The sequence below is a fragment of the Drosophila rhopaloa genome, unplaced genomic scaffold, assembly GCF_018152115.1.
Source record: "Drosophila rhopaloa isolate 14029-0021.01 unplaced genomic scaffold, ASM1815211v1 contig_3, whole genome shotgun sequence".
NCBI classification, from domain to species: domain Eukaryota; kingdom Metazoa; phylum Arthropoda; class Insecta; order Diptera; family Drosophilidae; genus Drosophila; species Drosophila rhopaloa.
This window is the reverse complement of record NW_025335123.1, coordinates 22,674,078-22,788,793: the sequence shown is the minus strand read 5'-3', so window position 1 is coordinate 22,788,793 and position 114,716 is coordinate 22,674,078. Positions and strand designations below refer to the sequence as shown.

At 42.7% G+C, this 114,716-nt stretch overlaps 16 protein-coding genes across 17 annotated transcripts; 6 read left to right on the top strand and 10 right to left on the bottom strand.

The window, feature by feature from the left end:
• Positions 1 to 32,091: 32,091 nt before the first annotated feature.
• LOC108045353 (homeotic protein spalt-major) lies at positions 32,092 to 41,223 on the top strand. Its single transcript, XM_017124654.2, is given in 4 exon segments — positions 32,092 to 32,521; positions 34,456 to 35,333; positions 36,235 to 38,035; positions 38,038 to 41,223. Coding segments are annotated over 3 exon segments (5,733 nt in total). The 5' UTR covers positions 32,092 to 32,521; positions 34,456 to 34,484; the 3' UTR covers positions 41,121 to 41,223.
• Positions 41,224 to 42,611: 1,388 nt separating this feature from the next.
• Positions 42,612 to 48,616, bottom strand: LOC108045300 (Alstrom syndrome protein 1 homolog a). 2 transcript variants are annotated; one of them, XM_044461220.1, is made up of 5 exons: positions 46,455 to 48,616; positions 45,379 to 46,400; positions 44,617 to 45,316; positions 43,032 to 43,180; positions 42,612 to 42,960 (listed from the first exon to the last, which is right to left on the bottom strand). In XM_044461220.1, the coding sequence occupies exons 1-5, from the start codon at positions 48,457 to 48,459 to the stop codon at positions 42,898 to 42,900; spliced, it is 3,939 nt and encodes a 1,312-aa protein (XP_044317155.1). In that variant the 5' UTR covers positions 48,460 to 48,616; the 3' UTR covers positions 42,612 to 42,897. The 2 variants fall into 2 exon arrangements, with proteins under 2 accessions (XP_044317155.1, XP_044317156.1); XM_044461221.1 differs by having other exon boundaries at positions 44,617 to 45,313.
• Positions 48,617 to 49,116: 500 nt separating this feature from the next.
• LOC108045381 (trichohyalin) lies at positions 49,117 to 52,127 on the top strand. The gene is made up of 2 exons (XM_017124696.1): positions 49,117 to 49,642; positions 50,140 to 52,127. Exons 1-2 carry the CDS (start codon positions 49,220 to 49,222, stop codon positions 51,646 to 51,648), a joined length of 1,932 nt encoding a protein of 643 aa, XP_016980185.1. The 5' UTR covers positions 49,117 to 49,219; the 3' UTR covers positions 51,649 to 52,127.
• Positions 52,128 to 52,518: 391 nt separating this feature from the next.
• On the bottom strand, positions 52,519 to 55,629 carry LOC108045314. Its single transcript, XM_017124601.2, is given in 3 exon segments — positions 52,519 to 52,852; positions 52,855 to 54,341; positions 55,574 to 55,629. Coding segments are annotated over 2 exon segments (1,686 nt in total). The 5' UTR covers positions 54,311 to 54,341; positions 55,574 to 55,629; the 3' UTR covers positions 52,519 to 52,622.
• Positions 54,792 to 59,012, bottom strand: LOC108045316 (protein Flattop homolog). The gene is made up of 4 exons (XM_017124602.2): positions 58,903 to 59,012; positions 56,241 to 56,377; positions 55,574 to 55,883; positions 54,792 to 55,152 (listed from the first exon to the last, which is right to left on the bottom strand). The coding sequence occupies exons 1-4, from the start codon at positions 58,927 to 58,929 to the stop codon at positions 54,853 to 54,855; spliced, it is 774 nt and encodes a 257-aa protein (XP_016980091.1). The 5' UTR covers positions 58,930 to 59,012; the 3' UTR covers positions 54,792 to 54,852.
• Positions 59,013 to 59,305: 293 nt separating this feature from the next.
• Positions 59,306 to 63,075, bottom strand: LOC108045317 (helix-loop-helix protein 1). Its single transcript, XM_017124603.2, has 2 exons — positions 63,001 to 63,075; positions 59,306 to 60,973 (listed from the first exon to the last, which is right to left on the bottom strand). The coding sequence occupies exon 2, from the start codon at positions 60,912 to 60,914 to the stop codon at positions 60,411 to 60,413; it is 504 nt and encodes a 167-aa protein (XP_016980092.1). The 5' UTR covers positions 60,915 to 60,973; positions 63,001 to 63,075; the 3' UTR covers positions 59,306 to 60,410.
• A 691-nt stretch (positions 63,076 to 63,766) lies between these two features.
• Positions 63,767 to 64,525, top strand: LOC108045378 (39S ribosomal protein L30, mitochondrial). The gene is made up of 2 exons (XM_017124692.2): positions 63,767 to 63,971; positions 64,029 to 64,525. The coding sequence occupies exons 1-2, from the start codon at positions 63,844 to 63,846 to the stop codon at positions 64,441 to 64,443; spliced, it is 543 nt and encodes a 180-aa protein (XP_016980181.1). The 5' UTR covers positions 63,767 to 63,843; the 3' UTR covers positions 64,444 to 64,525.
• Positions 64,421 to 65,649, bottom strand: LOC108045377 (torsin-like protein). Its single transcript, XM_017124691.2, has 2 exons — positions 65,396 to 65,649; positions 64,421 to 65,335 (listed from the first exon to the last, which is right to left on the bottom strand). The coding sequence occupies exons 1-2, from the start codon at positions 65,589 to 65,591 to the stop codon at positions 64,518 to 64,520; spliced, it is 1,014 nt and encodes a 337-aa protein (XP_016980180.1). The 5' UTR covers positions 65,592 to 65,649; the 3' UTR covers positions 64,421 to 64,517.
• A 507-nt stretch (positions 65,650 to 66,156) lies between these two features.
• On the top strand, positions 66,157 to 68,502 carry LOC108045365. Its single transcript, XM_017124675.1, has one exon. It carries the CDS (start codon positions 66,242 to 66,244, stop codon positions 67,634 to 67,636), a length of 1,395 nt encoding a protein of 464 aa, XP_016980164.1. The 5' UTR covers positions 66,157 to 66,241; the 3' UTR covers positions 67,637 to 68,502.
• Positions 68,382 to 69,310, bottom strand: LOC108045366 (rhythmically expressed gene 2 protein). The gene has a single exon (XM_017124676.2). It carries the CDS (start codon positions 69,267 to 69,269, stop codon positions 68,529 to 68,531), a length of 741 nt encoding a protein of 246 aa, XP_016980165.1. The 5' UTR covers positions 69,270 to 69,310; the 3' UTR covers positions 68,382 to 68,528.
• A 440-nt stretch (positions 69,311 to 69,750) lies between these two features.
• LOC108045345 (nuclear pore complex protein DDB_G0274915) lies at positions 69,751 to 73,612 on the top strand. The gene is made up of 2 exons (XM_017124643.2): positions 69,751 to 70,944; positions 71,727 to 73,612. The coding sequence occupies exons 1-2, from the start codon at positions 70,022 to 70,024 to the stop codon at positions 71,995 to 71,997; spliced, it is 1,194 nt and encodes a 397-aa protein (XP_016980132.1). The 5' UTR covers positions 69,751 to 70,021; the 3' UTR covers positions 71,998 to 73,612.
• A 336-nt stretch (positions 73,613 to 73,948) lies between these two features.
• Positions 73,949 to 76,188, bottom strand: LOC108045343. Its single transcript, XM_044460979.1, has 4 exons — positions 75,926 to 76,188; positions 75,721 to 75,865; positions 74,657 to 75,639; positions 73,949 to 74,330 (listed from the first exon to the last, which is right to left on the bottom strand). Exons 1-4 carry the CDS (start codon positions 76,163 to 76,165, stop codon positions 74,160 to 74,162), a joined length of 1,539 nt encoding a protein of 512 aa, XP_044316914.1. The 5' UTR covers positions 76,166 to 76,188; the 3' UTR covers positions 73,949 to 74,159.
• A 494-nt stretch (positions 76,189 to 76,682) lies between these two features.
• Positions 76,683 to 79,483, bottom strand: LOC108045344. Its single transcript, XM_017124642.1, has 4 exons — positions 78,914 to 79,483; positions 78,712 to 78,856; positions 77,611 to 78,593; positions 76,683 to 77,266 (listed from the first exon to the last, which is right to left on the bottom strand). The coding sequence occupies exons 1-4, from the start codon at positions 79,064 to 79,066 to the stop codon at positions 77,096 to 77,098; spliced, it is 1,452 nt and encodes a 483-aa protein (XP_016980131.1). The 5' UTR covers positions 79,067 to 79,483; the 3' UTR covers positions 76,683 to 77,095.
• Positions 79,484 to 79,602: 119 nt separating this feature from the next.
• On the bottom strand, positions 79,603 to 81,143 carry LOC108045346 (transmembrane emp24 domain-containing protein 2). The gene is made up of 3 exons (XM_017124644.2): positions 80,895 to 81,143; positions 80,501 to 80,835; positions 79,603 to 79,907 (listed from the first exon to the last, which is right to left on the bottom strand). The coding sequence occupies exons 1-3, from the start codon at positions 81,034 to 81,036 to the stop codon at positions 79,758 to 79,760; spliced, it is 627 nt and encodes a 208-aa protein (XP_016980133.1). The 5' UTR covers positions 81,037 to 81,143; the 3' UTR covers positions 79,603 to 79,757.
• Positions 81,144 to 81,569: 426 nt separating this feature from the next.
• Positions 81,570 to 86,080, top strand: LOC108045340 (AP-3 complex subunit beta-2). Its single transcript, XM_017124634.2, has 4 exons — positions 81,570 to 82,492; positions 82,552 to 83,380; positions 83,436 to 84,668; positions 84,738 to 86,080. Exons 1-4 carry the CDS (start codon positions 81,851 to 81,853, stop codon positions 85,523 to 85,525), a joined length of 3,492 nt encoding a protein of 1,163 aa, XP_016980123.1. The 5' UTR covers positions 81,570 to 81,850; the 3' UTR covers positions 85,526 to 86,080.
• A 538-nt stretch (positions 86,081 to 86,618) lies between these two features.
• LOC108045341 (uncharacterized protein CG3556) lies at positions 86,619 to 92,692 on the bottom strand. The gene is made up of 6 exons (XM_017124636.2): positions 92,344 to 92,692; positions 89,938 to 91,370; positions 89,291 to 89,486; positions 89,134 to 89,211; positions 88,983 to 89,065; positions 86,619 to 88,531 (listed from the first exon to the last, which is right to left on the bottom strand). The coding sequence occupies exons 2-6, from the start codon at positions 91,355 to 91,357 to the stop codon at positions 88,470 to 88,472; spliced, it is 1,839 nt and encodes a 612-aa protein (XP_016980125.1). The 5' UTR covers positions 91,358 to 91,370; positions 92,344 to 92,692; the 3' UTR covers positions 86,619 to 88,469.
• Between the last annotated feature and the right edge of the window lie 22,024 nt (positions 92,693 to 114,716).

The following is a 114,716-nucleotide window of genomic DNA, read 5'->3' as shown; positions in this document are numbered from 1 at the left end:
TGTTTTTTCGTGTTGGGCTTTTGTCTTTGTGGCTTTTCTGTTTGGTTCTGGCCATAATAAAGCTGTTAAGGGAAAGCTACTACTTTTGGTAGTAACTGGAAATCGGAATTGGGTTGCAAATCTGACAAAACGAAAATAGTGTCGTTGAGTAATGCTGCAATATGGTTGGGTTTTTTGGGGATAATAATACATTTTCTTAGTTTTCATGACTCTGAACGTGTGCTTTATATGGATCCTAGACTTTACGATCGTAGGTGGTACTGAGTTCTATTTTTGTTTACCCCAAATATGAGCCAATAATGGTCGTAAATAATTCCAGATATTTCCGTCTATTCCGCCTAACGAAATCAACTTCTGAAGAATGCGCTGGTGATGGTGATGGCCGGGCTGTCCAGTCCCTGCCACTCACTCTCCAATTTCCTTATCGCGGTACAAGATTGAACGCCACGACGATGGCGGCTGCTGCTGACCGCCTATCTAATCGCATTCGTTCGCCGGAGATTCCCACCTTTTCCAGCGGCCCCCAGTAATAAAACAACACCCACCGATTTGTCCTTCTCGATAGACGAGATTAGCGAAGCTGGGGCGCAATTTCTCAAAATGTGTCACCTGTATTCTCGTTATTGATGATCGCACAGAAATTGTTTGTTTATCGAATTCTGTTAGCTTAGTTCCAGGTATATGCTATATATGCTATATGTACGTACACCCAGAGATTAACCGGAAAACAGACTCAATCGTACTTGGACAGCTGCCGCAGGCGTGATACAGTGTTATACACTCCAAGCGATCCTCGGTTGTATGGTATCACTAGTTGATTTACAAAGAAATTGAAGGCCTGAGCACATTTATTTCAAAGAATGATGTAAAAAGATTGTTGTACCTTAAAAAGTTATCTTCTTTTGGCCTCTCTGGTAACTCACCTTTTGTTTGCGGTTAGGATGTATTTATTATAAGTCTTTCTATCTTTCGCTTCCTATTATTTAGCAACACTCTTTATAAGCAATCAAATTTATTTAGTTTTTTAACTATATAAATATAGGCATTGATTAACCGAGAGGCAACTAGCTTAAACTGCTATAAATATTACTTTATAAAGCAATACTTTTTGGCCAACATGCATTTATATAATAAGTTGTAGCATCGCAGGGGCCACTGTAGCTAATCAATGAGTTCTTGGCTGATAGCTGCTATCAGTCTGTTGGCGTATTAGCATAAGTAGTCCTAATCTTGGCCAGCTCTATCTCCCTGTTGAGATTTTGGCCAGTCAAGGCCAGTGGACGGAATGCGAGCGATTTCCAGATGACTTCCAGACCCACAGCTACGCCGGAGGCACCAAATCCGGACTCGGACACGTCCGATCCGCTGGTGGTTCGCCTTTATGTAAGTGGTTCAGGGTACAGGAAGACGTGTTCAAATTCAATTTGCCCGATGACGAAAGTTCAGCCCCTTCCCCCAATGGCATGCTGCATGTCTTCATTATCGTTTATTGAATACAAGTATGCTTATACTTGTATATAGAAGGAAAAATATAGGGGGTTGTACTGGGAGACAAAGGTAATCCCTGAGTATTGCACGCGTTGCCGATAAGCGATCGAATTGTAAACTCACTCAATGCAATCAGGCCATTATATTGTATCCGTATCTGTATCTGTAGCTGTATCTGTATCTCTGGCTGTACCTATAGCCGAGTTTCTGTTTCCACTCTGTGTATATCTGTATCTCACGGCATGTGCAAAATATTTCACGGCTTGACACCTTCTTTCAGTCTCTGGTTACGCTTGCAGCCTCATGGCGCCACTCGTAATTAGAACGCCCCAATAATAATAATCCCCACTTCTGCTCTCTGTCTGGCGTTGACCCATTCAGTAATTACCCAATTTCTGCAGTTCAGTTCAGTTTCACTCTATCAACGTCTACGTGCTCGGCTGGATTTTCTGTATTTCATTTTTCAAATTTGCTCGCATAATAACGTTTCGTTCCCAAGCTCCCCGAAGTTTCTTCGAGTTCCCAGGTTCTCCTTGTTTTGCTCACATAAGACCAAGAATTTTCTTTATGACAATTCATTTGTGTTCATTGGGAATCTTTTGGCTTGCATAATGGCGAAATAATGTCTCCCCGACTTCTGACTCAGCGCTCACCGGGGCAACAACAAAAGAGCCACAGGGAGATAGCGGCAAAGAAATGGGAAGCAGAAGCCCCGAGGTGTTATGCAAAAATATATAAGTGGGGAGAATATGTTTCTATATATAGGTAATACTCCTTACCGCACATCTTTATAAAAGCAGAAGAAATGCACTGATATTGAAAGTACCATTCTTAAAACATTTACTTTCCGCTTTTTAAAAACTGCATCCTGTTAATCACATAAAAGTTTTCAGCTGATAATACTTCCTATAACAAGAAAGATATGAAAGGAAAATATAACTTTTTCCCTAAGAATTAAGTAACTATATCTTATTAAATTCGTTTCTAGTATTAGGGTAGAATATAAGATAATTTTGTTATTTGTACAATAGTTATCAAGTCTACCCTCTTTTTGGGCTCCCTTTCGAAGCTCACTTTCAATTCTTTCCACTTTTCCAGGTTCTTTTTGGCTTTGTCACTGTATGAGTATCTCCCTTTTCTTCGCCGGCTTTTCCTTGGGTCGTGTTTTCGTTTTCATTTTCCTTTGCTGGCCGCCTAATTTCCATCAAGAAGTAATTACGTTGCTGCTCATTAATTTCGAGATCGCATGCCATGTGAAATTGGACGTGCGGAAGAGTCGAGAAGAGTCGCATCTGGGGGTGAGTCTTTGGCTAGCCGGGCACACCTGTCCAGAATTCGTGGCTAGAAGACTGGATGTCTTTTGGCCACCAGAAGACCAGAAAAAGACAGCTGCCGTAGCTCGTGACCCGCTCTCTGGGGATGTAATTTCAATAAATTTTTGTTTTCTTGCTAAACGTTTAATTCCAGTTGCAGTTGAGCGGCAATTTAGACCATGCCATCCATTGGTTAGTCTGCCACCCACAATCAAAGTCAATCAACGTCAATCAAGGCCCATAACCGATGGGTGGACGGAGGGCGTGGCCGGGTCCAAAGCGTTGAACGTTTAGCACGGACCGCAAAACTTTCGCAAGTCTCGCAAAAGAAAGTTTAGTGCATCTCTTTCACACAGAGAGAACAAAAAAAATAACAATCAAAGATCCATTTTCAAAACTACCTATGAAGATATTTAATATTTAACTAGATCAAATGTATTTCAACCACTACGAATTGTCAATCATCCAAAGGTCTGTTCATTATGGATTATACATTGAAGCAGACTTTAAGGTTTTCTGTAGTTTTCTGGTAAAAGGAAATAAAATCCTTAAGATCCTGAATATAAATTTCAATCCTACACGATTTTGTAATGATTCTAAATATTATATATAACTTTTATAATCTTTATGTCATGTTGTAGATAAAACCAAACGATCCAACTTTTTTACTGTGGAGCTAACATTTATGAGAAGCGCGGAGAGAGACCCCCTTTGCAACGGTCAGTTCACAGATTTATGGTGACCAGCGTCGCCCAGTCGAGGGTTATCATTACACGCAACCGCTGCAGATCAGAACTGCACTCGGAGATCTGGTCGGGCCAGATACAGATATATGCAGATACATTTGGGGGACGAGTCGGAAGGGGTTGGGGGGGGTCGAGTGTGGTGAGGGCGAAACCAGAACAGAACCGAAGACAATGGCAGACTGCAGACCTTGAAACAGTTCAAAAACGTAAACGGTTCAGTGATCATTGATGTAAAAGCTGAAAACGGAGCAAACGGCTGCTAAGTCGAAACGAAAACGAAAAAACAGAGTCACCAGTAGTGGAAGCCAGAAGTTGGAGTTGGACTTATGGTCGGTGTGGAAGATAATGACTGCCAGAGAAGAACGCGGCCGCACAACATCCGTCATCTGGGCACGTCAAAAGTGGCTGCTCATGGGGCTCTTAACTTTTAGCTCTTAGCTTTCAGTTCTACAGCTCTACAGTTCCACAGTTCTCAACTCTCGACCAAGAAAATAAGATATAGCGACTGTATTCGAATCTGGAGCTGGCGTGCGCTCTGATCTGCCTGACTGCTCCCCGCCTGGCATCGCTTGGCATCAGTTGGCATCGCCGGCATCGTCAACAGCCGCCGGTCGAGCGGTCTTGGCCCGGTCAAACAATCGGTGAGCCGTTGAGTTGGTTCAGATCTGTGAAAAGCATATTTTGACATGGCCAATGGATCTTATTATATATCTTCAATACAAGCATCATCATTAGCTTCGCTTAAAGTTCTTGAAAAAATTAAAACTGGAGAAAGCTGCTCTAAAACTAAGAGTTAGTTTGAAGTCTCAAGAAATACGAACAATTTTTGGATTGCTTTGAAAAATTTTTGCAGGTCTTAGAGACTGTATTAAGAGCTAGGAAATATTTAATTAAAGCTTACTCTACTAATTATTTTAAAATGAAAACACTTCTGTTTAAACATTTTTCAAGGTTTCTAGTTTTGTTGTTAAAATTAAGCATACGCTTAAGAGAAATTAAACTTATTATAACAATATGTCATGCCTATTATACAGATACTCTTTATTTTCTCCATGAAGAAAACAGTATTCCATTTTTAAGTTAAATAGGCCACTGCCTATTTCAAAAACTGATTTGTGTAAATTTGCGTGTTCTTTAATGATTTTAATGCTTTTGAATGCTTAATGTAAGAAAAAGTTTTCGGTGTACGAACTTTGCCTTGGGGATGCAGCCGCATTACCGCAGTCCCTTCAAGATCAAAGCCACCATTGTCGTCTGGCTGTGGGTTTCGGGTTTGGACTTGGCCTGGGGTTTGGGTATGGGTTTTGAGTATGGGTTTTGGGTTCGGCTGATGGCTGATGGCGGATGGCTGTTCGCTGTGGGCTGGGTCTGTCTCGGGGTCTTGGTCTGGGCACTTTCTGGGCTCTCTCCCTGCGACTGCTGACGTCGTCGGCCCCTTCAGGTTGTCGTCGTTTGCTCCGAGTTGTGTTTTGTGTTGCTGTGTTGCCGGTAATGATCTTTAACCAAGCGTAACGTTCGCTTTCAGTGCGTCTACATCTGCGCCGTCACCATCATGACGATGATCAGCGGCAGCAGCAGCAGCATTATGATCATCATCTTGCAGCCATTTCTTCGGACTCCGGGACAGACAAGTCGAGTTGCTCCACCCGCTCCGCTTCCGTTGTGGCTCGAATTTAAATGGCAGCGAGGAAACACCGCCTCATGCATATAGACTGCATGGAGATGAAAATACAGATACGTATCTGTATCTGTATCTGTGTATCTGTGGCTGGTGCATTCTGAATGCACTATTAATGATCAGCCGGGCGGCGAGTGCGCAGACCTTGATTCCCAATGGTCGAGAGCGAAGAGTAATTGCGTTCTTGTGTCGGGTGAACAGAGAATCTGGACTTTGTCAGATGACTCAAGTTGGGAACATCAAATGTATGTATTTTTAAACCATGCAGAGGGTGTTTTTAATTTAAAATATACGGAATATTCTTATAAATCGAAGATAAATTGTATTATCTTTTCCTTCCTAAAGCTCCCTCAACTTCAGACAACTATGGGATTTTAGAACCTAAATTACGCAATTATTGTTAGTACTTTTGCTTTTCACGAAATTAATTACAAGTGATATTTTATTTCCCTAAGTCTCTTTCCAGCAATAAAACATATATTTTTCTTTCCCTACGGTCATTTAATTCTTTGATCACTTGACTGAATATATTTTAATGCCTCAATTCGCCATAAATCTCCTCGACGAAACAGAAACTCCCGATTGTGATCCACGGAAACTGCTCTACCCAAGCAGATTTAGCCAGAACCCAACCTTGCGATGATCCCATGTTCTGACCATGGCCAAAACCATGAGATGAGTGTGAAAAGGGGGCGATAGAGGAGAAGTGGCTCAAAAATCGTAGGAAGCGAAGCAGACAGCAAACAATTTCGCAGAAAGATTCAACAAGCCAACAAACACACACACACACATGTGTGTATGCCATATATGGTAGATATAAATACAGGTACAAGGCTATGGTCACGGATACAGATGCGGATACCAAAATGCTAATGCGTCTCTTCGTTTCCCTCTCGCCCGCTCTTTCGGCCAATTCCACTGCCCTCCACCTTCAAATGGGAGATGACCATAAAACTTTGGGCCCTGCCCATGCATCGTTGACTGGACCAAGACAGGGGCGTGGGCGTGGGCGAAAAGGGGGCGAACAGGGGGCGAAATGACTTAGCCGTCCGAGTGGCGTGTGAAAAATGCCAAGTGGCCTCAAATGTGTGCTGCCAGTGGCTTCTGCAAAATTGATTTTCTTTGTCTTGCCGGATTTTATTGTATCTCCTACCAAAAACCCTGCAAATCCAGTTCCACTGAAAGAAATATTATGAGAAAATACTATAAAAAAATACTATTTTGTTGATAATCAAATATTTTTATGTATATCAAATAAAGTTGAATTTTGTGCAATGAGTAGAGTCCGTGTTTTGTTATAATTTTAAAATGTATAAAATAGTTTATTACCAAACAATTAATATTTACGAAATAACCTAGAAATATCCCACACCAGCATCAGGTTAACATATAAAGAAACACCATTTTCTTTGTGCACCAGAAAAAGATGGGTGATGTAGAGGCAAAGACAGAGAGTGTGGTCTATAAATAGTCCCCTGAGTCGTCAGATACAGATATGGCCTCATAAGTATCTATAGATGTAGGCGTTGAAATCTCGGCGGCAGCAAATAAACATGCAGCTCGGCGAGATCATCACCATTGTCGTGATCTGCGCACAGCCACCGTTTCAGAAACACACACAAATACAGATGCATATACAGACACAGCTACAGATGCAGATACAGCGAAAAGTATCTGACAGACACGAGTTCGTCTGCCTCTGGCTTCGGGCTGCCCATGTATTATTGTATCTGTATATCTCGGCTGTGTGTGCCTCGTTCACCCATAAGTGCTTCATTAATCTCTGTCAGCGAGGTTGCCCCTCCTCCTCCTCCGCCACTCCACCTCCACTCCCCCACCGATTCCCCATCTCGAGCGAATGATTTTCGTTTCTTGGGCTGTTTCTTTTCCTTTCCTTTCCTCTCTTTTTTTCGTGTATCTGTATCTTCGAGTTGAGATCGCGTTGTGGTTAGCTTTGATGGCTGCCCAGCTTAGCATTGATTTTTTCCCCACGAGAGGGGAGACTTCATCTTGTTGTCTTTGATTTGTCGACTTGGGATTGGTGGAATCCCAATCGATGGGATCAATGAACCAAGCCGGTGTGTGGAATATCAAATGGCTTTGGCTTTTCGAAGGGACTTATTGATCACAGCTTTAATTGAAAATGTTGTATTGTCACGGAGGAATAATAGTGGTATAATAAATAAGATCTTGTGTGCTATTAGTTGTACTAAGTTACAAACAAAACCTTTAGTTAACAAAGATTATTTTGGCCAACTATTGGTTAACCAATAACCTGTTAAAGTGATCGTTATAAATAGAAAACTACCTTTATAAAAGAAATTATAAAAAACAAGAAAGGAAAGCTAACTTCGGGCGGAGCCGAAGTTGAAATACCCTTGCAGAATATTCTGCAAATTATATTCTCCAAAATTATTCATATGATGCATTTTTAATACTCATAAAAAATCCCACCTTCCTAACTTTAAAAACACCAAAGTTATTTCATTTCCGATCAATCAGTTATATGGCAGCTATAGGATATAGTCGGCCGATCCTTATGAAATTTAATATGTCGAATTGATTGGGCAAAAATAAAACCCATAGAAAATCCCAACTTCCTAACTTTACAAACACCAAAGTTATGGCATTTCCGATCAATCAGTTATATGGCAGCTATAAGATATAGTCGGCCGATCCTTATGAAATTTGGTAGGTCGGATTGATTGGCCAAATATAAAACCCATAGAAAATCCAAACTTCCTAACTTTACAAACACCAAAGTTATTGCATTTCCGATCAATCAGTTATATGGCAGCTATAGGATATAGTCGGCCGATCCTTATGAAATTTGGTAGGTCGGATTGATTAGCCAAATATAAAACACATAGAAAATCCCAGCTTCCTAACTTTACAAACAGCAGAGTTATGGCATTTCCGATCGTTCAGTTATATGGCAGCTATAGGATATAGTCGGCCGATCCCGGCCGTTCCGATTTATATACTGCGTGCAAAGGAAAGAAGGGTGTGTGCAAAGTTTCAACTCGATAGCTTTAAAACTGAGAGACTAGTTTGCGTAGAAACAGACAGACGGACAGACGGACAGACGGACAGACGGACATGGCTATATCAACTCAGGAGGTGATCCTGATCAAGAATATATATACTTTATAGGGTCGGAGATGCCTCCTTCACTGCGTTGCACACTTTTGACCAAAATTATAATACCCTCTGCAAGGGTATAATAACAAATACATTAAACAAAACCTTATAATGTCATTAATCAGTTTTTCATTTATCTACTTCTGAAATTTATAGAGAAATAAACTTTTCGGATGGCTATTTAATAGTAAAAATTTAAATTTTTTCTACAATTTAAGCTGGACATATCCAACATCCTCACAATGTTTTATATCCCCTGATGAAGGGGGTGCTTCGTCACATTCGAATGGGCAGACAACCAAGACGACGTCACATGCGTGTGTACATACGGTCGTACCTCCATCAGATCGCGTGCCTCTTGGCTAAAACATCCAGAAAAACGAAAAAATCAATAGCCAAAAAAACGAGTGTTCCCGGTGGTAGGTGGCAAGTGGTAGATGGTAACTGGTGAGTGGTAAGTGGCAAACTGGGAACTGCAAACTGGCGGCAGATGCTGTCCCGCTTCATCCGCTCACCACCAGCGAGGACACACCCAAGATCCTGCACTCAGAAAAAATATTCCAACTGCCTTTTCTCAGCCCACATAATTATTCATAGTCATATAGATCCTTAGGATAATACATTGATAATACATACTAATTCCAGAAAATTTAATTATGATTTTATGAATAAAATTAGTAGTGTCCAATCAATAATCGCTTGTAATTAAATGCCAACTTATTAAATGCCCACAATAATAAATAAATAGATAACCTAAGCAATATGCTATTTTTTAGGTGATAACCAATATGTTAAAGCCAATAGGCCAATATGAAACAATTCATTTAATCCAGATAAAAGAAGAAGAAATTGAAGAACAAATTGTAATTAATTTTCACAAGTGTAGAGGAATGGGAGTGCAGCAAGTCCCGTGTCAATGACACACCTTCGGCAAACAAGGAAACGTCTTTGGGGAAGTCGACGCGGAACCAGCGACCATGAATAATCCCCGAAAAAATGTTCTCGCTGTTGTACGAATAGTTAAGCTCCCCTGATGCTCCTCCTCTTTCACCTTGCCCTCATCCACACTCCATTAACTGGTTTTTTTTCACCAAAAGACCCACCCGAAAATGTATTACCCTTTAGGAAAACTTTAATTGACATTTTATATTTTTGAGTAATTTTATAGACTATTTAACGATTAGTTTTCTTTTATAGTCTTTTCTTTTTATATATTTAATATGGTTAAACAATTTTGTATCGTCACAAAAAAATTATAGAATCTGTAATCATAAATTATACACTTATTAACGGTTTAAATTGCTTTTATAAGTAATCCTAATTCAAAAAAATTATGAACTGCGTTTAAAGCCGTTTTGTTTACAAAATTATAAGAAATTTACCTATAAAAACTGTGAAATCAAGAGACCCTTGAATAGTTTCTACGTGCGGGGTATGAGTCAAGTTGTCAGTTCTCACGCGAGATGGAAATGTTCCTGCAGCGCACAAGGTATATAGATCCCAGTACCAGCAAACGAACCCCCAATCCCGAGGCCAGCTTTGATGTCTGCATCGGGTTTCGTGTCCAGGCAGCAGCAACTAATGACGAAGCCAGTGACGAGTCGCCATCATCAGTGGGTAATTACCATCGCAGGTGGGTGGCCCCAAAGTGGGTGGAAATAAAACGTGGACAGAGAAACGGACAATCAGTGGCTTAACCAGGAATTTTTAAGGGGGTTTGTTTCTTCTTTTTAACTTTGTTTTTATTTTTGACTAGTAAGTAGAGTTTATAACATGATAAAGAAAATTAGTATATTGTCAGGGTTTCCCCAAAATAAATTGATTGATCTTTTATTGATCTATAAATGCAGTCATAGAAGGGCGGTTTACGCTTTTCGTGCGCCTCTGCTAACAGGTAGAACCTGCCTGGACATGGCATGCTCATTAGGCAAATCCTTGGAGAGCCTTATCGAGTGCGGGGGCGAGGGGAAGTAAGAGAAGGCGAATAAAACACCGATGGGGTTGTATTGTCACTGCCATTGCCATCGGATGAGTAATGTAACCCCTCATTTGGACCCCCTCCCCCAATATCTAGGAGTAAAAAAATGAAAAGCACAGAAAAACAGAGGAAACCAATCAGCAAAGCCCAAGCTCGACTTGATTTACATCCTTGGAGTTGGCATTCGAACGGTGTGTCAACCCTGAAAGCCCTTGTAAGTGGGTGGTGCACTGGGTGGTGCTGCTGAATAACATGACCCAAAAATGCAAGCGTCGCTGGGAAATTTATTACGTGGCCCGAGAATATTTTCTGTGCTGAAAATGCAAATTAGGCGGTTGCCCACAGAGGATGCAGTGTATTAAATCAGATCTCAGATTACTTAAAGACATCATTAAGATCTAGTTCAGTTAAATAACAATAAACTGCAAGATGGAAAAGGCAATGTTATATATTTTTTTAAATTTAAAACAATTAAAACTATTTATTTCGTTGGTTCTTAAAATAGCAAATCAATTTTGAAAGCTGCTTTTGAGTTAAGTATACGTTTACAAAGTGACACCCATTTTAACAATGTATTGATAAGTATTGCAGCGAACTGCATATGAATCATCATAAGTTATAGACATCAAATGTGTTATTCGAGCATGATAAGCAATTTGCTCTAAGAATTTATATTTAGCTAGAAGCTAGTTTATGGAAATCAAGACTACCCTAAAGGAAACAATTTCGGCTTGGTCTAAAAGTAAAGTTCTGAAGCAAAGGCCCCTAGTCGTTTTCTTCCCCTTTGGCCTGCCCTTTTGGCCATCTACAGTTGCCATCTTGACAAGACCTCGGGAACGGAGTTGGCCCAAAGCCATTGGACACATCAATGTGGCACGGTACAAAACGGGGGTAGCAACGTATGTGGGGTGTCTCTATGCGACAATTTCCTGTTTTCCAAAGTTTCCCTTCGACGGACGGAAAGGAAAGGCAGAAAAAGCAGCCCGGGGGAAAAAAGGATAAAGCCAGCAGCAGTGGCAGAAAGTTACAGCAGCGATAAATTCGAGGGAAATGTATCTGACGATTGTCCCTCTCACCCGGATAACCCCCCGCTCCCCCTCCTCTTGCAACTTCAATGGATAACCCCCCCTCCCTCACCACATTTGGATGACCCCCGACCCTGCGGTTGGCGTGCGGCAAAAAGTTTCACTGTTGTTGCTGCTGCTTTTTGTTGGCTGGGTTTTTGCATACGAAATGCGAGCTGTAAATTGTATCTGTGCGCTACTTAGATACACCAATCCGAGGCGCACGGGGGTGGCACACTCAAACACCGCACCACCACCACCCATTTTCGGTGGTTTCGTTTGCCCGCAATTGGTTGCCGCAGCAACGTTGATTTAATAGATTTTTCCGTTTCAGCTGGAAATGTATTTCGCAGATACGACAGAAAGACAACGAGGACAGCTAAGGGTTGCTCAACCACCCCACCACCACCCACCATCTAACCATCTAAACACCCACCACCCACAACCACCCTGCATCCCTGGAACATTCATCCGATTTTTGGTTGTTATTTGGTTTGGGGCTGCAGTCTCTCGACTGTGATTTGCCGAATACTTTTGCTTTTCTCATGTGGTATATATATATATATGATAGTATATATTTCTTAGGGTTGTTTGCTTAAAGCCCATCTTGTACATCTCCATACAGAATATGGCGATAGTGGGTGGAGTTATGGGTAGGCTAATTCAAAGTTTAGCTGACAGGCGCCATTTTCTTGTTCCATTCAAGGAACATAACATATTAATTATTTTTACAGGAAAAATGGAAAGGTCATTAAGAAAATACAAATAAAGTGGATTGAAAAAGCTCACATCCTAATTGTTTTTAAATAAGTGAGTACTACTTGGAAGCTAATCTAAAATGTATTAACTTTTTGGGATTTCGCAATCAGATCCAGAGACGGTGACTAAGCGGTCGAAGCAACTGGCAACTTAGAAAACGAGAAACCTCTGGACAGAGTCGGGAAAAGAGCAACCACTTTTGGGGAGGGGAAGGTGGAGAGGTCACACAAGGGGAGAGGGGGGAACAAGGGGGACAAAGGACCTCTGGCTGAGGGCCAACCCCCAAAGCCAGGCCAAGAACTCAGGGCCGTTGGGCATCCGAGGCGAGCAGCAGGACAAAAGGCCCACGTCAGCCGCATGTCACTCGAGGCAAACGGAACCAAACCAAACCGAACTGAAACTGAACAGAAAACAAAGGCAGAGGAGTATGTAGAAATGGTATCGTATCATGGGTAGAGGCATCCAATACCCTGGGTTCCTCCAAAGCTTCCTAAAAAATCAAATAATGCTAATACTGTTTGATACTATTCATTTATATTTCTCTTATTCTAGTATTATAAAATGTTCTTCTCATTTATTGATCTCTAGATTCATTCTTCCGTATTGTACGCAATAGTTGCATTGTGATTTCTAAATTGATTCCCATTGGTTTTAAATAGTATTCCCCTAAATAGTTTATAACTAAAAACCACCTCGTTGATAACCAAACTATCCTCCTTTACAGGGAATGCAAAGAGCCAAAAGAATTTCAGATTCATGGCTTTGCTTGTGTTTTCTGTTGGTTCATTTCCGTTTTACCCACACACACTCGACATCTTTATATATATGTGTGTGTGTATATAGGGGGGATTACATATATGAACAGGAGAAGGAGGAAAAGAGGGAAGGTGGAGAAGGAGGAGGAGGAGCAGCAGCAGCGGGAAGACCATCCACATCCAAGAAAGTTGAGCCAAACTGAAAAACAAAAAAATAAGGAGAGAAAAAACACCGAAATGCGACGTCTGCCTGCGTTCCACCCTCCAACAATCTGCAGTCTGTCATTAATTTTACCTGCCACCCTCGCTGCGACTCACCTGTGCACCACCACCGCCACCCGCATTTCCACCCCCTGTGCTCCCCGCCCCTTTTCCACCTGGCACGCAGCGGGGCCTTCAGTTAGTCAGCCTTGTCAGCTCGTCAGTTTCAGGTTCCATCCACATTCACATCACAAAAACAACGCAGCCACCTCCCACTCTTTGGAAAACACCACCCAACCAACCACCCACCCCTCCTCTTTTTTTCATCCCTCTTCTCTATTTGTGTGTGTTGGTGGCACCCTGACAGGTGAATTATTTCCCTCTGCGGGCATTTCTAATTGGATTTTCCCTAGGTTCTAAGAAAAAATCTATGGAAAAGAATTTTTGTTTCTATTTCAGTTGTGCTGATGTTGTTTCTTTATTTTTTTTCTGGCTGTGACGACCTTCTGTGGAAAGCCACCTCCCCTCAATAGGCGGCCAAGGGAAGGGGGCGGGTACACAGAAAATATTAATGAATAATTTGCAATGACTTATTTTATTTAATCTTCAAATTATGTAAATATCATTACATTTAGACAAGATCGAAACTTAGGTGGCGTTTCCAAACTAAATAGAAAAAAAGATAGTTGTTTCTGTGTATTAAAAAAAATATTTTAGAAAGAATTGAAAAAGTGGACCAATACTATATTCAAATTATTTGGTTTTCCTGGGAATTTCTTTTGGGCTTTTGGAGAAAGTCAAAAGAAATGTTGTTATATTTTTAAGAATATGGTTTTATACTAAAGAAAACAAAAAGTTTATAAACATGCCCGAAATATATGAAAATTTGTTTACGGATAGTTTTGAAAGTGACCATTTTGTTTCGGTGTAGAAAGAGAGGAGCCACACGCAGCAGCTCAACCACAGCCACTACCCTCTGTGTGACCTCTGCCCACCTGTGCAACCACCCTTCATCCACCCACCACCACCCACTGATTTAGCCACCCATCCAGGGATGATGACGTCGTCGGTCTTCGCGTTTCTCGTTCGTTGTTCCTCGGGCCTTGTTGTTATTGCTATTGTTGCTGTTGCCTTGGCCGATTCTTCGCTGGTACATAAAACCCCTGTATATATATATATACGTTACATACTTACATACATATACATTTACGATATAGATGTGGTATATATGACCATGTCGTCGTGCGAGCTGCCTCATGGCAAAAGTTCCTCTGAATTTCTGATGTTGCTCTGATAAATACTTCACTGCGCCATTCTCGGTAGCTCTCACTCTCCTTCTCACTCCTTCTCACTCTTTCGCCCACTATCCCCTCTCGCTTGCTCTCGCATTCGGATTTAATGTATGTGTATGTGTATGTGGGTATATCCTCTGGGTAAATCGGTGGGGATGGGGAGGAGATTTGGGCCACCCATCAATGCCAAGCACTTTGCAGCATTATGTGGCAACAACAACCAAAACAACAAGAACGACAGAAGCAGCAGCAGAGAAAATCAATATGGATGGACAAAGAATATATATATATACATATATATGTTTGGGAAAAGGCATATACACAAATGTAGAAGGCTATGTACACATGTATCCGAGAGTAGATGTTTGACCAGCAGACTCAACGGGGCGGATGAGCAATGTGGATATGCTGCAACATGAAAATATCACATGTGAAAATGGGTAAATGCAACTCTTAGATTTGTTTATAAAACATAATATTATCTATTGAAATCGTCCCTTAAAAGAGCTATTTAAATTGAGAACTACTGAAGACAAAAAACCCCTTGTAAAAACCTTGTTCGAATCACCTTTTAGTATAGCCCTAAACTGCATGAGTGATGAAATTCAACAGATATATCGCCAATTTATACGATGCTTTGGAATTAGATCGACACCATGGTGAGTCACTGTGAGTTCGCCGCGATCCTCCATTCGATCGCATTGGGAAATGTGTAACCATTGTATATGTTTGTGGCTTTGTGCGGGCAGAAAAGCCGTATCAGCTTGACGATAAGCGGCAACATCTGTTAAGCAAGTCCCCGTGACTGAACCAGAAACAGGCAGTCGGCGGTCGGCGGTGGGCAATTGATCTATCTATATAGCCCTCAGAATTCTTTACTATATCTAGAGCAGAGCCAAAGACGCAGAAGCTAAAGTGAGCTCAGGTGAGGTATAGTTTTTTTTTGTGTTTTATGGGCCAACCGATTTCGATTATCGAATAGAGTCGAGTTCGGTCGTTGGCTTTCCGACTATATGACACGGGACAAAGTAGAGAACTTGATGCTACCACTTGAAACTTGGAAAGAGCTCTGAAGATAAGAGGCAATAATAATAAGGGGTTTCCTTTGTGAGGGATCTCAACTTTTCAGCAGCCTTAGAATTACCCTAACTGAATAGGCTATAAAGTTCTAAAGTTCTGCCTATCTGAGATTTTATCCAAGATCAATAGTTCAAGAAATTTAATATATTTTTTTTATTTTGTAATAAACTAGCAAGAAGTACTTGCTTAAGTGAAGCTTACTCTAACTTTTGCAAATATAATTAATTATATCTCTTGAAAAAATACAAGAGATATAATAAAAGCAGTTAGATTGGAACCACACATTTACAACACAGTAAGAATATTTCACAAAAATTGGGATACTGTAGCTTTACTTTTTCTAGAGTAAACATATATACATATATTAAATAAACCAAAAATTTCCGCAGAATTGTTCTATTTTTTCAGTAGTGTCTTAGGGACATTAGGGGGGCCTTGAGTTATGGCCTTCGACTGATGAGGTGCACTCTGTGAGACACGCGGCTGCTAAGCTCATCCGACTGATTGGCGTCGCCAGTCGATGCCATTCTCATGCCCATTCCATTATTATTTTCATTCCGAGGCGCCGATAGCGCTGGCTGCAATTTCCAGTTAATTGCATTTCGTTGCCGGCGACGCTAGTTGTAAAATATTTGTGTATAGATTTGGGTTTCTTCGTGAAGAGGCGCCAGATTATGGGCCCCATAAGGAAGAACCTTGTGCGTTTATGTAAACATTGCAAATCAATCGAACTATCTGCCACTTGTGTGCGTCTCCCCTTCTGCCTCCACTAATACCCTTCGAGATATTCCCGAGTTCCCACTTCCAGCTGCGGTTGGTAGTGAATAACAGATGCCGGATTGTCATCTTTTTTATTTTTGTTTTTTTTTTTCATTCCCAGAAGCTGTGTAATCAGGCTAAGAAGTACCCACAAATTTGCGGTTGCTCCATCTGGCCACCGACTTGATAAAAGTAAGTAAGCGCCCCGAAAAAAGGTAGGTCACATCAGCAACAGTAAGTGGATGCCTCAGAAATTCTTGCGATAAGCAAACCGGGAACACCCTACATTCACAAAAAAAGGCATTTTATATTTAAGGGAATATATCATAAGTGTATCAGGATTGATGTACCAATACATTAATTATTTAATATCCAAAATTTAATTAAACTTCGATTTGTCACCATAAAACATATATAAAAATATTTTAAGATTATATAAAAGTATGTGAATTTTCCCAATACTTATGCTTATTGCTTTGATATAAATATTCATATCGAATGTTTGTTTGATATTGATAATGATTTTTCTATATAGCTAAGAAGTGGTTGCTGTTGATCGCAAAAACTTCTGTGTAATCTATCCTGACCTTCTTCTATTAAAATTACTAAATATACACTTTGCCCAGAAAAAACCGCAAAAAGATAAGCCTAAAATTGAGTCTCGTGGGTTATCCGCAAAAACTGTCACTGGAGTGCCTTTTTCAAACAGATTCCCTGGGATTGCGGTTTACCATTTAGCATGGAGACATGCTAACGAGCTGGCCAATGCTTTATAATTACGAGCATGATAATATTAAATTGTCGGGGTAACTATGGGGCCCAAATCGCACCGATAAGATTTAAAATTTGCGGTCATCTGTTTGTCCCATGGGAACTGGAAAGAATTTTATAAATCGGAAAGTGCTCGGAAACCGAGACGCTTCCAGGAATTTATTATTGCCCTTCTACACTTTTAATTATCCATGAGTGGGCAGAAATCGGCTCACAGACAGTTAATTACGTGGATGCATGGCGATCATTGATCTATATAAGAAATGCGAGGCATCAGCGAAATCCAAACGCGAAGCGGTAAATTAAGACGCAGTACGATATGTAAAGGTAAATGTACGTGGGATCACAGTCTCAGCAGCTTTTGGGGATAGTGATTTTTGAAAGCAGTAATAATATTATACCAAATATTTAATATATTTAATTATTTGAATACTAAGCCAAGATCTTCCTAGCTTAACTGGATGACAAAAGGGTTTAAGAAGGTTTAAAAAAATGTTCCAAGAAAAACACTTAATGCGACAAGCAGAGTAAGCTATTTCCACCCGCCCCCTGAAACTTAAATTTTTGATTATAATCGTGGATACATTACTTATGATATTTTCAAAACCCATTATTCTCAGTGCCTCGATGCACTACGAAAGTTATTGACCCGCGTAGACTCCACGCAAGGTAAACAAATCATCGCCGGGAGAATCGACCATTCTGGATTTCGGGTTCTACGACAGCACGTGTCTGGCAAGTGGCATCTGGTATCTTGCTGCCATTAATCATGCATCCACGTCTGACCCACCAGTCGCCCTATTGATCAATCCCCCTTTATATACACATACTCATATATATACCCGCCCGATCTCCGGTTTCGTTATGTGCATGTTGCAATTTAGTGATTCTGATGTCATTGAACAAAGACAAAGACCAGAAGAACAACATCTCCCCAGCCACGACTATGATTTCGATACATGTTTTTTTTTCTTCTGTATTTCATATTTTATTAAACTCGCAGTGGCCTGATTTTTATCTTGGCATTGCAATTTTCTGGTACTCGAATTCTATGCGGACTTCGATGATGGGTTTTTTTTGGGGGGCTTCTCGTATTACCGCCCGAATACGAAAGGGGCTGATATTTTGGATGGTTGGGTTTTGACTTCCACTTGAGTGAGCGCTTTTCTGTTTTTGACTGTGGCGAAATTCGCTGATTCTGTGCAAAAGACGATTGAGTTTGTATAATATATACGCTTTGATATATATAGAATGAAATCATTGCCACACAGTTTAAGTTAGGTGAGGTTCTTCAAAACTTGTGCTCGAAAACTGATAAGCAAATTTCGGTATTTCTACTAAAAAATCGCCAGGGTATCTACAACATTTATGGCACTCGATGTTTATCAATCCAAGAAATAGGTAATCAATGTCTGACCTATAAAAATTGTTGGTCATTTAACGAAACTGACAAAGCCCTTGACTATCGGTACTGTTCTATTTTTAAAAAATGATTTTTATTTAGATTGCATGAGAATTCGTGAATGAATTAATTGTATGCTTCTATAGGTCTGAATAAATATTAATAGTTTTTATTATTTCCTTAATCTTTAGAATTAAAGCAAAAATAATAAAATACTAAGTTATTCCACGAGGTATGACATTCCTCTATTTTGTTATAGATAAGGAGTTAGCATTTTTCGCAAAAAAAAAAATTTTTTAAGCGTTTTTTTGGTGTAACTTGGCCAAAATAAGCTGTACCGCTATGAGACTAATTGTTTTGTGTAGCTTATGATCTGTTCTAAGAACCCCTATCACTGATCAACAAACTTTTTTTTTGTTCAATTTTCTCATTTTTCAGAAGGGGTAAGATCATGATTTTTTCAAAAATTTTACATAAAAAGCTGTGAATGCAACTTGATTGGAAATCTTGCTACGAGTTCAACAAGGTATGCCATTCCATTATTGGACCATTACTTACATTGTTATGGCCAAAAACTATAATTTTTGGGCGGAAAATCGCAAGTTTTTAGGGGAAATCAGGGTTAAGACTCTTTACAAAACACGAGTTCTTTGTTTGTTGTAACTTGTCAATAAAAAAAGCCGCAAAGCTTGAAGGGTAACCGCTTTGTGTACCTTGACAGGTGTAGCCTTTAATGATAATTTACCCACATAATTACTACATATGTAACTAATTGTGTAGTGAAAGTACATATGTAACTAATTGTGTAGTGAAAGTACATATGTAACAAATTTGATACCTTGATAAGTTGCCAAAAATTCTGCTGATTAAAAATGTTAACAAACGGGTATTGATAAAAATCACTATGAGGTGCAAAGATCTTGCCAATTTAGTGATTCAGGGCCAGGCTCGGTTAGTCTATGGTTTCGATGGGGATCGGTTCATTTCGGTTTCGGTTCTGTTCTGGTTTCCCTCTATCGTTGGGTTAGTCACTTCTTATTGGGTGAACTTCGAACGCTTTTGCCATATATATTTATCACATGAGACGGCCATAAACCGAGGGGCAAAATGATAAAACGCGACGTTGATATAACTTCTCCTTCTGGCATTTTGCTGTTGGGCTTTTCTTTGTAAAATTTTTCTAGTGTCCCACGAGTTTGGGATCTTGGGCCTTCTTTATTTTTTTTTGGTTTGAGGGTGGTGGGTGTGTCGGTTGCTGGGCGATTGGGCCCCAATATTCATGGCGCCAAAACAGCTTTGGGCAAACACCTCCCAGTAATACCCCCTCCCCCCGACCCCATGATTTCCTCAATTATAATGAGCCACTTGAGCTTCCAGAGAACCCAGAACGAAGAAACGACGAAGGTTCCTCAATGACAGCGATTGTTCACCGGGGCCAGACGCACAGATACAGTTAAAAAGTACGCCCCATAGATACAGATACAGAATATATATATATATATACATATATGTGTGTGCGCTGTGGCGACCCACATCGTTTGGCCATTTTCTTATTTACCCTTATCGAAGGCGACGCCAGATTTTCAACGTTTGATAAATGGGGGCGCGCACATTACGAACTTGGGATTTCATTGGGAGACCAACCTATGGACATATATTTGTATGTATGTATGTAGAGGGAGAGGCATATTAGAATAAATTCGAGTGAGATAAAAAAGAGGGAAGAGTGGATGATAATCCACCATTAGAAAATCCCCTCTATTTTTTTGGGTCACATATACCTTTTCCCGGACATATAACTTGCCGTCCACTGTTTACACTGCACTCCACAGATTCTGTCTTGATTGTTGGTGTTATTCTGCCCACAAATACTTCACCAATAGAGGATACTTAGAGATACCTCTTCGAGAGGAAAACACAAAGCTGATACATTAAATTAAGAAATCTAAATCAATAGCTAGAAAATAATTTATAAAATATATTATAATATATTTATTATAAAATATTTATTTAAAATCATATATTTGCCTGTTTAAGACGTCAGATGATATTACCTATTACTCAATATTTTTCCGTAGAAACCCAAAAAGGGAGTTCCAAGTGCTCTTGACTATCCCCTAACTGACGTTTATCTGGATATTCTGCAGTCATCAGGGCCGAGACCGCCCTATGGATAGAAACCGACCTTCGGCCGATATCTCACAAAAACGAAGGCGTCGTCGCGTCATCCGAAATTTTCCCCCAATGCGCCAGTAATTCTCCATAACTCTCGATCGGTTTACATTCGTGACTTGGCATCGTTGTCATCGCAAACAGAAAATATGAGACTTCTAAGCCCGAAAGCCGACAGCAGTTAGTTTGGCTTTATGGCCAGACAACAGAGAGTTGGGGAAATATATAGAGCAAATGCCATTCACAAGTTATCGGTGCAAGTTACAAACCCTCGAAAGTTATTGGCAAACAGCGAGGGAGACCCCGAAACACTTCCCCTTGAAACCGAACAGAGATAGAGTGGGTCTGCCAGATAGATAGATACTACTTCCCGTGCGCCTAAGCACCTCTCTCGTCTATCCAAAGTTGGGAAGACTACGCGCTTGGCGACACGGTTCTTTCCGCAGACCTTCGATTCTGATCCGAAGAAATCGATGACGATGACACTCCAATGCCCGCACTCCCTTGCACTGATAAGATATTTTGTTTTGAATGATGATGTGCCGTTGTCATTTGTCCCGCGCCCTCAAAAAGCTTTTTGAGGGATTTGTCGGGGCATTAGATAATATCTACATTGGGTTGCCAACTGCGTAACGCGCTTTTTCTAAAACCAAGAGGTAAATATTTATTCGCGCACGAAAATTGCTCACAGCCAATGATGATCAACAGGTATTTGTATATTTTGTGGCTCAATATGTTGAAACTTTAGTTTGAGAGAGCCACTTTGTGTTGATCTGTTACCTTATATTCATTTCTATTAGTGGCATTTATCTGCAGGAATCCAATTATATTTGTAATCTTCTGAGTTTTCAGTGACACCTCGATAGAGCAGTTCTTCGAAATCAGTGCTTTCCCGACCATTACCCCAACAAAGTTAATTTTCAAGGAGACCTCATTGATTGATCTTTGCACTTTTCCGTCTAGGAACTTCAGTCTCGGACATCTCAAAGTTCGTTAAGCAACCGATAAGCGACTATTTTTTGGGCTGCTCTCTTATCGCCAATGATTTTTCTCATTAATGCCCAGAACAGAAATTCAATTAAGGCACCTGCGATGGACGTGGCTTATCAAGCAGCCGCCCACAGGCCCCAACCAACCAACTTTGGAGTCGGAGGGAGATAGGACCATACGACTATACCAGCGATTGTAGAGCTTGTTCTATTTTTGGGCTTTTTTTTTTGGACACTCTGCGTTGACGAAATCTTTGGCACCTTTGGCTCGACTCTATCTGAAAACCCCGCCTCTCCCGTTACCCCTTCGTTGGGTCAGATGATTGATATAAAAATTTCTGGTGATTACCTTCATTTGGCGTTTCTCAACCGGAATCAGGCGAGTGCCAAAAAAACAGAAAACGTTGAAGATAAAAAACCTCAAGCTCGGAAAAAACCACGAGAGAAAACGATCAGAAAATAAAATATTATAAAAAACCATGGCCATCAGAGACTATATAGTACCGTTTAGGTTGGGCATAATTTACATTAATATATCGTTTTTAGAAAAAAAACTTCAAGATTGAATCCAAAGAATACGGACAGAACAAAATAATGAATGATGATGCTGACTAATTTAAGCATACTACAAATTTAGTATAAAGTATGTATACCTTTGTAGACTATTTTGATTTTTGGATGTAGATCTTATTGATTCAATTTTTTACTGTGCAGCAAAACTGTCAGCGTAGCTTTATCTCCCCGATTGCTAATGAGTTGTGAGCTAATGGAACACAGGGTGAAAGACGAGGGATGAGGGGCTTAGGGAGCACAAATCATCTGTGGCCAACACACCTACCAAAAGTTGTGAAAATAAACCCCACGATAAGGGAGTGTGAGGTGTGCAAATACACCTCCCCCAGTCCCCACACCTCTGACACCACCTACGCATCCACATCCGCATCTACATCCGCGCTATCAGCGGGACAGGCGGCTCCTTTGAAGCCACCAGTGGGTGGTGATGAGCCACAACAACTGGCTCAGATATCACACTGCAAAAAAGGGGGTTTACAAAAGGGTTTATGGTCTACAAATCGTTCAGATTAGATTTAGGATGGATTTAAATTTGTTAGGCTTATAAGGTAACTTAATTTATAAACTGAGAGAAATATTAATGAGCTTATTTATAAAATTTAAACATCCAATTTAAACTCTATTTCATTCTTTAAACAATGAATTTAGAAGCTGCACACTTTTTACCAATCTAAATATAAACTTTTGGCTATCTAATAAGGATCTAATGTGCACAATTCTTTATTTTTAAGGACATATGACATATGACATACGCTCCGTTGCCAGTAAAATTGGATGTTGCTCAGAAAAATCTACAGAGATGAGAAAGTCAACAAACAAGGGTAGAAATCGTGGTGGAGGGAGGGCGAAAGGGTGGGAGTAAGGATGGGTGGGGAAATATTTTGTTTACCCAGCTTATTAGCAAACATTCTTATCAGTCAACTTGGCTCAGTTCAGTTCAGTCAGGTTGGGTCGACATCGATGACGATGATCATCGGTTGCAATGATGATAATGATGATGGTGCGATGAAGATGTCTGTGTTGGCGTTGGGAAAACAAAACTGTTTGGAAAATAGAGAACGAGATGCAATAATCGATAATAGGAAACAACGGGAACAAAAGCAAAAGCAAAAGCCAAACGAAATCCAATGCGTCCAAAGAAAACACACAGTATCCGTGAGATAGAGATACAGATGCAGATACTCAAGCGACACATGCGAGGAAAAAACGCGATTATTTGCTTAAGTGTATCTCAATGCGGCTGAAATCGAAAACTCCACTCAGATACAGATACATACCGATCAGTTGACAATCAACGTTCAAACAATAAAGTCGAAAATGAGGAACACAACAAGACTACAAAACTTTCAACGTTTATTTTCACAGATAAAAGATACAAATAGCGCAAGGCAGCGCCACAGATACAGATACGGATACAGAAAAAGATACAGATATAGTCAGTCAGTCATTCAGTCAATATCTTCTCAGTCACCGCACACCTTTTTTCTCCTCTGCAAACTTGGACCAAACCTCACAGAAAAAATTATCATTATCATAGCCATCATCGTATTAGCCATACCCATCCCATCGCAATCCCAATTACGAGAGCATCTGTGTTGTCGCATTTACAATTCGCAATTACACTTGAGTAAATACAAATATCAACATCAGCACCCAGCCAAGACGATGTCTCCAACCTCATCGCAATGTCTGGTGACAATAACCCAAAACCTAATGAGCAATGTATTTTGGCAGAGGAATACGAGAAGACGAGACGCTTACACACAGAGAAAAAGTACGCATTGGGATGAGATGTACTTAGACCTTTTATGCAACCATTTCACTTTATGAAAAATTGACTTTCACACAGAGAAAAAGTACGCATTGGGATGAGATGTACTTAGACCTTTTATGCAAACATTTCACTTTGTGAGAAATTGTTTCTTAAAATAAATTTTTGTATTTATGGTTATATTTTATTTGGTTTAGTACAGTTTATGAATATTTTTAAACCCTTGTACTATGTTTTTAATTACTTGCAGTCAGAATAGATAGCTGAAAGATAGACATTTCTTATAAAATTATGCACGAATAATTTTGTGAGCATGATAAAAAATATAATTGAAAAATATAAATTTTCGAGACAACTCATTTACAAATTTAATTTTTCCAGCAGATTTACAGTAAAAGTGACAATAAAAAAAATCAAAAACAAAGGCACACTTCCATGCATGCATTCCAATAAATTGTACATGCGTATGTGGAAAACGCACACACAAATACATTTGCACTTGTCCCCAGGAGCACCCTTGCATTGAGCCACCAAAATAACCCATTTAAAAGCCAAATATAAAACCAAATCGATTGAATAACACGAATAACAACTGTAATTGCAAAAAATATTGCTCTTTGATCATTTTTACAGTGCAGAGCATATAGAAATTATAGCAATCTTAAATTTTCATGGAATAGCGTTAGAAGAAAACTGGAAGCTGAAACCCTTCCAGCAAGAAGAGCAGTAAAATGGCGTCGCTTGCACAACAAAACACAGAAATTGACCATTTAAACGCGAAATATTCAACGTACCTTATTTAACATTGCTGCACCTACTTGTAAACTGCTTAAATATTGCACTTTTAACTCAGTTTGACGGCGGAATACCAGGAAATTTAATTAATTTATTTTTTTCACGGAGGCTGCATCTTTCCCGCGTGAGCGAACACCAAAAACTGATGGGGAGAGGAAGAGCAAGAGAGAGCGAGCTTTGATCAAAGAAAAACGGCTATCCTTCCTCCTCTTCTTCGTTAGAGAGGTTTTGATTAGTAAGGAGATACCATTTAATATATAAAAGGAAATTTAAATTTATTTAAAGAATTTAATTTAATTTAATTTAATAAAACAAAAAAATAAATACCTAACGCCCAAAACCTTAATATTTTTTATTTTTAATATTTAATTAAAGAATAAAATATTTGAATAGGTTAATCATTCAAATTAAAAGAGAGATTAAAAATATCAAGATCATTTAATGAACATAATTATCAGATTGAAAAAACTTTAAATATTATCGATAATAACCTAGATAACCTGGTTACATTTCTTACATTTATGTTCAGTGTAGAGAGCGGGGACAATACGAGTACCAGACTCCGATGACGATGATCTGTATCTGTATCTGTTTTCGTAGTGGTAAATATAAATCTTGCAATCGACGTCGCTCGCTCGCTGGGTCTTACTTTTTATTGCCTGATAAGGCTTGTGTTTCGCTCTCAGTGAAAACTGTGGGAAACACATCCACATTCACATCAGAACATCAGCATATCGAAACATCAGAACATCAAAGCACAAAACGCTGGCCAAACAATCCAATCCGGAGTCGGAGTAGTCCACACGATCGGCGGAGTCAAGGTTACAGTCGCGACGAAAGTGCTTATGAGATGGGGATGGGTATGGGTATGGGGATGGGATCGGCCTTATATGTGGTGAAAAAAACGGAAACAGAAACATAAGCCGAGACGATTTTGGGAACGGGAAGTGTGACTGGTATTTCCCATTAGATAACAAGTGGTATTATTTTATCCAAACTTAAAGATCTCCGATCGCAGTCAGTTGAGAAAGTCGAAATACAACCCTATTCCACAGTTCTTAAACTACAACTGAAATTATTACAATATAAATCATAATGGCCCTGCTTTACTATCATCAATTTTAAATATTTTACATAAAACTCTGCTCTGTACAGACTGCTGTGATCATCAGAAAAAATCAAGCCATAGGACACCTGTAAGAGATACCCAATTCAGATGCACGATCATCAAAATAAGGCTGCGATCACCAGGGATTCATTTTAAACCTACCAGGGAGTTTTAGATGATCCGCAATAGAGATTCGTACACCCGAAACCATGGATCACCTTTGAGGAATCACGCGAAACTCCCCCGCTTATCTCAATCGCACACCTTTGCTTGTCCGCTGACTAAGTGCTGATAGATCTTAAAAAGCGTTTTTTGTTTTCCTTTTTTTCGGTCACCCCCTTAACGCCCGAAATTCCCGTAATGCCCGGCACTCCCGATACTTTTCACAAAATTCCAAAGATCCCAGATAATGCGAAACCACAATCGAGTTAGCAGAACTTGGTAGTGAGTGTGTTCGACAACGGTTTCGAGCGAAGTACTCCATGGTTTCCTATCGATCTATATAGCACTTATAAGTAAGTTCGAGCTCCAGCTGCTTATCGTTTATACAGAGGTTCTCCTCCGGGGAAGTTGGGTTGGCTTTCGCTGCACTGGAGACTTCTGATTCATGGCCAAACTCGAATAAAACTGTTATAATATACTCAAATTTATTAGATTCTTAATGATATTAGAATATGTTTATTTGGATTATTAAGAAGAATATTCAAAAGATACCAAAGTTTCATGAAATTTCGTTGTTCTACAATAGTTTGGTTTTACACCTTTACATTTTAATGAAGGGATGAAATTACCATATCTACAGGAAGTATTGAATAGATCCAGTTCCTCGTTGTGCAGATAAGAAGAAGCCACTGAAAGCCACTGAGCATGATGATGATGCACAATAACCAATCCAAAATGAAGGGGTACAAGTGTGGAGTGATTAGACGGATGGATCGAGGGATGAGGAATCGTAATCGGGATCGATGCTTTCGGCGCCTGGCGAAATTAGCACACCACGGCACGAGGTCTTTCACGCTGGAAAACCCCAAAAAAAACCGAGATACGAGACTGGCCAACTAATGAAGAAATGGACGTATAGTCAGCAACACCTTATCTCAAGACCCCGCAAGACGTACGCTCGGTGCTTCGGAATTATTCATCACGGGGCAATCAATTCCCGTTGGGCATGATTTAGTGATATGGCAGCGGTGTTGCACCAGCAAGCCATTCATATCCATCCATCCATCTATCGATTTGCCGCCGTCATAATTCCCGTCGCCAGCCGCAGTATCATAAAAGCCGGTCTCTGGGAGGTGAACCGAAGTAGTACGATATAATGCCATCACATGGATGTTCTACCTGCCTGAAGAAACGCGGCGCGTGCGCTAATCGGCGACATTTGTCAGTCCAACAATCTGGAATTCAATATCTCTGGGTGCACAATGGCTAAATTATGGCCAGACTCAAGTATTTGCAGACCCTGGTCTTGGGTTTTTGGAGTGTCGTTGATCCGGCAAAGTCAATTGGTTTCTAACGAGCTTAGCTTCTGTGCAGACTCTGTCTGAGTTTTGGGTGCCGTAGAACCATGAATGGTTGGGCAATAAATGCCGCATTAAACAAGTCAACAGAGATACTGATATGAAACCTAAAGGTTCGAATATGAGTAATTTCTTAACTAAAAGAACAACTATCCAACTTTTAGGATAAGGTTAATACAGTAAAAATAGTAATTAGGGCAATAAATTAAATATAAACAAAGCAATCACAGGTTCTGATATGAAATTTAGGGGCAAGTATTTAAAAATAACATCATCATTACTTTTTCTAGGCAAACGACTCTTATCGTCGGCATATCAGCATGATATTTCAGGTACACTGAAATGATTTTTTCATGATCTTTATGATGAAATTATTTCAAGTTACCTATAACTTGTACAAACTGTCAAAAGTGCAAGAACTATTATCTAAAGAGTTCTGTTTACCCGGGGTGTCACATTTTAGATAGAATTTTAATATCGCATAGGGGTTCCCCAAAGCTGATGATGACTTCAGTCTAATCCAAACCATTCGCAATACCCTTTTGGGTGGAAAAAGTGGGCCCGACCCATTTGCCCACTTGTTGTGTCACAAATTTGTCTAGATTTATATATATTTCTGTGGCAATAAACAGTTTGCACTCAGTCCCCGTAACCCCACCCCAATAACAAGTTGGCGGGGAATTTCACCAAAAGCAAACTGTGAACTGACGCATTCTACCAGTAACGGCTTTTGTTTGGCCACAAGTCTCGTAACACCCTACATTACTGGGGTATATTAATAAGCGGTTTGTTGCTATTATAGTTTAAATACTATTAGTGACAATGATGATTAATCATTTTTGGCCAGAAGAGTCCAACGTTCTATTGTTCAAATAACAAATTGTATCCAAAACAGGACAATAAGTTGAATTATTTGAAAGCATATTTTGAAAATATTGTCGAGATTTAAAAAATTCCACGGTACATCCCTATCTCGACAGTCAAAAAACCCTTTTTTCTTTATGGTTTTCTGTTGATTTTTGCCATTATTATTATTATTAAACAAGCCGTTTGGTTGGTATTAGTTATTGTTCTTTTTCCGTGGTATTAAGCCTTTTTTGCCGCCAAAGTTTCAGTGAAAATAAAAGAGAAAAATAGTACACAAAATTGCGGCGCGCGCCTTTTCAATAATGTTTATCAGCTGAACGAGTTTTTTTTTTGTGGGTGAGTGGGTGTAAGTGGGTGGCTTGGGTGCCCAGTCACCTTGACATGTCACTGGTGACAACAGCAATAACAATAAGACCCATTAAACACATTAAACAATACCACAAACGAGTCGAATTAAAACAATTATGACTCTCTAGATTTGCTTTAATGAAAAAAAAAACGAAAGTGAATTTCTGGCATTGCTGCGACAGAAAAAAATATATAAATGGCCAACACTGAAAAAAGTATTACAAAATATAATAAAATATATATTTTTTTAAGAGATTCCATTATATACTTAATATAATTATATTTTTTGTATATTTTTATTTGGTATAATAAAGGGATCAAAAGCGATATGTTTTCATTTGTTTGTATTGAATTGAAATGCAAAACTGCACTGTAAAACCAAATATTTGTTTCTGTACAAAATAAGTTAGTACTTGGATAATACATAAATAAATACAGATAAACTAAAATAAGATTATAAAAAGTATAAAATTAATTTTTCTGTGTACAAAACACTACAAAAAAGTGATAAAGCGGGGAATATATGGAGCAAGAGTACGAGGGAGTTTTTCAATGTTGAAGAGCAGAGCGTGGGATTTTTAGTTGTTAGCATTGTTTGCTATTTGTTTTATGCTAAACTAAATGCTAACTAAATGTTGGCAATTAAATGTTAATGCTGACGCTTCTGCTTCTTCTGCTTTTTATTGCGGCGACTGCACTTTACCGTTATTCGTACCGCCGACACTTTCCGTTTCCATCGAACGTCTAAATTGAAAAGGGAAATTGTAACAGAAACTCAGATGTTTGCATATGGCAAAAATGCAATATCTGGCTGGCTTTTTTAATGTTTATTAAACACGCATTGCCATTACCATTATATTGCCGTAATTGTGCCACCCACGCGCATGCGCAACCAACTCAAAAAAAGGAAACAGTGACGCATGCTACAAGATTTCGAATTGCTAACGAAACTTGAATTTAAGATGGAGTTTATTATAACTTCATTGGAAATAGTTGTTTATCATATTCAAAAAATACAAAATTGGAAATATTATTTAGTTGGGAAAATTTTCAAGTGGTTTAATAAGAACCCATTTAAAGAGTAATAATTCCAATGCTTAATAAAAATACTTCAATTGTTTTCGGTTGTTTTATAATCGCTAAACCACTGTGCAAATTTTTCAAGTTCATTATAAATAAAACGTAAATATTATTAAATTGTGTACAAACAGCGCGTTGCACGTGTCGCTGTGTGTGTGTGTGCGTAGGGGCGCGTGTTTGTGTCGGTGTGAGTGTAAGTGTATTGGTGAGTGGGCGAGTGTATTGAACTCTGGCTGCATTTTTTGCACATTTTCGCCGTCTTATTTTTTATTTTTCTCTGCTTGCATTGTACTTTTTGTTCATTTACTTTTATTTATACTTCTGCACAGTTGTTACAATTGTTATGCGTGACGATTGTATTGTATATTCTTTTTTCTGAGTGGAGAATCGATTGAATGCATCGATTTTTTGGGGAAGATGCTGAAGGGTTGGTCACCTAATTTACATTCTTTCGGCAGCTGACACTCTTTTAAGTTGACCTCTCGTCTTCCTTTTTATAATTTTTATAAGGCGGTCAACTGTAACGACGACGTTGTTGCTTTTGCATTAAAGACACTGGGAAATACGAAAGTATCTTATACAAAAGTTTCTAAGAAACTATTGCTTTAAATATGTATAGACTACAAACTACAAATAATATATAATTTATATGAGAAGGAAACCGAAATGGCTATGATGATAATGATTATGGTTTTAAAATGATAATGTTTTTTATTTAATATTTAAGTGTAAATAAGAGTTATAAATTTGTAAGATATTTTTTATTCAAGAACACCAAAAGTTTAAATATTGAACATAAATAAAAGTATGAAAATATGAGTTTAAATAATTTCAGTTAGGAAAACTCTATTTCTTTCAGTGCATTAATGTTAATTTTAATGCTGCCGATGGTTGATGACGCACCCTGAAAAGGTGAAAAGGTGAAGAGGGACCCAAACGAGAACCGATCGTCTCCGACTTCCGTTCTGAGCAAAGTTAGAGGTTAAGGTTGAGGAACTGCCCAGGAAGTGTCCGCTCGGGGGTTAATGGATATGGATGTGCGGCTGTATCTGTAGCTGTGGATGTTTAAAGATATAGATGAGCATATATCGTGGCCAATGGCAACGAAATGTACCCAAAAACTTAAAATGGTTTTTGTTTCTTTCCTGACATTTTTTTTATTAATTTAAGTTACTAAAATTATAAATATTACAAAACTAAAAATGATTTATGTATTTTGAAATCAAAATTATATTTGGAAGTTAGATCTTTAAAAATGTTGTAAAGAATGTAAGCAAAAGAAAATATTATATATAATTTAAACATTCATACATTGACAGAACTGTATTCCTCAGCCTTTTTTTTTTCCTATATCGTTAGATCTATAATTTATATTATTATTTTTCCATTTAGTCAAATCGACTTTGTACCTTTTCTTGTTTAATTTATGATTTGAGCTTAATGCTTATAAACAAAAGCTGCAGGTTATTGAATTTATTTTTTTTTTAAATGCGGTTAATAGTTCTTCCTGTGTTAGTGGTATTTATCTAGGTTAAATATTTATTTCGTTAAGATTGGTAGCTTGAAGCCGGAAACTTTGACAAATACATTACAGAAAGTGGTTAAAAATTCCATCGTTCTATCAAAGTTAAAATTATTAAGCATGTTAAGTTGTGACGAAAAATAAAAAAAAATCATTACATAATTGCCATTTAAATAGTTTAGCAAATCTTTTATACTAGATACATAGTTTCAAGTTTAGGTTGCTTAGATATTGTTAAATAAATTGAACATCTAAGAACATATACAAAATTTTTAATTTTGAGAGCTGAGTGAAACTAAATTATTTATAAAAAATAACTTATAACTACTTAGAAGTTAACTCTTTTTTTATGGTTTCTTTAAATGTTTAATAATAATTTGGGAAAAAAATTTTAAGAATAGCTTAAAAGAAAAAAATCCAATTTCAGTTCCGAATTATCCAGTCTTCCTTTTCTCCTCTCTTCACTTTTCGCCCCACCTTTCTTTTTTTCTCCCCTCCTATTTTCTCCCGTAAGATGAAACATATTACCCTCTCGTTTTCACATGCGTGTGTAATCCTATTTGCGCCCGAAAAAAATTGAACTGAAGAAGTCGAAAAGAGAAGGAAAAGGAAAAATCCAACAAAGAAGCAAAACCAAAATCCAAGCTGCGCTGCCACCGATGAGGAGCAGTGCAGTCGGCGTCGCAGTCGACGCCTTTATCTAACGCACACACAGACGCAAAACGCAAGACGCTCTCGTATGATGTCGTATATACATCATTCTTTTTGGAGAGAGCGCGCTCTTCGTTGTTTTTCCCTCCCGCTCTCACGCGTTTTCGCTCTCGCGGGCAGCGCAGCCTGCGTTGCAGTCGTCGTCGACAGAACGAGGAGCGCTTTTATAAATATAGGCTTCGTAGATACATCTACCAGTCGATTTTCATCTGCCGAATCGGTGCGCTGCGGCTGCGCTCAAAGAAAAAAAACAAAACTCGTGCGCGGCGCCTCAGAAAAGCAGAGAAAAACACAAAATTAACTAACTTAAAAAATAACCAAATAAACAAACAGAATTTCTCAATTCTACTCCCCTGAAGAAACTAATTTTTTTTAAGTTACCACTCAAAAACCGTTGGGAATCTTGGAATACCTAAGCTTGAAAGCCAAAGAAAAGTGCATAAAATAAAGTGAACCCAAAAAGTGCTATCAGAATCATTATTTAAAAAATATACAAGCAAACTAAAAAACATATATATATTTTAAAATCATATCATACCTAAAAACACCACCAAAAAATTGTTTTAAAAGTGCGAAATCCGAAGTTGGAATGCCGTCGCAATTGTTGAACAAAATTTCACAACTAAATATCCACTAAGGTAATTTTTTTACTGTGTTTACTTTGGATGAAAGCATATTTATTTTTGTTTTTGTGCTGTGTGTGAGTGTTTGTTGTTTTGAATATCAGCCAAGCAGAAAATGTGGATTAACAAAAGGATAATTTTGGAATAGATCTTAGGGTTAGCTTTAAAACAAATCCAAAAAGAGAACTGTAACAGATTATTTACAGAAAACAGTAGCTGTCTTAAAATAAAGAAAACAAAAAAACAAAGATTGGAAAGGATTTTATATATTTTTTTTATTATATCATTTGAAATAGATGTTTCATTTGTAAAAACTGCCAAAGAAATATATTTGAAATCAAAAATATATTATATGTTTTAATTACCTAATATATGCAAAATATTTGAATACATTTTAATTCGTATAACTTCCCCTATGCAAACCCCTTCCATCAGTTTATTTGGGTCAAGTTCTGCCTGCAATTAGCTGGGTCAAAAAATTACCCATGACCAATGCTAAAACCCTTGAACTTTGACACAAGGTCCGAGAAAGCGAAAAACATAAACATTCGGGGATGATGAGTCCCGTTTATAGGGTTAATGCAGATTGATGATCTGTTTAATATCGCCGGGGTGCTCTGCATGTCAAATGGTTCACTTCACTTCACATCACTTGATTAGAAATTTGTTTTTCACTGACCACCAAACTCGTTCATTGATAATTCCCAGGGTCATAAAGGTGTGAACTTTTCGAAAATCGCCTACCAATTCCCCGCCCCAAAAAAATATTTGGGAGGGAGTCTTTATCTCAATGACTTTTCATGACTCACGGCGAAATTGAAATCAGCCAACCAAAATGAAAGGCCAAACCGAAAGCCAATGGACAACAAACAACTAACACACATCCAAAAAAAATTATATACATATAGCAAACGGTGGGCTTGTTATCGGTAGAAATTTTTGATCAGCCTCTGGGGTTTTTTTCTGTGTTTCGATGGGAAGTAAGGATTTTCAAATTGATCCATACACTTAAAACAACGACTAATAGTCATAGCCTTGATAACGGTAAATTCTAATTAGCGTGGCCACATTTTTCCATCACATGGACACACTGAAACTTGGATAAGCGCAAGCGGCACTGCCAGATGCGTCTTGGATTCAATTCTGCGGCATTGCCAGATGCGTATTGGATTAAATTCCTTGCAACTTTCTGCGATCGCAAATTCTTATAATTACTGCTTCGCAAGAAAACGATTTTCTCGCTTCTGTTTTTCGCATTGTTTATTTTCCTGGATCTCGTTTGTCATACGTACGATCAGCTGTTTATGAGTCTGAAGATTTGGTGTAGAATTACGCGACCATTGGAGACTGGAGAATGCAAGGGATCTCTCGATTTTCAAGCGTTTATTATCATTTCAACTCTAAACGGAATTGAGAAAAAGGTACTCTTATAACAGCAGACGTAGACAAAACTATTGAGAGCTTTTGATTACTAATGTCAGCTTCTTACTTTAAATTACTCTGCCTTTTAAAATACTTATTGGAATGCAATTCACCATTATTAGAACAAGGCTAAAGCTGAAAACACTTGATAATGTTTTAAAATATCATCAAGAATGGTTTTAAGCTGTGATAATTTTTTATATTATATTACAATAGAAATCATTGGAATTATGTAGCTTTATACTGTTCTGTGGATTTAAATAAGAAAACTATTTCTCTATTTCATGATAGGGGTGGAATTAAAGTTATAAGAAACTATGGCTTGCATTAATTTGATTGTGTTTATATTTTAATAGGAGCTAGATAGTTTCAAAACACCAGTTGTGCGATACTTAAGTGTTGATTGATTTGAGTGTTGTTAAGTGCCCTTTTTCATGCCATTGTTTTGACAGATTGTGCTTTCGTTTTACCCCTCACTAAAAGTCCTTCTTTCCTTCTTTCTTCCGCCCTTCCCTCTCTTTCAGCAGCTACTCTCGGGTGACCAAACTTTGGGAAAATGCTCGCCGCACAGCAGCAGCACAACAACAGCACGGCGGAGTCGGAGATGGAGCGCCAGCGACGGGACTCCACCACCTCGGAGTCCTCCCTGGAGCACCTGGACCTGGGTCGCACGCCCAAGAAACTGGGGGGCACCGGCGGCTCCACTCAGACCACATCCACTCCCCACGAACTGGTGGTCACATCGCGCAAGCGCAAACTGCGTCAGTTGCAACAGCACCAGCCCTTGAGTCACATGCAGCAGGATCTGCTCACTGACGAGGAGGAGGATGAGGAGGAGGAGGAGGATAGGGATGGGGACGCGGAGGAGCAGGTGGCCGCCACTGGGGCCAGGAGCCTGGGGCGCCACAAGCAGCGACGCAGTGGCGCCACCACCCAGGCCTCCATTGTGGTGGACTACAGCAGTGGCGATGCCAGTTCGCTGCGCAAGAAGTTCCGCCTCAATCGCTCCGCCGGCAGTCTCTCGGAATCGGGATTCGTGGACGCCAGCAGCACGGCGCACAGTAGTGGCTATCTGGGGAACAGCAGCAGTGCCACCAACAGCACCACCGCGACGGGCAACCCCGCTGCAGTGGCTCCATCCGCCGGAGCAGCTGCCTCCGCATCCACATCCACCAGCAGCAGCAGCAGCAGCAGCAGTAGTGGCGGATCCGGCGGCTCCTCGCCCCAGGGACTGTGCCTCTCCAGCGGCGAGTCGGGAATCGGGGCCGGGGACGAGCACATGAAGTACGTGTGCCCCATCTGCGAGGTGGTCTCGGCCACGCCCCACGAGTTCACCAACCACATCCGGTGCCACAATTACGCCAACGGCGACACGGAGAACTTCACCTGCCGCATCTGCTCCAAGGTGAGTCACCATTACTGGTTATTGAATATGGTTAAAATCATAGTATTTTTTAAAATAAATAAGGGTGTGCTTATTAAATATATAGCAATTGCCAATACTGGTTAGATATACTATAAATTAAACAAATTAAAATATTACTTACAGAAACAACAGCTCAAAAATAGATATTTAAATAGGGGGTCTATTCGAATCTTCCAGAATTAGAATCCACACGCAATTATTTAATTTTAATACAGGTTAAAACGTTCCCAAATAAATTAATATAGGAATTTATAAGAGCAGATACGCATACGATTAATATTTCAATAGTAAGAGGCTATTTAAATATTCCAGAAACAATTAAGAGTATAAAGGTTTATCATTAAAAATATTCCAAAATATAATAAACTTAAACTTTCAATACTTTAAAAATCATTTCATTGATAATGAATGGGTACAGCAAGGGTTTGAAGTAATATGGACAATGTTAGTAATTATAATTGAATTTACTTTCAATAAAAATATAATTTTAATGTATACCAGCTTAAAGTCATAACTAATGACTTTTATTTTGTTTTATCCAATGATTTATAAATCTTGTAAGTCTGTTGCATATTTGTATTGTCACTAATGGGAATTTGATCAGAATTTGTTTGGGAAATCAAGTTGTTAAATCAAGTTAGTTTTTAAAAAAATATTATTTTGTTTTATGTACCTATCTCTTAGTCGCTAGAGTAACATGTTGATTATCATTTAAGTGTTTCTCTGATAGCCGCTGCACACATTCAATTGAATAATGTGGACAGCTGTCCTGGGATATTTAATAGCCATGCCATAACCATCAACCCCCGATCCTCGCCCGATTACTCACCTGTTCTCCGTTTCTCCCGCCCTTCTCGTTTCTCGTTTCCCCATCGAACAGGTGCTGTCATCCGCCTCGTCTCTGGACAGACACGTGCTGGTCCACACGGGCGAACGACCCTTCAACTGTCGCTACTGCCACCTGACCTTCACCACCAATGGCAACATGCACCGCCACATGCGCACCCACAAGCAGCACCAGGTTGCGCAGCCGCAACAGCAACAGCAGCAGTCGCAGTCACAGCAGCAGCAGCAACAGCGACGCCAGCAGCAACAGCAGCAGCAGCAACATAATCCCGCCAAGCAGCAGCAGAAGCAACTGGGGGCCACCACGTTATCCGGTCGGGCGGAGAGCTATGAGAGTGATGCCAGCTGCTCCACGGATGTGTCCAGTGGTCATAGTCATAGTAGCAGTTCCCTCAACAACCACAACAACAACAATAACCATAGCAACAACAATAACAACAACAACTCGCACAAGGCTAACAACAATCTCAAGGATTTGGTGGAGCTGGAGGACGACCAGGATGAGGAGGCGTCGGAGAAGAGGCGTCTGCGAACGACCATCAACAACAACATCATAGATAGGGAAACGCAGGAGGAGATCGAGGAGGAGGACGATGCGGATGTGGCCATGCTGACCAGCACACCGGATGTGGCCACCCTGCTGGCCGGAGCCAGTGCATCCGGGGCAGCCTCTCGCTCGCCCTCACCCTCGCCATCCGACGATCACGGCCTGCTCCTCAGCTGTCCCGCCTGCGGAGCCTCCGACTTTGAGACCCTGCCCGCCTTGTGCGCCCACCTGGATGCGCGCCACTCGGACATCCCGGCCAAGTGCCGCGACTGCGAGGTGATCTTCGCCAGCCACCGCCAGCTGCAGGCCCACTGCTGCCGCGGTCCATCCCTGGGCCTCGGCGGAATGCCTCCACTGTTGGGAGCCAGCAGCTCGCCGCTGCACGACGAGGAGCCCGAGGATGTGGACAGGGAGGAGGAGGAGGAGGAGGAGGATCGCGACCGCAAGGAGCGCATGCCGCACCAGGGCGAGGACTTCTTCCACCAGCTGTACCTCAGGCAGAAGGCGGCCGGCGGAGCAGCCAGTGGCGGTGGATCCGCCATCTCGCATCCCCCCTCCCCCATCAAACACGAGCCGGCGGACAGCAAGGACCTGGCCGACATCCAGAGCATCCTGAACATGACCAGCTCCAGCTCCAGCTTCCTGCGCAACTTTGAGCAGTCGGTGAACACACCCAGCTCCAGCCAGTACAGCCTGGACGGGCGGGACCTGGAGGAGGAGGCCCAGGACGCGTTCACCTCGGAGTTCCGCCGCATGAAGCTGCGCGGCGAGTTCCCCTGCAAGCTCTGCTCGGCGGTGTTCCCCAACCTGCGTGCCCTGAAGGGCCACAACCGCGTGCACCTGGGTGCAGTGGGTCCCGCCGGTCCCTTCCGCTGCAACATGTGCCCCTACGCCGTCTGCGACAAGGCGGCGCTGGTGCGGCACATGCGCACCCACAACGGCGACCGACCCTACGAGTGCGCCGTCTGCAACTACGCCTTCACCACCAAGGCCAACTGCGAGCGGCACCTGCGCAATCGGCACGGGAAGACCAGTCGCGAGGAGGTGAAGCGGGCCATCGTCTACCATCCGGCGGAGGATGCCAACGGCTGCGAGGACGGCAAGTCGCGTCTGGGCGAGGACCTGGCCGACATGAGTTTCCGCTCGATCAGTCCCACGCCGCCGCCGCCACCAGCTCCTCCGATCTCGGAGAGCCCCGTCTCCGTCACCGCCGGCTGCCAGCTGAAGCACATGCTCCTGGGCGAGAGCCACCTGGGTGCGCCATTGGTGCAGCAGCAGCAGCAGCCCCCTCGAAGATCCAGGTCAAGAGCCTGGACCAGCTGGTGGACAAGAAGCCGTCGGTCTCCGATGCTGCCCATCATCAGCAGCAGGAGAAGGGCCTGGACTTCAGCATGGATGTGCTGGATCTCAGCAAGAAGCCCACGGCAGGAGCACCGGCCACGCCCTCGGTCAGTCCGCCCATGGTCATGCCGCCCGTGGTGGCACCTCCCGTTGGCCCAGCCACTCCCGATCTGGCCGCCGCCCTGGAGCAGCAGCAGTTGCTCCTCGCCCAGCAGCAACTCTTCGGCGTGGGTGGAGATACCGCCTCGCAGTACATGCAGCAGCTGTTCCGCAGCCTGATGTTCCAGTCGCAGTCGCCGGGATTCCCCTTCTTCCCCTTCATGGCACCGCCCCCGCCGCCGCAGCAGGCGGCCAATCCGGAGAAGCCACCGCTGGTGAGTCCGCCCAGCCACCGGCTGAATCCCATGGCCGTCGGAGTGGGCGTGCCAGTGCCTCCGGGCGGCCCCGTCAAGATGGTCATCAAGAACGGAGTGCTGATGCCCAAGCAGAAGCAGCGTCGCTACCGCACCGAGCGCCCCTTCGCCTGCGACCACTGCTCGGCGAGATTCACCCTGCGCTCGAACATGGAGCGCCATGTGAAGCAACAGCACCCGCAGTTCTACGCCCAGCGCCAAAGGAATGGCCACCACGTGATGAGGGGCAGAGGTGCCTCCAATGCCGCCGCCGCCGCCGCTGCCGCCGCAGCAGCAGCAGCCGTGATGGGACATGGTGGCGCCTCCGCCGGCTCCAATTCATCCGCAGCCGCCGCCAACCATCACCACGGCCACGCCCCCATCTCAGAGCAGGTGAAGTACGCCATTCTGGCGCAGCAGCTGAAGGCCCACAAGAACACCGATCTCCTGCAGCAGGCCCTGGCCCACGGCTCCAGCAGCGTGGCCGGCAATCCCCTCCTGCACTTCGGCTACCCGCTGGCCAATCCCGCTGCCCTGCACAACGGCGTCCAGGCGAACGGCCAGAGCCAGTCCCTGGCCATGGACGATGACGAGCCCAAGCTGGTCATCGACGAGGACGAGAACGAGCACGAGCACGAGGTGCCCGAGGAGGTGGACGACTTCGAAGAGGACGAGGACGAGGAGGAGCTGGAGCTGGAGGAGCCGGAGGAGGAGGCGGAAGTGGAAGCGGAAGCCAACCAGGCTCGTGAGGAGTTCGACGAGGAGGATGAAGAGGAGGAGGAGCTGGCCAAGCCATTGGACCAGCCAGCCAACGAGGCAGCCCAGAAAATGGCCGAGACCATCTTGGAGCAGGCCATCAAGGCGGGCAAGCCCTCGAGGAGTCCCTCCATCGAGCCACCGCCAGCCAATCCCTCCCAGACGACCACCACCACCAGCATGCAGGAGCCACAGGCCACACCCGCAGCCACTCCCACTCCCACAACCACGACCACACCCACCAACCCCAGCAGTCTGAAGACCATGATCGCCCAGGCCGAGTCCGTGGGCAAGTCCCTAAAAGAGGTGGCCAGCTCGCCGTTCAAGGACGAGTCACAGGACCTGGTGCCGGTGGCCAAGCTGGTGGACAACGCCACCAGCCAGAACATGAGCTTCAACAGCTACTTCCGGCCCAGCGACGTGGCCAACCACATGGAGCAGAGCGACGAGGAGGGTCTGGTGGCCTCCGGGAGCGCCAGCGAGAGCAACAACAGCGGCACCGAGGACGTCACGAGCAGCAGCTCCGGCTCCGAACCGAAGAAGAAGTCCGCCTACAGCCTGGCCCCCAACCGCGTCTCCTGCCCCTACTGCCAGCGGATGTTCCCCTGGAGCAGCTCGCTGCGCCGCCACATCCTTACCCACACCGGCCAGAAGCCCTTCAAGTGCTCCCACTGCCCCCTGCTCTTCACCACGAAGAGCAACTGCGACCGCCACCTGCTGCGCAAGCACGGCAACGTGGAGTCGGCCATGTCCGTCTACGTGCCCACCGAGGACGTCAGCGAGCCCATCCCGGTGCCCAAGTCCGTGGAGGAGATCGAGCTGGAGGAGCAGCGCCGCCGTCGCGAGGCGGAGCGGGAGAAGGAGCGCGAGCGAGAGCTGGAGCGGGAGCGCGAGCGGGAGAGGGAGCTGGAGCTGGAGCGGGAGCGGGAGCGCGAGCTGGAGAAGGAGAAGGAGCGGGAGCGGCAGCAGCTCATCCAGAAGCTGGCGGCCCAGATGAATGCCGCCGCCGCTGCAGCAGCTGGAGCAGCTGGCGGTCCGCTCGGGGATGCAATGGCTGGCGGGGATCTGCCCTACAAGTGCCACCTGTGCGAGGGCTCCTTCGCAGAGCGGCTGCAGTGCCTAGAGCACATCAAGCAGGCCCACGCCCACGAGTTCGCCCTGCTGCTGGCCAAGGGGGCCATCGAGAACGAGTGCCTGGATCCCCAGCAGGCCGCCAATCCCAATCCCAATCCCGGCCAGCAGCAGTCGGCGGCCCACTCCGACGACGAGGGCCTGGCCTCCAACGGCGGCAGCAGCCGGGGCAAGTACCCGGACTACAGCAACCGCAAGGTGATCTGCGCCTTCTGCGTGCGCCGCTTCTGGTCCACCGAGGACCTGCGTCGCCACATGCGCACCCACTCCGGCGAGCGGCCCTTCCAGTGCGACATCTGCCTGCGCAAGTTCACCCTCAAGCACAGCATGCTGCGCCACATGAAGAAGCACAGTGGCCGCGCCCACAACGGCGACAATCCGGGCTCCGACTGCTCCGACGACGAGCAGGTGGCCAGTCCGCCCAACACCCCCCTTCCCGTGCCCGCCGTGCCCCAGTCGCACAACAACAACCAGAACAGCTGCCACAATAATAACAACACCAACTCCAGCTCCAAGCTGGGCCTGAAGCTGCCCAAGCTGCACGAGCTGCTGGACAAGGCCAGCGAGTGGCGGGCCAGTCGGCTGGGCGAGCACAAGGAGAACCTGGGCGAGGCCACGCCCTCGGGCGGAGGAGCCGTCGCAGGATCGGACCTCATCGGCAACCTGCTGGGCATCAGCGACCAGGGCATCCTCAACAAGCTCCTCTCCTCCGCCGACGAGGCGGCCAAGCTGCTCGGCGTGGACAACAAGTAGAGGAAAAGGATTGAAAAGGATCGAAAAGGATCCAAAAGGATCAAAAAGGATCGTAAAGGTTCGAAAAGAACAGGAGAACCAAGAGCCATAAATTCTGGAGTACCGCCTTACATATACCAAAGCTTAAATAGTTTTCATTAATGGTAGTCTACTTTAAAAAAAAAAAGAAAAAACAAAAACATAATGCAAAAACTTTACAAAAAGGGATGTGCTCAATAGCTCGTCTAAATTTTCACTTGAAAGAAAGCCACAGGCTGTTTTTTTTCGGGAAAATTTATGACCGCAGAGCTTTAGACCCCCAAACTTTTTTTTGGAGACCTCTATTTTTTTTTTTGCCAACCCCTATTTTAAGCGGTCCAACCAACAAACCAACAACAAGCTAATCAAAATCTTTGCAGACAAGCACTATTTTTTTTACCATTTTTTTTCCTAGCTATATAATTTATTTTACATATTTTACAATTAGTCTTAAGTAGCTGCAATGACAAGAAACAACGAACATATTAGCATGACAAAAAAAGACTTGACACAAAAGACAGATATACAAGAATACACACCTAAAGTTAATATAAATATAAATAAAAACATAAACGTAATTTTAATATAATACAATGTACATTGAAAGAGGCCTTGAGAAACCGCAGTGTGGCTTAAACCTAGTAATTTAAATCGTGTTGCTTGCAACTAAGTATAGTCATATAGTATTTGTAAGCCTAGGCTTAGACACTTTTTTTAGGGATCCTATTTAACGAAACTCATTTATTGCTGTAGCCTTAACAACACACATAACACATATTAATACATAGCTATTTAAATATACGAAAAGCATGATTCTTATATAATTAAATTAGTGGACTTCTTACAGCAATAACCAAAGCATTTCGCGTTTGTAGCGTTGTTTAAGCTAAACGAAAATAAACGAAATTAATTTACCCAATGCATGCCTATATATATATACATATATATATATAAGGAGCACACAACTACATTATATCAAATATATCGGTTATACTTAATGTGGATGCAGCAGCAGCAACAAACTACTGAACAAATTAAACTATGTACTTAGCGATTATAAATGTATTTAAAATTGTAAAAGTGTACTTAATTGTAAACTCTGAAAGACACACGCAACGAGAATGGATTACAAATTGAATTCAAATAAAATAACGACAAAAGAACAAATAATCAGCGATGTTTTTATTTTTTGGAATTATGTTAGGCCTTCATGGTATAATAAAAACGGTCTTAGCCTATCAATCTCGGGGATATGCTTATTTAATTCAAATCCTTATATAAACTACAACATTTCAGGATTTATACAATCTTATCTTTGAGAATGAAATGAAAATGTTCCAGATGGTAAATAGACACAATCACCTTGAAATCGTATCTAAAAATTTACTCTAGAAATACTTAAGTATAACCACACCGTTTTTCCCTTTGTACTTGTCTAAATAAAAATCGTAAAGTCAGTGTTGTTAAATTTATTTCATTTAAAAACGTTACAAATTTAGTTAAATGCTGGGTTTATAATAAACATAGATAATTATGTTAGTAGTTAACAAGTGACACTGTAACCGGAGGCAACTGTACCTATTTTAAATGCTTACATTTTCTACTGACTAATCCAAACCTGATTTCGAAGTTTAACAAATTTAATCTTTTAAGAGTTATTCAAAATAAAAAGCCTAGCAATGGCAAAAAAATTAAACTGGTGGGCTGTGTACTGCGGTGTCCTTTGAGTTGATCTATGACATTCCTGTTTCCATCTTCGCTAGATAATTGTCCTGCTGTGATTCAGCGAAAGTTGTCCATTGGCAACGCGATTTTGAAGGCGCTGATGTGTAATAAATTGGTATTTATTAGAAAATACTTTATATAAAAAAGCAAAGGTAGATAGATACCCACCTTATTGAAGACATCCCTCATCAGACGATTGCAGCGACGCCTTCTTTCCTCCTGCTCGCGATTTTGGGCGGCCAACACTTCGGGCAAACTCTGACATCGCTTGGTTGTCATGGCCTTCATTTCCCGTGTGGAAAATATTCTTAAGCGTGCTGCACGAGAAAAAAAAGATACTTAATAAGCATATAATGGGTTATATTAGAGAATAAAACAACGATCATTTTGATGTATGCCACTTTGAAATCGGATGTCTGTAAGAAAAGTTATGAGCTTAGAAGTGCAGATTTTGGGCACTTTTCTGCAAAACCAATTTTTCGAAAATTTGGAAAGGGGTAACATCAATAAAAATGACGAAATATCGACCCAAAAAAAAAAATTTAACTAAAAACACAGATTTTTAGGGAATCAAACCACAATCATTTTGAGGTATGCCACTTTGAAATCGGATGTCTGTAAGAAAAGTTATGAGCTTTGAAGTGCAGATTTTGGGCACTTTTCGGCAAACCCATTTTTGGAAAATTTGAAAAGGGGTTACATGACTTAAAATGATGAAAATTCGACCCAAAAACAAAAAAAAAACTGGAAACGCAGTTTTTTAGAGAATGAAAACACAATCATTTTAAAGTATGCCACTTTGAAATCGGATGTCCGTAACAAAAGTTATGGGCTAAGAAGTGCAAGTTTTAGGTCACTTTTCTGCAAGCCCATATTTCGAAAATTTGGAAAATGATGATGCTTAAAATGATGAAAATTCGACCCAAAAACAAAAAAAAAACTGGAAACACAGTTTTTTAGAGAATGAAAACACAATCACTTTAAAGTATGCCACTTTGAAATCGGATGTCCGTAACAAAAGTTATGGGCTAAGAAGTGCAGGTTTTAGGTCACTTTTCTGCAAGCCCATATTTCGAAAATTTGGAAAGGGGTTACATTGCTTAAAATGATGAAAAATCGACCCAAAAAAAAAAGTAAACTAAAAACACAAATTTTTAGGCATTCAAACCACAATCATTTTGAAGTATGCCACTTTGAATTCCGATGTCTGTAAGAAAAGTTATGAGCGTAGAAGTGCAGTTTTTTGACACTTTTCGGCAAACCCATTTTTCGAAAATTTGGAAAGGAGTTACATCATTGAAAATGATGAAAAATCGACCCAAAAAAAAAAAGTAAACTAAAAACACAGATTTTTAGATAATTAAACCACGATCATTTTGAAGTAAGCCACTTTGAATTCCGATGTCTGTAAGAAAAGTTATGAGCCTAGAAGTGCAGTTTTTTGACACTTTTCGGCAAAGCCATTTTTTGAAAATTTGTTGAAAATGACGAAAAATCGACCCAAAAATACAAAATAAAGTGAGGATACAGATTTTTAGAGAATCAAGCCACAATCATTTTGATGTATGCCACTTTAAAATCGGATGTCTGTAAGAAAAGTTACCCATTTTTCAAAAATTTGGAAAGTCATAAAAATGACTAAAGGTCTTACTTTTAAAGGTCTTACTTTTTAAAGCAGTTAAATAATGGTACTCAACAAGTGCGTGTTGGTGTTGAATGCTCTATAATAGAGCAGGGAGTATGATCAACTTACAAGTGGCTGGTGGTGGCAGCTGCAGCAGTCGCCTGTCCAGCGTCTCCAAGCTGGTGTTCTCGCCCAGAAGATTGTCCAGCTCGCGCCGTCGAACATTCCGGATCATCTGCATCTGGTTGAGGATGGCCTTGCGCTGCTTGGACTTGGCGCAGAACTCGGGACGAGCCAGCTGCAGTTGGTCCTGCAGGGATCGCGTTTCGGGCAGGACTTCGCTGCCACCCGTCGCCGTGAACTGGATGACATAGGCAATGGCACGTGGCCGCACTTGGAGCGTCTGCCGCTGCATGACGCTCTCCGAACGCCTCGCCTCCTTGGGCCTTCTCCTCGCCCGCCGACAGTCCGCATCGTCGTACTGATGGGTGGTGGTCGTTGTGGTCGTCTCGCACGTGTTGACCATGCCCATGGGTATGGACATTTCCGAACTGATGCACATCATCGAGGACGCCGAACTGGTCGTGGTTGTGGTGGACCTTGACGTGGCCACCACGGCGGCCTGCACGTAGCCAGCTGCTCCTTGGGAGTTCAACACCTGGTAGTAGATGGCTCCCTCGTTATCCGCACAACTATAGCCAGCACTTACGCTCAGATGGGGCAGCGTGGCATAGGCACTGCCCGCCGCCTGGGCGTACTGCATCTGTATATACTGCTCCTGCTCTTCGTGCTGCTGTCGTGTCTGCTGCGCATTATGCCTCTGGCACTGCTGCGAAAAAGAAAGAGATGGCTAGAGTAGGAGGAGGGGGTAGTGTATCCTTTTTTCCATACCACAAATTGCTGCTGGCGAACGTGCGTTCCTTGCTGCTGCCTCTGCTGGCAAATATGATGCTGCTGCTGCTGGTAGAGTTGCTGCTGCTGCTGGTAGAGCTGCTGCTGCTTGAGCAGTAGCAACTGCTGCTGCTGCTGGTTCTGGTAGTGCTCGCGGAACTGTCGCTGCCTTTGCTGCACGAAGGAGCAAACGCTTTCGCTGCGTCCGCCGCCGCTGGAGGAGCTTTGCGAAATGAGTACGGGAGTGGCCATCTTTTTGCGATGTTGAGCTTTTTGTTGGTCAAGATGATGTGGTGGTGGTGGTGGTGGTGGCGTCGGCGGTGTCGCTGGATCTGAAGAGCTAATGGAGGCAGGAGTCGGAGGCAGTTTCCTGGGCGGCACACCCACTGATTCAACTCTCACTGGGGGCCGAGGAGTGCTGGGTGTTCCAGCACTTTCCACCTCCACGGATGACTCAGCTTGCTGCTCCGCCGGTGGCTCCTCCTGGCCACCACTGCACCGCTCCGAAGTTGGCAACTGCACCGATGGCACGGCTGACAGCAGTTTGTCGCTGGAAAAAGCCGAGCCCTTGTCCGTTTCGATGTGCACGGAATTGCGGGGCAGCATGGTTATGGCATCGCCCAACAGCTGTTGCAACGCCTGCAGTCGGCGAATCTCCGTGTCGATCCAGTTGAGTTGGTTCCTCCGCTCCGAATCGAAACCTCCCTTCAGACGCCGCTCGTACTCGATTTCGCTTTGGGTCATGGGGTTCAGCCATTCCTGCAGATCTGAGGGTTCGGCATCTGCGTCCGTGGAGGCCGCATCTCGCGTGGGCACATTGGTCTTCTGGGTGACTAGCTCGTGGGAGGCACTGGTCGAGCCACTGGCCGAGAAACTGGTTGGCAGTGGCGAAGGTGTGCCGGCAGTTCCTCGCTTGCGGGGAGCGGGTACCGGCAAAGTGGCGGGCTCGCCTTTTGAGGAGCCTCTCGAGCCACATTGCGAGGTGTTGGTGGCCACATCCTGTCGTTTGAGGGGACTGGGCACTGCAATGGGGAAATTGTTAGTAAGGACTGCTATTTCATGGTTGATTAACCTACCTTTCGGTTGTTCCTTTGCTTTGCTGGACTGATTGCTTTTGAGGGAGCGCAAACTACTGCTGGACTCGGCCAAATCCAGACAGGCAAGTCGCCTGGCTATGTCCCTAACGAGTTTCTTCTTTTGGCCTTGGCTGAGACTGCGAGTTTTCACCAAAGAGCAGAGCAAGTCGATTCCCAGATCCAGATCTCCTCGCGGCCCAGCCCCCGATCCTGATCCCACTCCAATTGATGAGGAGGATGTGGAGGGAATGGTCTCTGTTCTTGGCTGCGACTGCGGCTGCTGGTTCTCCTTGTTTTCGCGCCGTCGACTACCCAGAATCTTCTCGAACTGGGCCGCTGTGAACTGGCGCTCCTGCTCGCGCTCCTTTTCCCGCAGCTCCGCCTTTCTCTGGTCCTTGTCGAGCTGCTGAATCCTCCGTTGATCCCTCTCGCGATGTTGAGGCTCCACGTGCTCCTTTTGCTTGTGTTTCTGCTGCTCCCTTTGCTCCTGAACCCTTTTCAGCTCATCCTTCTTGTCCTGCTCCCTTTTCTGCTGTTCTTTCTTTTCCTGCTCCTTTCCCGGCTGTTTCTTCTCCTGTTGCTCCAGTTTGTCCACGACCAGTTCCTGTCCCATGTGGATATGGTAATCGAAGCTGCTGGCCGCCGAACTGCCATAAAGTGAGGTGGCTTGGGATTCCCGCCTCGAACTGGAACGTGATTCGCCCAGTCTTGAGCTAACTTGCGATCCCATTCTGGAGCTGTTCTGCGAGCTGAGCCTCGAGTCGTCTCTTCTGTAACTGCTTAGTGATTCCCTTCGAGAGCTACTCAGCGATTCTCTGCGGGAGCTGATTTGTGGATCTTGCACTCTAGAGCTTAGCCTTATGTCATCTTTTTTGGAGCTGCTCAGCGAGTCTTCTTTTCTGGACATGTTTTGTGAACTCTCTCTTTGGAAGCCGCTTTGGGTTGCTTCCTTTTTGGAGCTGTTTTGGGTACCTTCCTGCCTGGAGCTGTTTTCATCAACTTCTTTCCTGGAACTGCATTGGGTATCTTCGGTTTTGGAACTGCTGTGTGTGGACTCCTTCCTTGAAATGCTGCGGGAATCCTTCTGTCTAGAGCTGCTGCCAGAATCATCCTTCCTTGGGCCGCTGCGGTTAATCTCCAGCGAAACCTCTTTCCTGGATCCCAGGGAACTGCCCAGGGAGCCCAGCCTGGACCTCGAGGGCTTCCCGCGGTCGCTGGGATTGACAAAAGTGCTCGAGGCCAGTGGTGGAGTGGGCCTGTCCTGCACTGGCGATGCTTCCTCCACCTCCCGCCGCTGCAATCTGTCCAAATCTGTCTCGGATCGCTGCTGAATGGGCTGACGCCAACCGCACTCCTCCAGAACGGACCGCTCCAAGGTGCTGATGTTGCTGGTGGACACCGCGCGCTTGTAGTAGCCCACATCGGCCGCAGGATCCCATTCCAGACGCTTGTGGGACTTCACCGCGGACTCGGGAGTCTGCGTTTTCTTGGTGTGCATCTCTTTGGGCGGCTTGGTGGGTGTCCTTAGATCCTCCACGGATTGTGACATGGTTTGAGTGGCCGCCACTAGTCGATTACCCTGGTTATTGTCCATCAAAATGGGTATTATGGTGTATTCATTGGTTTTCAACTGGCTTTCTTGGGGTTTCAGAGGATGTAGTTGTGAGTTGGCGGGTTTGATAAGTGGCGGTGATGGAGGGAGTTCCAGGAGGTGCTCATCTGGTGACGCTTTACCCAGTGGACAGCCGCTGCTCCTCGGGCGACGCCTGTGAACGGATTCTGGTCGAGATCCAGCTTCTCTGGCGTCGGTGGAGACGAGTCCTGGGGCCAGGAACGTTCCCAAGGCACAGCTGTGGGTGCTGCCGCTGGCGCCACTACTTGCCGTCGACGAGAAGGCCATGAATCGCTCCAATTCCCGATCCTCTGCCAATTCGGTGATATATTCCCTGGCCTGCGGCGGAACGCGCGACGATTTCGCGGGCTTGCGATGCTTGGAACTAGACATCTGGTTGGATTTGGATTCGGACCACTACTCCTCACTCGGTTCTCAAGAACTAGCCCGCTTATTTTGTTTTATGTATGTTATTTTTTCCACTCAGGGAGCAGCGTTTGAGGAAATCGTTTTCAAATTTTGTTTTTCCAGCATTTCTGACAGTGTTGGAAAATGCACACGGCTTTTTATTTGGGTATGACAATCGAAGCGATAGACGGAGGCCGGATTTTTAACGGTCTTTCATTAGAAAGATATATTATTGAAAGCTAAAAATAAAAGAAATATAAGGAATATTCAGCACATTTTCTTTTTGAAGGACAAAATTAAATTCAATATTGTCTTCAGTTAGAAGAGATCACACTCAACATCTTGTTTAACACTTAAAGCAATATATATGTATAATAACATATTGTTTTTAGATATCTTGTTTTATTGCTAACTTAAATTTAAAAAAAGCTCATTAGGGTTTAATTTTTTATGATGATAAACAAAAATGTTTTTGCCAAAGAAGTAAGAATTACTTCTCCTACATTTAAAACTACTTTAGCAGCAACTATCGATAGCTTGTTGTCCCTTCCCCAACTGAACCGGTTCGTGTCCAGTGTTGGCTAAGTGCACAACCGGTTCCAGCTGAAGGATTTTCAAAATGGCATTTGCTTTCGCCTTTCGTTGTTTATAATTACGGCTCGCTGAATTTAAAACGATTTAGTCCTGTTCCGAGGAAGTTAATAATATAATAAGAAAAACAGAGAGATTGGATTCCAAAAGGACCATGTTGGAGACCAAAAGCATAGCTGAACTGGCTTTTACAGATAGAGAGACGCCGCGCAAGCGCAAAAGGGAGATCCCGCCCCCGCCTGCGCCCCTACCCCTGGAAAAGGACGCTCGGCAGGATGCAGCTGCCACGTCATCGGAATCGGAGTCCTGCTTCACCAACGCTGCCTTCAGTTCCACGCCCAAAAAACTGATCGGTCGCCGCCGTTTGGCCAAGGAGAATAGCAATCCGTTTCCCGGTTTCGAGGTGAAGTCCATTGCCGATCTTGCCCAGAAGCAGCAGCCACAACTACCATTGTCCACGAATCCTTTCGAGGTCCTGCGAGGTCAGCCGTCCAAGAAGAAAAAGCGGGAACACGCCTGCTTCGAGAATCCTGGCCTGAATTTGGAACTGCCCGAAAAGCAGTTCAATCCTTATGAGGTAAGTTCGGTCGTAAGGCTTAGTTTAGGTACAGTAAATACTGAACTTACTAAGTATTTCGCCATTATAATGGAAATATACTACTATTTATTACTAAACTATATTATATACCAAATATTCAAAGATTAAAAGCATTATATTACAATGACTTGTACAATTAAAAATTAAACTACGTTGCTAAACTACTATGATATAATGCGATTTAGTTTTCAAGATTCAAAATATAAAATTTTCTTAGCACCTACATTTAAAAAATATATTCAAGGGTAGCTACTAATAATTTACATTTCGGCTTTCTGTTATTATTAAAATACTTAGTAAAATAGGAAAACAATTTCATCAATACAATATAATAAAGTCATTCATAAAGAGTACTTAACAAATTAAATTTGTACCTTAGCAAGATAGATTTCTTCGGATAAATGTATACCATATTCACTCTTTACGGTTACCTCATTAAAAACTTAAAAATTGTTGAACTCTCCTTATTTTTCCAGGTTATCCGTTTGGCAGCCACGCCCGCCAAGGGATTCGTGAATCCCGGCCTGAATTTGCGCGGCAGTGATGCCCCAGCCTCGCTGAATCCCTTCGAGATCCACCGTCCAAGTGAGGCATCCGAGGCGGCCTGCAATCCTTCGGGTGTGGCCAATCCGGGACTGGAGGAGCCGCTGCCCACCAGCTTGAAGATCGGTCTGCCATTCACCCCGACCCTCGGCTGTCGCATCGACTTCCACGGCATGTCGCTGGCCCAGTTGACTCCCAGCAAGCTGCTGGCCGAGAAGCTCGTGTTCTCACCTGTTCCGGCTCCCAAGAGATCACTGGGCGCCATCAGCGAGGAGTCCTCCTCGATGGACATTGGCCGGGAATTGGATCGCTATCAACTGGAGCTGGAGAACAGCATCAACGAGGCCAAGCTGAGGAAGAATGGCGTGCTGGTGGACAAGGAGGTGCCCAGAAATAGTTTGGAAGTGGAACTGCACAAGAATGCCAAGGTTTCCTTGGTCATGGAAACGGATTCGCAGGAGCTAATGATGCAGGAGGTGGTCAAGGGAGAGGTCCAAGTGGAAAGGCGTCTGGTTTGCACCAGGCGACGCACTCTCACCGAAATCAATGAGGACCCCGAAGTGGAGGAGGCGAGGAAGGAGGATCTGGAGCAGGAGAAGCTCCTCGAGCAGCAGCGAATCCTGGAGCAGGAGAAGCTCCTCGAGAAGGAACGGCATTTGGCGCGGGAGAAGCAGTTGGAGAGGGAGAAACTCCTGGAGAGGGAGAAGCACTTGGAGCGCGAGAAGCTGCAGGAGAAGCTGCACGAGCAGCTCAGGGAGAAACTCCAGGAAAGGGTTAAGCTGCTGGAAAAGGAGAAGTTGGCCGAAGAACTCCTCGAAAAGCAGCAGCTCCTGGAGCAGAATAACCTCCAGGAAAAGGAGGCGGAACCGGAGGGCGATGTGGCCTATGCCTCCGAATCCGATGAGGAGCCCGACGACCTGGACTTCAAGGCTCCCGCACGCTTCGTTCGAGCCTACCGACCTGCAGCTCTGCCCACCAAGGCGGCCAGCAAGGAGTCCCTCCACTCCATCGGATCCAGCAAGTCCTCCAAGTCGGCAGAGGCCAAGTCCAGTGGCGGCATGAAGGGTATGATTAGAAAGTCCATCCGAAGACTTATGCACCCCACTCACACTTCGCCCGAAAAGTCCGAGGAGAAGGATGCCCCAAGTCATCATCACAACAACATCCTGAACAGCATTCGGCACAGCCTGCGAAGGCGGCCCCAGAAGTCGGCCGATGTGGAGCTCCAGATGGAGCCCGCACCCGCGGATGTGTCCATCATCGACAGCAGCGAAAGGACCATGAAGCTCCGCTCGAACGTCGCCCAGACCGAGTACATGACCATCGACCAGTTGACCAACGAGAAGAAGCACACGCTGAGGAACAGTATCCGGCGGTCCACGCGGGACGTGCTGCGCCATGTGTTCCACAAGAGCCACGATGCCTACGCCACCGCCAAGTGAGGCGACTCCCGGATCGGAATGGGTCGACTTTGGGGGATCTAAGTAGCCGAAACATCATAGAGGCATGGGCAACCTACTTTATAAGGAGGTTCCTACACTAACTTTTTATTGGGAAATAAATTCATTTCAAACCTTAAAGCAGGGTCTTCTAAAGTATGATGCAAAAATATTCAAAATACCTATCAGGTTATTTATATTTTTACCCATGCAAAGTCGATCCACTCCGTCAAGGTATTCACTTCTTCAAAAACTATTTTTTAGCACCTAGTTAAGTTTTTAAATGCACCCAAAGATTGTCACACAAAACCAGCAACCGAAAGGAAACCTATTTCATCTGGAAACCAAATCCATCGTTTAATTTTTATGAATGAAATGATTTCAACTAGTTTTATTCATTTTTTTTTTAAATATTCAAGGGAACTCCCAAAAAAACTTGCTGAAAATTTATACACACCATGTTTATAGTATTAAGTACTTGATGTTTGCACGTTTATTCATATATGTAAAGTTTGTCAATGTCTTTTTATATATGCTTTTTAATATATATAACATTTGTTTTTACATAAACTTCTTGTGTGCGAGTGTTTTTCTACTTATGTAAAGGAAATGAAAACAAATTAGGTGGGAAATTATATAATATTGGGAATTCTCGGTTTGCAGGGAAATTATTTTCCAAACAGTAACACTAAATTCTACAAATAATGTGGATTATCTTATGAACACGTCGAGCATTACTTAAATCTATTCTTGGACCATATAACTCATTTTTCTGTATAGATGCAGTTGCAAAAATGGTTTAACAAAAAAGGCAAATTCCAAACCAACTTATATATGTAAGGTGTTTGAATGAGATTATGTTTAGAAACACTATTTCACATTCCAAACTTAGTTTATTGGAAACATACTTTGTGGGAAACTGTTATTCAATTTAAATATATAGATATATCCCGATTGGGCTTGGGTCACACATGGATCTACTTGTAGACGGTTTGGAGGAGCGGTCGCCGGCGCTGATCCAGTGGCTTGTAGGCGTGCTGATAGACGCTGGCCAGGCGCCAGTGCTCCGGATAGCCGCCCTGTCCCGCTCCGCCCGCTTGGCTTTGGAACGGCGGCACCAGCGTCTCAATGTCGTAGTTCTTCTTGGCGTACGGCTGCCGGGGGCGTGGCACCACCAGCACCCTGGCCCCTCCTGCACCGCCTCCCCACATCCCGGTTCCATGCCCACAAAGTCCCCGGAGGCGTTGTGCTTGGGCACACCGGCGCGGAAGGCCGCCTTGCTGGTCAGGCAATGGCCATGGCCATGTCCTCCAAAGGAGGGTGGACAGCAGCGTGGAGCTGGAGCCACCTTGTGGCAGAGGCGGCGAGCAGGTCGCCGCAGCAGGACATCCCGTTTGCAGGGAGGACCTCCGGTTGGCCGGCAGTCCATGGTCTGGCAGGAATCCTGCCCAGACTCCGGACCCAAGTACTTTTCCCTCAAGGCCTGGTAGGCCTTATCGCCGAGCATGGGCGACGACTGATACTGCTTGGCCAGCCGATCGGGCATTCCACGTCCGGGTAGCTCCGCCAGGTTCCCAAAGCTCACTCCCCCATTTGGTCCTCCGAAGCCGGATCCTCGCCTCCGGCACTGCGAGGCACTGGACTCCCGGGAAACACTGCGGGCTCTCTGCCTCGACGGGGGGGAATAGTCACAGGCACACGGATCCTCGCGGTCCAAGCGGGCTCCTCCGAAGTCCGTTCTCTTTCTCAGTATATCCTTGTCGAAGAAGTCCGCTTCTCCCAGAGTGCTGGTGAACACCCCTGCCGACCTGCCCAAATCGGAGGAGTGCTCCTCGCGCGGCGTCTTCACACAGGTGAAGACAGCCGGTCCCGCCGAGTCATTGGAGCCATCTATGTGCCTGGCCAGGCGTGGCTCGTCCGCGGGATTGGCTGGCTTGAAGTCCCAGCAAATGGCCAGATCCATGGGACCCATCTTCTTGGCCGGCGCAGAGCCCACTCCCCGGTAGGGATCTCCGTGGCCCAGAGCCCGGGGCACGATGCCACCGCCGGTCTTCGGGCGGAAGACCTTCATCTTGGTGCAGTGCGTGGGTCCGGCGTTGTGGGTCTTCACGCCCACTCCCGTGGCTATGGGATCAATGTCCAGGGCCAGGCCCGCGTGACCACCCGCAATCTGGGCCCGCCGGAAGGCCAAGTCCGCCACGCAGTCGGGCAGCGGCTGGTGGTCCAGGTTGTCCTGGTGCATCCGCTTGGCCAGCTCGAAGTTGGCATAGGCCGGAACCACCGGCGAGGGACACCGCTCATTGGGCTTCTCCGTAATCGAGTGCAGCGGCATCTTCTTGATGAGATCGGGATCCGAGTCGAAGTTACGCACCGCTACCGTGGGCAGTGAGATCAGATCCTTGCCGGGCTCCAAAACGGAAAAGTTCAGTTCACTACCGCGCTCCAAGTGATCCGTGTAGCGATTTTGGGCAGCTGCCAGGGAGGGAAACTCTCGGTATTTAATGGGCTGCGTGTCCCGCGTGTCCAAAGTAAGACGGCTTAGTGGTATACCATCGGAGGTATCCCGCTTCTGGTCGAGGAGCTGCTGATGCGAGGGTAGCCGGAACTGCGGCTCCGTCAAATCCCCAGGGGTGTATCCAAGTTCCGGAAGGGCTGTTTGCGACATGGTTGGATGGTGAAGTTCGCTTTCAGGTTCACTTGTACATTAAGATGGATGCGAATGGAGTTGGGATGAGATGAAGATGAGTTATGTATACACAGATGGGTTAACATGAGGTTAGTGATTCTAATTAGCGGTTAAAGAGTAATACAATTATTAAGATCACAAAAGAAGGGGAGATGGTAACAAGACACCACAAAAAAATAAAACTAATAAATGAAACCAACTAGTTAGGAAATGTAAGCTCCTGTTTAATAAATATAACTTAATATCTATTTAAGCTCCGGTTAAATAAATACAATTTTAAATAGCCCAAAGTGATACTACATATAGAATTCTTTTCCTTAATCAAATGTGTTAAGAATGAAATGGGAGATGGGTATGAGTTATGAAAAGTATTCATTTCATGAGTAAGATGTTACTTATCAAAGCTAATGAAAGTGAATGTGCTAGTGTTAAATCACTACCAATAAATAATAATAAGTTATAAAATATGATAAATAAATTTAATTGGATATTTAATAGACTTCAAATGAGTTTGCCAAATGTTACGAGTGGCCCTTCGATGCCTTCTGCTCCTTCTCTTTGCCCTTTTCCTTGGCCTTATCCTTATCCTTGCCCTTATCCTTTTCCTTTTCCTTCACTGTGTCCTTCTTCTTATCCTTATTCGCTTTTTCAGGAGGAGGATTCGGCTTATGGCGACTTTCATAGGAGGCCGCGGATTCGTTGGCATGCATCGCAGGTCGTGTTTTAGGGAAAGCGGTGATGGTGCGTTTTCGCCGCCTCTTTTCGGTGGCCACACAGGCCACCTTGAATGCCTTGGGTGGCATCCTCACGGTCTTCTCGCTCTAGGAAAGTGGGCAGGTGCAGGTGCAGGTGAAAGTGACAGTGAAAGTGAAAGTTCAGGGTGCAAGTGCTGTGCTAAGTGGGGTACACATGGGTATATCCAGAAAAAACCGATACGAAATGTCTGATTAGTTTACAAGAATCTTTTCAAGGAATGTACATTGTTTAATAACATATCGTTAAAAATATCCACATTTTTAATATCTTTTCAAAATGAAAGCAATGTCGGACAATAATGAACTTCTGGTTTTCTTAATTTATCACAAAACTATTTATATTATAAATAGTAAATATTGATATATAAATGTTTTGTTTATTTTACGTGATAAACCAAATTGCGAAATTACGGTCTTTTTTTCTGGGTGTACCCAATAAAGTTAAATAAGAAACGGTGTAGGAGGCCACATGGTGACCCCGACTCACCACCACTTTGCACTTGGCGCGCTTGCAGCGCTGGCTGAGATCGTGCAGCTCCTGGATCTGCTGGAGGCCCTCGCACTTGGTCTGGCACTTCTGGCGCATCCAGTGGGGATCCCCCTCCTGGCCCAAGGTCATCCGCTGGTCGCAGGCCAGGGCCCTCCGGTTCTCCCGCTGGCAGCTGCAAAGGTCACGCGGAAACCCCGCGAACTTGTACCGCCCACTCAAGCAGGCATCGTAGTGGGCGCAAAAGCTGCGCGTTATCCGCAGCGGAAGTTCGTAGGTCCCTCGATATTGTCCGAAGGAGTTGCCCTCCCTGGGATTGTTGTTAAGGAATAGTGATTAATATTTCACATCACACAACAGATTAGTTCTAGCTAAAGGTATGAATAATGAATCCAAGTTCGGTTAAACTAATACCTTCCAAAATTAAAAAGGTTTAGATATTTTTACAACGGACGTTATATCACGAAATATTAAACATAGTATCCAAGAATAAATTTGTTGTCTCAAGAAGACTTATACAAAATTTAGTCATAATCTCATTTTAGAGATTACTTTCAGAATATTTGGAACAAAAACCTTATTTGATAAGGAAATTTGAGTAATATTTTAGATATATATTCCGAATACGTTTTCTATATTTTTGTTGAGTACTTCCTCAAGTACTTACTTCTTAACTCCTGGCAGCAGATGTCCGTTTTTGGATGCCAGGACCTTGGCGTTTTTCTTGAGTCCTCGTGGGCGGGGGGCGGCAAATCGCGGATACTCCCAATTGTCGAGGCGCTTCGACTGGAATCGGCCCTCAAACTGCAATAAACAGAAGGATATCGACGTCAGAAGGATGGAAACGGGGGCTTAGCCAGGACTCGATAGACACCTGTTAGGAAAACGGCCTCTCGGCTCGAGTAATTCCCTTATTTATGGTCCCCGGGCAAACAAGCCAATTGATAAAAAAGCCCACCCCATAAAACGCATCCGCATCCGAATCGAAAACCGGAACCAACCCCAGGAATCCGGGAATCCGGGAGGTGGGGCCAATTACACGGCGTAATCTCTACGCCGGAACATGTGTAGGAAGGCATTTGTCTAATGCCACTTAATGCCTTGTTTGTGTTTGCCTTTCGAAAGTTTCGGACCAGACGCGTTAAAAAACAGAGGCTCTGATCTTTAAGCCAGAGTCATTTATCAGGAGGATTACCCGCAAACAGGTATAGGAATACGAGAAATATAAAAATCAAATTTAACAATATGCTAGCAATTTATAAAAATGGTTTGTATTGTGAAAGGGATATAAAAACATTCTAACAGCAAAATAAATATCAACAAAAATAAAATAAAAAAATAAACAATAATATATCAGTAAATTATAAAATGAAATGGATATTATGAAATTATAAACTAAACCTTAAAAATAATTAAATACAAATTTATGTAAAATAAAATGTTGAATGTGAAGAAATATTTGGAAAAGGTAAGAGAGACTTAAGCTGAACTTTTAATTAAGATGTTAGGCCAGAGTTAAACACTCTTTGGACTTGACCTATTTTAAAGGAGTGCAACTGTGTAAAATAGACCTTCAAGGCTCTTCGCATCTGAGATGTCTTCCCACGCGGACGGATTTCAATTAAGGAATGCAAATGGCCAACCGCTGGTAACTCGATACTCGGGGAACTGGGATGTCAACACTTGATTGAGGCCTTGATCGATGGGTGGAGTGGGTGCTGTAGTGGGTGGTGCTGTGGGTGGTACAGTGGGCGCTACAATGGGTGATTTGGGGGAGTGACAGGGCACACACGTTCGCAGCGCGTGCCTGGTCACCACAATGGATGTTGGCACTGTAATTAAATTTGCACGGCAATTACACAATATCCACTTCCCCGCTCTCAAGCACATTCCAGCGTGAAAAATACAAATTGATTTTAAACTCAATTAGCAACAAAGGAGCTACAATAGAGATTACAACACTTGGTCCAGATGGATGGGATTGAATGATTCTATTCAGGATGGGATATGATAGAACCGAATAGACAGGATAGTGCGCACCCCTTGCAAGTGTCGAGGTCACCCCTCCACAAAGCGATGATTTTTATGGCAACCCTCTGGGGTGCAATTTATCACATGGTGTCCTTGCACTCGCATCCGCAGGATTAGACAGTCAAAAAGCTAGTTGGTAAACACGTGCAAGGATGGATGGATGGATGGGAAGTGTTGGGTTGGAATAAGGTGCTCGTTGTATCTATCGTTTATATCCTGCTGCACTTGTAGCCAAGGACTTACGGGTGGCAGAAGTCCTGGTCGAGGCGACAACCACTTAAGCTAATTTCACGCTCTGTCGACGACTGTCCTTTGGTCCAAAGTTCCGTATCCTCTGGTTTTTTGGTAACTCCAGCTCCCTTCGATTCCTCATCCAAATCAATTTCCCGAACAGCTGTCGACTTGGCCAATTGGAAAAGCATTAAATGAAACCATCACCAGGATATTTACATTCCAATTTCAAATACCAATTTCTATATATCTTTTGTGAGAAATTCCTTCAGCTCGTCAGTTAACCGATTCCGTTGCGATTGTGTGTGTATATGGGGAAATAACTCGGATCGAAGGGGGCCAAAAGCAAAAGGCCTGGTCCAAAGTTACCGTTACCAAGTAAATAAACTTTAACTGTCGCTATTTGCAAATGTGCAAGGGGCGAAAAGAGCGGAGCAAATCGGCAAGGGGAAATGCGTACGTCACTCAAAAACAAGAGCCCAAAAACAGGCGACACATTTTCCAGGATGTTACCAATTTCAAAAGGCTCAAATTAAATCCTTAGTTAGAAAATATAAAAAGGAATAGCAACTCTATTCAAAATGTTGCATTAGTGAGCGACATAATATAAAAAACACTGGTTGATAATCACAACAAAAAAAACATATAAAAGAAACATTAAAAGTCAATAAATTTATAAGTTATAAATTTAAAATATCTTAAATCTTGAATTTAAAATCTTAACAAGTTACAAGTTTAAATCCGAACTTAGGCTTCTATTAAAGCCAACTCTTTTGTCGCCTGGCTGTTGTTTTTGTTTATAGACGTCTGTACACCCACACCCACAAAAATAGCAGACTGTCGGAATGCAAGCCCCTTTTATCAGGATGGAAAAGGACAGCAAATTGGTTGCCATTGCCACGTTGTTGTTATTATCGTATTATCGTTGCGAAAATGATTATACATATATGGATATATGTACACCGTTACCCGTACCAACCAAATTAGGCCGTTATTTATAGAAAGCTGGCAACTCTGGCAGACAGCCTCCCAATAAAAAAAAGAAATACAGGGTGTTTTAAGCTCACCTGCTGCGCGCTAAAATGCAGGGCCATTTTTGAATTTTTTCCTTCTTCCCTAATTTTGAATAACAAAATACAATTTTTCGGCAAGGCTTTGACTAGTTATTAAAATACAGACCGAGTCTGAAAACTGAAGCACAGGTGGCCCTGTTTTTTCTGGGGGCGGGGCCTTTTCCGCAGGACACGCCCGTTTTAGGGGGCTTGGGGGGCGGTTAGCATCTGGCTTTTCCGAGCAAAAAGGCCAAGCAAATGAAAAACCCAGCCGCACCAGCTGAGGTCTAAAATCAAGCGAAGTTTTCACTCCCAGAGGTTGAGAAAAATCGTTAAAACCCGAAAAAAACACATGACATAGATTTATATTCTGTTTATATGTATATTTATATATTATATTTATTGGATGACTGGCTAGCATACATACCCACACACAGTTTAGTTAGATTATAAACAAATATCACGACTTAAACTCTAGGCAAAAAAAGGTGATTAGTACTAAGTAGTGTTTGTATACCTATGGTTAAAGATTATTTAGACATAACCTATGGCTTAAAGTGTTCTTTTGTATGCTATATATTTATATAATACACGAAATCTCTAGAGTTATAAGATATTGCATTTTGTATTATAGTTTAAGGCGCCGTAAGCATTTGGAAGTTTTACACATAAATCTTATTTAATCGAATATAAATAGGGTAAAAAAACAAATGAAATGAAATTATCAAGAGTACATTTAAAATCTATGACCAATTTACCACCTTCTGCGAAAACGTTCTTTAATTTTCTAGAGGTTTATTTATCTTTTATTGCAATAAGCATTTTAACCTTTGGTCAAAAGTCTTAATCTATTAAAAAAAAAAAAAAAAAACTATATTTTAAGGTGTGCAGTTTGTTTTTCAACAGTGACTAGAGAATAGCAGGCGTTAAAGTTAAAGTTCAGTTTACCATCCTGTGGTTAAGTAATATAAACATAGTCTGGTCAATGTCAATTAAAGTTCCGTTTAAATAGTTTTTAAGTACAGATATTACTTGTTATTCTTTTATCTGTTATAAGAAAACTTTAGTTTATTTGTGGATTCTGGTTATAAACCATTTGGTTATATGTTATAACCATAGGTTAACAAGCCACTTGAATCTTTGTAGGTTTCAGAATCCGAATTGGTGAAAATAATTACATATCTTATGTAGGAATCTCGTAGACTCTTTATCTGGGAAAGGCTTGAACTCTTTCCCTGTTGTCTTGTCCAGTAACTCTTGGTTAAGTGGTATAACCGAAGGTTAGCAAGCCAGGGAGACTGGTGTCCCAGTACTATAATGACAGGTTGGGACACCACGCTCAGTGGGCCAAGGAAAGGCCAAGTTATCCATTTATCTGATACAGGATAACCGTACGCCTTTCCGGCCACGCCCCCTGGACCTGAGCCTGGACTGCGCCGCCCCCCCACCTCCTACGGGGGAGCGAAGAAATTGGCCTCGTTGAAGAGGCAACTGGTGGCGAAGCTGGAGGCGCCGGCGCTGTCTCAGGGGGTCTCCAGCACGTGGTTCAGGTAGGCAATGTAGCAGATGGCCAGCTTGAGGATCTCGATCTTGGAGAGCTTCTTGTCCGGCGGCAGAGTGGGCAGCAGCTTGCGCAGCTCGGCGAAGGAGACATTGAAGGCCTCCACCCGGATCCGTTCCCTCGTGGCGTGGGCCGTCCTGTACTTCAGCGTGGCCCTCCTCCGGCGACGCCTCTCCTCCCGGGACAGGCCCACCAGCTCCGAGGGATCCAGGTGGGCGATGGGCGTGGTCCGGCGACGCGGTGCCGGCGTGGGCGGTGGGGGCGGGGCCGGCTGGGCGGCCGTCTCACAGGCCATTCGCGCCTGGAAGCGCTTATCGATGTCCAAGGTCGTACTGGCCGCGTAGTCCTCGTTGACCAGGTGGGGATTGTTAGGACCCACCATCTCGTCCTCGTCGGGCAAATAGTAGCGACTCAGCGAAATACTCTGCGGCGGACCCGCCGCCATGTGGGTCATGTCGTAGACCATGTTGGAGTTCCTTTCGTTTCTCGGATTTGGGTGGAACTGGCTCCGCCTGCTCCTAAAAGCTGGAAAGGTATTATCGTGGATTTAGGGATTAGGTCATCGGAAGTAATTTTCAATTTGATTTACAAAAATATTTTTGAGGCTTGCAGAGAGGTAATCCTCTAGAGCTTTTCGCATTAGTTCTCATTTGATCTGCATTTTAATTTTTGATTTTAACGTTTGGAATATTTCAAAGTTTCCAACAGCCTGGAGAAAGGTGACCCAAAACGCAACTTCTAAGCCCATAACTTTTCTTACAGATATCCGATTTCCAAATGGCATACTTCAAAATGATTGTGGTTAAATTCTCAAAAAATCTGTATTCTCACTTTATTTTTTATTTTTGGGTCGATTTTTTATCATTTTAAGCAATGTAACCCCTTTCCAAATTTTTAAAAAATGGGTTTGCCGAAAAGTGTTAAAAAAACTGCACCTCTAAGCCCATAACTTTTCTTACAATCATCCGATTTCAAAGTGGCATACTTCAAAATGATTGTGGTTAAATTTTCAAAAAATCTGTATCCTCACTTTATTTTTTATTTTTGGGTCAATTTTTCGTAATTTTCATTTCATTTTCCAAATTTTAAAAAAATGGGCTTGCCGAAAAGTGTCAAAAAACTTCACTTCTAAGCCTATAATTTTTCTTATTACCATCCGATTTTAAAGTGGCATACTTTAAAATGATTGTGGTTTGATTCTCTAAAAATCTATGTTTAAGTCTTGGTTTGTTTTCTTGGGTCGATTCGTTCGACATTTCTATAATCAACCCCTGTCAAAAAACTGATGAAAAAACAGGTATACATTTTTGATGCCAGATTTGAGTACTGAACGATCTGAGTTGCGGAATGTTATACCTTCCACCATGATTTGACCCTATTTAGCTAAGTTATGATGTGCTGTAGATGAAAATTGTTCTTAAGAAACTTTTGTCTTTTACAAAGAAATACGAAATAATATCGAATTAATTCAAAGGAATCCTTAACCCCAATATGTGTAGACCCTCAAATCAAAGAGGTTGGCCACTTGCATTATTTATGGTTCATTTGTGGACATTTGTGATGAAGGGTGAAAACACACCCCTTTCGGCATATTCTGTTTGCGTTTGCTATTATTTTCATTTATTTTTATTGTACTTATTGTGTTTATTGTTTATTCGCAGCATATTTTCACACCTACACAAATAGCAGAACAATCGGCACGTTTATTCGCCCACGGGAGTTGGCAAACCTCAGAAATCGTAACCCCTCAACTTCAAAACTCGAAAATTCGAACACCCTGAACCCTTTTGTTCCTGAGCGGTTTACGTGTGGCTTATATATATATATATATTGGTTTAATGGGTTTTTCTGAAAAGTCGCACAAATTGCATCAAGTCAAATACGTGCACATTGCTCTCTTGGGTTTTGTATTCGAATAAGGAGATTTTGCCACTGAATCGATGGAAATGTGATCTAATTTGAACAAGTTACAGGGCGTTTCGTAAATCTCCAGAGGCTCTAAGCCAATAGTACTTATGTCGGACAGACCACATGTTGACCAACATTAATTAGAATATTAGTTTTCGTTGTCACTTGAATAATTTTGGTATGGCACTTGAGATTGAAATTTCAATTACAATTAGTCGGAAGACTAAAAAATGTTACATTTATAAATTTACATTTAAAAATTTTAATTAAAATATTTATGTCAAATTAAAACCAAAGATATTGTAATTGCAAAATACAAAATGTATAAGTTTTGATAATCTAAAAAGGTTGAGATACTCATATGCTTACGATTTGATATTGTATGTGTTTAGTATTTGATATTCATAATATTCTTTGAAACCATTGCGTAATTTCTGTCCAGCACTTTAAAAACTTTCTTTGGTAACTATTTGTATTATTTTATTTAAAGTAAGCATATAAGTTAAATTTTTAAACTCCAAATCATTGACTGACAACGATTTTGATACTTGATTTTTGTTATATATTTTTTAACAGTTCGTCGTGTAGTTTTTCACTTCTTTAAACTCTTGTTATACCAAAGCACTTAAAAACTTTGAACTTACAGCAGTCACAGGTGCAGAGTATTCCTACGTTGAAGATATCCTTGTTATCCACTTGTCTTTCGCTGCTCGCCTCAAGGATACGTACAACGAACTGACTTTCGGTCAGGAAGCTGCAGCTTCCTTTATAGCAAAAATTCAAACAACCCCATTTTCTGGAAAATCCACCAATGCCAAATAATCCACCCCTGTTAAGAAGCGCCAATTGAAGCTAACAAGATGGCGGTTATTTCGGCAAAAGACCGCCCCTTTTGGCTGGGAAACAACCCCCACGGATGCTGTTGGAGGTTATAAATTCAAGTGCGCGCCAAACTTGAACGCCTTACAGAACGGTTTTAAGGGTTTACAGCAACCGGTTAACAGCGGGCGGTTACTCTTCGTTTTGTTTTTGGCTTGGAGTCGAATGTTCAGAAAATTATTTCACATATCATCGCTTTACAAGATGCAGGCTATTTTAATTAAAACAAATAAAAATATATAATTTCTTTCACTTAAACCAACTATTTTGTTTTTTTATTTTGTTAGTTTCTGATACCTACTAAACATATAATCTGTTCTTTGTATTTGTAAGCCGATAAAAATGTTAATGAAAAATAACTTAAAATAACAAGTCCATAAAATTAATCAAGTAAAAAACAAATAAATTAATATTAAACGATTTCTCTTCAATTTAGTGGAATAAATAAAAAATAATCCTTAAACGGTTAACATTTGTGCGCCCAACAGCACTATCGAGTAAAAAAAGCAGCTGCCTATCGATACTTTGCTTGTTATTGTATTTCATAACTACCTCACCGTGCTGTTTTCTTTGCACTTTCCGGTAAATAATTAAAATAATTAAATAAAATGAACATCGGAAGGCTTATTACACCACTGAGGAGCAGCACATGGTCGGTGCGCAGCTACGGAAAGCACAACAAGAAGTTTCTCTACAACGATGGCCAGAAATTCGAGGGGATTACCTATTATCCCAGGTAAAGGTTTTTTAAAAACATTATAATGTGTTTTAACCGAATGTCTCGCTTTTCAAGGACCCCCGGTCATCAGGATCCCCCTGTGCAGCCGTCTAAACTCTTCCGGGTGCAGCGCATCAAGCCAGTGAAGGGTAATCCCTACTGGGAGAAGCGAATCCTCAAGGATCTGGGCCTCGATGGCAAGCAAAGTGACTTTACGGTGGTCAAGAACATCCCGGAGAACAATGCCCGCCTGTGGAAAATCAAGCACCTGGTGAAGGTGACCCCGGTGACGTTTCCCTATGGAGAACCCACAGCCCAGGATGTCCGGCACACGATACTCAAGGAAAACGGCGAGTGCCTGGTCACAAAGGACCTGGGACCCATAGAAACCCGCCTGGAAGCTCGCCAGGACTACGATGAGCAGCCCAAACGTCTGGACACTGACCTCCTACGCAAAGACGCCCGACTCAAGTGGTTGAATCCCTGGTAGTTAAACCTGTTTCACTTTATTCTATAAAATAGTCTCAAAAATACAATGCAAAATGTGTAAGGGGCATCACTTCCCTAGTTAATGGCCATGCCCACCTTCTTCTCGAGCGTTTTGCAGCCGGAAATGGCGAAAAGGCCATGCGTGCGATCAAAGCTAATTGAAGAGCTCATGATATCTTCGATGATCTGGCGATCGGGCGAGCGATTCCAACGGCGGAACTCGGCCTCCAGGCACTTGACCACATGGACCTTCTCCATGGGCAGGAACGGAATGTAATGATCGATAACATGGGCTTCGATCAAGGTGGTCTTCTTCAGGCCGCCATTCAAGTTGTAAGCGGCCGTTTTCACCAGAGGTTCAAAGTCACTCAGGCGAGTGTCCTCTCGTAGTTTTCCGCCTTTCATCAGATTACCCAGATGATCGGCTATGTGCATGCCCGCCGTATTCGACAGGAAAATGAAGATGGCCTTGGTGTTATCCGTGCCATCGGCAAAGGCGTTGTAGTCCACCAGCGAGGTGAGCGTATCGAAGACCCCACTGGGCATCTTGTCCACTTCGTCGAAGATGAACAGGGATCTTGGGCAATCGCGCAGGTGCCGACGCACTTCCCGATTGATCCGCTCTTTGTACTCGCCCACTCGCTCTGCCTGGGGGAAGTCCGCCTGGCCCAGATACTTGGCCACATAGCTGGACTTGGAGCCCTCCAAATACAGAGCCTGGGCAATCTGCTCCGCAACGAAGTTCTTGCCCGTTCCCGGCTGTCCATGGAAGCTGATGACCAGTGGTTTCCGGGAGTTACTGCTTTTGCTGAAGTGGGCCAATAGGGCCGGAACTATATGCTGGGCCACAATGTGCTGCCCGAACAAGGATCTCTCCAAAGATGCTCGCAACTCTGTCGGGGAACTCCCTTTTTAATTAAATATGCTCACACACACACAGATTCCATACATACGATTGATATTACCCGGAATGCTGCGATCATCGCAGCACTCGGTAAAGCGGCAATACGTGTGCTCCTTGAAATAAGTACCCAGTCCCAGGGCCCCGAATCCGATGGCGCCCATTGTTAAAGGCTCCAGGGATTCGAGGGGCCGGGGCAGGATCACCAGGAGGCCAAGGCACAGCGGCAAAAAGGTTAAAAAGCTCATCTTGGACGCTCTTTGTGCGCTGACTATAACATTAAGAGTTGCAGTCTTGCGCCGGTAAATAAATACCATCCGTCGCTGAAATGGACAGTTTCAAGAAATACCATGTATATGACATTATCTAAAAAAAGCTCTGTTTTTTCCATTACTTATCTAAATTAAAAATGTAATTACATTGCTTTAATAATAATTCTTATTAAATTTAAATTATTTGGCTATTTTTATACCCTTTTTATGTAATTTAGCATCTTAGTAACGGAAAGAAGGTAATAAATGAACTGGATCGGAAATCTATTTCATATATATTTATCATATCCTCTGGTATTAAAGATCAATAAAAACAATGTTTAAGGGGATTAGATGCACAATTAGCCTGGAATTGGTTTCACAATTTAACGAATTTTGCTTGGGACCTAAGTAATGGGAACCCGTGGAAGCAAATTGGTGCTAAATTTCGGAGTTCGCGATTTATAAAATGTCCTGCGAGTCCTTATTGCTCCTACTCCATAAAAAAATACTAAAGCCAATGCAGTGTAACCTTAGCCTTAGTATTTGCATGATTCTCCGCTCTGGTCACACGCCGGCAAGTTTGTTTGGATTTGCCGAATTATTTTTCGATTTGGATCCTCCCGGTCGAATAGCCCTCGTCCAAGATGCGCCTGTGTCCGCTGGCCGTGCTCCTCGGGGTTATCCACCTGCTGCTGGCCTGCAATCACTGGGTCCTTCGCGAGGAGCAGATAGTACCCAAACTGGACTCACCTTTCCACATGCGTGAGCCCCAGAATCTGGCGGCATTTCTGGAGCAGATCAGGTACAGTGAGTACGTGGAGAGGTCCTATCTGGACCTGCTTCGCAAACGGGAGCAAATAGTGGAGCACCTGCGATTCTCCATGAGATTCGGGGAGGACCTGGCGGAGCAGGCCAAATGCGCGATGGATTACTATATGCTGGAGAAACGGATGTCCTATCTGAAGATCACCCCCGAACAGCTGAAGAGGATTAACCTGCCGGATCAGCGACAGTTGCATATCCAGAAAAGTGCCTCCGCCATGGGAATGGAGCCAATTTGCAGTGACTACCACCGTTTGAGTGTGGGACCGGCCACCTATGATCATCTGGAGAGTTTCCGACCGGAGGTCCTGGCTGCCGCGTTCCTGGAACGCGAACATGACACCAATGTCGGGATGGCCACGGTGGAGCTGACCCGTCGATTTGCCGTGGATGGATTACAGCATCATCCGGCGTCCTGGAAATTCCACACCCTAAGCTCCTACTACTGGCGAATGCGGGGAAATGCCAGGGAGGCTCTGCCCTGTGCCAGATTAGCTGCCTTGTTGGCTCCTCCGATATTCAAGGACATCCCTTTGCTGAGTCTGGGGACCATTCTGTTCCGCATGGGCAGATTAGCCGATGCCGACTTGATACTTACCGCTGCCGTGGAACATGCCCCACATGTGGCCGAAAACCATGTGGTCTTGGCCTCGGCTCTGGCCATGAAGCATGATTTCAATCGCTCCTTGCAGCACTTCGATGAGGCCGAGCGCCTGGATCCCAGCACTTTGCCGCGCACCCAGCAGGTGCGGAATTTCATCAGCTGTCTGGAGAACCTCACCAAGAAAACCTCCAAGATGTATAGCTATGTGAAGTACATGAAGAACGAGGTGAAGGAGTTCAAGAAGCTAAAGCACCACATCTCCCAGAACCACGAACGATTGATCCAGCAGCAATTGCCGTTGGGTGCGAGACGACTGCTGCTGGGCTTGGATGCCAAATCCAACAACGACGATCTCCATCGGAGAGGACAATATTGCAGTACGAGGACGCCGAATGGCTCCGATGAACCCGTGCTCTTTTGCGACTTTTATTCGGACATGCAGATGCGGCTGGAAAGCAAGGATGTGGACATCGATGTCCTGGAACGCGATCTCAAGGCCAATACGGATGCGGTCATTCGACAGGTGTCCACCGAGATCCGGAAGCAGTTCAATCTGGAGCAACTGAAGGCAGCCAAGGCACAAATGCCTGCCAAAGCAACCAAGGCCACATAGTAAATGGTCCAAGAACTGGCACACATTCCCCAAAACTTCGGGTCACAAATAGCTTTTGCTTTTAATCTGTTTATATAGTATTAGGTCGTTTGTGTATATATATTAACTGGTTAAGTCTGCAGGAATAGTTTAATCGGACTAGGTATTTAAGCAGGGGATGTTCGAGCGGAGGTTTTGAGTAACACTTCAATCAGCTAAAATAGATAGGCAAATAAATAGCTCGTAAAATGGATTTCAAAAGATTTAGATTCTTAAAAAAATAGATTTTCTTTTTGTTTTTTTTACTATAAAAAGCATTTTTAATATAAGAAACTCCCTAACATTCTGTAAACGCCAAAAAATTAAATTTGTGGCTTAATTTTTTCTATGATTTTGAGACCACACTTCTTTTAACCAGGGAAAGAAAAATAAAAAAGAAATATTTTTTAAAATATATATCTTATGACACATTCGATAAGAATTCCGTAAACTTAGGTTAAAATCAGGGATGTGATGGATTGATCAGTTTATTTAACTTTTGATAGACTGCATTTTATTACTGTATTTGTTGCTATTAAAGCTAATTTTAAATTAAGATTACCTTAAAAAAATTTATATTTCACACATTCGCAAAGAATCCATTTGATATTCTTTAGAATAGTGTCGAGTAACTTTTATGCTTGGTTATAATAATCCACGTTATGCATTAAACTGCCAGGATCCGGAAACCCCTCGAATGCCCCAAAAAAGTTTAGAAAATTGCGACTAGGCTATTGCGTATTTATATTTAACACTAGTTTTAACTCATTAACTATACACCCTGTTCTGTTTCTTATTCTGAAAGAAATTTACGAAAATAACAACAGCCATGAGCTATTCAAAGAAAACGTGGTTCCTGAGTTTCTTTGGTGGATCACCATTGGATCTCCTGGGTTCGAAGGGCCTCCAAAAGATTGGATAGAGTGGCAAAGGAGTGTTGATTACCACCACCATTGACCAGCAATCCGCTCCAGCCGCAATTCCGGGCGCCTTCGTAGTCAAATTCCAGTTTGTTGCCGATATGCAGAGCCTGATCCGCTGAGATTTGCAATCTTTTCAAGGGGATTTCGAAGATTCTGGGATCGGGTTTCATAACACCCGCCTCGTACGAAGTCAGGATGAAATCGAACTTTCCGGCAAAGTCCATGGCGTCGAGGACTTTCGGAAGTGAAGGGTCAAAGTTGGATATGATGCCCACGCACTTGCCGGCGTTGCGGACGCACTGCACCAGTTCCTGGGCTCCGTCAACACTTTTCCAACAGGCTTTGGTCCGGTAAATGGCAATTAGTCGGCGGCCAATCTCCTCCAGCTTCTCGGGAGCCAGTCCCTGGTCTACGCAGCTGAAAGTTTGGGTCACCAATTGAAGCCACCACTGCTGCCACTCCAATCCTGGCGAGAAACGGCCAAAGTTTGGATGCTCCCGGCTCATTTCCTTGAATTGCTTCCGGAAACATCGCTCCAACTTACGGCGATCCACTCCGGTGACCCCGAACTCCTCCGCCGTTCGATGGTATCGAAGGAGCGGATCCTCCAGGCGGAGCAGCGTGTCCGTTACATCGAAGGTCACCAGGCGAAAGCGTTTCAAATTCGCAACGAATTGCGAAGTCAACGACATTTTGGCACGTCAGTGTAGCCAGCTATTTTACAACGGGCATTACGTATACGCATCTGGTATTTTTGAAATAAGAAAATATATTCAAATACTTGTCAGTTCATTGGTTTAAAATTTGAAAATAATTGGACATATGCATGAAAATATCTGTTATGTACTAAGGCTTCAAAGTAAGTGGCTTGGCGATCAGTTTGTGAGTACATAATTCAGATATGCTTTCGTATAGGCCTTAGGTGTGCTTAACTGTTTAACAATCAATTAATTAATTTTTTTAGGTTACTTCGTTTTAATCTTTATCAGTTGTATGGTTTTAAAGTGCTATTTCATGTCATTTTTTTCCTTTGGGTGTGAGCTTTAAATTTATATATGTATAATATTTAACTACATAAACAATAAGCTTCCTAAAAATACTAAATTTTGTATTCTCACTTTGCCCAACACCTGCTGTGTGTATTTGTCGGCATTTATTCGCAGCCCGCCGGCGGGCACACTAAACGAAAATAATTTTGCTAACAAAAAAACACAACAAATTGTGTTGTTAAATGGCCGTGCGAACACAACACAAAAATCCGGCGAAGCGCTCGACTCCAAATCAAGTCCAAATCCTCGTGGCAGTCGGCAGTTAATAATATCGCAGATCGGCCATCGGCCATATCTTTCTACCTTCCAACAAAGATCGCAGCTTACAGAGGAGATCCCGGGAAGATCCAGGGTTACGTGATTGGGATTGGGACTCATACTCATCCGATGCCACGATGAATGTGCGAAAACGGCCACGTCTGGAAATGGAGCTCGGTTCCACCTCCTGTTCCACTTCCAATAATCTCGCTGCTCATCCTGCAGGCGGTAACCTTATAGCGAATATACCCAGTCACACGGCGGACTTATCGGAGGCCCTGGTCGGCCATCAAAGCCTAATCCTCACCAGCGCCACGGGAAATGCCCTGATGAACAGCCAGGGTGCCCAGATATTCCTCACCATTTGCGGCGATGAGAACTCGGAGGACTCCCAGGAATACTATGCCATTAAACAGGAACCCGGCTCCGATTTAGATGTCCACTCGCTGCTGCCCACCAACTTGCAGCTGCCCACCGGCTGTGAGATTTATCTGGTCAAGGATACCACCAGTTTGGTGGGACAGCAGCCCTCGAAGGCTGCGATTAAATTGGAACTGGATTCGCTGAGTGGCGAGAAGAAAAGTACTCCTGGCGGTAGCGTTACTGCCTGCAAGCCCGTAGTTAACCCAACTCCTGCTGGTAACACCACCACTAGTGTCCTCTATGGCTGCCACGCCCAGCGATCCCAGCCGGAAACTAGCGGCGGCAGCCAAACGCCCACCAGCAAACTGGAAGCGTACAAAAAACGGGATGACAAGCGACGTGCCACGCACAACGAGGTGGAACGCCGGCGTCGGGACAAGATCAACAGCTGGATCTTCAAGCTTAAGGAGATGCTGCCCAGTCTGAGCACCAGTTCCAGCTTCATTGAGGCCAGCACGAGTCCCAGTACCAGCGGAAGTACGTGTACGAGCACCAGTACGTCCAGCAGCAGCAGCAATCCCAAGAATGGATCCAATCCCAGCAGTTCGAGCGGACGGACGCCGCCCAACGACTCCAAGTCGCAGATTCTGATCAAAGCCTGCGAATACATCAAGAGCATGCAGGGCGAGATTGACACGTGAGTTGGGAAACGATTTCTCCATGGGAAAACACTATTTTTATAGGACCCTAACTAAATGCCTAAGAAGGGAAATCCAAGTTGGATGCGCTCTTATTGTCTTTTTTAATAGAAAAATATAGTTTTTATAGGGGTTTATGTTTTGATTAGGACATAAACTTCTTGTATTAAGATTTTATATATAACTAAGAAGGCATATATCGTGAAAAACATTTTAGGTTCTTTTTTCAGGAGAAGTAGTAGTTGTTATAGTCAAATTCGGTAAAATGTAAATTTTAAATATATGTAAAATCAGGATACAATCTTATTCTTTTTTAAAAAATTCGTATTTTTTTTGTTTTTTGTAAAAGTAGACTTCAAGAGGTATATATTTACATAACTCTCGGAGTTTTGATCTTCAATCTATTAGTAGATCCTTTTGGATTTTAAATAGGGCTCTTATCAGACCTTTAAATATTTGCATGCTTAGATGGGATGTCTTTTTTACTTGCAGACTTAAATTTGTTTACAATATGTATCAGATATAATGAGAACTGATCTGTATATTTTGATTGCTGCATATGATGAAGGGGATTTTTTGTTGTAGAAAAGAACCCACAAAGCGGTTTTTTTCTTTCTTATCTCATGAAAAATGAGCTGGCTTCTGAAACACGTTATGATTCAAGTCTTAAACATGAGATTTTCATAATCTTCGTATGCGGTTTCCCCCTAAAACAAACAAACCCTGACCAATACTCTGCCAGAATAAACAAACTACTCCAATTTTGATCCACCCACAACAGGCTACGTGACTGTCTGAGGGAAGCGGACGGCTTGAGGGCGAGTAACCAGGCGCTGCGGGAGGAACTGGACCGCCTGAAGCGGCAGCAACAGCTCCAGGAGCGATTCCACACGGCCAGCGGCAGGTCGACCTTTAATGTGACCCTCAACTCGCTGAATAGTTCGGCGACCAGCGATCTTTTCGAGGGAATCGATACGACGCCCAACCTGGCCGCCGTTTCATCGCTGGGATTCAGCAAGCGCGGCCTGCTCATCAGCGATTACGACGAGTAGAAAATAGGTTGGTCCGAAATGGGTACGGGTTACGGGAAAAATGAAAAAAAAAAACGGAGGCGGATGGACAAGCGCTGGCGCCTCCATAAACATACGCCCATCCACCAAAGAATGACGTGCAACGTACACGCAACGCAACACACGCAGTACAATAAACGGACATGACGAGTGATTTCTTGTTATCGCCGCTCTGTTATATATGTTATATAAGAAAGAAGCATATATATTTATGCAGTCGAACTTGGGTGACTCAAAAAGCTGTTCTCAATTGAGTTTAATTAACGCAGCTGCTTTTGTATGCTATATCTGGTATTGGTATTATTCCTGCCCTCCCCTCCAATAACGAGCCCCCCAAAAGAAATCATGAAAATAACGATATAACGAATTTGTACAAGGGAATATGATTTCCATATCTCACTCATTTTCATATTTAGGGCTCGGATATTAAATCACAAACAAATAATGTTGATAAGAAGCTTTAAGGCATTTTTGGTTTTTTTCTATGTATTTTCATTATAATTATTATGTTAAATATATACTTGTTTCGATTTGCACAGCGAATCTATTATTAAGCCACGTTCTAAACTATTTCTCTGTGTTCATCTATGAAATCATTTCGGTTGTAATTTTCACTACAGTGAAATTTTGTATTTAGTATAATATATTTTTTTCAAGATGTCAAGTAAGTAAAGTTTCAATAGCAAGAGGATATCATAAAAATACGAAATAAAATGGAATTTATAGCTGAAAGTGAAAGTCACAAATGAAATATTAAATATATTAGCAACATATAAAAATAGTTTACGACTTAGATTTAAGTTTGGGAAATGCGAGATTGAGTAACAAAAGTTCGATTGTATAGTTGTCAGGTTTTGTTTTTTTTTTTGTGGAGAGCACTCAGATCCTCACGCAGTTTGCCATCATTATATACCTACATATTACCTAGAAATACAAAACTAAACCTAAAAGCGTTAACAATACCTACCTACTTGCATATATACCTTGAACTAATTCATATTTTAAGCATATTTGTGCTTGATTTTTCGATTTTATTGTACTGTTTCTCGCACTAATTACCTACAAAATAATGTAACGAAATTATATTATATCTAGTTATATCGTATATATATTATATATATATATAGACAAGTGTACATACGTAGTGCAATCGATGAACAGTGGGAAATCGAGGGAGATGCGGCTATGTAACGCCGCACTCTTCATCGGGGGCGTGTGCACCGGTACAGATAACGCTATTGTTGATTAAGAATAATATTATATTTGAGCATAAACTTGTTGTGAATGTTATATCACTGTTTTCGATATACGCTGTTTCAGAAGTATACAGAACAAAATGTTTTAAATACGAATAATTTTTAATACTTAAAAAGAATGCCAAAAAACAAAAAACCAAAACAGATTTGGGATTGTGAGAGAGTACGGGGAATTGCATTGTTTGACCCATATAACGCCGGCGAGAGCCATAAAAATGGGATCTTGTGTTACTTGTTGCTATCTATATACAGTACATACAATAATATCACATTTCTGTCATTTGACAGCTAATAATTCTATTCAATTTCAATAAACGAACTCAGTAATGGTTAACACACAATCAATTTCTCATTCAATGGAATTGGTAGAATGCGGGCGTTGAATCATTTGGAATATGGTGGCTTATTTCCACAGCTGCTAGTTGGGTATGATTAAATACCATTGAGTCACGGTTTTCAGCCTGGAAACACAAAGACCACATTCTTATCAACTCTAAAAGAGAGAGCCGTTTCGTTAAAATTTGTATTACTTCTGTTTGGTTTCAAAACATTTCTTTAGAATATATTGCAATGATTCACTTTAATCTTTTAATTCCTACGTTTAGTTAACAATTTGTTATGCCTTTGTTTCTTCCCATCTCATTTCTGAAATCATTTATAAACACATCACTTTAATATAAATTTATGCTCCCCAAAATATGAGTAATTTTTTTATTAAATAGTTCACACAAAATGCAGTACTTGGTTAATAACAATTAATAAATATTTAAAAAAGGTTTACAAGTCTTTAATTTGTAATCGAAGCTATACATTTAACAAGAGAATCAGTAAAAAGCCGATTTTTAATAGAGTATAATAAAGTGTAAAAATGTCAAAAAATATCAAAAGTTAAAGTACCACACGCTTGGCGTAATCACCCACGTGGAGCAATCCATGGTGCTCGGAGGCGATGTGCAGATTGGATCCACTCATGTACCCCACATTAATGTGGGGATTCTGCAGCTCTGAAATCAGAGTGGAGCAGGCGGCTGCCGGATCTCCAGAGCCGGCCAGCATACCCTGTTGGGAAAACACGAAATATGATTTAGTGTTATATGGTTTTATCAGCTTTAGTGTTTTAAATTCAAGAAACATGGATATTGTATGAGAAAACATCTGGGGATTCATTTTTAAACATTATCATTGAATTTGTAACTGAAAAATAAAAAATGTAATTCATTCCATAGGCAAAAACTTGATTAAAAGATCTTACATGCTGCTTTAGACTTGGTATCTAATTTTTTTTGTTTCAAAATAGTATTAGTTGATCCATAAAAGAAACTATTTGAACTTTGCTTGTTTTTGCACCCAAATATTCGTTCTTTTTAACCTTGTGTGCCACTTACCGACCAAAATTCGTTGCCGGGAAGGGCATTTCCATCCCAGGCATAGGTAACCACGGGCAACATGTCCTCTGCCAGTTTGTCGGCGGGATTACGATTCGAATTGCGGATGCGTATGCCTCCTTGGGGATGTTCGTCCACGGAAAAGAGGGCTCCATCGTAGAGGTCTCCCACTCGTGCCGAATGGAACCAGGAGAAGTGCACCACGCCGATGTGACCGAGTCGTTTGCCCAGTGCCCGCAATCGATCCTCGAAGGATTCGAAGAAGGTCCGCGTCTGTCGCTTAGATGCCCTCCAAACACCCAGTCCGATGCCCACCACATGGATGTAGGCGGGCTTACCAATCTTGGCGGCCCTCGACTCCGCCTCCAAAAGAAGGGTATCAAAACTGATGGCATATCGCTTGCGCATCATTTGGTGATCGAAAAACCCATCATGAACCTTTTCAAACCGATCGTCTTTTTCGGGTACTTCCCCGTAAATAAAATCCCTCGGCTCGCCGTAGAATTCTCGCCAAATTCTACGAAGATCCCCAGATGGAGTGGAGGTGTTCGTCGAGCCGTATCCCCTGGCTTGGGTGTTTTGTGTCTGGGTAATCATAATATCCTGGTACTCCATTACATAGGGACGCTCGAATCGGGCTCCAATCAGACCGATTATCACGCCCTCGCGTTCGATTGTGTTCTTATTCTGGGTCACCTCGCCGGCATTCTCCCTGCGTCCACTGTTGATGAACTCCGAGTGGGTGGAGACGTAGAGCAGGGCGGCCAACTTGATCTCATCGTAGCTGAGGACGGAGGTTAGTTGCAGAGGGTGCTTCTCCGCGGCAGTGCCCACGTCCTCGAAGCCATTGAATCCGATTGCTCCATCCATGGTGTGATAGTAGTCCCCTCCGCCGAAGAACCACACACATCTCTTCGCCAGAAGACGCTGCACGAAGTCCACCACAGTCATGTTCTGGTACATACTCTTCTCCTGGTCGCTGCCTGCAAAGGTTGTGGTTACAAAACTTTGAAAAACCGTTTATAATTGCCGTGATATGATGGTCTACTTTTAGGTGCACCTACCGTACTTTAACTTGTGCTCCAGAAAAGAGATGTAGAGCAGGAGGGTGCGTTCGTGAATCACCGGATAGGCGGATGCGATCTGATCCCGGATTCGCTCGCTTCGATCCGCCGGTTGCGCCTTCACCCGGCAGCTATCGATGGGAAACTGAAAAAATAGGGTATTACATGGATTATCAGGGATTATCGAGGGATACCAATGTATTACCGGGGCGGGAAACTTCTCGGATAACTTTTTGAAATCATTCAAATCCAAAGTAATATTGGGTTTTTCCACTTGGCGACATTGGTCAAATAACCGCTCGGTTAAATCACTCTCCGAAAAATTCACTCGAGAATTAGCCCAATAATCGGCGGATTTCGTACACATTTCCCCCATCATACGACTTATTGTGACTAGTTGAAAAAATGATCTCAATAGATTTCCACGAACTCCAAATTTCTGCATTGATAAAAATAGACGTTGCAACGTAAAAGCTTACGTTGATTTGCGCAGTGCTGCAAAGCGATTTCTGTGACTGTATTAAATCCCATTTCCACTGGCTTGTGTCGAGAGTAGTAGTAGTTAGACCCTATATATTTTTTTATATATATTATATCTTTAAACTCTTTTTTAATAAGTTTGTATACTTCATGGCACACGTTGGATTACTTTTATTATTATAAAACATTAATGGTTTTTATAATTAACTGAAACATTCATAAAGTGGCATTTTCCCATTAAATATGTGTCTGAAAATATTTGCTATCCTATTTCACTCCAAAGTTTGTCTTTATTTTTGGTCTTAAAAATATATCCTTCTGTTTTGTAAATGATTTCTCTAATAGATGCTATAGAAATCTCTTTTTTAAATGTTCTCGAGATGAAAACAAATCAGTTTGAAATATTTTCAGCCACTAGTTACTTTTTACAAGGTATTTTATTTTAATTACAAAAGGATGTTAATCGTTTAAATTTATTCTGAGACTGCAACACACATTGGGCACACACTCCTTTGCTCCTATTATCCTGGTTTTTTGGACGAAATAGGCACTACACATTTTGCAATGATTCACTTTACTCTTTTAATTCCTACGTCTAGTTAACAATTTGTTGTGTCTTTTTTTTCCCATCTTATTTGTAAAACCATGTATAAACACATCACTTTAATATAAATTAATACTCCCCAAGATATGAGTATTTTTGTATTAATTAGTTTACACAAAATGCAGTACTTGCTTACGTAGTTTAATTAACACTTGATAAATATTTAAACAAGTTTTACAAGCCTTTAAAGTATAGTTGTTATCGAAGCTATACATTTAATAAGGCAATCTGTAAAAAGCCGATTTTAAATAGAGTATTATAAAGTGTAAAAATATCAAAAAATAGCTAAAGTTAAAATACCACACGCTTGGCGTAATCACCCACGTGGAGTAATCCATGGTGCTCGGAGGCGACGTGCAGATTGGATCCACTCATGTACCCCACATTAATGTGGGGATTCTGCAGCTCTGAAATCAGAGTGGAGCAGGCGGCTGCCGGATCTCCAGAGCCGGCCAGCGAACCCTGTTGGGAAAACACAATTAACAATCAAATATGATTTAGTGTTATATGGTTTTATCAGCTTAAAATGTTTTAACCTAAAATCAAGAAACATTGATATTGTATGAGGAAAAATTTGAGGATTCATTTTTAAACATTATCATTGAATTTGTAACTGAAAAATAAAAAATGATAATCAATAGATCTTACATGCTGCTTTAGACTTGATATCTATTATTATTGATTGTTTCAAATTAGTATTAGTTAATCCATAAAAGAAACTATTTGAACTTTGCTTGTTTTTGCACCCAAGTGTTCTTACTTTTCAACCTTATATTTGTACGTAATTAATCTTGTGTGCCACTTACCGACCAAAATTCGTTGCCGGGAAGGGCATTTCCATCCCAGGCATAGGTAACCACGAGCAACATGTCCTCCGCCAGTTTGTCGGCGGGATTTCGATTTGAATTGCGGATGCGTATACCCCCTTGGGGATGTCCGTCCACGGGAAAGACGGCTCCATCGTAGAGGCCTCCCACATGTGCCGAATGGAACGAGGAAAAGCGCACCACGCCGATGTGACTGAGTCGTGATCCCAGTGCCCGCAATCGATCCTCGAAGGATTCGAAGAAGGTCCGCGTCTGTCGCTGAGATACCCTCCAAACACCCAGTCCGATGCCCACCACATGGATGTAGGCGGGCTTACCCATCTTGGCGGCCCTCGAATCTGCCTCAATAAGGAGGGTATCAAAACTGATGGCATATCGCTTCCCCATTATTTGGTGATCAAAAAAACCTTCCGGAACCATTTCAATCCGATCGTCTTTTTCCGATACTTCCTCGTAAATAAAATCCTTCGGCTCGCCGTAGAAATCTCGCCAAATTCTACGAAGATCCCCAGATGGAGTGGAGGTGTTCGTCGAACCGTATCCCCTGGCTTGGGTGTTTTGGGTCTGGGTAATCATAATATCCTGGTACTCCATTACATAGGGACGCTCGAATCGGCCTCCAATCAGACCGATAATCACGCCCTCGCGTTCGATTGTGTCCTTATTCTGGGTCACCTCGCCGGCATTCTCCCTGCGTCCACTGTTGATGAACTCCGAGTGGGTGGAGACGTAGAGCAGGGCGGCCAACTTGATCTCGTCGTAGCTGAGCACGGAGGTTAGTTTCAAAGGGTGCTTCTCCGCGGGAGTGCCCACGTCCTCGAAGCCATCGAATCCGGTTTCTCCATCCATGGTGTGATAGTAATCCCCTCCGCCGAAGAACCACACACATCGCTTCGCCAGAAGACGCTGCACAAAGTCCACCACAGTCATGTTCTGGTACATCCTCTTTTCCTGGTCGCTGCCTACAAAGGTTGGGGTTACAAATAAGTAAGTAAGGTTACTGATGGATTTACATTTTTTAATTAAATGAAACTGTTTATAATTGCTATGATATGATGGTCTACTTTTAGGTGCACCTACCGAACTTCAGCTTGTGCTCCAGAAAAGAGATGTAGAGCATGAGGGTGCGTTCGTGAATCACCGGATAGGCGGATGCGATCTGCTCCCGGATTCGCTCGCTTCGATCCTCCGGTTGCGCCTTCACCCGGCAGCTATCGATGGGAAACTGAAATAGGGTATTACATGGATTATCAGGGATTATCGAGGCATACCAATGAATTACCTCGGCGGGAAACTTTTCGGATAACTTTTTGAAGTTATTCAAATCTAAAGTAATATTGGGTTTTTCCACTTGGCGACATTGGTCAAATAACCGCTCCGCAAAATCACTCTCCGAAAAATTCACTCGAAAATTAGCCGAATAATCCCCCATCATACGAATTATTGTGACAAGTTGAACAATGATCTCAGTAGATTTTCGCGAACTCCAAATTTCTGCATTAATAAAAATTGAATGGTCCAGTGCTGCAAAACGATTTCTGTTACTTTATTATATTCCATTTCCACTGGCTTGTGTCGAGAGTAGTAGTAGTTATAGGGTCTAAAAACATATATATATATATTTTTAGTTCAATACTGTAAACTGGTTTTTTTTATCTTTCTGAGATTTCCCCTCCTACTTTTAATAAGTTTGTATACTCCACGGCACACGTTGAATTACATTTATTATTATAAAACATAAATGGTTTTTATAATATAACTGAAACATTCATAAAGTGGCATTCCCCCATTAAATGTGTGTCTGAAAATATTTGCTGTCCTATTTAACTCCGAAATTTGTGTTAATTTTTGGTCTTTTAAAAATATATCCTCTTGTTTTGTAAATGATTTCTCTAATAGATGCCATAGAAATCTCTTTTCAAATGTTCTCGAGCCGAAAACAAGTCAGTTTGAAATATTTTCAGCCTCTAGTTACTTTTTACAAGGTATTTTATTTTAATTACAAAAGGATGTTAATCGTTTAAATTAATTCTGAGACTGCAACACACATTGCGCACACATTTCCCCCAGGCTCAGTGCGCAACTCCTTCGCTCCTCTCATCCTGGTTTTCTGGTCGAAATAGGCATTACACGACGCGTTTGACCTCGAAGAAGCGCCTCAGGTAATAGACCTGACCAGTAGTCATGAGGACCAGCACAAGGGCCTCGAACGTGGACCACAGCACCACGCGGGAATTGGTGTTCTCGTTCACCGAGCGATGGATCTTATCCCGCACCTGAAATATTCGACAGATTGTATAAAGGTGAATTACTAAAGCGGATAAATATTGAGCAACTATCTATATAAATTACTAGAATATTTTATATGGACTTTTCCTAAGACTTTATAAACATTGCTTTTAAAGACTTGACTATTTTCCATGCATTAAGCATCAGGGCATTGATATGTTATATGATCTAGGGATATGTTGAAATGATGGCTTATACATATCTCTTTATCGCCAAATAAAAATAGTTGCCTAATAAGATTTAATATACTCCGTTTGTACGAGATCTGGTATTTGGAATTGAAATTGGACTTCTAGATATAGACAATAATTTAGTACTAATGCGTGGCTCCTGATTCCTCATTGCTATTTATACCCCAGTAGGCAGTTGTATTTCCCTTGCTTTAGAAGCCTTTCATCATGTTGCTGAGCTAGTGAAATATAACAAACCAGAATGCAATCTAATTTGGTCTAGGGATTTGCTTAAAAGATGGCTCTACTTCCTAATAAGAGGTAAACGATGTCACATTCCTCTTCATGTGGCAACTAATAGCTCCATCTGAAGGTGATAATGGCCGAAAACCATTGCCATCTCAACTCACATGCATGTACTCCTGCTCGTGCTTGACGCTGGTCAGCGTGCCCGAGAGTTCCCGGATCATATCCTCCAGCTTGGTGTGGCCCACCTCCTCCTCGCCGGGAGCTCCGGGGGCACGTTGTGGTGCCTCGCCCACGTCGATGGAGAACATGACCAGTTTGGGCGTCATGCTGCTCCGCTCGTTGTTGAAGCAGACCGTGTAGGTTCCCTTGGCCGGTGCCACAAAGGTGTACTTGCCGGAGGACTCCTTCTCGCTTTCGTGCATCACATGGTTCTCGGGGCCGCTGATCTTGATGTCCACGTCCAGGAAGCCGCCGTCAATCACCTCGAAGGTGACGCCTGTGAAGGGATCATGATGTTTGTCAGCTAAATCCCCTGTTAAATCCCACACTTTATACCGAATTTGGTGCCGCCTTCGACATTCTCGAAGAAACACTCTTCGTTGTGGGCGTCCACGCTGACGATGAAGGCGTGGCTGGAGCGGCACAGGATCAGCAGACTGCCTACAAGAAGCAGCACCTTGGCGAGCGTCGCTTCCATCGTTGATTCGGGTTTAAATGGCCTGGATTTAGTTACTTTTAATAGAGCAGCAGCCACGTAGTTGTCGAGTTGTTCGAGAGCCAGGTGAGACCAGATGGCTGTGCTGCTGAAATCCCGATTTGGAAAGCAAATTGGTCACACTGATAAGTGGCTATTTGTACAAATGTACTAAAGTTGTACAAATGTAAATAGATAAATATTTACAAATTCAAATTTTGGGAAATGGTCCCAACCAATATATACCCCTGCTTCGAAATGAGACAGAAAGGTGAAAGGTGTTCTTAAATTTTAAATAAAGTTGTACAAAAATCTATAAATTGAATACCACAAATAATGGAAAATCAAGAAATTAAGGGAGGCGGGGCTTAAAAATTGAAAAACAAAAATTATATAGACACCCCCTTACCTTGGTGTGTACCTTATTATATACACATATATTAATAATATAGTACCTAACATAAAGTATGGGAGCCTGGGTTCCAGTATTTTCTTATTTAATTTAAGTTGGTATATTTCAAATGCCTATCGGTAGTTGCTCACCACTAATTCTGAAAGCTAAAAATGCAAAATTTGACCAAATTTTCGGCAAACCTGTAGTGTTCCTCCGAAAAAGTTCACCTGCTGCGTGGCAGGACGAGCTGACCACCTGATCCTCTCGAGGATTACATATTGCATATATACACAGGAGGGTTCCAGATCGAGGGTTTCACGGCGAAGCGTCAATCAAAACTGCCAACTCCCACACAAAAAAAAAAACGAGAAAAGGTCAAGTGGTCAATTGGTCATACGGATTCCAAGGGGATCCCTGTCGAGAATGCAGCAGAATACGGCCAGCAATCCGTTCGCCATGTCCACCTACGTGGAGCGACCCCAAATGGGGCTGGACGTGGAATTCGGAGCTGATCCTGCAAGTGGAGCAGCGTTTTTCCAGTCCGATGGGCGTAAACATGATGATCTCAAGCAGATGTTGGATAGCAACAAGGATGGACTTAAGCTGGAGGCCATGAAAAGGATTATCGGGATGATTGCCCGCGGTCGGGATGCCAGTGACCTGTTCCCGGCGGTGGTCAAGAATGTGGTGTCCAAGAATATTGAGGTCAAGAAGTTGGTCTATGTCTATCTGGTGAGATATGCCGAGGAGCAGCAGGACTTGGCCCTGCTCTCGATTTCCACATTTCAGCGGGCTCTCAAGGATCCCAATCAACTGATCCGCGCTTCGGCGTTACGGGTGCTATCCTCCATAAGGGTCAGCATGATCGTGCCCATTGTTATGCTGGCCATCAGGGATAGCGCCGCCGATTTGAGTCCTTATGTGAGGAAGACGGCAGCCCATGCGATCCCCAAGCTATATTCCTTGGACGCGGATCAGAAAGATGAACTGGTCATGGTCATAGAGAAGCTCCTCTCGGATCGCACTACTTTGGTGGTCGGTTCGGCAGTAATGGCCTTCGATGAGGTGAGTTCATTGCTTAAAAATCTGCTATTCCCCCAGTCATTAATAATACATCTCCATAGGTCTGCCCGGAACGCGTGGACTTAATCCACAAGAACTATCGCAAGCTGTGCAATCTTCTGGTGGATGTGGACGAGTGGGGTCAGGTGATAATCATCAACATGCTGACCCGCTATGCACGCACTCAGTTTGTGGATCCCAATGCTGATGAAGAGGATCTGGCAGATGGTCTGGGCGAAACGCCGGTAAATGAACGTTTCTACGACGAGTCCTCGCACTCCTCTTCCCACAGCGAAGATAACAACAGTAGCGATGACGACGATGAGAAGAACAAATCCCGAACTAATAACAATAACAATAATAATGGCAGTAGGACGCCCAGTTCGCCGAGTAATAGTTACCACATTGATGTGGATCACCGCCTGTTGCTGAGGCAAACGAAACCACTGCTCCAATCGCGAAATGCATCCGTTGTGATGGCCGTGGCGCAGCTGTATCACCATGTGGCGCCCAAGAATGAGGTCCAACTGATAGCCAAGGCGCTGATACGACTCCTACGTTCGCATAAGGAAGTCCAGAGTGTGGTCCTCAATTGCATAGCCTCGATGTCCACCAAGCGAAAGGGCATCTTTGAGCCGCATCTCAAGTCGTTCTTTGTCCGGACCAGCGATCCCACTCATCTCAAGCTCCTCAAGCTTGACATTCTCACCAATTTGGCCTCTGCTGGGAGTATTTCGCTTATCCTACGTGAATTCCAAACCTACATCTCCAGCAGCGATCGTTCGTTTGTGGCGGCCACCATTCAGGCCATTGGACGATGTGCGTCGAGCATTAAGGAGGTCACCGAGACCTGTTTGAGTGGATTGGTCCACCTGCTGTCCAATCATGATGGTGGGTTTACTATTTTGCTTGACACTCTCACATATTCATTATTTATACCTTTCAGAGCACGTGGTGGCCGAGAGCGTGGTGGTGATTAAGCGTCTGCTGCAGACAAAGGCAGCCGAGCACTTCGAGATCATCACCCAGATGGCCAAGCTGATTGATTACATCAATGTACCGGCAGCTCGCGCGGCTATCATTTGGCTGATAGGAGAGTATAACGAGAAGGTGCCACTGATTGCACCTGATGTGCTGCGCAAAATGGCCAAGTCGTTTGTAGACGAGCAGGACGTGGTCAAGCTGCAGGTCTTAAATCTGGGCGTTAAGCTCTATTTGACCAATCCGGAGCAGACGTCGCTACTCTGTCAGTATGTTTTTACACTGGCCCGCTACGATCCCAACTACGATGTACGTGATCGCGCCCGTTTCCTGCGCCAGATCATCTTCCCGGCCAGCGGGTCGAGTTCGGTGCTCAGTCAGCACGCCCGCCAAGTGTTTCTGGCCAGCAAACCGGCTCCGGTGCCGGAGAGCAAGTACCGCGATGGCAACACCTTCCAGTTGGGATCGTTGTCCCATTATCTGAATATGCCAGCGGCTGGCTATAAGGATCTGCCTGCCTTTCCGGTTATTCCGCCGGACTCATCAGTTCGCAACATAGCTGGTTTTATGCAGGAGAAGCTGCCTGGCGAGGATTCGCCCTCAGGGCGAACTTCCAAGGCGACTTCCGGCGGCGGCGGCGGAGGCAAGGAAAAGGGCACGGGTGCGGGCGAAAAGGGCTTCCTTTCCGAATCAGAAGATAAGTCGTCATCGTACTCGGAATCCGGGAGCAGCAGTGGTTCTAGCTCCAGCGACAGTGAGTCCGATAGCGATGGCAGCGGGAGCAGCGCAGAGAAGGAGAACCAGAAGGAGCAGCCCGCAAAGGTTTCCTCGAACAAGGAGCAGCTCATCGATGCTGGCAGTAACGAAGTGCAGGTGGCTCCTTCGCCGGCAAAAGCCACCACGAACAATAATAACAATGCGGATGGTTTCTCCGGCACCTCGGACAGCGAGGACTCGTCGGCGTACAGTGGCAGCAGTAGTGACGATAGCGACTCCAACAGCGATAACGAAGCGGAGAAGAAGAAGCCACCAGCAGGGGAGCCAAAACTAGAGAAGATGAAAGAGAAGCAGGAGAAGCAGCCAGAGCAATCAGAGCAACCGCCCTCTAAAAGCAATCTGGATCTGCTGCTCGATCTGGATGACATTCCGCCCATTGGTCCTGTGATGACACCCTCGCTAGGAGGATTCCTGACGCCTGGTGAGAGCACCAAGCAAATGATATAAATAATGACTCTATTACAATGCTTTTCCCGCTTATCCCTAACAGGCACTCCATTAATGGCCGGACAGGCGGCACCACTGCAGCCGCAGCATGCCCGCAATCGGGTAGAGCTGGTGGGTCCCTCGCACATCGAGTTCAAGCACAAGGAGCTGCTCAACAAGGTCAGTGGCCATGGGCTGCAGCTGGCCTACCGTTTCACCCGATCTCCGCATCTCTTCTCGTCGAGCATGTGCTCCATTGAGCTGCAGTTTCAGAACCGTGGCGAAAAGGAGATCACGTCTATTCATTTGGCACCCGCTACTCTGCCGGCAGGCATGCAGTTGAATGAGTTCGCACCCATAACAATCCTCCAGCCGCAACAAACGGCCAGCGGAGTGCTGGGCGTGGATTTCAACGACTCCACGCATGCTGTGGACTTGGAGCTAATCTCCAGTGCCGGCACTTCACGGTTGCAATTGAAGCCGCCGGTGGGCGAGCTGGTGAGATCCGTCCAGATCGGCGAGAGCTGTCACCGCGAGGAGCGAGCCAAGTTGCGCGGAATGAACGAGCACCAGTGCGAGTTGCGCGGTCTGAGGCGGGATCTGATCGATGTGACCGCCTTGCGGCAAAAGGTTTTCGAGTCGATCAATGTGGCGCACACGCACAGCTCTTCCAGCGGCCAGCTGCACTGTTTTGCCGGTCAAACCCTGAGTTCCAAGAGCCTCGTCCTCCTCACTCTGCACTGGCAAACGGAGGAGTCACTCACGCTGTTGGTCAACTGCGAAAAGATGGTCATCGGATCCATGGTGCTCAACGAACTGCGGAATGCCCTGCAGCTCAGCTTCGCAATGTGAGCGATGGACACGAAAAGGGGCGAGATGGCAGATGTCAGCGAACAAAATCGAGGAGGGAAATGCCCCGGAAACAGCGCTACTCAAAAGGAGAACAAAGCAAAGCCGCCTCACTACGTAAACCTAAGCATTCATATTTAGAATATATACAGTAAAGAGCGGGACGAAAGTAATCCTTAACAAGAACTTTTAACTTGTCTGAAGATTCCACTACCGCAAAATTTGCTCGCAATTCAATCAAATGTGCAATGTAACGATAGAAAACATAGTTCGAATGTGGAATTTAGAATTCAAGTTCATTAATTAATCATTGTTAAAAATGGAGGAAGGCCTATTTATTAATTATATTTAACTAAATGTTACTGTTCAAAATGGAGACTACTTAAATATTTTCCTATACATTTTTATTCGCTTACACTGAGATATTTTGCATCCCAGAGTCACCATTTCTTTTTTTAAATGGATGAACTCAACTTGAGATTATTATAGCTTCCAGATTGAACTTTGAATTCTTCAAGGATTACTTAACGCACCGCTCTTTTATACATAAATCATGAATCTATCGCTTTTACTATTCCTATATACAAACTGCAACCACAAATTCCAGATGAAACGATCAAGATCAATTATGAACTCGAATTGTTGCCAATCCAAATCCAAATCCAATCCATCCTAGTTAGCTAGGTGTGTGTGTAATGTGTGCATGACTAATCGAAACGTGTTTGTAAAGTGTTTGATGTTGTAAATCTGTTGCCTTCGTGCTCTATGCGGCCTTCTTCAAATCGTAGCAAAGACAAACGAATATCGAATCTATATATTATATATTATATTCATACAATATACAGCGCAAAATCTGGCAAACTAAAAAGAATTAACGTAATAATAAAACAAAACTACCAAAATGTTACTCTGCCTGAAAACAAAATGAGCCAACTCTCCGCATTAAAATGCTGAAATAAAGCTTACATTTTAAATTGAGAATATATAAACTTACCTGTTGTCAATAATCCAGACTAAAAGGTTTATCTATAGTCTGGACCCAGATCTTAAGTAAAAACGCTTTTTATGTAGTTTTCAATTATTTTGATGTTTATTCACGCTTGTTCTTGTTACTTTCTCCACTCACCAAACAGAATATAAGAAGTCAGCAACAGCGGGTTCATATGTATGCAAGATAACTTATTCAATCAACTAATTCAATTTTAAAGAACTAATAGTGGTAAAACTTTAATTTCTTTAAAAAACCATAACTATTTTCATCATTAATTAATTTGTTTTTACTTTAGATACAGTTATCGTAACAAAGTAAAATTTAGTAAGTACCAATTTTGCAAAGTTCGTGTGGAATCGGAATATACTGCTCAAATGTACCGGCTGTTGCTGTCACTCGAAAGTTGTGGACCTCAAAAATAACTCTATGGGTACTCATAGAGGGGACATACTGGGTTTAAGAACATACATAACACATTCCTCAAATCCTACGCTTCTTTCTCCGTTTTCCATCAGTGTCTAGGTGTGGGTGTTTCGTGTTCTAATTTGGGATCTGCACAATTAAAAAGCTCAATTTCATGCTTATAATATAAACGAGTTAGTTTAGATCGCTAGGTTAGTAATGTTTAGTTTAGTTTTGGATTCGCTGCTGCACTTAAAGATCTCAAGTAGTAGTTTTAGTAGTTTGTAGTTTTCTTCGGTTAGGCTAGGCTTTAAGATCAACGGCTTGAAAGTTCCGAGTTCCGAGTGACAAGTGAAGAAATATGGGGGTGGCGATATATAATGAGTAGGCATTTCGGGGGATAGATAGTATTATATGTATGCTTGCAGTATGTATGTATGTAGTTTGGGTAGTATGGCATGGGGTATATGTATGCACGTAATAATGGGGAGTGAATAGTTCTTGACGGGCATATAGAGCGTTTGTATATAGTGTCCTGGGGTAGTATCGTTCTCTCCTCCTCGTCGCTATCCTGTATAATCGTTATATAATATGCCACGGCCTTTTCGTTTGCTTAACTTCATATAAAACTAGTTTTTTTTTCTGTTTTTCTTTTTGGTTTTCTTTAAATGTATATGCAAGATGTATATATCGATTTATGCAGTATGTGTGTATGTCTAAGGATGATTTTCAATCACTTATTGTTACGTACGGTGTTTGGTATAACATGCTTCGCTTGGACTAGCTCGATGGCCTCGTTCTCCACCTCCATCTCCTCCTCCGTTTTGTCTACCTCCAGATCGAAAGATCCATTGTCCTTCCCCACTTCAATAACATATAAAGCATTTGGTTTTTCTTAGTTTTGGGTGTCTTTTAACGAGCAACGAAATAGTTATCGCTGCGAAGCGAAGCTTTTGAGAGGGCCTAAAACGGACGGATTGCTAACCGTTCGATGCCAGTTGTTAGTGCATTTAAGTCGATATTTTGGTTTTTGTTTTTGTTTTCACATTGCTATTGCTCTCCCTTCGTTAGTTATCGTTATGCATAAGTTTAGCCTGAGGTGCTCCGAATCGAGATCAGTTGTGAGGTCTAGAGCAATTAACTATTTGGGGTGTTATATCCTAGTTATCCGTTAGAAATCAGGGCTTCCACATTTACCTCCTTTCACCGATCTTTCACTCTCTTGTGATTTTATTTGTGTTTTTGTTGTTTTTTTTTGTCCCTGGTGTCCTTGTATTTTCTTTTCTCTTTTTTTTTGATTACGCCATTATTATGCAGTTATATATGCAATATAAATAGAGGGAGCAATGCACCCACTCAGGAATACCTGTAGCACATACACCTATTCCTGGGCGAGTGTGTTTGCCTTTTTTCTTATCGCTTGTTGCGTATGTGTTGTGTGTGTGTGAGACGTGACTATATGGCCATACATATACTAGGTATAGTCCAATAGCACCGGGTGTTTATCGACTTTGCTTAGTGGGTTAAACTGCAGCTCCGTCTAAGGCCGCGTGCTTAGAGCTTCTTGTACCAGTACAGATAGTGCTCCCCATCCTCGACCATTAGCTCGTCCACACCTGCAACGGTTCCCATCTGGATTATCACCTGTTCGATGTAGTCGAACTTCTCTGACTCTTATTTGCCTTTAACTCACAAAATAAACGAACGAGAAACCAACTATAAATCAAGTATCTTTAGGCAGGAGCTTTGAAACCCTTACATTCGAAGCATAAACCTTTAAAAGGGTGGCTTAGTATTTCTTCATCTTCCCTAATGTAACTTATGGCACTTATGGGTTTAAAACCTCTTTCAAATGATGCCTTTGCATTAAAAATATATCGTATCACACCTTTATAATTGGTTTCAAACCTCTGGAGGATTTGGTAACCCCCGGACGGAAATAGTTTTGAAAGTTCTGTAAGGGCTTAAACCATTAGATCAGAAAGTAACTATATCCCTTACATTTTTCAAGATACTGCATCGAGTTAGAGAAGTTCCACTATAACCATGAATCCAAATCGCACTTACCAACAGGCGCAATAAGCTGATTCCCGGGCGTATTGTTGGGATCGGGCAGCTCTGGCAATCGATAAAGTAGCCAGTAGTGATACCTGAAATTTTGATTGTACGTTTGCCATTATTATCCGGGGGTATAGTATAAATTCTGGATGAGACTCACCCTCGGGGCTCCTCCTTTTTGCCGTACAGGGTGTGCACATAGTGGCCATTGGGCCACTCTCGAGCCTCGAAAATAAATCTGGAAGGCAGTAGATAGATGGGTCATGGATATTCCAAACCTATTTAAGGATCACTTTCGATCATTTATGCCAACTCACCTGGGATCCATTTCGGCCGCCTGGGTCATGGCCTTAAAAAAGCTAGTGTTTTTGGGCGAGACGAGGGACAAGGAGAAGGCCTCGGTCACATTGGATCCCACCCAGAGTGTGTACGTGTACGAGATGTTCTTCGCATCGGACTCTTCGGCGGAGGAACTCAAGCCGAAGGGAACCGCCAGTTTGGGTTCTCCGTTCTCTGCGGGTAAATATATAATTTAAGTCAAAATATAATCAAATAATAGAAGAAATTCTAAGAGAATTTCAGAATTACAGAAGAGTTCTATAGATAGATTTAGAGAAATTAAACCCTGATTTTAGAAAGGTACAACTATAAAAGTTTGCTTTTTAATTAACCATTCTAGGTGTTTAGGTGACCCCAATCTCCCCTTCTGATAAACATAAACATAAATGACATAATCTATGCAAATGCTTAAGATTGTTTTTATAATATTATAAATAAAATATTTGTACTTAAAGACCTGAAAACTAGAAGGTATAACATTCTATTAAGAGTAAATAACGATCCAGATTGGTGACTCTGATCTATTCCTATATATTTTCCCTTATCCGAAGAAGTATAACATACTGTGATCTGGAGATTGGTGACCCCAATCTATATTTAACCTTTTTTGGTTGGGATTACTCACCCGTGGGATCGCTGCTCTCGCGTATCACATGGTCGCACTGCAGGGCGCGCACGGCACCCAATCCCTTCCAACCGAGTGCCAGGATGATGTCCGCAGTGAGGCCCACTCCGATGTCGGGTTCCTGGCCATCCTGCAGCGGCTCTTCGCTCCATCCGCCATCCGCCCGCTGGCGACTCAATATGTAGCGCGAGGCGGCCGTGCGATTCCAGTGTCCTGCGGGATCGTACTCCAGGTCCTGCAGCGCCTGCATGGCCAGTGCCGTGCTCCTCAGGGAACCGAAGCTGCCCCGCTGGTCCTGCAGACTGGCCAATCCGCGCGCCGGCCGTCGCACGAAGTGCTGCAGGTGCCGGTGGCGGTGGTCGGTGACGATACACCGCAGGGCCAGGATGACCATGGCAATGGCGTCCACACTCTGGTCCGTCACCCCGCTGGCGATGTCTAAGAGCCGACGGATCTGGCGCTTCCTTACATGCGCCGCCGAACTGCAGGCCGACAGGGTGGTCAATGCGAATTCGATGTCCTGCGCGGGCTCGTGGTGCTGCAGTGTGGCCACCAGGTCGTGGCCATGGAAATGCTTGGGGTCCTTGCACAGCGATCCCAGGGCCAGGACATAGCGAGCCAGCTTGTCCAGGTCGAGGGGCTTCGGCAGCGTGTGGTGGCGGTCCAGCATGGCCAGTATCTCGATCTCCATCTCCTTCACCGACAGCGTGTCCTCCAGCTCCTGGATGACCAGCACATGGGCATCCACACTGTCGTTGGGGTCCCGACCGCCGGACAGCTCCTTGGCCAGGATGACCACATGGGTGTCGTTGCCCCAGCCGTAGTCCGAGGCCCGCTTCTCCTTCAGCCAGTCCAATGCCCGCAGGATCGCCTCCTGCTCCCCTTTTGTGGGCGGTGCCTGGCCAATTGTCTGGTGTTCGGGGGGCGCACTGCTGCCGTTTAAGGCGGTGGGCGTGGCCAGGATCAGGGCATCCTGCTGATCCCGATCCCGTTCCCGCTCCCGTTCCCGATCCCCACCAGAAACGCCCGCTGTCGTTGTGCTTAGAGTGGACACTGAACTTAAGTTCGCGTTGGGATTGGGATTGCTGGTGTTGCTGCTGCTGCTCGTGATGTTGCTGCCGCTGGGCAGGCTGATGTTGCTGCTGTGACTGCTGGTGTTGCTGTTGCTGTTGCCAGTTGTCTGCTCATCGCTGGCTTCGTTGTTCGCGTTCAGGCCACCAATTGCTGTTTGGTTCTCCAGGTCGACGGAAACGGGCGGTGCAGCCGAGGAGACCGGACTGAAGCTCACGGAAACTGGCGAGGAAGAAGGTAGCGTCGCCAGTGTCACATTCTCCGCGAAGGAAACCACCGTGGCCGAGCCATTGCTGAAGAGGAAAAGGACGAGGAGCAGCAGCCACGGCGGCGACGACAGCGACAACATCCTGTAGAGAATTCTGAAAGGAAAAGAAGCAGGTACGTGGAGAAAATACATATTTAAAGTGTTAACTAAACAAACATGAGATGTCCAGAACTCTAAGAAATGCAATATGGGGCATAAATTCAAACTAAATAAACTTATTAGCTAAAGATTATACAAATTGATTAGTCAGCGGCGAAATATTGAATACCCTTATACCACCTTATGTCAATTAAAGTGTATAATTATACGATATAACAAACCAAATGAATTCATAAGCTTTTGTTTTCAAAGAATAAATTGAAAATGGGAAAACAATATTTTGTACCTTTATTAACTTATAAAAATCACAAATCAATTAAATAATAGCTGTAATAGTTTGGTGTTGAATAAAATATGTGTAATACCTTTGTTAACTTTTAAGAACCACAAAAAACCCACAATAAATACACATTTAAGTTCCCATTTGCAACGGAATAAATAATAATATCGAAAAAATCGATAGAACAGGTTCAAATTATCGGTTTCGCAAGTGCAATCATGGATGTTGTTATTAAATTAGCGAAAAAGGGGTGGGACAAGTGGGGGATGGGGCGCGAAGGATGAGCACAAAGCGGAGACACAGGACTCGAGGCGTTGCCTTGAACTGAATTTCGCAGCGCACACGTCATGCGACTTATCGATAATTGGCAACCTGGCGATCGATATCGCCCCGTTGTCCTTTGCTTTACAGAAAACCGAAAAAAAAAACCGAACCACACACAACACTTAGTCATCAAATCAAATAAGTGCAACAGCAACAACTTGGCTCTTTTAGACAAAGGTCCTTCGTGTCCTGCGTGTGCGCTTGTGTTTTTCTTTTTTGTGGGGGTGGAAAGTGGGCGGATGGTGGATGGTGGATGGGGGATGGGTGGACGAAAAGGGGGCGTGGGCCGTTCAATTGCCTTTGACAATAAAGAGTTTATTGCGACAACAAGAACAACACACACAACACTCCAAAAAAAGCTTACATAATAATTCAATAACAACAAAGGACGAAGCCGCCAAGGATAACGAGCAAATCCAGTCCCTGAATTAAGCTATATACAAACTATATATATATAAATATACATATATAAAGTCCGTAATTCGTAATCCGACTTTTCTCCTTTGTTCGATTTTATCACACTTGAAAGTCCTGGTTTTTTTCGTTTCTTCCTTTCGGTTTAAAGGATTTCTTTGTTTATTGTTTCCGTTTCGGTGTTTTATATTGCGAATTTCCGTTTTTTTGCGGGCGGGGCGGGGGTCGTTTACTTTTCGCCTTTCTCTATTTTCTGCGATTTTTTGATTTTCAATGTTTCAATGTCCTCAGACCGTTCGTTGCAGTATTGCCAATTTAACTAATAGTAAAACGTGCTAAAAAATGTTACAGGTCAAAAGGATATTAATCGCGGTTTAAATAACGATAGCCACCTTTCTGTTGAGGGTTTGTGTATACAATAAATTGGGTTTCCAACTTGGTTGCAGCTTCTGCTCACATCCGCTAGATGGCGCTCCCAGCGGTTTTGGGGCAAGGACAGGGTCGTTATCTTAAGAATATTTCGAATGAGCGCGCGCTTCAGAAAAGCTTTGAATATAATAATTTTTTATCTGTAGGAAAAGTTATGGGCTTAGAAGTGCAGTATTTTGACACTTTTCGCCGTTGAAAATGACGGAAAATCTACACAAAAAAAAAATTAAGTCCGGATACAAATTTTTAGAGAATTAAACCACGATCATTTATAGGTAAGCCACTTTGAAATCGGATGTCTATAAGAAAAGTTATGAGCTTAGAAGTGCAGATTTTGGACACTTTTCTGCAAAACCCGTTTTTCGGAAATTTGGAAAGGGGTAACATCATTAAAAATGACGAAATATCGACCCAAAAAAAAAAAAAAAACTGAAAACACAGTTTTTTAGAGAATTAAACCACGATCATTTATAGGTAAGCCACTTTGAAATCGGATGTCTATAAGAAAAGTTATGAGCTTAGAAGTGCAGATTTTGGACACTTTTCTGCAAACCCATTTTTCGGAAATTTGGAAAGGGGTTAGTTACATTGCTTAAAATGATGAAAAATCGACCCAAAAAAAAAAGTAAACTAAAAACACAGATTTTTAGGGAATCAAACCACGATCATTTTGAAGTAAGCCACTTTGAATTCCGATGTCTGTAAGAAAAGTTATGAGCCTAGAAGTGCAGTTTTTTGACACTTTTCTGCAAACCCATTTTTCGAAAATTTGAAAAGGGGTAACATCATTAAAAATGACGAAATATCGACCCAAAAAAAAAAAAAAAACTGAAAACACAGTTTTTTAGAGAATTAAACCACGATCATTTAGAGGTATGCCACTTTGAAATCGGATGTCTGTAAGAAAAGTTATGAGCTTATCAGCTGTAAGAAAAGTTACGGGCTTAGAAGTGCAGTTTATATACAGTTATTTCTCAAATGAAATGTTCTTTATTTCGATCTCGATGACTAAAATCCATTAAGCTAGGTTAATTTTTCCATACATTTTTCGATTGCTCCTATGGCAGCCATATGATAAAGCCGTCTGATTTGTATAAAAGTAAAATCGTGTTTCTGAAATTGCCAAAAAGTACAATTTTCTTTAAAAATGCGTTCGAGTTGATGGCTCTTAACTGAAGTGCAACTAGTGAATCTTCTTTTCCTGCTTCGATTTCGGTGCCTCGGGATGAAAGTGACACTTTGTCCTGGCCGCTTTGTAGTCCATCAGTCAGTTTGCTCGACTGGCCTAGCTGGGATGTGTAATTCGATATAGTTTTGAGCCGGCCGCAAAAGCCGACAATCAAAATGCCGCCGACCGCCAACAGTCGACGCCAAATGGACGCCGCTGCCCCCGTCCTGCCATCCTGATTCCTGATTCCTGATCCGACTCAGATTCAGATTCAGATGCGGACTGGGATTCAGATTCAGCTTCGGCTTTAGACTCAGATTCAGATGCAGACGATGATGATTGCCTATCGTTTTCGCCCGAGCAATTAAAAGAACAAGCATCCGTATCGGTTACCTTCGCTGAGCGGAATGAAATCTATATGGGGAATCCGAAACAAAGGAAGGAAGTCCTGCGAGTCCTGCGATTTCGCGTCCCTCATTCCCATTGTGCAGTTATGACAGGCGTCCCCCTTTTGCCGGCATTTTGAGCCCAGAGATCCTGCCAAATCAAACGCACACGCCCAAGGGGAAATGTTTGAACTGGGAAGTGAGCTAATTCTCTGGAGGATGCCAAAGGATGTGGTGGTTAGGCTGCAGGAAATACCCGAAGTTAAGCGATGTTTCCTTATGATTCTTTTTGAATATAAATATAAATTCAAGGAGCCATTCTTTTGAGAGGGAAACATGATAATTGTTCTGTTAATTATTATAACCAATTTAAAATTTGTAGTAGGACAAACATATAACGTTTAAATCAATGTATTTTAGTTCTTACTAATAATTCTCGTTGGGTGTGCGCTGTTTTGTCAGGCTCGTCGGCCACTTCAAAGCTCTCTTTTGTGAGAAGTTCTCGGACGGTTCTCGTACCTCCTTCCCCCGAATAAAGACGATGATGAATTCAGCGGGATCCCTTCGTTCGGCGACTTTCTGAATGAGCGACAGCTGGCGCAACACCTTGAGGAATGTAGAACCCATTTGAACCCACGCACAATTGGCCAGATCCTCGGGATTTGAATGTAATCCCATAAAACGAGGGAGTGGGGAGGGGGATACAACTCTTTCGTATCTCGGCATCTGTAAATCGATCTATCTAAAAGCGGCGATCGCAGCTACTTAGCTTCTCGGCTTAGGTTCGTAGATCCTCTACTTAGAAAATGATCGCCAGAAAGGATCATTTCCCTTAACCGAAGGACAATTGTCTGTTTCCGCCGACTCAGAAAAGAGGATGCACCTTCGGCTGCTCGTGTTTATCAACGTCTCGAGATCTCCAAACGAAATAAAGAAATATTTGAATGTATAGGTGGGGGAGATCGGGAAATCGGGAGTCGGGAATCCCTGCGCAATATTTGGCAACCCAATTACTTTGTTTGCTTAGCCGACAAACGGTTTATTCAAGGCCCGGGAGTTCTGGGCTTCAACAATAGAGGCACACAGCCTTGAGCTATTATCCTACAGGATCGCTTCGCTAACGAAATTCACGTTTTGCGCAATCGAAACAATTGTTTTGTTTTTTTTTTTTGTTTTTCAGGGGCGAGATTGCAGTTCGAAATTCTCAATTCAGACAGGCAGATGAGCGCTGATAAAAAATACAGACACACACACAAAACAGAAGATGGGTAACCGAAACAAAAATAAAGGAAACAAAAATCCTCGGAGTGCACCGAACTGCGTCCGGATTTCGTTGATTCGAGACCGATTCGCTTGATTTGAATGGATTGCACCCTGCGCGCTCTTTTGTGTTCTTTTATTTCGTATTTTGTATTTTGTATTTCGAATTTTTTATTTCGTTTTCCATGTGCCACGAACATATCAGCAATTTGGGTTAATTCCCGGGGGCGAAAAAATAAACCGTGTCAAAAGTGAACGCAGCTCGGGGAATTTTCAACTTACGCACATAAGGCTCTATGAAGTGCGCCATTTTGGAACGTATTATTACTAATTAGATTCAGTTTTTATATTTGTCTTATTTTCTTAAAAATTATTAGGCCTAACCAAGCGGCATATAATATATATATATAAGAACCATACGAAGTCTGTTAAAATACAAAACGCACCCAAAATTTAAATGTATCTCATGCAACATTTTAAACCAATAAATGGAAATAGTTTCAAGAAAGAAAAAAATTGTTTTTAAATGTATTTCTTGTTGTTAGATTTCCGAAATAGTTTTGATTACCATTTGTTAATTTTAAAAAGTAATTTGATTTTAATTGACCCATTCTTGGTATTTAATTTCCTTACAGTTTAAGCACAATCACTTCTGCTATTTTGATTTATTAATTCTTATTCCTGTTTAAACATATGTGTAATTATTGTCACGTTTACTCATGTTTCAAAGGACGTCTACTGATAATGAGTTTTTCTAAGCCGTCCCCAGCTTGTATTGTTTTTTACATAAAAGAAACCAAATTTGTAATGCAGAAAATCCGTCTAATTAAGACGGGATATGCCTTTATTCAGCTGACCGAGGAATTGTGGTATGTACTTTCAATTGTTCGCACTCCAAGCGAATTTCCCCGGAGATTTTGGGCGGAGAGCGCGTTGTTTTCCCCCGGAAAATTCGCGTCACCATGGTGAACTTTTCCGATCCGGGGGACACATCTCCATCCTCCGCTTCTTTTTCACCTGACTGACTGACGACGACGTGTACGGAAAATCTCATTAAACGAAATCCGATGACCCACCAATATAGACCGCCGCATCAACTTTATTTACGTCCCGTTCAGTTCAAAAGGAAAACCCCAAAAAAAAGGAAAAGGACCCTGGAAAAGCCAAGCCGTTTCCTTCGCTCTTATATCTTTTTGTCCGATTTTCCACGTTGATTTTTTTCGGTTTTATTTTTGGGGGATAAAGGGAAGAGGGGGGTGGGGATTTTCCTGGGCAGCGGGAAATGGGGGAAGTCAGGAGGCCTTTTTGGGTTGTCATAGCAACGCAGCTAACGCGTCACTTTACGTGTCGAATTCGGGTGTTGGCAGCCATATTTGCTCTTATAGCGCTTTACTTTGCCTCGCTTTTTGCGGCACGGATGGAACCCTCCCTTGTATATGTTGCACGTATATATATATATACGTGCCCACTTATATAGCAACCCTCCGCACACATAGGGCTGTAAATGCTGGCAGTGGCAGTGGCAAACATATATACGCGCCCTGTGTCTGGGGTGGCTGAGGCCCACCCTCCAACCCCCCGCTCCCATTCCGCTCCTGCAATCCACGCCCCTGCTTCATTGGGCCCGCTTTTTGGCCATGGAATTCGGAACACTGGGGAAGTGGGTCCCGACTTTCCCTGAATGATTCCAAACATCTCAAGTTCGCAGATCTCTGAATTTATTACATTTTCAGATCTTAAATTGGTCAAGTGGCCAGCTTTTTCCTGCTTGAGAAGCTAATTTTGAGATCTTATCCTTTCTTTCATAGTCGATGTAATATCATGCTCTCAAAATCGTAACATAACTTCGATTTCCTGCGACTCTGATTCCCGCATTTACAAGAAGTTCAAAACATCTTTAAATTTGAAATCTATATCACATTTATCTTTAATTGGTCAAGTTCCCAGTTTGTTCAAAAATTATATACCATTTTGAAAATCGTTAGAAAAGTTTGACTCATTAGAAAACTAACTTGAAAATTTCCAAGACTTAAGACATTCAATGGTTCCAAGTTAATAAATTTATTACATTTTAAAGGGTTAATTTGGCAAATATATATAATCTCCTCAGTTAATCACCCACAAGCTATTTTAAAATTTTAGCCAACATATCGTGAGCTTGTAAAATTATTACAAAAATAATTGCCATGCAGCTTTAAATTCAATTGATAAACAGACTTAAATATTACTTACGTATTAAAATGTATGATACTCGATATCGATATTTCAACTAGTTGAAAAACCAATAATTATTTTAAGTTTTAATTGAAGGATAGTAAGGATTGCACTTTGCACATATAAATTATTATTTTACACTAGTTGAATATTGTGCAATTTAAAAGTGTTAACGGAAATGTTATATTTAAGTTTTATAAAAATGTTTTTCTCTTAATATCCTAACAGTTGAAATGGACTTTTCTGCCTGTGCACTTTGACTGCGACGGTAAGTCGCTCTTTTTTCGTTGTCCTGTCATCTGGTGTCCTTCCACATCGTCCTGCTCCCCCCGCCCCTCCCGCTCCTCCGCTGGGATCCTTCAGGTGTTGTTGTGTTCACCTGTCTGCTCCCCTTGCGAATATATTTTTTCTGGGCCTGTACATAGGATGGGCCTTATGTACGGCTGCTGGATGCTAGATGCTGGATGCTGAGGGTGGTGGCCATGGGATCCCGGCTGGATGTCCTTGCTGTCCTGCAGGTCCTCTCAGATGGCAGTTGTCCTGAAACAGCGACAGGCAGCAACGCCCACCCGCCCCCACACATTTTGCCTTCTGTCTATTTTTGTTTGCCCTTGCCCGCTCCACTTTCTGTTTGCTCGCTGCTTTCTTTTTTCCTCGGCGCTTCGGTTCCAGATAGCGTTTTTTAATATACCAAACTCGGGACTATTTCCGCACTTTTCTCTGCGTCCAACTAAGCGGTAAATTCGGATTTTTCCCGGAACTGAGAGAATCTTTAAGGGACATCGGAGTTTGAAGAACAAGTGTTTTTGTGTCCCAAGGTTGGAGATAATCCGCATGGTAAATTAAACCTTAACATGTGTTTATATTTTTATTTACATCAAAACCCCTGTTGAACATTTCGATAAATATAATTTACATTTGTTCTTTTGAATAAGTAATATTATAAATCTTTCAACAATAGCTTTGCGACTTTTGAACCATTTAATGATATTTCATTTCACATTCTCAGTAAGTAAAAGATTCGATTTTTTAACTTGGAAGAAATATACAAAAAGTTTCAGAATAGATGAATAGATTATTAGCAATAGAAATCTTATTATGACGTTGTAAAACAAATATAGAAATCTTAAGTTCTAAACATATATAAGCTATTGACATAATTTAATCATTTCTAGTTAACTAATTGGGAAAAGTAAGCACTCTTAAAGGTCCTTTCCTTTTATTTTTCACTGGTCCTGTGTCGTAAACCCCAATTGCAATTTTCCAGTGATCCCTAATCGCACTTCTGACCCCTTGCCAGCCCCTTGGCCATTAAACAGTTTCCGTTAAGGACGCCATCAAGCGCCAATTTCCACAGCTTGTCAGCCACAAGGACAAATGTGGCCAAGACCCCACCACCCACTGAAACCACCGCTCACCGCCCACCGCAAGGCTAATCAGCATTGCATTTGACTTTTCCGCTTCGTTGATATGGTTTTAATAAAGTGCAAAATGTCATTCGGGGCTGGGTATAAAAAAAACCAGAATGTCGAGATGATAAGGTGCAGCAAGTAGAAATCTTTTGTTTTGGCTGCCACTCGAGGAAATGAGACCGTCGAGGTCGAGGACTGGCAAAGGGGGTAGGGGGGGCGGTGGCTTTCGAGGGGATCAAAAGGGGCCACAAACACCCATTCCATTCCATTCCATCCTCCCCTTGCCAACATCAATGGCACTCACACATTTCTAGTGACTGAACCGCACTCTCAGTCCTGTTTTTCTTCCTTTATTTTGAATTTGAATACCTCTGAGAAAATTTCTAAAGTGGAGTATATATAATCTGGCTTAAAAACGATTTGTGGAATTTCAAGAAAGTAATGCTTGGAAAGTAACTAAGAGTAATAATATATCTATCCATAATGGCAAACATTGTTGTTTATTTTGTGACAAATCAGAAAATGTAAATTGATTGGAGTAGTTACTTAAACTTAATAAACATTAAAATACTTTAGCAAAACGAAAGCTTAGTAATTCTTTAAGAAATAATGAAAAATGTAATATTAGGGTATACTTTTCTATTCATTTTCCAGGGCATTAAAACCGTCTTCTACTGCTGGAAAATTTCTTTATTTCTTGACTCTTAGTGCCCCTCTATTTTAGAATTCCCCGTTCTTTTTGGTGTGCAGGCAACCGCAATTCGTCATATTGGCACATGTCTTTTGAAAGGATAACCCCTGGCCCCATCCCCTCCACCCACCCCCTTTCGCCCACTTACACATGTGGGTGGTGCTCTTGTTGCTGTAATTATGTGGCTTGACTGCACCAGCAAAAGCTGAAGCTGAAGAATATGTGCAAAAAAAAAAGACGTATGGGCAGGCCACGCCCCCGGTCGACATCCCAACGCCCCCTATTCATACACGTACATCAACTTGACAGTTATTAAGCTAACGACGTTGAAAGGCTTTTTGTCACAGAGCATCCGCATGCAAAAGGATGATGATGTTACACTCGGAAAGAAGATGGTAGTACCAACATTAAATAGTGGGGAATACCTCCCGTAGAATAAATATATTTGTAAAAACAAATATATATCATTTAAAACAAAAAATGATGGAATAAGTTTCCTCTGAAAGAATCTATTTAATGTTTAACAAAGACTTAGACCTAATTTCTTAAGGAACAAATATGTACCTTATAAATTAAACGTTTCAATTTAATAGCAAGTATTTTTAATATGTCTATAAATTAGTCAAATCTACCTTTTTAAGGAAAAAATTCATCATTTTGTAAAGGATCTTAACAAAGTTTTTACTCTATTCTCTTAACAATCATTTATAAGTGTTATCAAATCCCCTTGATTATAGTTTTGCCAAATTTTAGCCATTATATGTAATTCTTAAGGTTTCTTAAAGTAACATTTTTGAAACTATTAATAGGTAATGGTCATACAAAGGGCTTTATAATACCAAAAATACCTATTCTTAGTTGCTTAGTTTACTTCTCAAATTTTTAACTAATATAATAATTATAATATATATTTCTAACAACTTAGAAGACGTTGTCTTTTTTCCTTTATCCTAATTATGCATATTGCTGCCAAAGTGCCTCGACCACGCCCTCCTTAACCGAATACCGCCCACAGGTCCCTTCCCATAGAAAGCCAAAAAGAAATAAAAAACCACCATCTGCACTCGAGTCGTGCAAATCCAAACGGAAATATGCGCAAATTAAGCCGTTTGTTATTTACGGAAATTATAAAACGCGTCAAGTGCGCCAAAGCTAAAGCTAAAGCCAAGTCAACCCCACCTGAATCGGATGTTCATACACCTCGTACCCCCGATTTTCAGAGTTTGCTATGCCATGAAACGTCGCCCTCCCCCCTTCCTCCCCCCCACTTCATTTTTGGCTCATTACAAATCTGAGGCAGCAACCCTTGGCAGACGGCTAAAAAGGCAAATGGCGGTTCAAGCAACAACAACAGCAACAACAACAACTGATGACGACGACAACAAATAAATAAAACAGCCGACAACCCACGCCCCCATTTCCCAACCGCCCCCTTGAATATGGCAACTGGTGGCCCAGTCAATGCAAGAAAATGTCATGAATGCGATTTGTTGACAGAGGTAAAAAGGGGGTAAAATATGGCTTATGGACGGGTGAATGGGGGGCTGAAAGAGGGGTGACAGGGGGGTGATAGAGGTCTGAAAAGGGGGCGGCAAATGGGAGGCAGAAAAGGACCACTTGAGTGCATGTGAATGACTGGGGAGGCCTTTATGGAGTGACTCCCGGCTAAGATGGCTGCCGTGCACCAAAGTGGGGGCTTCCACTGGCGGTGGCTAAAGGGGAGTGGGTTGTGCGGGGGGTAGGGGGCGTGGTGGGGGCGTAAGCACTCAGCACTCGCCACTACGCCACTCGTACTTGAGCGGCAATGCAGCGCCATGCAATTTTTACAAGCTTCAATACCTAGACGAGGCCATCACAACATCCCAACATCCCAACATCCCAACATCGAAACATCCCCCACAATCCCATCAAATTGAAGAACAGTGTCCTAAAGTGGTCTAAGATGAATAATCTATGAATAATCTTGGTTTTTTAAGATATTTTGGAGTTTTTTTGTTCTCAATTAGGCAAAATACGACCCACAGCCAAAAGAATGACTGTTTCGTGCAGCTGAGAACCCAAACTATCGATTCCGGGTTAATTTGGACAAAATTATTTTTTGACCGATTTTCCCATATTTTATAAGGGGTAACACTTGATTTTTTTGCGAAAACTGGCCCAAAATAAAATTTTTGAGCTGAGAATACCAATCGATTGGAAATTTTGTAACGAATTCAACGAGATATGACATTCCAAGATCTGACCATTTTTTCCAAGGGTTTTGATTAAAAAACTGAAAAAAGGTGCTGTTTTTTTCTGGATTTTGGCTATCAAAAAACATATATTTAAGTCACATTTTTTAAGGGTTTTTTTGTTGTAACTTTGCCAAAAGAAGACGCACAGTCAAATGAATGGCTGTTTTGAGCAGCTGGTGACCCACCTAATCGATTCCAGCTGGATTTGGAAAATTTAATTTTTTGACCGATTTTAGCATATTTGATAAGGGGTAACACTTGATTTTTTGCCAAATATGGCCAAAAATAAACTTTTTGATCTGAGTATACCATTCGATTGGAAATTTTATAACGAGTTCAACGAGGTACGACATTCCTACATCTGGCCATTATTTCTTAAGGATTTGATCCAAAAACCGAATTTTAAGTACACTTTTTCCGGGAAAATGTATGTTCTTGTTCTAACTTAGCCAAGATGGAACCAACAGTCAAAAGAAAATATTAGTGTTGTTATCTGATACTTTAAAGCCAAATAGGAGAATCTGAAATCTGCTTTGATTTGTATATGAAATATTCGTTTTGTTTTTTCCTATAAGTTTTTTGATGATTTCCTACCACTGTGCGTGTTTCAGTTGGGCTTGGGCTTCAAGACCACCTTCCCAGATCGCATGCTCCCCCTCCCCCCTCCCCACCCTCTATAGACCCGTTGGCAGTCCCTTCTTGACTTGTGTTTGACTTGCATTTAGCGCAGACTACCATCCGATTGCCATGCCGATTCCAACAGCCCGGCATTTCATCATATTTGCAGATTGGCTGGGTTGGAGGTGCCCCCCCCCCATCCCCCATCCCCCACTGCTTCTCCTTTTGCTCCTGGAGGTCCTGTATCTTTGGCAGTGCATGCAAATGCCATGTTGATTTGATTTTGCCAATAAAGTAAGCTGTCACAGTCAGCACTTTTGCAGACCCGCAGTGGAAGCCGAAGTACAGACCCAGGCGAACTGGCATTGGCTTTTGTTGTCCTGGATCCAGGATCAAGACCAGGTCCCTGGGTCCGGACCAGCCTTATTGTTGACTTTAGGCTTGTTCTCCTCCAGATCTTCCCCGGCTCCCCCCACTTCCCGACTCCCCGATTCCCGATTTCCCCCATCTGCGGCTGATTATGGCGCAATTTTCTAAGTGCTGCGGCGCAAAAATCTCCAACGGCAAAGGATAGAATGAGTGGGGTCAGGATAAGGACATTCTGCTCAATAGCCAAACAGCAATATTCTGTGGACATGCACTGGAGGAAAATGCTATAAAACATAAATCATAAATAAAGCAACTAGTAAATTCTATCAATCAAAAATAAAAAAAAGATAAAGAATGGCTACTTTCTTTAAAACTCAATTTAAAGCCGCGAAACCAAGACAAGCTATTATACATTTAGTGCGAGTATTGGTTGGTATTTTTGTTCAGTGTATTCTGGCTTCTGCTGCAGTTCCTGCTATTTGAGCGTCACTAATTGGGCGCCGGCTAAAGTTGCAAATAGTTTGTCCCTGTCTCGATTGCGGTCCTTGCCCCTGCACCACCCACGCCCCCTGCGTCATGACCCACGCCCCTTTTTGCACCACCAACTGGACAATGGGCAGCTCATTAGGGGCGAAATTGGAGACATTCGAGACGTTCGGGAGTCGTTTTTCGTGGCCCAACAAGACCGGAGATTTGGATGCAGGATGCAGATGGATGAGGGGAGGGGATAGCCGAAGGAAAAGGATGAAGAAATCCTGCGATGACTGGACACAAAATAAAATGCAACTCGAGCACCAATTATATCGTAGATATCGATGCAGGCCATCAGTGTTTTTATACCCTTGCAGAGGGTATTATAATTTTGGTCAAAAGTGTGCAACGCAGTGAAGGAGACATCTCCGACCCTATAAAGTATATATATTCTTGATCAGGATCACCTCCTGAGTTGATATAGCCATGTCCGTCTGTCCGTCTGTCCGTCTGTCCGTCTGTCCGTCTGTCCGTCTGTCTGTCCGTCTGTCTGTTTCTACGCGAACTAGTCTCTCAGTTTTAAAGATATCAAATTGAAACTTTGCACACACCCTTCTTTCCTTTGCACGCAGTATATAAGTCGGAACGGCCGGGATCGGCCGACTATATCCTATAGCTGCCATATAACTGATTGATCGGAAATGCCATAACTCTGCTGTTTGTTAAGTTAGGAAGTTGGGACTCTCTATGGGTATTATATTTGGCCAATCAATCCGACGTACCAAATTTCATAAGGATCGGCCGACTATATCCTATAGCTGCTATATAACTGATTGATCGGAAATGCCATAACTTTGGTGTTTGTTAAGTTAGGAAGTTGGGATTTTCTATGGGTTTTATTTTTGCCCAATCAATCCGACATATCAAATTTCATAAGGATCGGCCGACTATATTCTATAGCTGCCATATACATAACTGAACGATTGGAAATGCCATAACTTTGGTGTTTTTAAAGTTAGGAAGTTGGGATTTTTTATGAGTATTAAGAATGCATCATATGAATAATTTTGGAGAATATAATTTGCAGAATATTCTGCAAGGGTATTTCAACTTCGGCTCCGCCCGAAGTTAGCTTTCCTTTCTTGTTTATTAATATTTTACTCATGTTTTCCGTTGGCTTGCACTTGGATTTCCAACCAAGTCGACTTCCTTTTTACCTTGTTAAATTCAAATAATTCCAGGATATTCATGTCCTGTCGTTTGAGCTGTTTGGAATTTATGCTATTTATGTTATGAATTTATCAGTTAATCAATGGTTCACACATATCAGTCAAGAAGTAATTACGGGAAGCAGGAATGTCTAGTACACTTGGGTTTCCTGTATTTATCTGGTAAAAAGTGTAATAAATATAATGTTATTATATTTATATGGCAAGGGTATTATTAATAATCTTTATATTACAACATTTCTTGACTTTAAAACATTCCTTTTATGCCATTGCATTAATGAGAGTAACATTAAAATTACAAAAATACCGTTTTGCTCTTCCATTAAATTGAAATGCAATTGCTGAGAGCTGAATGGTTAAATGCAAAAATCCCATTTGAATTAATAGACGCACGGTAGCGTGGCGATTATTACATGTATAAGTCAAGTCTCGCCCACTTTACCGCCCACTTGCCGCCCCTTTTTGGGCGCAGGCAACCCACACTGCCAAGGACATCGCATCCTGTTAGAAAGCCAGCCGGAGTTTGCCAGTCGAGTCAGCCAGGAAGTGGCATCAAATATTGATGGCGCCTCTTTTAAAATTTGTCTTAAGCACCGGAAATACAAATGCTCCTCCGCCCTTCGCCCCCCTCCCCCTCACCCCCGCAGTCCGTCGGAATATTGCGGGTCCGGTTCCTGTCCGGCGGAATATACACATTCAATATGCATGAGCCCAGGGAGTACGGACTGTATTCAGGTACAGTCAGCACCCTCTTTTCGAAATTACCCAACTGTCACTTGCATGTCTCAGTTTAACTTCAGGTTCCGCCATCCGACATCCGCCATTCGCCATTCGCCATCCCAAATCCGCAATCCCAAATCCACTCCCATTCCCGATTCCCCGAGTAAAACCCAAATAACCCATCCCACGAAATCCCACTTTCAAGCCCAAAGTATATCCCAATTTTCGAGCCCAAATCAGCGCTTTGTGTGAATGTAAATGAAACGTCTCATTTCCGTTATGGCCACCCAACCCACCACCCATAAGCCACCCACACCCACCCGTTTGAGCCACCCAACCACCCTCTTTTGCTGTTGTGCAAACAACCACCGCCAACAACACCAGCGGGAAAAACGGAAAACAAACAAAAACCATCAAGTTTTCCGACTTTGCGATACCCGGTACTTGACTTTCGTTTCTATAACCAAAAGTTACAATGAGAAAGGGTTTATTTCAAGTGGCAAGATTGGACCACAATATGAACATATAGATTGCAATAGCTATTGGCTTAAAATGGGAACAAACGAAATCAAGAAAAAGGTTTATAAACATTTATATATTTTTTTATTTATTAATCAAATCATCAATATGTTTTTATATTGTTTGATTCTATTTATATTTAACATACAACCAAATATGTTTTGCAATATTTTCTCACATTAACTATTGTATGTGTGTTTAGTATGATTGAAATTCATTTAAGTAGGTACTAAGATAATTGTCTTTTTGATATTATATTTTATTTTACTTGTTATTACTTTTTCTTTCTGTTCCGGTTTATTTTCTGATTCTTAGTTTAATTACAAAATACATTTAATTATTACAAAACTCCCTAAACTTAAGAATGGAAATATTGTAATGCTATTTTTATATGACAAAACGAACATTTAGTTTCGGAGTTGAAAAAAATCTATTTATTGTGTGGTATGCTGAAGATTTAGGGTCTTCTTGTCCAGCACAACATACCCTTGATTTGGGCTGTTCAGGGGTGCCAGAGGCAGTCCTTGGTCCTTGGTCCTTATCCCGAATCCGTGTCCGTGTTTGCGTCCATGTCAACCATTCGTCAGGCGCTTTGGAGTCCTTCAGTGGTTGTTGTTCCAACATCTTATTGTTCGCATGCCATATATCTGCGAGTGTACCGTGGTAGTGTATATACCACACACATTCAGTTGCTCGACGAGGCGGAGTTCTTCATCATCGTCAGCATCAGCATCATCACCGCCTCCGGATGTGAGTTATTAAATTGAAGAATTTGCACCCCGCATTCCCATTGTGCGAATGAGGGTGTCTCTGGCCCCCGCAGTCCCCCCTCCAGAGTCCAGATTCTGGATTCTGAATCCGGAATACAACCCCCCCCCTTACTCTGTGTGGGTTGAGTGGTGCTTGCGTCAATCTGCGTGAATTTTTGCTCTCTAATTAGAACGCCTCTCCAACAAATATACATATAAATACGCCAGGAGACACACACTTCGCTACAGATTCGCCTCTATCTATATATATATAAAGTATATATGGGCTTACATAGAGTGGGTAGCGGGGTGAGTGTCATGGCAATATGGTGGCAAGAGGGTTCGTCAGTTGTCCATGGAAATGGTAATCAACTTGGCTCTTTTTCAGGGCGGCAAATTCTCAGGATTGCGGGACCATTTCGCAGGAACACAATTGGGATGAGATGGAATGGCCTTTAATTGAATATCTAACAAGCGGGCCAGGAAGAATAGTTTAATTTTACTTTCTTCTGGGAAATCTAAAGGTGTTGTTTGTCCAAAAATCAATAACATTCGCTGTAACTGACACAAAAGTTATCTACATATGTACATGTGTGAAACCATGGTACTTCAAAAGTTTTAACAAAGTTCTAAATAAACTTTTAACAAAACAACTGTTTCAGTTGAAAGACAGATATTGATTCCATGTTATAAGAAGCTTACTTAAAAATCTGTGCACAGAAACATTGAATATTTGTGTATTGAAAGGTCCTAGTTTAAATAAGCGTAGATGTTAAAAAATATTTCAGCAATTGAAAGAATTGAGGAAATTACTTTTAGTTTTTGGATGGTATACCCCAATGGGTCATCATGCCTTCCCCATTATCTCCCTCATTTGGCTACCATTTTGAATTTCTTTCTTTTTGTTGCTCCTGGGACTCCACTCAGTTTCAAAATGGCGGAGTTACAACAAAACAATCTTTTCAGCAAACACCAAACAAAGGGACCCCAATCTCCACCGCCCCCTCATTTTGTCACCCTCCTTTTTTTTCTTTTTCTTTCCACCCACGAAGCTTTGACAAACACCCCTCCCCCCTCAAAAAAAAAAAAATAAGAAAAAATATTGAAAAAGGAAAAGGAAAGAAATGGGGAAAAAACGCTTTGCTGGTGATTTTTTGTAACTCCCATTTCTCTGATTCTTTTATCTTGCGCCTAAAGAGGGAAAGAGAGGGGGAGTGGAAGAGAGAGAGACGGGGAGAGAGAGCAACTAGCAGTTAATTAAAAACGCTCGTTTGGAGCAGCCGAAGAAGAAATGGCGAAATATCTTTGAGAAATGACAAAAACCTTTATGCAACTCCTCCTTTTTTCCCTTTTTTTTCATCCATATGTTTTTGATGGCTGGAAATTGGGGGCGTTGGGGCTGCAAAATCAGGGGGCGGGGCAGCAGACGTGCTTAAGCAGCACAAGATGAAAATGTGTTTTCCTACGCTAAAAATTCGAATCCAGGAATAGATCTGCCTTGATGCTTTTTCCCATATAAATATAAACAATTTATGTTGTAAAACCCTTTATATTTATCCTATATTTCCTGGCAGAAAAACTGAGATAGACGCTTTATTTTGATATCTGACAAGGTGTATAATATTTATTTAATGTGCTAGCAATTTTTAATAAATAGTTTAAAGGTTTTTCTCTTACTTATGTTGGAATTATTATTTGTTTCGTTTTTAAATACTCTAGTGTTTATTACTTCGATTTCTTTTTTCATTTTTGAAGCGCATCTTGATCTGACGAGTAGTTTCGCTTCCACTTTGGCCAACAAGTTTCCCCAGAGCACTCGAATAGCCATATTATCCACTTTCTTCACACCTTCCCGGATGGGCTGATGGATTACCCTCGAATGGCATCGCATCCCATCATCAATCGGTGGGCGCCATCTGAAACCCAGGACCATCCAGGACCAGATTCTAATCCGCACTTCAGGCCCTAAACACACGCTCATCTGGAAAGTTGCCTCATTAGGGCCAAAACAATGCCAAAAGCAGCGAGCACACACGAAAATTGTGGAAATGGCTGGAGGGGGAAAATGGTTGGAAAATGCGAAAAATCGGGGCGGATCGTGTGAATCTGAATGGCCATTGACTGAGTCGGGACTAATTAACAGCATAAATTATGCTCAAGTGCATTACGGCAACACCCGGCAAACAGCAACGGCAACGGCAAACGGCACCAGTTTACGGGATCCGTCCGGCACACATTCTCCGCCGGATGCAGTTTGCCGGAAAGTCGGAAAGTCGGAAAACAAGGATTCGAGGTTTGGGGCACGCAAATCGACACTTGAACGCGAACAAAGGGCCGAAACAAAGGCAAAACGTTCATCGGGAAACCTACTGGCCTCTACACTTGAAGAAAAGATTCCGCTTTACAATACTTACAACACAGCAACACCTTTGAACTTTTTCGACGAAAGTAACCTACCCAAAATTTGTGAATAATAAAGGTTTCTCTTCAGTTAAAAGTGTTAAAACATCGACTATTGATTTCTAGAACCAGTTGAGAATTATTGAGCTAAAGCTTAAGTTAACCTTAACCAGTCAGTTATTTTGTGAAACTTGTCCAAGTAAAATCCAAAGGATAGTTTGGACTAACTTACGAAACTTTTATTTTATTCTTTATCAAGAGCAATGCCCTAAAACTGTTTAAAACTTTTAGTAACTTAAAAATGGTAAACACTTGTAGGACAAAGTGTACCAAAAACCCTTAACCAATATTGTTTTATCTAATTTTTTTCAATCCTATTTTACTATTTTTAGTTTTCTTTTTGTTACTTTATTTTTTTGCAGTGGAAATTCGGGTGGTGCGCTTGTGGGTGCTCGTGGTGCATATTCATTTCATTAAAAGTCAAAACGTCCGCAGGGGGAGAGTGGTGTTTTGTGTGGTGCGGGTGGCTACACGTGTCGCGCTTTCATCTCGACTCCACTCAACTCATCTCATCTCATTTCGTTTTCATTTTCATTTTCGTTTCGGCTTTCGTTTTCCCGCTTTTTTGTTTAGGCGCCTGCCAGAGTTGCCACAGCACCGCCCTTGGAAATGATTGGCATAATGGCGGCCGCCCTGGCACTTCACTTCACTTGGCTTCTCCAGCTGTCGGTTTTTGTGAATACGAAATTACAGAGTACAGAGTACAGACTACCGACTACAGTCTACAGAATACAGACTACAGAATACGGGATGCGGAATACCCGCAGTATCGCATAGTGATTCCACCCCGAAAGCGTTGAAAGTCGAAAGCCGAAAGCTTCCCCCGGGCAATCTATTGGGTTCGGTGTGGTATGGGATGGTATATCGTACCATCTGAACCAGCAACCCTGTATAACATGGTGGTGCAGCCGTGGTGACGATGGTGGTGCAGATTCGGACGCGGCGACACAGCGAACGTGTTATTTACCAAACACTCGACAGCGGCACGGCACATAACACATAGTCCTGCGACTCGAGGACTCCGAGAGGGGGTTGGGGGGTGTTCCGGGGACCCAGGCACCCAGGAACCCAGAAAATCAGGATGGGGGAACTCCCTGCATGTATCTCCAGAACACACACACCCGCGGACAAACTGCGAGATAGACAGACGGCGGAAAGGACAAGAAAAAGTCGTCCTGCTCCTGCCATTCAAATCCCCAATGCTCCCAGCACAGTGGGGACTCGGAAAAAGGACAACCTTAGGGATACAAATATATTTTAAAATTATAAATGTACCATCAAAATGTTTTTGACCATTTGGGTCATATTGATTAAAAATCAGTTCTTAAATAATAATATTATAAAAGAAGAGTTTTTTAGATTATGAAAATGTATAGTTTGTGATGATTTAATGTTCGTGGTCTTATATTTTATTATTATTATTCTTTTATATGATCCCGACTTTAATGTTTTCAAAAATTCCATGATTTTTGATATGTGGTTGGCTAAGAAGAATGTAAATTGCTTCACACTGCAGTAGTAAATAGTAAATAGTCTGCCAAATAGGGAATACTTTTTGGATCTTTATAATTCCTGGGTAAAACCGCATATATGCTGTATATATTTTTACCTATCCACATGGGTATACGTGTTGTTTATACAACAACAAGAGGGGAACAACAATTGCCCGAGGAAAAGAAATGAAATGCGAATAAAAGACAAGCAAGGTAAACTCGAAAAAATAATGGGTACGGGATTGGGAGCATCAGCAGTACAGCCAGCTGTTTTTGTTTTTATCTCTCCTTTCAAAGTGGAGCTCTGCCCTTGTTGTTTTTGCCCAGAAAGAGACGGCAGACAGATGGTCAGACAGAGAGGAAAAAAAAGGGAGTGGAAAGCACACAATAACACATGGGTGTACATCCATTTCGCTTTTTATTTGCGCCACCCACTGTTCTATCGCCTCCTCCACTCAAAATGTGCCCAAAGGGGCGCTACAAAAGTGGGCGTAGAAGCGGGAGGCGGTGGGAGTGGCGGGGGGAGGCGTGGCAGGGGCAAGAATTTGGCGAGTGCGCGTCAACTGTGTCGCCAACACCAGAAAAGCAAAAGCACTATACAGAAGACACCACACTAGGCGAAAAAAAGTTGAGCAAATCAGAAATATCCTTTCGAATATCAACTGCTGAAAGTGGTTCTTAAAACCAAACATAATTTTATTAACTACGTTATTGTTAAAGATTTTGAAGAATTAACTGAAAGAGAAGCTGAGTTTTTTGTACTCTTAAGATCTCTAAAAAATGTGATTAAGTAACTACAGTTATATAATAGCAATTAAAAGCTTAGTTATTCAAATTAAGTGTAAGCATATTTAATTTTTGTCATTTAAATATTTGTAATACTGTAATATTTATAGTTTTCAAGTTTGTCAATACAAAGTAAAGCCAAAAAATGCTAAAATCAACATGAAATCTGTTTTTACTGGCAACATTTGATGTCCAGTGTTATTCATGCTCTGATCCTTCGTCCTTCGTCCTTTGCCCGTGCCAGTGGCTGGAATGCATGCACAAAGGATTTGTCATGAAATGTCGCCTCACCATGACAATCCATCCAGCAGCAGCTCCACATCCACATCCACATCCAGTTGTAGGTCCTGCTGCTGATACTGCTCCATCATCCGTCCGTCCATCTGGATGTCCTTGTTCGGCTGCTCTTGAAAAACACAACACAACACGACGAGATGAAATGTGATGAGATGGGAGGGACTGAAAAAAGGAGTATGGATCTGAGTCGGGAGCATCCTTTTGTGTAAATAGATTACAAACGACAAAACATTTTACGGGACTCCACTCCTGCTCCGTCGCCGGATTGTAGTTCGGATCCGGATTCGGATTGGGATCCGGATCCTGCTGCTTTCATCACAACACAGACAGCTACAAAGTGGGCTTTTTTTTGGGAGGAGTGGGAACTTGGGCTCGGAAACAGAGGTTAAAATCGAGTGGTCTATGTGACAGATGGTTTAGGAAAGGATTGCCAACAATGTGTCCATCGATTTAACCAAGTTTCAAAGGAAAATGTGTTCTGCATATCGGGAAAGTGATTCTCCTGGGACTCTACATATATATGAATGATACTTTTGAGCATTACTTTTTGTCACACAAAAGCTAAGGAATTTTAAAAATTGTCAACATAATTTTGTTGATATTTTCTTGAGATAAAAACTTCAGTACTGCAAATAGTTTTTATCTACTTCAACTTCTAAATATGTAAAACTTTACTCTAAATAATTTTTATATTTTTTTTCATCCAAAAAAATATAAAGGGAGGCATTAAAGGGGATGGATTTGTTTCTTTCTGAAGGTACTTTCCTATGTTTCTTCTTAATAAAAATACGATAATAATAAAGTGCCGAAGATTGTTCCTTAAAAATTATAGTATAACTAATTGAACTCCCTTTTCTCCTTCTTATTTCCTTTCCCGTTTTCCTTATTTCTCCCTAAACATTTAATCTATATTATTTTAAACTTTATTTTCCACTTAAATAATAAATGGGGTAAGCCAAACATCATTTCATTATATTAAGTCAAGAAATATATTTTGTTAAGTAGCAATACAAAGTAATGAGTATATGTATAATCATTATAATGAGTATAATCTCTGGCATAACTGATCGAATTCATTTCTTGAGATTAGGGGTTCCAACACCCTTTCTCCTCGTTTCTCCCTAAACCTTTGGCCCAATATTCAACATTCTCGAGGGCGCGTCAAGCTTTTGCGGGGATCTGAAGAGTGTTTACTTCCTTGAGGCCTATCGAGGACTTCCGCTGACGGTTGTTTTGCCTCGACGAGTGTCCCGATTCCAATTCCGAACCCTTCCCCTTCTCCAGACCCTCGCCGAGTCCTGGGTGCTGGCTGGGATTGCCCAGGATTCTGGCTGGCTTGCCTTCGGGGTGGTTGGATGTTGCATGTTGGTGGTTGGATCGCTTATCCCCGGCTTAGCCATATACATCCCCATCCTCCAGGACCTTATATCGATTTCAAGGACCGTCGACGGCGACGTCATCATTATCCTCGAATGTTTTCATTATTTTTCCACTTGGCTCAACTCCTTGTCTGTTCGAATGCCATCAAAAGGTGGTTGGGTGGTGCAGTTGTCGGGGTGCCGAGTGGCTCAGCTAGTGGTGGTGGTGGTGGTGATGGTGGTGCTGCTCGTGGTGGTGGCCATTTTGATCTGGCTCCCGGGAATTGTCGCAAGTTGTTTGATTTGATGAAATGCCCCATAATCCATCGCATATCCATAGCACATAAGCGGGCAATTACACCCCCTTTTTCCTTTCTCTCTGACATGTGCCAGCATTTGATTAAAAGCGCTGCGAAATTAATTTCAGCATCTTTTGGGCTTATGCTAATGCGGATATGGGTGCGGATGTGATGCGGATATGATGAGGACTTTAGCATAGCGCGGATATGAGGCGTTTGAAATTTTGTCGCCGGCACTCGAGATTCGAGCACTTGAGCGCTAAATGGCGGCCTTTGTCCTCGAAGAGGGTTTAGTTTTGCAGGGGTTTCGAAGGGAGAGAGCAGATGGTTGTGTGTGTGTGTGTGTGTGCGTGGGGTGTATTAATTAGGGCGACAGTTGAACCACCACCCAGGCCACCCATAAAAAGCATCGGCCATTTTGGCATTTGTTGGGCTGCCTCACACACAGCGCAATTGGAATCCCTTCTCTGGAAACTGCGGCATGGGGAGAATTTCATTTGCCAGAGTGGCATTTATTGCCTTTCATTCCGCAAAAAAGAACTCCAGCCGTACTTAATTAAAAAATACTACAAAATACAAAAAAGGAAGTACGATAAAATAAAAAAAACGGAGACGAAGAAGGGACAAAAAACGAATCGAGGGCGACACTTTGAAGCCGGGAACCTCGGAACTTGGAAAACGGAATCAAAACCCTTGGGTTTCCCCATCGAACCACTTTGGCCACTTGTGCAATTTTGTGTATTTTAATTAATGACCAACCACAGCAGTGGGTTCTCGGTGGTTTCGATGGCTTTGGGGGGACTCACTTGACTCGGCGGCTAACCGATTTTGGAGTGACCCGACCCATTCAGGAATATTGTCGCACATCTAGTTCAGAAACCCCAGAAACACACTGAAAAATAAAGGCTATGCCTCGTCAGCCCATCATTCATTTCGCTTGTAAATGAGAGCATTTTTTTTAGATTTTATTTTAGTGCTTTAATGTAACTTGTTTTGGGTCAAGTTCGGACTTTAATTTTGAGTTCAGCCAGAATTTAAGAATTCATTTCATACTCCATACCATTTTGTTCTTTTGTACAAATCAATAGTTTCATATTTCTGATTAATTAAATTTAAAGTACTCAAACCGCTTGTGTCTATTTTGCACATAAATGGATAAGA

What these genes read in the sequence shown, in the direction of transcription:
- LOC108045317 (XM_017124603.2), bottom strand. Translation starts at nt 60,914, where the DNA reads ATGGTCTACGACATGACCCACATGGCGGCGGGTCCGCCGCAGAGTATT.
- LOC108045316 (XM_017124602.2), bottom strand. Translation starts at nt 58,929, where the DNA reads ATGGCCCTGCATTTTAGCGCGCAGCAG. An exon ending in TGCATTTTAGCGCGCAGCAG is followed by an intron (nt 56,378 to 58,902) that starts GTGAGCTTAAAA and finishes TGTTTATTGCAG; the next exon opens with TTTGAGGGCCGATTCCAGTC. An exon ending in GCGCCAAGTGCAAAGTGGTG is followed by an intron (nt 55,153 to 55,573) that starts GTGAGTCGGGGT and finishes CCACTTTCCTAG; the next exon opens with AGCGAGAAGACCGTGAGGAT.
- LOC108045377 (XM_017124691.2), bottom strand. Translation starts at nt 65,591, where the DNA reads ATGAGCTTTTTAACCTTTTTGCCGCTGTGCCTTGGCCTCCTGGTGATC. An exon ending in CATTCCGGGTAATATCAATC is followed by an intron (nt 65,336 to 65,395) that starts GTATGTATGGAA and finishes GTTCCCCGACAG; the next exon opens with AGTTGCGAGCATCTTTGGAG.
- LOC108045341 (XM_017124636.2), bottom strand. Translation starts at nt 91,357, where the DNA reads ATGTTGTCGCTGTCGTCGCCGCCGTGGCTGCTGCTCCTCGTCCTTTTC. An exon ending in CGAGAGCAGCGATCCCACGG is followed by an intron (nt 89,487 to 89,937) that starts GTGAGTAATCCC and finishes ATTTACCCGCAG; the next exon opens with AGAACGGAGAACCCAAACTG. An exon ending in AAAAAGGAGGAGCCCCGAGG is followed by an intron (nt 89,066 to 89,133) that starts GTGAGTCTCATC and finishes TCAAAATTTCAG; the next exon opens with GTATCACTACTGGCTACTTT.
- LOC108045346 (XM_017124644.2), bottom strand. Translation starts at nt 81,036, where the DNA reads ATGGAAGCGACGCTCGCCAAGGTGCTGCTTCTTGTAGGCAGTCTGCTG. An exon ending in CGAAGGCGGCACCAAATTCG is followed by an intron (nt 80,836 to 80,894) that starts GTATAAAGTGTG and finishes ATCCCTTCACAG; the next exon opens with GCGTCACCTTCGAGGTGATT. An exon ending in ACGAGCAGGAGTACATGCAT is followed by an intron (nt 79,908 to 80,500) that starts GTGAGTTGAGAT and finishes CGAATATTTCAG; the next exon opens with GTGCGGGATAAGATCCATCG.
- LOC108045340 (XM_017124634.2), top strand. Translation starts at nt 81,851, where the DNA reads ATGCAGCAGAATACGGCCAGCAATCCGTTCGCCATGTCCACCTACGTG. An exon ending in CCTGCTGTCCAATCATGATG is followed by an intron (nt 83,381 to 83,435) that starts GTGGGTTTACTA and finishes TATACCTTTCAG; the next exon opens with AGCACGTGGTGGCCGAGAGC. An exon ending in AGGAGGATTCCTGACGCCTG is followed by an intron (nt 84,669 to 84,737) that starts GTGAGAGCACCA and finishes TATCCCTAACAG; the next exon opens with GCACTCCATTAATGGCCGGA.
- LOC108045365 (XM_017124675.1), top strand. Translation starts at nt 66,242, where the DNA reads ATGCGCCTGTGTCCGCTGGCCGTGCTCCTCGGGGTTATCCACCTGCTG.
- LOC108045300 (XM_044461220.1), bottom strand. Translation starts at nt 48,459, where the DNA reads ATGTCTAGTTCCAAGCATCGCAAGCCCGCGAAATCGTCGCGCGTTCCG. An exon ending in TTCGCCAGCAGCAATTTGTG is followed by an intron (nt 45,317 to 45,378) that starts GTATGGAAAAAA and finishes TCTTTTTCGCAG; the next exon opens with CAGTGCCAGAGGCATAATGC. An exon ending in TGAGGGATGTCTTCAATAAG is followed by an intron (nt 42,961 to 43,031) that starts GTGGGTATCTAT and finishes ATTACACATCAG; the next exon opens with CGCCTTCAAAATCGCGTTGC.
- LOC108045366 (XM_017124676.2), bottom strand. Translation starts at nt 69,269, where the DNA reads ATGTCGTTGACTTCGCAATTCGTTGCGAATTTGAAACGCTTTCGCCTG.
- LOC108045344 (XM_017124642.1), bottom strand. Translation starts at nt 79,066, where the DNA reads ATGATGGGGGATTATTCGGCTAATTTTCGAGTGAATTTTTCGGAGAGT. An exon ending in CCGAAAAGTTTCCCGCCGAG is followed by an intron (nt 78,857 to 78,913) that starts GTAATTCATTGG and finishes ACCCTATTTCAG; the next exon opens with TTTCCCATCGATAGCTGCCG. An exon ending in CCGGCAACGAATTTTGGTCG is followed by an intron (nt 77,267 to 77,610) that starts GTAAGTGGCACA and finishes TTTTCCCAACAG; the next exon opens with GGTTCGCTGGCCGGCTCTGG.
- LOC108045345 (XM_017124643.2), top strand. Translation starts at nt 70,022, where the DNA reads ATGAATGTGCGAAAACGGCCACGTCTGGAAATGGAGCTCGGTTCCACC. An exon ending in ATGCAGGGCGAGATTGACAC is followed by an intron (nt 70,945 to 71,726) that starts GTGAGTTGGGAA and finishes CACCCACAACAG; the next exon opens with GCTACGTGACTGTCTGAGGG.
- LOC108045378 (XM_017124692.2), top strand. Translation starts at nt 63,844, where the DNA reads ATGAACATCGGAAGGCTTATTACACCACTGAGGAGCAGCACATGGTCG. An exon ending in GGGATTACCTATTATCCCAG is followed by an intron (nt 63,972 to 64,028) that starts GTAAAGGTTTTT and finishes TCGCTTTTCAAG; the next exon opens with GACCCCCGGTCATCAGGATC.
- LOC108045343 (XM_044460979.1), bottom strand. Translation starts at nt 76,165, where the DNA reads ATGCAGAAATTTGGAGTTCGTGGAAATCTATTGAGATCATTTTTTCAA. An exon ending in GGAGCACAAGTTAAAGTACG is followed by an intron (nt 75,640 to 75,720) that starts GTAGGTGCACCT and finishes CAACCTTTGCAG; the next exon opens with GCAGCGACCAGGAGAAGAGT. An exon ending in CCGGCAACGAATTTTGGTCG is followed by an intron (nt 74,331 to 74,656) that starts GTAAGTGGCACA and finishes TTTTCCCAACAG; the next exon opens with GGTATGCTGGCCGGCTCTGG.
- LOC108045381 (XM_017124696.1), top strand. Translation starts at nt 49,220, where the DNA reads ATGTTGGAGACCAAAAGCATAGCTGAACTGGCTTTTACAGATAGAGAG. An exon ending in AGCAGTTCAATCCTTATGAG is followed by an intron (nt 49,643 to 50,139) that starts GTAAGTTCGGTC and finishes TTATTTTTCCAG; the next exon opens with GTTATCCGTTTGGCAGCCAC.